Here is a 134,942-nt window from a genome sequence, read left to right as displayed (position 1 = left end):
TTTTGGGGAGGGGGAGGTCTGGAATATATTTTAAAGTAAATCCCAAACATCACATCATTCCCTGCTCCCCAAATACCTTGGTTTACACATCAAAGAAGGAGGAGGAAGAGGTGGAGGAGGGGAAGACTGAGAAGGAGGAGGGATGAAGAAGAGAGATTTCCGCACAGGCCCACAATGCCAGAATCAATAGGTCTAATAAGCTATTCCGATTGGCTCTGAGAGGCATGACTTTTAGCCCAGGGCCACAGTGCTAATAAGCGACAAGGGCAAATCCAGGCAGCGCAAACAGCAAGGCCCACACTCATCACCAAGGCACCGAGAGGGGGGGCAAGGGTGCCAGACCGACGGAACAAAGGTGTCTGGGAACCCCACCTGCCCTAGAAGTCCAGATGAGCGAGTAGTTGAACTGTTTTTTACCTTCATTGTCATTCCTTTCTGAAATTATTGCCGGCCTTTGGTAAAGACATGAACCTGAGCTTGTGCAGCCTGGGGTACTGATCTTGGGGATGCTGAAGAGAGTAGGTGCCAACAAAGAATGAAAATCCCTGCTGCCTGTTCTCCTTCCGAGAGTCAGGAGGGAAGAGTCAAGACCCCATACAGTGCGCTGCCACTTGGAGCCCCGGCTGTGGTTGTGGCGTGGCCCACCAAAGCCAGGAGCAACAGGCAAGACCCCAGATGCTAATGGAACACCCTGGGAAGGACGAAGGAAAGGCAGAGAGTCAGCGGAAACCTTCCCAAAGGACATTGCCCTCAGTTTCACCTGGGAGCTGACATTCAGCTGGTACACACCCCTTCAGCCACACAAAGTTTGGTGACTAGCCTCTGGCCAGAGCCTGCTGTGTGTCTCCCTACCCTGAACCCTTCCCAAGATCCCTACCATGGCCTCAGGATCCAGGCACTGGAAGCATAACACGTTTCTCTGCAGGGGTCCTCGGGCCAGCTTTTGGTTAGTTAGTTGTCCGTGCTGTTAAAGATTTGCCTACTGTTACATGTTTGACTTTCATCTTTGGTGATGGTACCTATTTCATAGGAAATAGGAGCTGGAATCCAGGAAACAGGCTAGAAGATGAAATTAAAAAGTGGATACAAAGCTTCTAATCAGAGCCAGACACAATCGGTGATCAACTATATCCCAGTCTCTCCCCTCTTCTCTGATCTGTACTTTCCTTAATGAGGAACTAGACTTTAAGTTGAATTTTTTTTATCTTCAAGTCTTTCTCTCTCTCTATTCCCTAACTTGCCTCTCTTGCCTTCATTTCATCCTAGAGCTTGTGCTCACGACTTCTTTTCTAAATAAATATTAACCCCCTTTGACTCTGAATCTCTGGAAGATTCTCAGTTCCCTATTTTTGCTGGCACTGTGACAGGTCTTCATTTCTCCTTCCCACTCCTCTCTATTTATAGTTTTCACATTTTTTTGGCAGGTTGGCTACAGAACACTCAAAAATTGCAAAGAGAAATATTGTGTTCTGGAAATTAGTACGAGTATTTTTTCCAATATCGTCCTTATGCTCTTCTGATCCTCTCTTGAACTATTGGACTAAAGCAGCTGATGCTTCCACCAGCAACCAGAGTCATCCTGTCCACTACTGTGGGAATAGAGGGTTTCCATTTGGAACTGCAGACTAAGCTTAAAGTCTGGTGGCCCTTTGGTGCCAGGATAGCACCCCACCCCAGTATGGGGCGGGTGGGACATGGAGGACAAGCATCATGGTAGAGGTGTCCATTTGACCTCCATTCCTCATTGTGAGGAAAGCTCACAATGAGCCAACAGGGCCATTTCAACATCTTCTGTATTTTCCTTATACCTTGTTTCATTCCAAAGTGGATTTGAGATCATTTAGTTTGATTCTTAAATATTTCCCATTCCAACCAGAAACAGACTCTAGGGGCTCCCAAATTCTGCCTCATCTTCCTAATCAGTTAGTACCCCAAATTGGGTACGATAGTGCCAGAACATTCTTCCATGTGTATTTTATAACAGACTAGTATTTTATTAGTTTTTTTCAAACTAATAAGAATGATAAGGGTAAGTTTTTTTTTTTAAAGCATAGGCAAAATCATGAAAGACATTGAAATGAACCTAAAAGATTATAGTGTCTTCCAAGGGAAAACAGGTGTTGTCTCATGTATCCTTCTGGGCTGACCAATTCTATGGGATATTCTGTGCCTTTCTTGTCTTTGAGCTATTTTGCAACTCTATAGATTGTACATAATTGATATGGATGCAGATGATCTTGTCTAGTGATATGTAAATGAATTTTGTCCACTGGAAGTACAGTTGACCCCCTTTCCTTTGGTAGAAGGCAGTTTTGCACCCATTTGCATTCTATTTGCATATCTATTTGCATCTATCAAAGCAAATTCGTTTAAGTATTACTGATTGTATATGTGTCTGCCTTGAGATTCTTGCTTGAAGTGGTGGTAAGGTCTTAGTGGTTCTCGAGCTAATGAATGAATTAAACAAAATCCCTTCAGGCATTCATCTCATATTTGTAAAATGGTCCTTATTTAATCTTTTCGAGAAGATGACATACTAGCAAACCATGACAAATGAATTTTAGAATTACTTTCAGTGTGGCCCACGCTATGCCAGAGGCAGAGAATGAATGAAGCTTGAAGATGGGGCTTCTGGCCCCCAGGAGTTACAATAATCTGTGTCAACATTGGCATGCCTGAGAAATGCACGTGACTTTCCCATCAGGGTTTCCCCGGGGGTTCAGTTAACCTTTCTCTTCCAAGCTACCCTCTCTTGTAGTGATATCAACTGTGCCCTTGGTTTCAGCTCCCATTCCCTAGCCAACATCTCTCCCACTGATACACGACCATCTGTTTCTTTCCTACCCACCAGGCCCGTGTAACTGACTACCTACTCATGCTATTTCACTGTGATGTCCCACCTGTGCCTCAAAACCCAGCATGTTCAAAACTTGATTCATCATCGTTTGTGAAAGAATGGCTTATCCTCTTTTGTTTTGTTTCTTTGGAAATGATTCCACCAATGCCAGCGGCATGCACCAGAAACCAGGAAGCAATCATACAGCTGAGCCAACCTGCTGTACTTTAAAACACTTGACCACAATTCTCCAGTGGATACTCAACCCTGGCTTCAAACTCCCTTGTCTCTCCAGTGGGTTTGCTTTTCCTCTAATGGATGACCATTTCACACCTTCAAGACTTGCCTCAACAACCCCTACCCCCACCTCTTCTGAACTATGTCCCCTCACTCCCAGCTCCTGTCCTAGGGATGAGGGAGCAGAAGGCAAGCTGAGGACAAAGCAGAAGCTGGCGCCCTACACCCTTCCCCCATGCCATATGTGTGACATTCCTCATGCACTCCCAGCTGCCCTAAAGGAAAAACGATGCTTAACTGATAGAGATCCCAGTCCTGCAGGACAAAAGTCTCCCTCCATCTACAAATGTCCTAGCGACTTACAAGGAAGGAAGAAGCTTTCTCATCAATAGCCTGACTTCCAGAGACCCATACCTCAGTTTCCAGAAGCCCTAACATCACCCTCCCCTCCATAAAATTGAGGGAGACTGAGGGGGAGGGAAGTGTAATAAAACTGAATTTCTTCTAAGCCCAAAGCCCACTGACAAGGATGTGTGATAGGAGAAATGTAACATATCTCCAGGAAACTCCCAACTGTCTTCATGCTTTCCCTCACTAGAGGCAAAAACAGCCTTGACTTGACAATAACCAGGTCTCCCTTATCCTGAAATTCTTCTTTAGCATATGACAGTCCTTCTGGACACCCCCTTTGTCCTCACCTTCCTCAGCTCTCAGTCAACCACGCCTCTGTCTGAGCAGCTCTTTCTGCCCGTGGGTCCTGTCCCCGTGTTTTAATAAAACCACCATTTGCACCTAAGATGTCTCAAGAATCCTTTCTTGGTCATCGGCTCCGGACCTCACCCCACCGAACCTCACCTGTGTTCCAAAACTTCATCACTAGTGTCACACTTCAAGAAAATAAAAGCCCCTTGTGCAGGATTTCCCTTATCTTACCACCACCCAATCAAATCAATACCTATATTTGTATCCATTTTTAATTCGTTTTTAGACATTTACTCAACAAATATTTAGTCAGTACCTACTGTGTGCTACACACTGCCCTGAGTGTTTGTAAATCTGTGGCGAACAACACAGAAAAGTCCCTGGCATCATGGAATTTACATGGTAATTGGAGAAATGTACAAGAAACACAGAAAGAGTTGAAGACAGAGCAGGTTTATTGAGAAGAGCAGACATCCCCAGCTGGGGTTTGTTCTTCCTTTTGCCTGGGATTTATTCCCTCCAGCCCTCTCCAGGACTCCACTCCCAGGGTCAATATCAAGTTTTCGTTCCAATGGATCCTTCCAGACAGAAGACAAATGACCTTTTTCTTAAAAACAAAAGGAAAAAACCCAAAACAAAGACTTCCTTTAACCTTCTATCTTCCTATAACAACCTCCATATTTCTCTCCCCACCTCATTCCCAGCATAGCTTGTAAAATATTTGTCTACACCTGTGGGTGTAGGGTACCACCCCAAGGGTAGTTGAAAAATCTCTATAAAGAATCCTTATGTGCAGATCATTTTAAGAGAGTTCATTTCCAGATCCAAACTCCATGTGTGCTCTGCAGGATAGGTGATATGCCCATTCTTGGGTCTGATATCAGGATACTCCTCTCCTTCCTGGAAGATCAAGACACTCCACTCAGATCTTATTAGAGTGTAGGACTTGGGCTGACACCAAAGTTGAAATACAAGTTTTGTTTCAAATAATGCCCTTCTGTGGGCAGTCCTGGGGCTCTGCCTTTAGGGCTTCCTCTCCTTATTAAGGGTGAAGCTTAACATTGTAAAGGGGATTTGGGCAGATGTTGGAAGTGCTCTGAAATCAGAAAATCAATCAGTTTGGGTTAGTGACACTCATTCTTTCATATTTAAATTAAACTATATATTTTTAGGGGCATAATAGGAAAAAGCACAAGAAAGGATTTTAATGGTTTCATTCCTTTCCAGTGTGGTTTGGGAAATAAAATAACAAAACGAGACTGTTCTGCTTTAAAAAAAAATCAACTTATAGCAGACAAATATTATTCCAATGAAGTCGATCCTTTCCTATCTCATTTTCTTTTTAAAGATTTATTTGTTTATTTGGCAGAAAGAGACACACACACAGAGAGAGAGAGAGAGAGAGAGAGAGAGAGAACACAAGTAGGGGGAGCCGGGGAGGGAGAAGCAGGCTTCCTGCTGAGCAGGAATGTGGGCCCTCATCCCAGGCCCCTGGGATCATGACCTGAGCCAAAGGCAGCTGCTTAGTGACTGAGCCACCCAGGTGCCCTCTATCTCATTTTTTAAATGTTTAATATTTTCAACACCGAGTTAATAAAATATACATATACTGTGATGAAAAGTTTATGATTTAAATTTTCAGATGTCCACTTAAAAATGTGCAAGGTGCATGAATTCTCGTAGGCGGTCTATGCACCATACACGCCTACCACTAGCAAACGTGGACGTACTTGGTGTCTCTAGGTTCCTGCTTCCTTAGTGCCCTCTTAATCTTAAACCCTCACGTGGTTTCTCTTCCTACCATCCTGGACATGTATTCTCAATTTGCTTCTCTATCTCATCTCCGCACCTTTGAAGAGCTTGATTCTGGGTCTTCTGTAGCTATGCATTCTCTCTCTCTCTCTCTCCCTCAATCAGGGTTTCGCAACCTAGCACTATTGATACCTGGTGGGTGATTCTCTGCTCTGGGGCTGTCCTGTGCACTGCAGGACAGTTAGCAGCATCTCTGGTCTCTAGCCACTAGATGCCAGCAGCACCACCCCACCCAGTGATGACCACCAAAAATGTCTCTGGATGTTGTTCAATCGGCCCTGGGAGCAAAACCCCTTGCCTCCCAGCCCCAGTTTAAAAACCACTGCTTTAGCTGATTCCATTCAGCATCATTGATTTAAGTTCTTTGTAGAAGCTGAAGTCTTTAATCCTAACCCGCCCTTGGAGCTGAGAATCACATGGCCAGCTGCCTGCAGCATCTCTCCATGAATATGTAACAGGAATCTTATTTTCACCACGATTTCTAACCCACTCCCTCCTCAACCTGCTCCTGTCCTGGTCTCCCCATCTTAGTAAACAGCATCCCCACCTCCTACTGGCTAAAGCCTCAGCCCCCGAGATAAATTTCTTTCCCTTATCTCGTACCTAATCCATCAGCAAAACCAACTGATTTGACCTCCAAAACAGAAGTCAGACTTGATCACTGCTCCCATTTGAATCCAAACCCTGAAATTTGTTTTGTACTTAAGACACTGTTAACAGTCGTTGGTCCCACGACTACACCTACACAGATATTTTACAAGATCGCTAATCACTGCCAAATTGTCAAATCGAATGATTAACCCTCAGATCCAAATGACTCAACCTGTCAGTCCTATAGACACAGAAGTCCCTCCACTTCTCTGGAAATATTCTCTTTTTCATCGTGATGTTGGCTCTCCCTTCCTCTTCCACACTGGGCAGTGATGATGGCTCCTTTCCTGGGTGGGTTTTCTTGAGCTTCCTGACCTTTAGACATCAGTCCTGTGCTCTGGAACTAGGACCTTCTGCGTGAGTTTTCTGTTGTGTTAAAAAAAAAAAATTCAGCTGACTACATTTTAAAGAACCTATTGGCTTTATTCAATGATTCATGAAATGGGCAGCATCTAAGCTTGCAGACTGAAATGAGCTCGGAGGAGCTGTACAAAACAAAAGACTTTTATAGGCAGAAGAGAGGAGGAGCAAGGAAGTCACATCAGGCAAACAAGGCAGGTTGGTTGTGGCCAGGTGACTTGGCTGCCGGGGATGACAGGGGTCCGAGGGAGTGCGGATCAGCTGGTGTCTGATTGCCTGGGTTCAGATTCCATTTCTGGGACAGGTGAAATCATAATTAAGTCTGGTTTGGGTGACGTGGGGCTTAGCATAAGCAACTCCATTTTGGGCCTCTTGTCTCGGGTTTTTAATAGTTACTTTGTAACAAATAATAACAAGTTTAGTAACTTTAAACAGCTCAGTTTACTATCCTACCATCTCTAGCTGTCAGGAGGCCAGGCACAGCTTAACCAGGGTCCTCAGCTCTGGGTCTTACTCAAAGGAGGAGAGAAGGCGCCCACCAAGCTGTGTTCTCACCTGCAGGTTCCGCTACAGAAGGCTCTGCTTCCAAACTCACTCGGGTTGTTGGCAGAACTCATTTCCTTGTAGCTGTGTGATTTGGGGGGCAGCCCATGCTGGGGCGGGGCAGGGAGATTCTCCAGGCTGTTAACTGGAGACCATCCTCAGCCCCCAGAGGCTGCCTACGGTTTCCTGCCATATGAATTTCTCCACGGGTGATTTCGAACTTGGCTCTTTGCTTCTTCAAGTCCAGGACAGCCTCTCACTCCAATCAGTAAAACGGTCTGATTTAATATAATGAGATCATAATAGTGACATCTTCTTACCTTGCCGAATTCTACTGGTTAAAAGCAAGTCCTAAGTCCCATACACACTCCCGTCCATACTCACAGGACAAACACCAGGGGGCAGATATCATGAGGCTGCCTTATAGTGTTGCCAAACACACCTCTGTCCATACTCACTGCGTAGGTAAGCCCACTTCTTCTCAGAGCTTGAACCCTATGTCCTAACGGTGCTCATATTTGTGCCTCCAGCCTGGACTTCACTCCTGAATGCCAGACTCGTGTGTTCAGCTGCTGGTTGGGCATCCCCATGTGGATTCAGCCGCCATCTCCAGAACCAAACACTTGTTGCCCATCAAACTTGCTTCTCCCGTCGTCTTTCCCATCTTAGCAAGTGGCAACTTCACTGTTCCAGGGCCTCGGGCCCCCAAAATTGTAAAATCATCCCAACTCTTGTCTTTTCTGCACACTCCACACTTAATATATTTACAAATCCTGTGTGTTTTGCCTTCAATATACACCCAGAATCTCCCTCCTTCTCCCCACCCCTGCATCTACCGCCCTGGTCTGGGCCAATACCCCCTCTCACCCAGATCAGTGGTCCTCAACCAGGAGAGTTTTGTGCACCTGCCCCCCTCCAGGGGACTTTGACAGGGTCTGAACACAATTTTGGTTGTCACAACTTGGGAGTGGGAAAGGGCCCTCCTGGGATCTAGTGGTCAGTGCACAGGACAGCTTCCCATAGCAAATTAATGTGGCCTTAAATGCCAGCAGTATAGAAATCTCAGTCTACATTAATGCAAGTAGCATCCGCACCCCACAACTCCACAAGTCTGTTCTGCATACAGTAACCTGAGTGATTCTTTTCTTTCTTTTCTTTTCTTTTTTAACAAGATTTTATTTATTTATTTGACAGAGAGAGAAAGAGAGAGAGATATTGATCTCATGTAGGCAGAGAGGCAGGCAGAGGGGGACGGGGAAGCAGACTCCCTGCTGAGTGGAAAGCTTGATGCAGGGCTCAATCCCAGGACCCTGAGACCATGACCTGAGCTGAAGGCAGAGGCTTAACCCACTGAGCCACCCAGGCGCCCTGATCCTTTCCTAATCCAAATCAAGTCAAGCCTCTTCAAAACCATCCAAGGTCTTCTCATCTGGCACAATGTTAAAGGCAATCTTTACAATGGCCTTCAAGACTTTATGTGATCTGACCCCACTACCTTCCTTACCTACCTCCTACCACTTGCCCTCTTGCTCACTTTTTGTCCAGCATTACTGATCTCCATGTCATTCTTTTAACACACCTTGTAAAGGTGTGTTAACACACCCTAACTTCTCTTAACACACCTTTTAACACACAAGGTGGGAGATGTGCTCCCACCTTGGGCTTACTGTTTACTTTGTGTGGGATGCTCTTCTCCAAACAGCACAACTGCTTGTTCCTTAATTTCCTCCAGATCTTTCCTCAAATGAGGGAGACTCCCCTGACATAGCCCCATAGAAAATACCAACCTGCTTCCCTAAACCCCCACACTCCATGTCCACTCACTCAGCTTAGTTTCCTTCCTACCTCGTATCAACCCCCGATATGTATGTATATTTATTTGCTTCATTTCTCACTCAACAACTAAAATGAAAACTCCAAGAGGACATCAAATTTATTTTGTCTCTTGTTAACTATTCTGTCTTTAGGGTTTAGAGCAGTACCTGACACATAGATGTACCATTAGTATTGGAGAATGATTTGTTTCTATTTTCAACTTTTCTCTATCCATTCTTTACATGGCAGCCAAAAATGACATTTTAAAAATGCAAAAGGAATCCCATGACCACCCTCCACCTACCAGTGTAAAACCCTTCAACAGCTTTTCGTTGTGCTCAAGCCACAGCTGACATTCTACAGCCCAGGCCAGATTAAGATTTCAGAGTTCTTAATCACCGGAAAGATGATGGTGTCATCACCACCAGAGATATATAATTTTTTTTTAAAGATTAGATCCCAAAGTAAGTGTGTTAAAAAGCCTAGCAATTTCGGATTTCACAAATTCAGATTTCATAAAGTCTCATTAGTCTTCTCACCTTGTGTAAGTTTAATCTTTCCTGGCCCCTTTTTCTCTTCTGTTTCAGGCACTCACCATATTTTGCCAGAATGACCATAACGGCCTTCCAACCTGTCATCTCATCTTCAAGAATATGCCCCTTTCCCTCCCCTCCTCACACCAATTCATCCTCTAAACTTATTCCAAGATGATCACTCTAAAATGTGCATCTCATTATGTCCTTCCTCTACAGAAACTTACTCAATAGCTCCTAAGGACGTGTGAATTTCCTTGGTGTGGTATTTTTACAAGACCCTTTGCTTGTAAGTGGCAGCAATCCAAAGAAAACTGGACGGAACCAAAAGGGAAAAGCAAACAAACAAACAAACAAAAAAACAAAGGAATGTCCAGGTTCCTGTAGGGGTGGATACCACGGGAGTTCATAAAAACCAAAAGAAGATGGGGTGCCTGGGTGGCTCAGTGGGTTAAGCCTCTGCCTTCGGCTCCCGTCATGATTCCAGGGTCCTGGGATCCAGCCCCGCATCGGACTTTCTGCTCATCAGGGAGCCTGCTTCCTTCTCTCTCTGTCTGCCTCTCTGCCTACTTGAGATCTCTGTCTGTCAAATAAATAAAGAAAGAATCTTTTTAAAAAATCAAAAGAAGAGCTGCAGAACTAAAATTTCAGAATCAAGAACTAGGGACTGGAAACCGGCAAAACACTTTTCTTTTTGTCCATGTCTCATGTTTACTCGTCTCCATATGGCTACTTTCTTCTCTGGTCAGAGACTCTTCAAGTGTCCGGGAAGATGGCCATTGCCAGCTCCTGAATCCCATCCAGCAAGGACAGTCACTCGCCTAAAGAGAGAACCTCACCTTCCTGTCATTTACATATCAATCCCAGGGAGACTCTGATTGGTCCTATTGGTGTCAAGTGGACCAATCACTGTGTGGGTTTATATGTGTGCCCATCCTCCCCCAGACTGCATAAAACACAGGCGAAAAAAAATTTTTAATTAACATATAATGTATTATTTTCCCCAAGGGTGCAGGTTCGTGATTCATCTGTGTTACACATTTCACAGAACTCACCATATCACATACCCTCCACAATGTCCATAACCCAACCACCTTCTCCATACCCCCTCCACCCCCGCAATCCTCAGTTTGTTTTGTGAGATTAAGTCTGTTATGGTTTGTTTCTCTCCTGATCCCATCTTGTTTCATTTTCTCCCTCCCTATTCCCATGACCTCCTACCCTGCCTTTCAAATTCCTCATATCAGAGAGATCATATGATAATTGCCTTTCTCTGATTGACGTATTTCACTTAGCATAATACCCTCTAGTTCCATCCAAGTCATTGCAAATGGCAAGATTTCATTTTTGATGGCTGAATAGTATTCCATTGTGTGTGTGTGTGTGTGTGTGTGTGTGTGTGTATCACATCTTCTTTATCCATTCTTCTGTTGATGGACATCTAGGTTCTTTCCATAGTTTGGCTATTGTGAACATTGCTGCTATAAACATTCAGGTTCACATGCCCCTTTGGATCACAACATTTGTATCTTTGGAGTAAATACCCAGTAGTGGGATTGCTGGGTCCTAGGGTAGCTCTATTTTCCTCTTTGAGGAACCTCCATACTGTTTTCCAGAGAAGCACAGGGGAAATTACCCAGAGTGAACGGCGTTCTGTACCTAGAAAGAGGAAGAAGAGAAAGCACAGTGGTCAGGCACAACACATAGCCCACAGTTTCCACCATTTACATGATCTCTTCGATTCCACTTTTCCCTGCTCCTTCCGCAGATTCTGTGCTTGAGCCACAGTGAGCCCCTGTGAATTCTTGGATGGCTTTGGCTTTCTCTTACCTGCATCTGGCCACACCTGCTGCTCTCTGTGCCTAAAACCCGATTTGCTGGCTTGTTATACAAAGATAATACTTCCAGACCTTCTTCACACATTGTACACCTCATACATCACCTCCTCCAGGAAGTCTTTGTTTGGACTTAGGGCTTTTATTATTATAGGGAGAGTAAGGCCAACAGACCAGGAGATCACTGCCGTTGAAAATACAATTGGTTACTCACAGATCCCGGAAGGAGGGGGCTGGTGCAGCCACCAGGGAGGGGTGTGGGAGGACAAAGGGGAGCACCAGTGTCTGTCAGGATGGGACTGAGGGTAAGAGCCTTTATTGTGGTTTCTGCAGGAAGGAATGGGGGAAGTAGGGATGGTAGGTTGGGACTGGCTGATTTGGACACTTTCAGCAGGAGCTGGGGTATAACGGCTGTCCCTGGTTGTCTGGTACTTGGCCCTGGGGTGATTTGGACCCTGAGAAAGAGTTCCACAGAGAAGGTGGTCAGGAATTCAGACTCTAGATTCATTGATTTGCATTTAAAACCATACTCCCAGCTGAGGGTTAACTCTCTCTAGGAGCTGACCAACCCTGGAGGGGCAGTCCTTCCAGCTTCAGCAAGCACTCATGATGGTCAAAGTATCAAAAATATGGAAAATAAAGGACATGGTTACTCGTTTCCCCTGATGTTTTTTTTTCTTTTTAAACTTTTTAAATTTAAATTCAATTAGTTAACACAGAGTGTATCAATAGTTTCTAATACAGAGTTCAATTATTCTTTCCTGATATATTTTTTTTTCACCCTCTTCCCCTAAATCAGGTTTCTGTGTCTCTTCCTTTTGATCCCATAATAACCAGTGCATATTTCTGTCCTTGCAAGGTGACAGCGCCAACAATGGCATCCCAAGTGACAACATAGTAATGTTTGACCTTCAGATTCCTTCGAGGGAAGGGGGTGAGAACTTGAAGGATTTTAATTGCAGTGTAATAGATATGTGACTTCATTTGATGCGGGTAGCCTATAAGACTGCACTGCTAGTCTTTACTCATGTGTCTTAAAAATATTTTTATTCATTTTTTTAATTAAAATGATGACAACAAAACTCAAGGTGTGCTATATATCCTGAATTTCCACCATCACATTCACTTATGGAGCCATTGTTCATTCATCCTCATACTGATTATTGAATACGTTTTTTTCTCTGCATTATTGTGCCTATCTTCGATATTCCAAATACACAGTTAACCAGGAAAATTTAAACTCTGACTGCTCTTTAAAAAAATTCAGGCCTGTGAATATCCGTGCATAGAAAATCAAAACAATATGCCTGATTACATAAGGACCCTTCCCACTGATGAATGTATGGTGCCTTATTATCTTTGTATGATGCCTGGGTGTGGATTAGGAAAAGAAGCACCTTCCTTTGCATGGTTGCAGCTGTGTGCTGTGAAGACTGCTTGGGGAGCAAAGCACAGGTTGGTTTTTAGCCCAAAGTGTCTCCTTCTGGTAACCCTTAAAACATGAGGTGAAGATGCTGAATGTGCACTATTTTGCCCCAGTGGGCATAGCTCGATTCATGTTCCTCCCTGGGATTTCCTCTGGGACCTGATAGCGTTATACAATAGCAAGTGAGGGACTAACCCATCACTGTGTAAATTTCTGCTGCCATAATAAAATGTGCATGTTTCTGTTTAGGAATCTGAACACATATTTGACCTTCGTAGTGACTCAACTTTGAAGCAAAGACTTTTTTTTTCATCTTTTCTTCAGGACTTTGGGTTAAATTAAGGGGTGCCCTGAGATTTTTAAGGCAAATTGTCATGAGTCAGCCTTTATCTACAGTTACTTATCTCTGTAATCAGATTTTTCTCAAGACACAAAATACATGTACGCACAAAATAAAACACAGATGCAGTTTAGATGCTGACTCAAATTGTCAGCCAGGGCTGCTGAGTCCACATTTTTTATCATCCCAGGTGATTGATCATATTAAGTGAATATTACACATTTGCCGTTACAAAATAAATCTACAGTAATACAACGTACTTTTATCATTTTTTTACATTAATGGTTTTTGGTTAATTTTTCCCTTTTCTTAAAAAATAATTTTTAAAAAATACAGCTCTGCTATAGACTGAATGTTTGTGTCCCCTCTCAAAAGTCATATGTTGGAGGGGCACCTGGGTGGCTAAGTGGGTTAAGTCTCTGCCTTCAGCTCATGTCATGATCCCAGGGTCCTGGAATCAAGCCCTGAGTTGGGCTTTCTGCTCAGCAGGGAGCCTGCTTCCCTCCCTCTCTCTGCCTGCCTCTCTAACTACTTGTGATCTCTGTCTGTCAAATAAATAAATAAATAAATAAAATCTTAAAAAAAAGTCCTATGTTGCAACCCTAATCCCAGTGTAATGACATTTACAGATAAGGACTTTAGGAGATTATCAGGTCATGGTGGTGGGTCCCTAACAATGGGATTAGTGCCCTTATGGGAAGACACAGGAGAGAGCCAATGATATGATATACTACATATAATATATGAAATATCATCATAATGTTATATTATTATATCAATAAATGAAATGCAATAAATAAATAAATTTCCAGGTACTGTACAAGGCACAAGAGATAAGCAGTAACGAAGAGGAAGTTCTCCATGCCCTTCTGGCATTATATATTTTTTCCTATGATATTAAAAAAAGTTATTTTATGAATTGGTGTGTTAAAATAACTGACTTACATGTAAGTCCCTCCTAAAAAATTCCTAGTCTGTCATTTACTTTAAACACTGTACATTTGACTCAAAATAATAAAAAAAAGATTAATTCTAGTATAGACACAAAATAAAATTAAATGGAATGACAGGTATTTACAGAAATTTGTTGGGTGATTGGATACTTGAGAGGAAACAGGTACAAAGGGAAGCTATTGAGGATATTTGTGGGTGTTTGGAAGGAATTTCTGTGTCCATTCAAGGACTCTGATTCTGCGTATTACTGTACCTCTCAGACTTTCAAAAAGCTGAGACTGAGAATGAACTGAGTCAGATACAGGGATGCGTGAGAGGGTGTCAGACTTCATCAGTGATTCAGGATGCTGGCTCAGAGGGGTAGACGTTGTCAGTGTGGCAGAGCTGGGGGAAGAGGAAGTTGGTGTTACATAACTGGGATGAACCTTTTGGAAGATACAGGCAAGTCTGGGGTCCTGGAGATGGAAACATCAATTTACATTTTAATGCTTTGAAAAGAAACCCAAAAGTTAAGCAAGTATCCAGCCATCTTTTTTTTTTTTAAAGATTTTATTTATTTATTTGACAGAGAGAGATCACAAGTAGGCAGAGAGGCAGGCAGAGAGAGAGAGGAGGAAGCAGGCTCCCTGCTGAGCAGAGAGCCTGATGTGGGACTCAATCCCAGGACCCTGAGATCATGACCTGAGCTGAAGGCAGCGGCTTAACCCACTGAGCCACCCAGGCGCCCCAGCCATCTTTTGACAGTGAGATTATAACTAGAGTTTTCATCTAAGTAGAGCACCCTCCCCACAATCTTCTTTGGCAAAGGGACCCACCTCCACCTTTCCCTGTAATCATGGAGGTTAGCCGGGATTGTGTGGGGAAGTTGGCAAAAGCAGAATAGGCTCTCCAAAAGGGAAGGGAACAACAACTCTGCTTGTTCTAAGATTGAAATCAAGTAATAGAGATGATCTTTTTCAAAGATGAAGCCAATATAATCTCAGTAGGGCCCCAAATTACATTCCCATATGGACTTCTGTCCCCAAGGCAGAGCCAGAAGTCTCAGGAAGAACCCCACTGAAATCAAAGAGGTCATTCATCAACCAAGCCTCAAAGTTGAGTTTTTATTTTTATTTTTATTTTTTTATCCCCAGCTAGAAAAAGCTTCTTCCTTTCAAACTTCTAGGAGCTAGGTCCGAGGGACTCTGTGGTAGTGCTTCTTTCCTAGTGTGTCAAGAAAACTCTTCCCATCATTAAAATTGAGTCAAGAAGCTTAGTGTTTGGGTGGAGGAAGATATGGGTGTGTGGGGTTGGCTGGACAGAAGAGGCTGAGACGAGTTCCTAGCTCCACACAGTCTGTGTGGTATGGAGAAGACCCAGAGCCCTCCCTCACCTCCCCTGCTCCTACTGGGGAGCAGAGAGAAGACCAAGAGAGATGGGGCTGGGATGAGTGAACCATGGTATACGGGGACTTGATAGGAGCCAGCCTCCAGCAGTGGGAGCCCACGAGACCTCACCAGGACCACCCACAAACCAGCATTCTGCAACAAAGACTACCAGTGCCACAGGATGCAGCATGAATCCAAGAGCTTTGTGCCCCCCAGCCTTCAGTTCCATCCCACTCTACATCCAGATCCATGGTAGAGAGAAGGGTGAATGGAGAGAGAGCGCCTATACCTGATAAAGGGTGCATGGTACAATGGAGTGTCTGACCCCGCCTGGTGAGGGAGCTGGATTTTGAATGTGCTCTACTTAACCACGAAGATGCTGAGATACTATAAGTCCCCTGCTCATTCTCCATACAAGGCAGAGCCCCATGAGCAAGAATGGATATGACAATAAAGCCATATTTTCTTTTCCCCATTGATGATAGTGTGCACTCTGTCTCTCCACCAAGTAGGGGCAAATACAAAAATGTGCCAGAGTAAGTACCATCAAGCCCCTGAACCAAAGTAGGGCGATGAGGCTATGAATGAAAAATCACTGTGGGAACAAGGAAGCAGATTCGGTTCTGGGTCATGTGGCAGAAGATGCAGGAGAGCTCTGTCTGCTGTCCCAGTGGGCTGTGTGTCAGGGAAGGGCTCTGCAAAATGATGGGAAAGGTCCATGTCAGAAAGAGCAGCCTAAGTGTCCATCACCACATTAACAGACCCACAAAATGTGGTAAATCCATATGATGGAAGATTATCCAGCTTAACAAATGAAGGAGCGTGGGTGATGTCCCTGGTGGGCATGCTGGCTCTTGGTTGGGACATCAGCCAGGCCTGGACTGAAAACCTGCATTGTCCCACCAACTTGGGGTTTCCTGCTGTCTGCCCCCCAAAGGATAAGTGTCCTGTGTCAGAGCATGGGGACAGAAATAGCCTCAGTTAGTTCCTACACTAAGAGTACCTTTGGGAATTTCTGAAAGCCCAACTCGTCATCCATCTGGCTATGAAGGGACCTCTACAACATTAATCCCATGACCCATATTTTACTTAGTAGAATTCCAAACATTCAGCAAGCTTGTGAGTGGTCTATTTATTTGCAAGCTTAGGTTGCTGCTTCTTGCCTTTAAAAGCCAAGCACTGTAGTTGCTACTATAGATCGGTATAGTCTTTTACAGTTTTCAAAGCACTTATGAGTTCTTCCCCTATTCTTTACTTCTGAAAAGCAAAATGTGTATCAGTCAATGATGTAACTAGTTTGAACAGAAAAGGACTTTATTGAACATTATCAAGGGCCTTGAAGAATGCCCGGAGGGCCAATTCCAGGTTCTGGGGCTGTACCACCAGTGGCAGGACTGCCCAGGGGAGATAGTACAGTGATACCCCAACAGTGGGCCCTGGATGGAACCGTGGGCATGGCTGCTCAGAGAACTCCAATCCTTTGCATTCATCCTTAGAAACAGATCCTACCTACTTGGTGCTTGCTTCTTCCTCTCCCATCAGAGCCTCATGTAGGTGCATCTGAGGAGCAGACCTTAGGTCACATTCTTATATCATTTGCAAGGTAGAATGAGAAAGTAATTTCTAGCCTCTCTTTTGGGGTAGAAAGTCAACATGGGAAAATTCCTCAGAGGTGGGAAGAGTGTTCAAAGGATGCTGGCCATTGCAAATTACAACAAACATAACTAAATACCACTGACCACCAGAAGTGGGGTTTTAATGTCTTGAAATGGTTATTATTGGGTTTTGATGTTACTGGGAATCATTTATTGTAGGTTCACAAGATATCTGATAAGAGAGTACCTTTTAGATTTCTCTAACCAATAATGTCTGCATTCTGATCCTGCAGAAAAAAGTTCTCTGAAAGTGCTGACCAGCTTTGATTGCAATACGATTTCTCAGCTGATTTTTTTCATATCCTATTTGAAGCAGAGCTCAAAGCTCTGTACTCAGTGGGTGGTTGTATAATTGTTTTAATTCATTTGTTAAACATAATTAATTATCTTTCCTCACTTCTGTCCTATTCCTTTGATATATGCTCAGCAACTAGGTCCCTAATGGATGTGATTAGAGCTTCCTACGGTGTGCAGCATGCGAGGGAAGGGGTGTTACATCGTTAAGCTGGGGACACATTTTCATTTCATGTTTCAGGGACTTAAGCTGTTTCTTCTGACACCTGGGGGCTAAGTTAACGAAAGAGTTCTTTGATAGCTTTATGTGAGCTAATTCTGCTTGTCACACATGCTATAGGGGACCTGGAGAAGAGGGAGGAAGTCAGAGGGCAGAGAATAGGGGGGTGCCTTTGTACAGTGACCATCCCCTCATGCCAACCATCAACCCAATCATTAACTCTGTGTGTTTAAACACAGACATCCCGAGACAGAGCAAAGACAGGTCCTTGGCAACAAGTCAGAACATATTCTTGGGAAAAAAGAGTTACACTAGTGGTCCCTTGTGAATCTGAGGTGTCTTCCTCCTATAGACCTGGGTGTTTCTAGACATCCTGTCATCCACCTTTGTGCAATGTCTCCACAAGGCACCTCTTCCCAAGTCTGGGAAAACTGAAGAATATTAGACTCTGTGCTCTTCGAGATGAGGGAATGTGTCAATGAATCATCCTTCTGGGTTCTAACCTAGACTGACAACAGATACAAACCGAGTTCAATCAAATGTGATAGGTATTGAGGGCTAGATGAGTCAACATGGCTTAGATTCAAGACGAAAATAGTCTTGAATCTTCCTGTGCCCTGAATTGAAAAATGGTGCCCAGGGAATAGTGTACCTGGCCCGATCCACCCATGCTTACCCCAAGAATATGAAGATTTCCCCCTGCATTTTCTTTTGGAAGTTTTATGGTTTTAGCCTTTACATTTAAGTCTACAATCTATTTCCAGTTAATTTTTGGATATAGTGTGAGGCAAGAGTGGTGATTTGTTTTCCCCTACATACATGCAATGATAGAAATGCTTTCCAGCCTGTCCCCAAGAAGAATGAGCCTGGGTCTTTCCCACTGTTTCCTGGCAATGGTCCAGCACAGCTTTCCTTCAGAGCAGGCAAATAACTGAAAGAAAATCCTCAAATTTAACAATCTTGTCTACTGGGTTTCAATGGAAGTTCATGCATTTTATCCACTCCCCCTTTTCAACCTGCTTTCTATAGAGAACATCAATTCGCCTGTTGGAATTAAACCTGAGAAAAAGAGCAACAAATTAAGCCACTTACAAGAGTGTCATGAAGTACCGATCTTTTATTCTTAACACAGTGACTGGACAGAACCCCTATTTTTTGCGAGTAAAATAGAGCTGGCACCCCTTCCCCATCCTATGCGATGGTGCCCTTTGAAGTCTTGTCTAAGCAAATCTTAGAATGTAGAAGTTGTAGGGAACAGAACATTCATCAGTTTGATGAACGTTGGAAATGGTGATCTTTGCAGCTTCAGTTATAATGGTGAGCTTGTGCACTCTTGGATAGCTGTCCATTACTGATGTGTGCCAGATTAGTTTTACAGTTTCACGTGAGGAGCAGAAGTCTGTTGTAGTTGTTTTATAAAGAGTCCAGAAATTCTGCTTTTAAAAAACAGGCTAAATGCATACAGCAACATTTATTACACAGAAAATGCAGCAAATCTACAAGGCCAGAAGCATAAGTACTGTTGAATGGACGGCAGCAGTAGCTAGGACTATAGACGGTCCTATAGCAAGAGAAGACTGTGATGCTTCCGGCTGGTCCAGGAAATCTTCTGGAGGCTTCAGTACCTGGTGTTATCATTTAGCCATGAAGAGGACACATCAGAAGGGGGTGGTGTGGTGAGCAAGGGCACAGGACAGGAGCCGAGCACATCTGGCGGGTGGCAAGTGGACTGTCAAGTTGGGGCTGTGAGAGACTGGGGTCAAGGCATGCTGCCAGGAGCCATAAAGCCTCCTGAAAGTCCGAATATCCCAGGATAGCATATCCTCAAGTCATGGTGATAAGGCTTATGACTATTTAAATGCTGTTAAATGGGAATTTTGCCTTTCAAACCATGCTACACCTTTGATTGTAAGATGTATCCAAATTTCAAAGATGTTAGATTGTGTGGGGGTAAAAGCATAAGTCAGTGTGCTAGCCAGCCTCGGGGAGGACCACGAAGATTTCCACATCCCGGTATCTGCACGTGTGTTGTACCCTCCCACATCTGGTGTGACTAACAGGATATAGCAGAAATGGGGGTAAATCAATTACAGAATTAGGTTATGAAAGACACTGAGGCTTCTTTTTTGTTCTCTCTCTCTTTTCCTCTCTTTCTCTTCTCTCTCTCTCTCCTTTCTTCCTCTATTCCCCCTCTCCTTCCCTCTCACTCCCTCAGTTTCTCTCTCTCTCTCATTCATCATTAGCTCTTTTGGACATGCAGATCACCCTGTAGATATCTGGGTGGCAAGGAACTGAAGCCCTCCACACCTGCCACCTGCACAGAATTGAGGTATGTCCATCATCACATGTCCTTCAAACAGCTGCAGCCGGCTGACTGTGTGATGGCAATCTCATGAGATACCTCAAGGCAGAAACACCCAGCTCAACTGCTTCCAGGTGCCTGACCCTCAGAAACTGTGTGAGATCATAAGTACTTAAATATATTGTTTGGGCTGCTAAGTTTGGGGGTAATTTATTGCACAGCCATAGAGGTGGGATTCTATACTCAGAATCGAAAAATGCCTTATTCCATATGTGTACTCAGAGTCAGTCTGACGTTCAGAAAGAGGTATGCCTGCCTGAGTCAGCTTAGACCCTGCAGTGCCTCAGAACAGGGGGAGACATTATAGAGAGGTAACCATGTGGGTCTCAGGTGGTGAGTCATATGGTCACAAACGAGGAGGGTTTGCAGAAGCAAGACTGGGAGGTACTGAGCCAAATCTAAGTGCCTTCAAAGCTGAGACCACTGTCTGCCTCTGTCCTGGAACATTCTATCTTCTTCCTACCCAAGTAGAAGTCAACTCCAGAACAAAGTCCAACCAGATTTCACAGAAAGAATTAAGAGGAATATTTCTACAAAGTAAGAAATATTCGGGTGGGTGCAGATCCAGGCGTTTCTGGGACGCTAGAATTTTAGAACTTCAGAATGTTATACCCCAGTGATAGATCCTGGAGGACCCTGACAGCCAGACTAAGGTATTTTGACGTTATTGTGCAAGCCAAAGGCAGCTGCAATGATTTGGGGCATGAGAGCTGGGAAATAATAACAGTCTTTAGGAAGATGAAACCAATCACGGCAGGCAATGTGAACTTGAGTCAGAGAAGCTATGAAAGTGTGGCCTATTTCCAGCATGGGGATGTCAGTTTCAACTTAGCAGAATCCTTCTCATCCCTCATGCCCCCTGCCCGCTCAGCATCGAAGTGAGCCTCACTTCTCCATTCCCAGTGCCTTGCTGTCACCTTACGCCAATTAGAAACTTCTCTTCCGTGGCCACTCACTCCCTCATAAAAGTCCTTCCATAAGACCATCTTAGAAGCTGAAGTCCATCTGAGGCTAGCATTCTGAGTCCAGGGCCAAAGCAGGACTGGGTTCTGGGGGAGGTTAGAGTGGGTGCGAAGTCCTTGAAGAGGGAGGACAGGGCAGCCTCCCCTGGGATATGGAAAGATCTTCAGGAGAAAGAGCCAGAGAGCTGACTCTAGGCAAAGAGTGTGGGAGAACAAAGGCTTCCCACAAATTGTTTTAATGTGCTGGAGGGATCTTAGGCATATTCCGATTCAGCCCACAGTTTTGTTAGTAAGGCACTGAGCTAAGCCTTATACACACAATCCATGGAAAGGTCTCGACTCCTGGTCGGCAGTCCCCCAGGCCAGTCTAGTATCACCTACAGACCCCATCTACCCCCCCCAAAAGGAAGAAAAGTCAGTGTCTACCAGCATGCAAGGGGATGACAGCACAGGATTCCTTAGAAAGCAGACTGCCCCTGGGGTGTTTTTGATCATTTTTTGATGAGTTAAAATTGGGGAACTTGGGACTGGTGCCTGCCACTTCCACCTAGACAAAAATGATTTTTACACGTGGGTGAAGGAGAGATGAATTCCCATCTAGTTTACTTTCTGTGACTCTATTGTGGGGGAAGTTAAGCAGGTAAACTCGACATATTTTTATAAGTCTGTTTTAAGAAAGTTGAAAGATTAATGTGATTTATTCAAGAGTATTTGTTTCTCCTCCTATAATTAGTCTGCACTGGCATAGACTTATTTACATTCACATGGGAAAGGCACAATTCTAAATAAGGGGAGGAAATCCTCCCACTCGATTTTGTCATCCACTTCCCTTCTCACATGTCTTTTCTTTTTTCCTGAGAAAGTCACCTGGTTGACTTGTAGCACTTCGTACCTCCCGACACAGAAGCAAAAGTCACAATGTTGTCAGTCACACAATAGGACTGAAACACCTGTTTACAAAATTAAAGCAAAGTTTTATTTACTAACCTGTGCATTTTATTAGGCATCATTTTCTTCTCTTTATGTTTCACACACAAGCCCTGCAGGGTTCTCTTTCTGCAATATGGCAACCTAATTACCCAAATCATCCCTTCTTGCTGAAAATAATTAAAAAGTTTGAAAATCAAAGGCTTCTTCAAAGCGCTGATGAGCTGGCAAGAAATCAAGGCACACACAGGACAGAACCCAAGGGAACATGGAAACAGAGGGAAGTAACAGAGTCGGCTCTCTGCCTGGGGCATTTGCCAGCTTTGGTGACACTGAGCTCCTGTGCTCACGGCTTTGTGGAGCCTAAGAGATGGAGATGCAGTACAGGACAGCCAAAGTGGCACATCCCAGAAGACCCTCGTCCCCCAAAGCTGGGACGCCCGAAAATCACACCTTCAGCGTCAGCTTGATCTGAAAATAGACCCAAGTTTCCCCTTACCACCACACAGCACTAGGAGGAAAATCACCCAGTTCCTTGGGGTCCAGCAGAAGGGAAACCCCGCCCATGGGAAGTCACGGCCACAGGCTAGACCTTATACACATTTGCAGCACAGACTCACACTGCCTGGGTAACCAAGTTGTTACACTTGCACAAGCGCACAGTCATTACACGTGGGAAGGGACTTGAGGACTTTCAGGTGGCAGAAACCGGCAGAGCTGCAATGACTAGGCCAAGTTCCCATTACAGTGAAGGGCAATGTCAAATTCATTGCTCTTTCAAATTTGTGGAAGTCCCCCTTTCCTCCACCTCTCTTCTACCAAACAAGCGTAGGTGTAAAAAAATAAGTGCTTTCCAAAGTACCGGAGCATGGTTCCTTGGATTGGTGAGGAGAAAAAAACCCTTTACAAACCCTCGACAAATTCAGTGTTAATAAGAACAGAGCGAGGTAGCTGGTATTGAACTAGAGCTAGTATCTGATGCGTGATAGTAAAGATCAGAATGGGCACTAGTCGAACCTCAGCGTGACTTACCAATCAGCTGGGAACCTGATTCACTAACAGACTCCGCTCTGGGGGGCTTGGGTTGGGACTTGAAATCCCTCAGCTCTGATGATGAGCTTCCAAGTGATGCTGATGTTGCTGGTCACTTTGAGAAGTGGGTGTCTACCAGATGGTAAGAGAGCCATTTGGGAGAGAGGCTTTCATTTAGTAACTTTTATGTAGACTCCTCTCTGGAGCGAAGGAAGCAACGCCTTTCCTATGCTAGCTTTACTGGATAGAGCAAAGAGTCAGCAAGCAAGCAGATGGCAGCCATGCTTCCTTCAAACCGAGCTCCAGGCGACTGCTGAGAGCAGCACACGCTTTCTCTGTGTCCCCATTATCACGATCCCGGTTCCTGAGAAGGTGTCAGGTTTTGCTATTTATTTCCTATTTGGAAAGGGCAGTGGGTGTTTAATACGTTTCAGAGAGGGTTTTTCATCGAACACGGTTAAAATCAAATTTGGATTCCTATGGATGTAAATGTCATTTGTTGGACGATTGCATTATCTGGAAAAGCTTTTTCTCAAAGTTGTTAAGCAAGAGGCTTAATCCTGCAGTCTACAGTGTTGCTTGCTCCAGTCACATCATATAGGAACATAAAAACACTTTGGTTACATTTGCAATAATTTAGTAAAGAGATGGTTCTTCCTGAATAAAAAGGATGGAAATTATTTTTTTTCTTAAAATTTCCATAGTCCAGTGATGTGAATCCTCCCTAAAACAGCTAGTTGTTTTTTAGTGAAGGATTTAAAATCACTTGATTGTTTCCTTGAATTTTTTAATTTTTAATTTCTGAGACCAATGATCATATTTGTTAGATAACCATTTCTTTTGAAAATGAAGCACAATTTTTTATTCATTCAGTTCATTTTACATATTTCATTGGAAAGTATTAACAGTGAGTTTACCTTATCAATATGATTTTTCCTAAGCCAGCCTTGATTTTACTCACTTTTTTCCCAGAACGTCACTGTCCTTTGGGATACAGCCTCTGATTCTCAAGGTTGATAACAGATATAAGAACATGACATGTGGGGGCCCCTGGGTGGCTCAGTCAGTTAAGCGTCTGCCTTCATCTTAGGTCAGGGCCTCAGGGTCCTGTGACTGAGCCCCACATCAGGCTCCCTGCTCATCAGGGAGTCTGATTCTCCCTCTTTGATCTCTCTGGCTCTCACTCTCTCAAATAAATAAAAATAAAAATCTTAAAAAAAAATGTTGCATGTGTCATGGATAACCATAGTCTGGAAAACACAGGTGTGATTTTTCTTCCGCTTGATAAAAATATGGGGAATGCTAGAGTCACTTCATTTTTCTGTCTTGGGTCATTCCATTTTATCTCTTACTGGTGGGAACATACAGCAAACAATATTGTGAGAGGCTGGCATATCCCGTAATTGGAAACCTTACTCCATCGACGGCTGGTTACAACAGATTTCCCACCAATCGATGGGAAAGTTTTGAAAAGATCATACATTTCTTAAGTACTTCTTCAGTAATTCAGCAACTTTATATTAAAAGTGTATTGTAAGTGTAAAAAAGGGATCAAATGCATTTCAGTAGGAAAATTAAGGCTCATGAGCCTGAGAGAACATGTACATCTGTTACTACTAATAATAAGAACTGACATTCATTGGGGATGCACTAGCAGCTTTCCCTATATTCTCTTCTTTCTTTCTTCCTTTTTTTTTTTTTAAGAATTTATTTATTTAATTGATAGAGATCACAAGTAGGCAGAGAGGCAGGCAGAAAGAAAGAATGAAGCAGGCTCCCAGCTGAGCAGAGAGCCCGATGCGGGGATCGATCCCAGGACACTGGGATCATGACCTGAGCTGAAGGCAGAGGCTTAACCCACTGAGCAACCAAGGTGCCCCTATTCTCTTATTTCTTGGAAAAACTCTGTGAGACAAGTACTACTGTACTATCTTCATTTTATAGATGGGGAATTTGCGAAAACACCAGATGACTCAAGTAAGTCACACAGCTAGCAAAACAACGAGCTTCATCGATCAAGTCAGAATCAACCTACATCAAACACCCGTGCCTTACTACTTCAGAGTATGGTGGAAATGGCAACATATTTTAACAGAACCTCTTTGCATTTTATTGCACAATAAATATCGGTATTTTATTTCTTGTAAATTTTATCGTCTCATGTGGCAATTTTTCTAGTATTCAAAGAGGTGAAGTCGACAATCCCATTATGCAGTCGGGATTTTAGCTCTGTTTTAAGACTCAGCCCCCAGGCGTTCAATGCACATATAATAGGAACTGTCTGTAGAAGAGTGTAGCTGTTGGTTTTATCTTCATGCTACAATGATACTTGAATCATCACCAGTAATAAAGACTCAGAGGACAGTAAAGTAAATATGCAAAATCAGAATGGTATTCAGCGTTTACCCCATTGATGTGTTGGCTTTGCTAAGAACAGCCCAGATTTTGCCTGAATTGTAAACTAAGCAAATATGACTAGAGGATACACAGGGAACAGATGTTGATTTTTATTTTTTTATTTTTTATTTATTTATTTATTTATTTAAATTTTTTATTTTTTATAAACATATATTTTTATCCCCAGGGGTACAGGTCTGTGAATCACCAGGTTTACACACTTCACAGCACCCACCAAATCACACACCGTCCCCAATGTCCATAATCCCACCCCCTTCTCCCAAACCCCCTCCCCCCGGCAACCCTCAGTTTGTTTTGTGAGATTAAGAGTCACTTATGGTTTGTCTCCCTCCCAATCCCATCTTGTTTCATTTATTCTTCTTCTACCCACTTAAGCCTCCATGTTGCACCACCACTTCCTCATATCAGGGAGATCATATGATAGTTGTCTTTCTCTGCTTGACTTATTTCGCTAAGCATGATACGCTCTAGTTCCATCCATGTTGTTGCAAATGGCAAGATTTCATTTCTTTTGATGGCTGCATAGTATTCCATTGTGTATATATACCACATCTTCTTGATCCATTCATCTGTTGATGGACATCTAGGTTCTTTCCATAGTTTGGCTATTGTGGACATTGCTGCTATAAACATTCGGGTGCATGTGTCCCTTTGGATCACTACATTTGTATCTTTAGGGTAAATACCCAATAGTGCAATTGCTGGGTCATAGGGCAGTTCTATTTTCAACATTTTGAGGAACCTCCATGCTGTTTTCCAGAGTGGCTGCACAAGCTTGCATTCCCACCAACAGTGTAGGAGGGTTCCCCTTTCTCCGCATCCTCGCCAGCATCTGTCATTTCCTGACTTGTTGATTTTAGCCATTCTGACTGGTGTGAGGTGATATCTCATTGTGGTTTTGATTTGTATTTCCCTGATGCCGAGTGATATGGAGCACTTTTTCATGTGTCTGTTCGCCATCTGGATGTCTTCTTTGCAGAAATGTCTGTTCATGTCCTCTGCCCATTTCTTGATTGGATTATTTGTTCTTTGGGTGTTGAGTTTGCTAAGTTCTTTATAGATTCTGGACACTAGTCCTTTATCTGATATGTCGTTTGCAAATATCTTCTCCCATTCTGTCAGTTGTCTTTTGATTTTGTTAACTGTTTCCTTTGCTGTGCAAAAGCTTTTGATCTTGATGAAATCCCAGTAGTTCATTTTTGCCCTTGCTTCCCTTGCCTTTGGCGTTGTTCCTAGGAAGATGTTGCTGCAGCTGAGGTCGAAGAGGTTGCTGCCTGTGTTCTCCTCAAGGATTTTGATGGATTCCTTTCGCACATTGAGGTCCTTCATCCATTTTGAGTCTATTTTTGTGTGTGTGGTGTAAGGAAATGGTCCAATTTCATTTTTCTGCATGTGGCTGTCCAATTTTCCCAGCACCATTTATTGAAGAGGCTGTCTTTTTTCCATTGGACATTCTTTCCTGCTGCTTTGTCGAAGATTAGTTGACCATAGAATTGAGAGTCTATTTCTGGGCTCTCTATTCTGTTCCATTGATCTATGGGTCTGTTTTTGTGCCAATACCATGCTGTCTTGATGATGACAGCTTTGTAATAGTGCTTGAAGTCCGGGATTGTGATGCCACCAACGTTGGCTTTCTTTTTCAATATCCCTTTTCTGGTTCCATATAAATTTTAGAATTATTTGTTCCATTTCTTTGAAAAAGATGGATGGTACTTTGATAGGAATTGCATTAAATGTGTCGATTGCTTTAGGTAGCATAGACATTTTCACAATATTTATTCTTCCAGTAGCATAGACATTTTCACAATATTTATTCTTCCAATCCAGGAGCATGGAACATTTTTCCATTTCTTTGTGTCTTCCTCAATTTCTTTCATGAGTACTTTATAGTTTTCTGAGTATAGATTCTGTGTCTCTTTGTTTAGGTTTATTCCTAGGTATCTTATGGTTTTGGGTGCAATTGTAAATGGGATTGACTCCTTAATTTCCCTTTCTTCTGTCTTGCTGTTGGTGTAGAGAAATGCAACTGATTTCTGTGCATTGATTTTATATCCTGACACTTTACTGAATTCCTGTATAAGTTCTAGCAGTTTTGGAGTGGAGTCTTTTGGGTTTTCCACATATAGTATCATATCATCTGTGAAAGAGTGATAATTTGACTTCTTCTTTGCCGATTTGGATGCCTTTAATTTCCTTTTGTTGTCTGATTGCTGAGGCTAGGACCTCTAGTACTATGTTGAATAGCAGTGGTGATAATGGACATCCCTGCCGTGTTCCTGACCTTAGCGGAAAAGCTTTCAGTTTTTCTCCATTGAGAATAATATTTGCGGTGGGTTTTTCATAGATGGCTTTGATGATATTGAGGTATGTGCCCTCTATCCCTACACTTTGAAGAGTTTTGATCAGGAAGGGATGCTGTACTTTGTCAAATGCTTTTTCAGCATCTATTGAGAGTATCATATGGTTCTTGTTCTTTCTTTTATTGATGTGTTGTATCACATTGACTGATTTGCGGATGTTGAACCAACCTTGCAGCCCTGGAATAAATCCCACTTGGTCGTGGTGAATAATCTTTTTAATGTACTGTTGAATCCTATTGGCTAGTATTTTGTTGAGTATTTTCGCATCTGTGTTCATCAAGGATATCGGTCTATAGCTCTCTTTTTTGGTGGGATCCTTGTCTGTTTTGGGATCAAGGTGATGCTGGCCTCATAAAATGAGTTTGGAAGTTTTCCTTCCATTTCTATTTTTTGGAACAGTTTCAGGAGAATAGGAATTAGTTCTTCTTTAAATGTTTGGTAAAATTCCCCCGGGAAGCCGTCTGGCCCTGGGCTTTTGTTTGTTTGGAGATTTTTAATGACTGTTTCAATCTCCTTACTGGTTATGGGTCTGTTCAGGCTTTCTATTTCTTCCTGGTTCAGTTGTGGTAGTTTATATGTTTCTAGGAATGCATCCATTTCTTCCAGATTGTCAAATTTATTGCCGTAGAGTTGCTCATAGTATGTTCTTATAATAGTTTGTATTTCTTTGGTGTTAGTTGTGATCTCTCCTCTTTCATTCATGATTTTATTTATTTGGGTCCTTTCTCTTTTCTTTTTGATAAGTCGGGCCAGGGGGTTTATCAATTTTATTAATTCTTTCAAAGAACCAGCTCCTACTTTCGTTGATTTGTTCTATTGTTTTTTTGGTTTCTATTTCATTGATTTCTGCTCTGATCTTTATGATTTCTCTTCTCCTGCTGGGCTTAGGGTTTCTTTCTTGTTCTTTCTCCAGCTCCTTTAGGTGTAGGGTTAGGTTGTGTACCTGAGACTTTTTCTTGTTTCTTGAGAAAGGCTTGTACCGCTATATATTTTTCTCTCAGGACTGCCTTTGTTGTGTCCCACAGATTTTGAACCGTTGTATTTTCATTATCATTTGTTTCCATGATTTTTTTCAATTCTTCTTTAATTTCCCGGTTGACCCATTCATTCTTTAGAAGGATGCTGTTTAGTCTCCATGTATTTGGGTTCTTTCCAAACTTCCTTTTGTGGTTGAGTTCTAGCTTTAGAGCATTGTGGTCTGAAAATATGCAGGGAATGATCCCAATCTTTTGATACCGGTTGAGTCCTGATTTAGGACCGAGGATGTGATCTATTCTGGAGAATGTTCCATGTGCACTAGAGAAGAATGTGTATTCTGTTGCTTTGGGATGAAATATTCTGAATATATCTGTGATGTCCATCTGGTCCAGTGTGTCATTTAAGGCCCTTATTTCCTTGCTGATCTTTTGCTTGGATGACCTGTCCATTTCAGTGAGGGGAGTGTTAAAGTCCCCTACTATTATTGTATTATTGTTGATGTGTTTCTTTGATTTTGTTATTAATTGGTTTATATAGTTGGCTGCTCCCACATTGGGGGCATAGATATTTAAAATTGTTAAATCTTCTTGTTGGACAGACCCTTTGAGTATGATATAGTGTCCTTCCTCATCTCTTATTATAGTCTTTGGCTTAAAATCTAATTGATCTGATATAAGGATTGCCACTCCTGCTTTCTTCTGATGTCCATTAGCATGGTAAATTCTTTTCCACCCCCTCACTTTAAATCTGGAGGTGTCTTCGGGCTAAAATGAGTTTCTTGGAGGCAACATATAGATGGGTTTTGTTTTTTTATCCATTCTGATACCCTGTGTCTTTTGACAGGGGCATTTAGCCCATTCACATTCAGGGTAACTATTGAGAGATATGAATTTAGTGCCTTTGTATTGCCTGTAAGGTGACTGTTACTGTATATGGTCTCTGTTCCTTTCTGATCTACCACTTGTAGGCTCTCTCTTTGCTTAGAGGACCCCTTTCAATATTTCCTGTAGAGCTGGTTTGGTATTTGCAAATTCTTTCAGTTGTTGTTTGTCCTGGAAGCTTTTAATCTCTCCTTCTATTTTCAATGATAGCCTAGCTGGATATAGTATTCTTGGCTGCATGTTTTTCTCGTTTAGTGCTCTGAAAATATCATGCCAGCTCTTTCTGGCCTGCCAGGTCTCTGTGGATAAGTCAGCTGCCAATCTAATATTTTTACCATTGTATGTTACAGACTTCTTCTCCCGGGCTGCTTTCAGGATTTTCTCTTTGTCATTGAGACTTGTAAATTTTACTATTAGGTGACGGGGTGTGGGCCTATTCTTATTGATTTTGAGGGGCATTCTCTGAACCTCCTGAATTTTGATGCTCGTTCCCTTTGCCATATTGGGGAAATTCTCCCCAATAATTCTCTCCAGTATACCTTCTGCTCCCCTCTCACTTTCTTCTTCTTCTGGAATCCCAATTATTCTAATGTTGTTTCGTCTTATGGTGTCACTTATCTCTCGAATTCTCCCCTCGTGGTCCAGTAGCTGTTTGTCCCTCTGGGAACAGATGTTGATTTTTAAAAGACCACTTATCCATCATCACTTTTTTATATAATCAGCTGAAACCAGCATTCAATCCCTTTTCTTTTTTTAATTTTTTATTTATTTTCAGCATAACAGTATTCATTATTTTTGCACCACACCCAGTGCTCCATGCATTCCGTGCCCTCTACAATACCCACCACCTGGTACCCCAACCTCCCACCCCCCCGCCACTTCAAACCCCTCAGATTGTTTTTCAGAGTCCATAGTCTCTCATGGTTCATCTCCCTTTCCAATTTCCCCCAATTCCCTTCTCCTCTCTAACTCCCCATGTCCTCCATGCTATTTGTTATGCTCCACAAATAAGTGAAACCATATGATAATTGACCCTCTCACTTGACTGATTTCACTCAGCATAATCTCTTCCAGTCCCGTCCATGTTGCTACAAAAGTTGGGTATTCATCCTTTCTGATGGAGGCATAATACTCCATAGTGTATATGGACCACATCTTCCTTATCCATTCGTCCGTTGTAGGGCATCTTGGTTCTTTCCACAGTTTGGCGACCGTGGCCATTGCTGCTATAAACATTGGGGTACAGATGGCCCTTCTTTTCACGACATCTGTATCTTTGGGGTAAATACCCAGGAGTGCAATGGCAGGGTCATAGGGAAGTTCTATTTTTAATTTCTTGAGGAATCTCCACACTGTTCTCCAAAGAGGCTGCACCAACTTGCATTCCCACCAACAGTGGAAGAGGGTTCCCCTTTCTCCACATCCCCTCCAACACATGTTGTTTCCTGTCTTGTTAATTTTGGCCATTCTAACTGATGTAAGGTGATATCTCAATGTGGTTTTAATTTGAATCTCCCTGATGGTTAGTGATGATGAACATTTTTTCATGTGTCTGATAGTCATTTGTATGTCTTCATTGGAGAAGTCTCTGTTCATATCTTCTGCCCATTTTTTGATAGGATTGTCTGTTTCATGTGTGTTGAGTTTGAGGAGTTCATTATAGATCCTGGATATCAACCTTTTGTCTGTACTGTCATTTGCAAATATCTTCTCCCATTCCGTGGGTTGCCTCTTTGTTTTTTTGACTGTTTCCTTTGCTGTGCAGAAGCTTTTGATTTTGATGAAGTCCCAAAAGTTTATTTTCTCTTTTGTTTCCTTTGCCTTTGGAGACATATCTTGAAAGAAGTTGCTGTGGCTGATATTGAAGAGATTATTGCCTATGTTCTCCTCTAGGATTCTGATGGATTCCTGTCTCACACCAATATCACTGATGAATATGGATGCTAAGATTCTCAACAAGATCGTAGCAAACAGCATCCAACAGCACATTAAAAAGATTATCCACCATGATCAGGTGGGATTCATCCCTGGGTTATAAGGATGGTTTGACATTCGCAAATTGATTGATTTTAGAACAAATTAATAAAGAGAAGAAAGAAGAATCACATGGTCCTCTCAATTGATGCAGAAAAAGCATTTGACAAAATCCAGCATCTGTTCCTGATTAAAACGCTTCAAAGTATAGGGATAGAGGGAACATTCCTGAACTTCATAAAATCTATCTATGAGAGACCCACAGCAAATATCATCCTCCATGGGAAAAAGCTTGCAGCCTTCCCGTTGAGATCAGGAACATGACAAGGATGCCCACTCTCACCACTCTTGTTCAACATAGTATTAGAAGTCCTAGCAACAGCAATCAGACAACAAAGAGAAATAAAAGGTATCCAGATTGGCAATGAAGAAGTCAAACTCTCTCTCTTTGCAGAAGACATGATTCTTTATATGGAAAACCCAAAAGACTCCACCCCAAACTAGTAGAACTCATACAGCAATTCAGCAACGTGGCAGGATACAAAGTCAATGTACAGAAATCAGTGGCTTTCTTATACACTAACAATGAAAATACAGAAAGGGAAATTAGAGAATCGATTCCATTTACTAGAGCACCAAGAACCATAAGATACCTGGGAATAAGCCTAACCAAAGAGGTAAAGGATCGGTACTCAAGGAATTACAGAACACTCATGAAAGAAATTGAAGAAGACACAAAAAGATGGAAGACCATTCCATGCTCTTGGATCAGAAGAATAAACATTGTTAAAATGTCTATACTGCCTAGAGAAATCTATACTTTTAATGCAATTCCAATCAAAATTCCACCGGTATTCTTCAAAGAGCTGGAGGAAATAATCTGAAATTTGTATGGAATCAGAAGAGACCCCAAATCGCTAAGGAAATGTTGAAAAACAAAAATAAAACTGGGGACATCACGTTACCGAATTTCAAGCTTTATTACAAAGCTGTGATCACCAAGACAGCATGGTACTGGCATAAAAACAGATACATAGACCAGAGGAACAGAGTAGAGAGCCCAGATATGGACCCTCAACTCTATGGGCAAATAATCTTCGACAAAGCAGGAAAAAATATACAGAGGCAGCTGCAGCCCTGCAGGCAGACAGTCTCTTCAATAAATGGTGCTGGGAAAACTGGGCAGTATACATGTCATATAATGTAGAAGAATGAAACTCAACCATTCTCTTACAAGGTACACAAAGATAAACTCAAAATGGATGAAGGCTTCTTTTTAATCACTATCCAGGGAAGTCACAGCCTGACTTAACATATGAAAGGAAGGACGGGAGAAAGTTCTACATGCAGGAATCAGGTTTTCTCCTTGGGTCCTTGAGCTGGTTCCTGACCCTCCAGTACCCCAGGCAGTTTGTTTTTAATCCTTAAATTAACAAGTAGTGAAGGTTTACCTGAGCAAACACACTTGTCAGGGAGTTAAATTTTATTGCCTCTCTGGGCAATCTCATGAGGGCCTCTGGGGAGTAGTCTAACCCAAGGGGCAGGAGGTGGGTAGACACTAACACCCAGCCTTCCTGCGTACAGGGGCACCCCCAAGAGTTTTCTGCTGCAGGAATGGTGATACCTGCATGCTGGGCAGCTTCTGCCTATGCCCTGCCCATTTCACAAGCCAATACTGCCTGCATGATCAGAGGCATAGCTGGGTGCCTGTAGGAGCTGTCTGTGATTTGGGCAGGGAGAACCTGGGTTTGACCATGCGGAGGGGAATGGGGGGTGGGGTCCCCAGATTAGGGCAGGGAGCAGAGATCTAGGGTGGGGAGGCCGGGGGTGGGTGCGGGACTTGGATACTCCTGGGTCCTGCATCTGCCTGCAGGGCTGCAGCTGCCTCTGCTCCGTGAGCGCAACACACTAATTCGTGGAGCCTGGACATTCCACCACAGCCGCCTTTGCAGATGTGTCTTCACAGCCCTGCACTGACTTCCCCAGCAAACACCGGGCATCTAAGTTAAGTGGATCTGCCTCCTGTGTACACAGTCCATGCTCCCAGGCAATGCACAGAGGTCTAGCGGTGCCAGGAGACAGAAAGGAGAACCTGGGGTGACTGATCACCTAAGAAAGTCATGTTCATTGTGATTACATAGAGTATTATTATTTTTATATTAATTACATGGTAATTAATGTCTATATTTATTATATGATGATATATATTATGCTCACAATGATTATATAATGATACTTAAAATAATTATTATGATTTAAAATGATTCCCAAGTTTATTATGCTCAGATGGCTGGGTTTAAATATGTTTTCCAAACAGTGTCCTTAAGTGTGCTTTCAGTGAACAGAGTTTGGGAGCACACAAGCTGCTAAGCAGAGCCACGCCTAGGAGAGAGGTTACAGATGAAATCCACAGTGATTTCCCTACACCAAGCCACACCCTCTCCTTGGCTGTGAAATGAGGAGGGCACTGGAGCAGCACAGGAACAGGCAAGGATGGCCACATGCTGCCCTTTAGAACCAACCAGGCCGTGCTCCCAGAGAAAGAAGTACCTCGTAAGCGCAACTCAGGCCTCCCATACATTTTAATAGCCAGGACGGTGTGGCGAACACATGGGTGAGCACTAATTTTGAGACATCTGAGCAGTTTTTACAAATATGCGAGCTATATTCAATCCTGGCAACTTTATTTGCAACTAATAAATCAGAACAAACACATACTTAACTTCAGATATAATCAGGGTCATAGAAAATCTGCAACCTTCTATTAATCTGTAAGTGTTAAGCATGAGTCTTTAGAGGATAAGCATATATCTTCGACAGCTATTTAGCTATGGTGCCAGGAGACTTGCTCAACTCAGGCTTGCCAAAAACCAATTTGTAAAAAAAAAAAAAAATGCATTTTCGGCAAAGCTCAATAAAGTGAAGTGCACTAAAATGAGGTATGCTGATATGCCACTTCCTGAATGTAGTCTGCACATAGTAACTTCCTTCCGAAGAGTACAGGATAGAGGAGGGGCAGGGGGGAGTGTAAACTTAAAGCAATCTTACAAACAGTACCTCAGCCAGGTTGTCAAGTTTAACACTGATAGTGATACCACACTGACAGCACGCATCCTTAGTACGACATGACGAAAACAGCAATTGACCTGAGGGGTTCTATTTCCCAAAACCCATACCCCCAGAGAAAAAGTCAGATAAATCACAATAGAGGGGCATTTTATGAAATTCTTGACCAGTACTCTTCAAAACTATTGAGGCCATCAACAAGGAAGCTCTAAGAAACTGCCACAGCAAGAGATGCCTAAGCAGACAACTACATGTGCATAACGTGGTACCTGGATGACATCCCAGAATGGAAAAAACACATGAGAGGAAACTGAAGAAATCCAAATGAAGTATGGACTTCCATTAACAATATATCAATATTGGTTCATCATTGAGACAAATGTGCCATAATAATGTTAGATGTTAATATCAGGAAAATTGAGTGTGAGGTACAAGGGAACTTCTGTTTTATCTTTGTGATTTTTCCAGAAACCCAAAACTGTTCTAAACTTTGAAATATAATTATAACATTGTTTTCCTGATCTGAAAATTTAAATGGAAATGAACCCAGAAGAGCCAAAACAATTTGAAAAAGTTGAACAAAATTGAAGGACTTAACCTTCCTGATTTCAAAACTTACTTTAAAGCTACTTTAGTTAAACCAGTGTGGTGTTGACATAAAGAAAGACATAGAGATCAATGGAACAGAACTGATTCTTGGTAAAGCTGGGAGTGCATTGTAGGAGAGTCTTTTCAGCAGTTAGTGCTAAAAGGTTGGATATCAATATAACAATGTGCAAAAACAAAGAAAAAAGAACATTGATACATAACATCATACAAACATACAAAATAAACTACCTTGAAATGGATCATGGAACTAAATTTAAGATGTAAAGCTATATGAGTATTGAAACAATATACTAGAGGTAATTTTTATGATCTTGGGTTAGGGACAGATTAGGGTACAGATAAGTTCTGAACTAAGAGATGTTTTGTGTTCAATAATTCTTTTTTTTTTCAAGATTTTATTTATTTATTTGACAGACAGAGATCACAAGTAGGCAGAGAAGCAGGCAGAGAGGGAGGAAGCAGGCTCCCTGCTGAGCAGAGCGCTGGATGCGGGGTTTGATCCCAGGATGCGGGGCTTGATCCCAGGACCCTGAGACCATGACCTGAGCCAAAGGCAGAGGCTTTAACCCACCGAGCCACCCAGGTGCCCCAATAGTTATTTGTTTTTTTTTTTTTTTTAAAGATTTTTTATTTATTTATTTGACAGAGAGAGATCACAAGTAGGCAGAGAAGCAGGCAGAGAGAGAGGAGGAAGCAGGCTCCCTGCTGAGCAGACAGCCCGATGCAGGGCTGATCCCAGGACCCTGGGATCATGACCTGAGCCAAAGGCAGAGGCTTTAACCCACTGAGCCATCCAGGCACCCCCAATAGTTATTTGTTAATCTGAAGTAGACACATTCCACTAATCACTGGTCCTATTCAGAATATGTCATGAGGGATCCAGTGTGACCACCAGCAGATTGGATTGGATGCTAATCTTTGATCCTAGCAGGATATCATTCTAGCCACCATCTCAAACAATGGCTCCTATGTCTATTCCAGTGTTCATAATTCTGGAAGGAGTATACATTTCAATAACCTTTCAGCCACTTCATGAATAAAGAGCAGGAGTGTGAGAAAAGGAAGAGAACCATATAGTTGACCAGTCTTCAAATACTGACTGAAATCAAATGCAAGGGTTTGGGAGAGGATGTGAGGGTTAGGGGAGAGGCAAAAGACACTGAAACACCTCATTTATTCAGCCAAAGTGTGAGTTAAATTCATACAATAAATCTTAAGTGTTTTTAGACATTTCACTCTTTCATTCATCCATGTGCCAATGTTCTGCATAAGCAGGAGAGGCAAAATAAAAATGAGTGAATACAATTAAAGAAAAGTGCAAGAAGTGTTCTTAAATCAGAATTCTGATTCTGTTCCTTGAGGAGACCATCTTTATCTATTTGCTGCCATCCTTCAGCTTTTAGAACCTCTGCCATCTCCTGGATCTTTATTCAGAAAGTTTCTTTTTTTTCCCTCACTGTAACAGTGAATTTCAAACAGTGGTTCACTTACAGTAGCCAAACTTCATTCTGGAGTTGGTTAACAGAATCTGGGTTGTACATTCTGACTATATATATATATATATATATATATTTTGTTGTTGTTGTTGTTGTTTGTTTGTTTGTTTTTTAAATTTCAGTTTATTTATTTTAAGAAAAACAGTATTCATTATTTTTTCACTATACCCAGTGCTCCATGCAATCTGTGCCCTCTACAATACCCACCACCTGGTACCCCAACCTCCCACCCCCCCACCACTTCAAACCCCTCAGATTGTTTTTCAGAGTCCATAGTCTCTCATGATTCACCTCCACTTCCAATTTCCCCCAACTCTCTTCTCCTAACACCCCTTGTCCTCCATGATATTTGTTATGCTCCACAAATAAGTGAAACCATATGATAATTGACCCTCTCACTTGACTGATTTCACTCAGCATAATCTCCTCCAGTCCTGTCCATGTTCCTACAAAAGTTGGGTATTCATCCTTTCTGATAGAGGCATAATACTCCATAGTGTATATGGACCACATCTTCCTTATCCATTCGTCCGTTGAAGGGCATCTTGGTTCTTTCCACAGTTTGGCGACCGTGGCCATTGCTGCTATAAACATTGGGGTACAGATGGCTCTTCTTTTCACGACATCTGTATCTTTGGGGTAAATACCCAGGAGTGCAATTGCAGGGTCATAGGGAAGTTCTATTTTTAATTTCTTGAGGAATCTCCACACTGTTCTCCAAAGAGGCTGCACCAACTTCCAAAGAGGCTGCACCAACTTTCTGACTATATTTTTAAGCGAGCTCTTCTGCCCAGTGTTGTCTCTGATAAGCCTGATCTTATACTGTGATTACTCCAGTTCCCCTCATCTAAGGTTGCCTGTCCTCTGGCTGGGGACTGGTAGAGTGTGGATTAATGGACATGACTGGTGGTGTGTTTACTTTCTAAGAAATCCCAGTGCTGCTGATTAGAAGGCAGATGCTATTTCTATCCTATTTCTCTTCTCATCTTCATTTATCTTCTTGTCAGCATTTAACAGGCATTAAGTGCAAGAGCAGACTCTTGGAGAGGTTAATGGATTTGGAGGTAGAGTAACTTTAATTTTGTACACTCATGTGAAAGTATCTGTTCCTTTCTTTTTTATTTACTGAGATTAAAAAAAAATAATGGTGGTTGGGTTTAAGGAAAAAGTTGGGTTTTGTTTGTTTGTTTGTTTTGTTAAGAAGCATGTGGTTGATAAAGAGGTGAAATGAAGCAAATACTTTTATTTTTTGCAAATTCATTTTTTGATATATTGAAAAGTACTCTAAGTGGAAAGAAAGATTGTGAAGTCTGTTGTATTTCATTCTTCTATACTTCATCTTGTCTTTTTCATAGCTTCACCCTATGCTTGGTACTTCATTCTAACAATCTTCAGTATCCAAATAACTAAAGAACCAAAGTTTGTGGCATGTATAAGTTCTGGATATTAGATTTCAAAGGAGTTTTTATTTTTTTTATAAGAGAAGGCTAGTTTGAAAGGTATTTAATGTGACTTAGTTGGAAAAAAATAGTATTTTGAACATTCTTTTTGAAAAGTGAATAGTTACTTTTATGAGTCAATGGAAATCTGCTTTTGGTAGATATCAAAATTTTTCCCATACAAAGCTCTCTTTAATTTTCTAGAAATAAGGTTACTGAGAAAGGATTAGATGCATGCCTTAGCGGAGGGCCCTTGATATCAAGGACACTCCTAATGGAAGCCACTATTTTTTTTTATTATTAACATAACATGTATTATTTGTTTCAGAGGTATAGATATGTGATTCATCAGTCTTACACAACATACAGCGCTCACCACAATACATAACCTCCCCAGCATCCATCACCCAGCCATCCCATCTCCCCCTTCCTTCCAGCAACCTTTTCTCCTAAGATTAAGTGTCTCTTATGGCTTTTCTTCCTCTCTGGTTTCATCTTGTTTCATTTTTTTTCTCTCTTCCTCTATGATCCTCTGCCTCTTTTTCTTAAATTCCCCTTATCAGTGAGATGATATGATAATTGTCTTTCTCTGATGGACTCATTTTGTTTAGCAAAATGCCCTCTACTTCCATACATGTCATTGCAAATGGCAAGACTCCTTTTTTCATGGCCATGTAGTATTCTGTTGTGTAAACATGGCACATCTTCTTTATCCATTCATCTGTTGAGGACATCTGGGCTCTCTCCATAGTTTGGCCATTGTGGACATTGCTGTTAGAAACAAAATAAAAGGCATCCAAATTGAACACGAAGAAGTCAAACTCTCACTCTGCTGATGATATGATCCTTTTGGTGGAAAACCCAAAAGACTCCACTCCAAAACTGCTAGGACTCATACAGAAGTTCAGTAAAGTGTCAGGATATAAAATCAGTGCACAGAAATGAATTACATTTCTCCATACCAACAATGAGACAGATGAAAGAGAAATTAAGGCATAGCTCCCATTTACAACTGCATCCAAAAGCACAAGAAACCTGAAAGAAATCTAACCAAAAAGACAAAGGATCTGTATTCAGAAAACTATAAAACACTCATGGAAGGAATTGAGGAAGACACAAAGAAATGGAAAAACATCCCGTGCTCATGGATTGGAAGAACAAATATTGCTAAAATGTCTATGCTACCTAGAGCCATTACACAATCAATACAGTCCCTATCAAAATGCTATCAACTTTTTTCACAGAACTGGAACAAATAATCCTAAAATTTGCATGGAACCAGAAAAGACCCTAAATAGCCAAAAGTATGTTGAAAAAGAAAATCAAAGTGGTGGCATCATGGGCTTCAAGCTCTATTACAAAGCTATAAAAATCAAGACAGGCCTTGCAGCCTCCCCAGCGCCTCTGGGCTCTTTACTCCCAACAATGGTGGCTCCAAGCCCGAGCGGTGGCCGCGGCTCCAGGAGCAGCAGCGGCAGTGGCACTCCGGCCCCGTGGGGACCCCGGCGCCGGGCCACCCGGCCGTCAGCAGCATGCAGGATAAACGCAAGCACTAAGGTTGAATTTTGCAAATCCACCTTTCAAATCTACAGCAAGGTTTACTCTGAATCCAAACACAACAGGAGTTCAAAACCCACGTATAGAGAGACTGAGAACACACAGCATTCAATTGTCAGAAAAACTGAAGATCTCGCCTGAGCAGCACTGGGATTTTACTGCAGAGGACTGGAAAGACCATGGAGAAATTGGACGAGGAGCTTATGGTTCTGTCAACAAAATGTCCACAAACCAAGTGGGCCAATGATGGCAGTTAAAAGAGTTTGGTCAACAGTGGATGAGAAAGAACAAAACCAACTTCTTATGAATTTGGATGTAGTAATGCAGAGTAGTGATTGCCCGTACATTGTTCAGTTTTATGGTGCACTCTTCAGAGGGGGTGACTGTTGGATCTGTATGGAACTCATGTCTACCTCGTTTGATAAGTTTTACAAATATGTATATAGTGTATAAGATGATGTTATTCCAGAAGAAATTTTAGGTAAAATCACTTTAGCAACTGTGAAAGCACTAAACCACTTAAAAGAAAACTTGAAAATCATTCACAGAGATATAAAACCTTCTAATATTCTTCTGGACAGTGGAAATATTAAGCTCTGTGACTTTGGTATCAGTGGACAGCTGGTGGACTCCATTGCTAAGACAAGAGATGCAGGGTGTAGGCCTTACATGGCACCTGAAAGAATAGACCCGAGTGCATCACGACAAGGATATGACGTCCACTCTGAAGTCTGGAGTTTGGGGATCACATTGTATGAGTTAGCCACAGGTGGGTTTCCTTACCCAAAGTGGAACAGTGTGTTCGATCAGCTCATGCAAGTCGTGAAAGGGGACCCTCCGCAGCTGAGCAACTCCGAAGAATGCAAGTTCTCCCTGAGCTTCATCAACTTTGTCAACTTGTGCCTTACGAAGGATGAATCCAAAAGGCCAAAGTATAAAGACCTTCTGAAACATCCCTTTATTTTGATGTATGAAGAACGTACCGTCGAGGTTGCCTGCTATGTTTGTAAGATCCTGGATCAGATGCCAGTGACTCCCAGCTCTCCCATGTATGTCGACTGATCTTGCTGCTGCATCAGATTTGAGAAAAAAAGGGGCTGAGAGGAAGCAAGATGTAAAGAATTTTCATCCCATATCACAGTGTTTTTACTGCTCGCCCAGACACCATGTGCAATAAGATTGGTGTTCGTTCCCATCCTGTCTGTATACTCCCGTCATTTAGAACACGCATCCCCATGATACCTGATTGATCACAGTGTTAGTGCTGGTCAGAGAGACAGCATCCTGTTCCTGTGTGATGAATTTACTCATGAAATGTGGAAGTCAGTACTATCAATTTGCTGAGTGTGATTAGATCACTTCTTAAATTCACTTCTGGGCTCAAAACCTGAAGACGCAGCTACTGGAGTGGTGTTTTGTTGGAATTCAGATGCCGGAAGAATGCGGTGATGGACATATGAGGTCTGAACCTAGAGACTCCAGCTTGAGTGAGAGAGCTGGCGCAGCCCACAAGGCCCACAGCCTTCTGGGAGACAAGGGAGGGATTTACCGTCTTCACCAAGTGCAATGGATTTACTGATTTGATATTCTGTTGATTTACCATCAGTCGGTGTTCGGAGATCGATGTGCTCAGCCAAATTTCCTGTTTGAAATATCACATTAAATTAGAATGAATTTATCTTTACCAAAAACCATGTTGCGTTCAAAGAGGTGGACACGGAAATATTGAGATGGGACAGAATGTGTTCTTTTCTCCTTTACCGGTCCTTCTGCTCTTCGTTGGGAAGACTCAGGAGTCTGCCACTTTGTCAGAGAAGGTGCTGATCCTAAGAATCTTCATTCTCAAATTCGGTGTACTGCCAACTTGATGTTCCATCTGCCACAAACCACTGACTGAAACAAGAAAAGCGTACTGAGGGCAAAGAGTACAGATGTTTCCATGCCGAGCATTTGACCCAAAACGACTTGTAGCAGCTCTGAGTTCCCCTCAGTCCCATGCCTGAGACTTCGGCCTTCACAGCTCATGCACAGGGAGAAGCAGCTAGAAGCGATGTGCCTTGACTGATACATAGAGTGTGCTTGTAGGGCAGCACAAGACCAAACCTCAACCTTCTGCTCTCACTGGCCCAGATCTTCGGTTTTGGAATCCCCCTCCCTTCCCATCTGGTCTGTTGCCACTCTGTAACTTTTGCTTAATCCAATATTTTGCTTTTTTTCCCCCATCCTGTAGCAAAAGCCTTTTTAATTTCCAGGGATGTTTAGCCCCCAGTCCCTCCGATGCTGTAGTTTAAAAGGCTGAGAAACGTAGGGCCCCACAGATGTGGCGGGTGGTGAAGAAGCGTCTTCCAGAGACATGTCAGACCAGACGAGGGTCCCTTACAGAAGCTCATTGCTGGTGAGAGTCTCTGGCAGATCACTATTTTTTAGAAATGGAATTCTCTTGAAAGCAAAACAAAAAAACCCAAACCAACCCAAACCCCCAAACCACCCCAGAGTAGTTGTGAGGCCACTGAGGTCTGCCCCCTGATGTTCTGCTCCATCACCAACTCATTAGCCAGGTGGCCCCCTTTGGTGAAATGGTGGCCTCGCTGGCCCCGAGCGTGTGGCTCCATGTGACAGTGAAGCACCTCTGTGAGCAGTTCTAGCGCATGGGAGAGGGCGGCCGAGGCTGAGAGCCCGTGGTGTCCTTGGAAGCAGGTGCGGCCGGTGGTGCTGGGGCAGGGTGGGGGGAGCGCCCTCCCAGGGCGACTGTACCAAATGCTGTAAAACAGTCCAGGGAGGACGGTGTTGTGTCACGTGACATCCCCATAAATCTCCAAGTTTCAGAAATGAATTATCGCTTCGGTCCACTTCCCTAGTTTCCCCAGTTTTCCCCCACCCCAGCCTCCTAAACCTTCGACCACCCCAGTGCCCCGAAAGGAAGCCTTGTTGTGTGTCTTCCTTCAACCACACCAAGCCATCGTCCTCCGTTGCTCCCGGGGACTCAAGAGGAAATCTGTTGCTCTGTTGTCCACTTCCCATCTGGCTCCGGGTAGGGTCACTTTGCCATTGGACACGTGGCGATAAAAGCAATTCTGACTGTCCAGGAGCTTCATCTGACAGTTCTCTTGTGTGGATGACCACATGAAAAGGCAATTTTAGTGTATTAATCATAGATTATTATAAACTATAAACTTAAGGGCAAGGAGCTTAGTACAATGTGTCTTTATTAAAACAAAAGGATGTATAGTGTTCATAAACTGTGAAAATAGTGTAAGAACTGTACATTGTGAGCTCTGGTTATTTTTCTCTTGTACCATAGAAAAATGTATAAAAATTATCAAAAAGCTAATGTGCAGGGATATTGCTTTATTTGTCTGTACAAATGGAACTCAGTAACAGACCTGCTTCTTGGAGCTTGGGAATATTTTATCCTGTATTCTTGTTTGAATCCTCCTCTATTTAAGATATATACATGGAATTGAAGTGTTTATGTAATAGTTCTATCCTTTTGCCTGCAGGTCAGTTGTAATAAATCTAGGATATGATGATGACTTTGTAATTGGATTTCCTGAAGTCAGACCCTGAGAGGGGAAAATCAAGTAAATTCCATTAAATTATCTGTGCATAAAAAAAATCAAGACATTATGGTACTGGCACAAAAGCAGACATATTTGTCAATGGCATAGAGCACAGTGCTCAGAAATGGACCCTCAGCAATATGGTCATCTAATCTTTAACAAATCAGGAAAGAATATCTGATGGGAAAAAGACAGTTTCTTCAACAAATGGTGTTGGGAAAATCAGACAACCACATGCAGAAGAATGAAACTGGAGCATTTCCTTACACCAAACAGAAAAATAGACTCAAAATGGATGAAAGACCTCAATGTGAGACAGGATTCCATCAAAATCCTTGAGGATAACCTAGGCAGCAACCTCTTTGACCTTTACCCCAACAACTTCTTGTTAGACACATCTCCAAAGGCCATGGAAATAAAGGCAAAAATGAACTACTGGAACCTCATAAAAATAAGTAGCTTTTGGACAAAAAAGAAAACAGATAGAAAAGACAACCAACAGAATTGGAGAAGATATTTGCTAATGACATATCAGATAAAGGGCTATTAGCCAACAGCTATAAAGAACTTATCAAACTCAAAACCCAAAGAACAAATAATCCACTCAAGAAATGGGTAGAAGATGTGAACAGATATTTCTGCAAAGAAATCATCCAAATGGTTAACAGACTCATGGGAAAGTGCTCAATATCACTGGGCATCAGAGAAATATAAATCAAAACCACAGTGAGATACCACCTCACACCAGTCAGAATGGCTAAAATTAAGTCAGGAAATGACAGAAGTTGGTGAGGATGTGGAGAAAGCAGAACCTTCCCACACTGTTGGTGGGAATTCAAGCTGGTGCAGACAATCTGGGAAACAATTAGGAGTTTTCTCAAAAAGTTGAAGGTAGAGCTCCCCTATGACCCAGCACTGCGCTACTGGGTATTTATTGCAATGGTACAAATGTAGTGATCTGAAAGGGGACACGTGCCCCAATGTTTATAGCAGCAATGTCCACCATAACCAAACTATGGAAGGAGCCTAAATGTCCATCAACAAAAGAATGGATAAGGAAAACATTGTCTGTATATACAATGGAATATTATGAAGCCATCAACCCCCCCCAAATCTTGCCATTTGGAATGACATGGATGGAACTAGAGGGTATTATGTTAAGTGAAACAAGTCAATCAGAAATAGCCAATTATCATATGATCACACGGAAATCAGGAATTTGAAAAACAAGATAGACTATCATATGGGAAGGGAGGGGAAAATGAAACAAGATGAAACCAGAGAGGATGACAAACCATAAGAGGGTCTTAAACTCAGGAAACAAATCAATGGTGGCTGGAATGGAGGAGGATGAGTGGGGTGTCGTGACAGGGTGATGGACATTGGGGAGGGTATATGCTATGGTGAGCACTGTGAATTGTGTAAGGCTGATGAATCACAGAACTATACCCCTGCAACAAATAATAGATTATATGTGAATTTTTAAAAAAAGGAAGTAGTCAAATATCATGGTCAGTGGGGAAAAAGACACCAACATCATCACACTGCTAAGATAATTCAATTGGAAAACAGGAAAAGATGAGCTTAAATTCAGTTATAAAAGACAATGATGGAATATTAAAATATTGGAAGCTCTAAATATCTTTATTTGATTTGCGATTGTCATGTTGTTTCTACTTTTCATTTTTTAAAAAGACTTTATTTATTTATTTATCTGAGCAAGAATAGTGCACATGCACAGGGGAAGGACAAGAGGAAGAGCTAGGAAAAGACTCCCTGCTAAGCTCAGAACCTGACATGGGGCTCAATGCCAGGACACCAAGATCATGACCTCAGCTGAAATTCAGAGTCCATAGCTCAATTCACTGAGCCACCCAGGCCACCCCTTCATTTCTTATTGGAAATGTCATAAACTAAACTCAAACTTTTTAGTTTTTGTATTTTAAAGTCTAAGATACTTTTATATCTTGCTACACATGCAATGTAAATATAATTATTTCAGCAATAGGCCATGTAACTAAATTTGCTTAAAATGGGCATATTACTTTCAGTGGAATACTTCCCAATTACATCATGATCTTGGAACTATAACTTCAAAACTCTCAATTACATGGAAGTACATTTAGAGATTGGTCTCTTCCAATGTATTGCTGCTGGTAGACTGTAGACATTGCCTATTCTCCAAATTATATCTATATCTATATCTATATATCTATATCTATCTATCTATATATGACAAATTATCTCTCTTTTACATGAACATTCTCATATGAACATTAAAAACTAGTCTAAAGCAGTGAATAGCAAATAAGTTATTTGCTTCAGTATTAAAATAATAAGCCCAATATAAATGATTAATTTATCTTAAAAATTATGATGAAAGACAATTTTACTGATTTTGCTGACAGAAGAAACTTTATATTAGGCATAGAGAGAGAAGAGGAAATTTGAACCAGTTTTGCAACATCAAAGTACAGAGTAAGTGGCAAATAGAAATCCAGAGAGAAAATGACCTGTTAAATTTTGGTCATTTGGAAGAAATCTTGTGATTGCATTTTATTTTATTTTTTAAAGGGTTTAAAAAAATTTATTTCACAGAGAGAGACAGAGCGAGAGAGAGAACACAGCAGGAGGAGTGGGAGAGGGAGAAGCAGGCTTCCTGCCAAGCAGGGAGCATGATGTTTGTCTTGACCCCAGGACACTAAGATCATGACCTGAGCCAAAAGAGATGCTTAAGGACTGAGCCACTGAGGCACCCTCTGATAGCAATTTAAATTCAGATGGGTAAGGTCTAAAGTGGGCCACAGGCTAGGCTGTTGTCCGTGATTTGCCTATAGGGAAAGGCATAGCTTCCCTCCCTGTTAAGAACAGAAATAAGAAAAAGAAAAAAGAAAATTTCTAAAAGTGCTCAGAAATCAAATCTAAGGACTGGGGGAATTGTTATAGCAAACACTTCCTTCTAGTCTACCAGACAAGAGCAATTTAAATTATCTAGTTCAAGGAAAGAACTGATTAAAAGTATACCAATTATTTTTTCTATGTCATCATAAAAATAGTCTTCTCCTCTTTTTGGATTTTGTTTTGGATATTTCCTTCTAATACTGAAATACATATTACATATTTTGACAGGTCATCAATAATTTGAGCAAAGAAAATCATAAACTACATTTTAATGTGCTCCCAAAATGCTCAAGAGACCCATGATTTGCAAGAGAGCATCAGGTTTACTTTTTGGTCTTTGTTTTTAATGTTCAGTTTGCCCCTCTATAGTACACCATTAGTTTTTGATGTAGTGTTCAGTGATTCATTATTTGCTTCTGACACCCAGTGCTCATCACAACATGTGCCCTCCCTAATACCCATCATCCTGGTACCCCTTCTTCCAGCCCCTCCCCTCTGAAACCCTTAGTTTGTTTCTTAGGGTCCATAGTCCTGGACTATGAGGATTCCTCTCCCTCTCTGATTTCTCCTCCTTCATTTCTCCCTTCTCCTAATGCCCTCCACACTATTCCTTATGTTCCACTTGTGAGTGAAACCATATAATTGTCTTTCTCTGCTTGAATTTGCTTAGCAAAATCCCCTCCAGTTCATTCATGTTGATGCAAATGATGGGCATTCATCCTTTCTGATGGCTGAATAATATTCCATTGTATACACGTACCATATCTGCTTTATCCATTGGTCTGTTGAAGGGCTCTTTCCACAGTCTGACAGTTGTGGACATTGCTGCTATGAACATTGCAGTGCATGTGCCCCTTCTTTTCAGTACATCTGTATCTTTGGGACAAAGACCTTGTAGTGCAATAGAATCAGTATTTTTTTTTTAAAGATTTTATTTATTTATTTGACAGAGATCACAAGTAGGCAGAGAGGCAGGCAGAGAGAGGGAAGGGGGAGAAGCAGGCTCCCTGCTGAGCAGAGACCCCAATGTAGGGCTCAGTCCCAGGACCCTGAGATCATGACCTAAGCCAAAGGCAGAGGCTTTAATCCACTGAGCCACCCAGGCACCCCAGCATCAGGTTTTTTTTTTTTTTTAATCAAAATAGGAATGTATGTCTGTATTTGATCCTGGCAGCAAATTTTTAAGTTTTTTCTTAGTCTGGTGGGCCCATGGGATATAGATTAGTCTAAAAAAGATCAACTTGCTGAGAAAGGGGAGGCTGCTATGTTCTCTCACTTACAACTCTGTAGGGTTTCTTATAGAAATACTCTCCTGTATCTAAATTGTCCTAACATGCTAATGTTTCTCTTTTATGTTAACTTTGACATGGTAATAGGTAATATTAGCAAGTTCAATTAGTTACACTGCGGAAACAGCATTTGACTATAATGGTTCATACTGTTACCCCCATTGAAGAAATAGGAGATAGAATTCCATTCCCTTATGAACTTTATTGATGGGTTATTGAAAGCCATTGTGTAATTCAATAATGCACATACACAATTGACAATCACTGTAACAGCCAATCACATTTTACATCATTCAGAGAAAAAATATATTCTTGGTTCACACAACAGGAAAAGCAAGGTAAGGATTCCATAGAATAACAATGGCACTCAGCTTGTCCACTCAGGGAGGAAATGAGCATACCCCATTGTCCTTCCTAGGATTCCAGATAGAACCCACAGCTGGAGAAGAAATTAAGACTTTGATTAAAGGTTTATTTTAAAGGTAAAAGCTGATCTTGATTAAAAGTTTATTTAAAAGAATTATAGTTACTTACTACAGTAAATGTTTTCTTGAACTTCCAAATACCGGGAGTTATAGGTCTTAAAGAAGAGATCAAGGACCATCAACTGCTTCAGTTTGTTTTTGGCCTTTTTCCCATGGACTTCCATGTAGGGATACACTGACTTTGTATCCTGTGAGACTAATAATGAAATGCCAAAGTCTTGACATAATGTTTAATTTTTTACTTTCATAGGATTCTTTTGTTTAGTCAAACAGAATCTCAGCCTGGCTAGTTTCCTAACATCAAAACTTCCAAAACAAAAGGCAGTAGGGTGTTTGCTTTTTTTATTCTTTTAAGAAGTTTTTTCCTGGTCACATAACATCCTGATGGTTTTTAGGCATTCTAAGTTATTGTTTTGTCTGCATGATGATAGACACAGTTCATAGAACAGAGAAGGTGTGCTTGCTTTATTTAGAGGAGTACTAAATTCCATGCAGTTTTCTGTGACATCAACCTCATTCACATTTCAAAATTTATGAAGAATTATACATAATTCAGTTCATGTTCTGTACTCTAATTATTTCTACCCCTGGAAACTGACAGATGCAAAGAAGCCCCCTATAGGTATAGCGATCCACTCAGAGAAATTATTCCCTAATAACGTGACCTAATTAATTGGTAAAAAATCTCTATATCCATAGATATTTGCTGAACATTTAATTCGTCCTTATCACTGTATCATTCAGGAAGTATAGACACTCAGGAAGTATAGGGCACTGTGTCTCAATTAACTAGAGCAAGAAGCTAATTTTTTAAAAAAGATTTTATTTATTTATTTGGCAGAGAGATCACAAGTAGGCAGAGAGGCAGGCAGAAAAAGGGGGGAGCAGGCTCCTCACTGAGCAGAGAGCCCGATGCGAGGCTTTATCCCAAGACCCTGAGATCATGATCTGAGCTGAAGGCAAAGGCTTTAACCCACTGAGCCACCCAGGTGCCCCCAAAAGTCCAGTTATAAATATTTCTGGTTTGTTACAAAAACTATACTTCTGTAAAATCCAATAAAATAAATTACTAGGAAAGTGAAATTGAATTAAAAACAGACAAAATACAACCCAATTTTTACTGTTAGATTCAACTGAAAATATATGGCATTTAACAAATATAATCAGAACAAGCATTACAGGAAAGTTTAAAAAACTGTGCATATTGTTCATTCAAAGTTTGCATCACAGCAATCATATAAAGAATCATAATTACACTTGAACTTTTTGTAGTTCCATAAGAGAAATTAAGGAAGTTATGAGTAAAATAGTGATTCTCCACATGGAATGCCTACTTCACAATTTGAAGAGACACCTTACACATCAAAATATAAAGTTATAATGTAAAAATGAACTTGTTCCTTGCTTGACTAATCTAATATAGCCTCTATTGGCCACAACAGTATTCACAGGGAATAACATACCTGAACTATTTCAGTTTCTTAAAACTTATCATAGAGGAATCAGTCTCAAAATGATATTTTGATAGCAGTGAAAGAAGTGATTTTAAAGCAATTTCAGTAAGCTCAAGATACTCATTCTTAATTTTTTATTTAGGATAAAGAATGTGATGTTATATTTTCAAAATTCATCTTTAATTCTTCATCAGTAGCCAGCGCCAACAGTTTATACTGAGAGTTACTGTTAAGCTTTACTTAACTTATGATGAAAGAAGTTGATCTTGGATTTCATTAATATCTGTAAGTGTTCTTTTGATGGAAAAGGACTTTAAATCATTCTACCAAATTTATGAGGCCCTTGTTGACAACTTTACTACCTACCTACTGAATAATTGTTACTGAATTCTGGATCACATAACATTCTGTAGGAGTTCTCTTATCTCATGAATCTCACTTTTGTTTTTGCCTTTAAAAGCATCATTCCAGGGGCGCCTGGTGGCTCAGTTGGTTAAGCAGCTGTCTTCTGCTCAGGTCATGATTCCAGTGTCCTGGGATCAAGCCCCACATCGGGCTCCCATCTCAGTGGGGAGCCTGCTTCTCTCTCTCTCTCTCTGCCTGTTGCTTTGCTTCCTTGTGCTCCCTCTCTTTCTCTCTCTCAAATAAATAAAATCTTTAAAAAATTTTTAAAAAACAGAAAAATTTAAAATAAAACATGAAAGTATTAAATAATTAGAAATACCAGAAATACCAAATAACTAAAGTTACTTTACAACTTTAAAATCTTGAGACCAAACTATATTCTTACATTGCATAAGTGATGAGATTTTACTCTGCAAGTCAAATATTTCAACAAAATTTTCTTCTTAAAAGCCATTATACTTCAGCATGAAGCATCAGTTTTTGTTTAGCTTTTGTATTATGTCCACATAAAAAGAATAATCTCAATTTGACCCTTCAGTCTTTAGAATCACAATTTGTACTATATCACTAAATACACTATTTCGTGTATTCTACTTAAAAAAAAAAAAAACATTTCAGTGAAGTAAAGAATGTGGATTTTAAAAATATTCTGGCACCAGCACCTAAATCCTAGACAACCTCTGTGAGGTGCAGTATGTTTGTGTATCAGAGAACCAAGAGTTAATATAAGGGAGAGATACCCTAGAAGGTGGAGAGCCTAGAAATTCTAACAGAGGAATCTGATCTCATAGCCACAGGTACTTGGGAGCCAGCACAGCTTCTTGAACAAGGGAATAGCATGAGGGTAGTCACATTTTAGCAGCCAGAGCTCTGCAGGAGGTTGGAACATCATGGTTATCTTGTGCAACCTACTCACTTTAGAGATAAGAAAACCATTATGTAAATAATTCACCAATAGAACCAAAGCTAGCTCCCAAAAACTAACACACCAAAATATAAACATATTTATAAAGAAGGTTTTGGTAAAGAAAAAAAAATAAACCAAAAACAAACAAACAAACAAACAAACAAACAAAAAAACCCTGAATAAAATACGCACAGGAAATAGCTTGTATGCCTTGCCATATTTAAAGTTAGGTAACACTGGAATGCCAAGAGCAGTTAAATTTACAAAAACACTGTGGAAGACCTTAACTTGACCCTGCCTGAGAAAAAGTCTCTGATGTTTAACTGTCTTTGGAAAGATACTCTTAATTCAATGACATGGGCAGTTTTCAGGACTCTCCAATCTCAACAGCTATGTGACATGCATTAGCCATGATCATGGAAGCATAAAGAAAGCAGACAACTAAAGAAGATATTAGGGAACTATAAAAACTATAAAAATTCAAGGACTGAAAGTGGTGAATGTAAAGTTGCAATTAGCCTATTGTATTCTTTTTTGGATGACATTTCACTAACATGCATAAATTTGCAAATAACACAATAAAAATGCAAATATGCGTCTCCTGAATTTGACCCTGCTATTGCACTCCTGGGTATTTACCCCAAAGATACAGATGGAGTGAAAAGAAGGGCCATCTGTACCCCAATGATTATAGCAGCAATGGCCACGGTCTCCAAACTGTGGAAAGAACCAAGATGCCCTTCAATGGACGAATAGATAAGGAAGATGTGGTCCATATACACTATGGAGTATTATGCCTCCATCAGAAAGGATGAATACCCAACTTTTGTAGCAACATGGACGGGACTGGAAGAGATTATGCTGAGTGAAATAAGTCAAGCAAGAGGGTCAGTTATCATATGGTTTGACTTATTTGTGGAGCATAACAAATAGCATGGAGGACAACGGGAGATGGAGAGGAGAAGGGAGTTGAGGGAAATTGGAAGGGGAGGTGAACCATGAGAGACTATGGACTCTGAAAAACAATCTGAGGGGTTTGAAGGGGCAGGGGGTGGGAGGTTGGGGGAACCAGGTTTTGGGTATTGGAGAGGACACGGATTGCATAGAGCACTGGGTTTGGTGCAAAAACAATGAATACTGTTACACTGAAAATAAATTTAAAAAAATTAAAGTTTTACCCAGCTAGAAAAATTACATTTGTCTTTGAAAAGAAAAAAAAATTGTAAATTTATTATGGTAATAGTAGTTTGAATTAATTTAAACCCATTAATTATTCTACAGATATACCAGAGATTGTGAGTGGACTTTAAACAACCATTTCCCATTTTTAAATTTAGTTTGCAATACTTTAGCGCATATGCAAGATCTTTGGGAAAAGTTGATTCCACCCCTTATGCTACAGGTGGGAGAAGAAAATGGGACAAAATATCAATGGAGTGAAAAAGGGCCATACCTTACTCCTTACCTTTTCAGTAATCCCATAATTACCTCCTGCTAGACAATCTCTGAGCCACACAAAATGTAATCACTTTCTTTGAGAAAATGAAAAAAGAGCCTATTGGAGAGCAGAAACAACCTCAGAAGAGTTGGAGGAGACTATTGGATTATCCACAGAGTACATCATTGGTTTTTGATGTAGTGTTCAACAATTCATTCGTTTTGTATAATACCCAGTGCTCATAACAACATGTGCCCTCCTTGACGCCCATCACCCGATTACCCCATCCTCCCATGCCCCTCCCTTCTGTAACCCTCGGTTTGTTTTCTGGACTCCAAGGTCTCTCATGGTTTTTCTCCCTCTCTGATTTCTTCTCACTGATGAATTAGTTAATTAATTCAAGTAAGAGTTATTGACAAATATATGTAGAATGTATTGGTCACTTTGCTGGAGGTGCAGCCAAAGTCAACTCTATGGGATTTTCATTATACTGTGTTAGAAAAATATGAAAAAAATAAACAAAAATATGAATAAATTAATTTCAAAAACTGATTAAGCAAACCAGCCAGTTTTGTGATAGAAGATGATGGGTATTATGGAGGGCACATATTGCATGGAGCACTGGGTGTGGTGCATAAACAATGAATTCTGTTACGCTGAAAAGAAATTAAAAAAAAAAAGATGATGGGGATGGAGTAGTAGACCATTCAGCAGGATGATCACAGAGGGCCTAAAGAGAAATATTTTACTAAGAACTGAATGAAGAAGAGGCAGATGAATGATAACCAGAGGAATTGCCATCCTCAGGTGGGGACCACAAATTCAAAGCTTCAAAAGGGAAAAGGCTGGGATCTGATTTGTTAATTTGCTGTTGAATCCACAGGAGCTGGAAATTATGGAGTACATGTTAAGTGCAAAGTTAATAAATGATGATATCTTTTTTACATTTGGAAATAATAAATGAGGGAGAGTTTTGTTATTTGCAGAGGGTCATGTATACATTTCAGGAAGCTGGAAGTTAAAGATGAATCTTGTGCTTCCTTGAGATTTGTTATACTTTGTATTTCCATAATATACTGTTCGTTAATTTGATTTATCAATGTGTTCTCAAACCTACAAGCAGTTTTGTCTTATTGATTTCTATTAAATATCACAATTAATTGCTAGTTTGATAATTACCAATGTTAAAATTTTTTACTTGAACTCTGAATGAACACAAAAGTGCTGAAGGCTTGACATAAGAAGATGGAAACATATGGAACTAAAAATTCATGTAGGGGGAAAAAACCAAACATGGGAACAATCTGTTACATAGGCTAAGAGCAATATTTTTTATCTATTTATTTTTAGGATTTTATTTATATTTCAGTTAATGTACAGAATAACATTAGTTTAAGGTATAAAAATCTAGTGATTCAACACTTTTCTACAATACCTGGTGTTCTTCCCCACTTCTTTTTTTAAATTTTTATTTATTTTTAAAAATTTTTAAAAATTTCTTTTCAGTGTTCCACACTACACCAAGTTCTCTATGGAATATGTGCCCTCCATAATACCCATCACCAGGCTCACCCAACCTCCCACTCCTCGCCCCTCCAAATCCCTCAGTTTGTTTCCCAGAGTCCACAGTTTCTCATGATTTGTCCCTCCCTCCAATTCCCCCCCAACTCCCTTCTCCTCTCCATATCCCCATGTCCTCCATGCTATTTGTTATGCTCCACAAATAAGCAAAACCATATGATAATTTACTCTCTCTGCTTGACTTATTTCACTCAGTATAATCTCTTCCAGTCCTGTCCATGTTGATACAAAAGTTGGGTATTCATTCTTTCTGATGGAGGCATAATATTCCACAGTGTATATGGACCACATCTTCCTCATCCATTCGTCCGTTGAAGGGCATCTTGGTTCTTTCCACAGTTTGGTGATTGTGGCCATTGCTGTTATGAACACTGGGGTATGGATGGCCCTTCATTTCACTGCATCTGTATCTTTGGGGTAAATACCCAGTAGTGCAATTGCAAGGTCATAGGGAAGCTCTATTTTTAATTTCTTAAGGAATCTCCACACTATTTTCCAAAGTGTCCACACCAGCTTGCATTCCCACCAAGAGTGTAAGAGGGTTTCCCTTTCTCCACAACCTCTCCAACACACATTGTTTACTGTCTTGTTCATTTTGGCCCTTCTAACTGGTGTCAGGTGGTATCTCAATGTGGTTTTGATTTAAATCTCTCTGATCACTAGTGATGATGAACATTTTTTCATGTGTCTGTTAGCCATTTGTATGTCTTCATTGGAGAAGTGTCTGTTCATGTCTTCTGCCCATTTTCTGACATGATTATCTGTTTTGTGTGTGTTGAGTTTGAGGAATACGTTATAGATCCTGGATATCAGCCCTTTGTCTGTATTGTCATTTGCTAATATCTTCTCCCATTCTTTGGATTGTCTCTTTGTTCTGTTGACTGTTTCCTTTGCCGTACAGATGATTTGATCTTGATGATGTCCCAAAAATTCATTTTCGCTTTTGCTTCCTTGAGAAGTATTTATTTAAATCACATGATGAATATTTTTACCACCTAGGTTTTTGTTAGAACAAATTTACAATTTTCCTAAAGAATTTTGGAATGTGTTTACTTGGAAAATAAGTAAAACAAGGTAATATTGTATTTCTGGAAAGGCTACAAGTGCTTTCCTCCTTGCAAACTTCCCACTTGGTTAGGTAGACTTATTTAAAATTCTTGAAGTGAGTTGTGGTGCAGATCCTCTTGGCAAACATAGAGACTGCTTTTTATTGAGTGTGTCATCCAACTACTTTGGCAATTTCACGTTTGTTACCATAGCAAAATCTCAAATTACTTTTTGTTCTACCTAAATCGCAGTACATAAATAAAAAATACCATAGACTGTTTTGCCAAACATTTAGAAGTAACTTGAAGTAGTGACATTCCATTTAAAAGAAAATACGTTTTACCAGTACCAAAATCCAATTTCCTTTAATCATCTCTCCCCAGTGCATTGTCTTTCCATTGCTAATGTATTTCCCACTTGTAACTATTGACAAACTTTTTGCAGTTCATGACTGAAATTACTTTCAGGGACACAATTTTAACTTTGTGTTTGCTTCATTTATTACTAAAAATAAATTTCATTAAACATTTAAAAATATTCTTATATGATATCATAATCTATATGGAAAAGGTATAATCCTTTTCCATGTAGATTATGTTCTTATATGATATCATAATCTACATGGAAAAGGTATAATCCTTTTCCATGTAGATTATGATATCATATAATAACATTTTTAAATGTTTAATGAAATGGCTTATTAACTAGATTGAAAAGTCAGATAATAGAAATGGAAGAAATTCACTGAGGTTTATTCCTCTGGGTTATAAAATCATAAAAGCAGGTACATCTTGGTTACAGATTATTGTAGAGTTTGCAGAGGTCTTACTAAATTTAGCAGGTATTTTGTAACTTTTGTTCAGTGAGTGATTTAATTGGCAATCATTGGAAAGGCAAGTTAGAAAAGAGAGATAAGGATTTGCAAGATCTGAAGATGTTGATTAAAAAATAAGGAAAATTGGGGGGTCCCTGGGTGGTGATGTCTTGGTTTTGGCTGAGGTCCTGATCTCAGGGTTATGATATGGAGCCTTGTGTCAGGCTCCACACTCAGTGGGTGTCTGCTTAGGATTTTTCTTCCTCTCCCTCTCTTTCTGCCCCACCACCACCTCTTTCTCTCTCTCCCTCTCTCAAATAAATAAATAAATCTTAAAAGAAAATAAGCATCATGAGAGACTATGGACTCTGAAAAACAATCTGAGGGGTTTGAAGTGGTGGGGGGGTGGGAGGTTGGGGTACCAGGTGGTGGGTACTATAGAGAGCATGGATTGCATGGAGCACTGGGTGTGGTGAAAAAAAAATGAATACTGTTATGCTGAAAATAAATAAATTTAATTAAAAAAATTCTTAAAAAAAAAAGAAAATAAGCACAACTGATTTGGTCTGAGAAATAAGGAGCTTAGAAATTGTCACTCCTTCCCAACAACTAAAAAGCTGAAGAAACTGAAAAATAAGCAATTCTCCTTAGATATTTCAGAGAGTGAGTTCATGGACAAACCATTGCTTCTAAAACTGGAGAGACAGACAGGCAGAGACAGAGAATTACAACTTTTCAGAGCAGAAACTTCCACAGAAACCAGTCCTGGGGTTGGGAAACCTGAGCTGTAATTAGTGAATTGCTTGGAGGTTTAGTGTGGATATGACTCTGATAAGAACTCTAAGTGAGGACAAGTCCCGCAAAACAAAAACAAACTCCAAGGGGACCCAGCCATAGGGGGCCTCTATACATTTGTGAGTTTTACCTCCAGGGGTTCTACCAGGTCCTCATAGTTAACAGTGGAGAAAAATTTCCTCATACCTCTAGCAGGAGAAAGGAAAACGTAACCATTTATCTATATAAGAACAACTCAAGATGCTGATGGAAAGTAACGATGAGCAAAAGAATGGGAGAAAGTCTCCTTATTCATGCATAAAAAGATTCAATATGGTCAAGATGCAGGTTCTTCACAAATTGGTCTGTAGATTCAAGACAATCCCAGTCAAAATACCATCAAGTTAATTTACGGATATCAGCAAACTGATTCTAAATTTACTTGAAAGAAGAAGACCAACAATAGTCAACATCATATTAAAGGAGAGGAACAAAGTCCGAACACAGATAATACTCTTTGTATGAAAGGAAAGGCATTCAGGAACCGGTAGTTGGGAAGATGAAATACCCTGGAGATGACCTCTTTTCTCTTTAAAAGATAAGTTTATGGATATAATAAATAATAGATAAATTAACAGAGATATCAGAATGAGACACGTTTGTTCCCAAGGGTGCAGAATTTAAGGAGTCACTCACTTAAAGAGTCACTCACTTATAGACTTACAGAGTCTGTTTACAGAAAACAAAATCTGGACACAGATGGCCAGTTTTGTCATGACAAATTTGCAACCATTTGTCCAGCAAATCAATTTTTATTTTGTACTTATAGATTTTCAGTTAAATTTCCAAATTCTGTTATGATTTCACTTTCCTCATTTACATTGTTTATTCATCCAAACGTGTTTATTGAGTCCCTACCTAATGTGTCATGGGCTAGGCGATTGATTATATATTGGTGAAGAAAACAAAAGCTGACTGCCCTTTTGGAGTTAATGATAAGTGAGAGATCAAGACACATTTAACATGTACATAACTAAGTTAATAAGGACTTATTGTGGTAAGGACAATAAAAGAAACAAACATGATGCAAGAATGTCTATTATTACTGATTGATGTTAGAGAAAATAATGATCATCTCCAAGACCTAAGATATGGTGGGGGATCAACCATATAGAAAAACTTTGGGGATGCAGTGTGGTTGAGGAAAATTCCTGCCTGAAGTCCCAAAATATTTCTTTGAATGTTAAATATTAAAGTTAAAAATGAAATAAAAAATAGGAAGATATGTTTTCAAGCATATAGAATAAAAACAAACTACATTTGGTCATACCACAAAGATACTACTAATGAAGTTATTTCTTTCTTTCTAGTTTTGTCCCATGCCAGCTTTAGTAAAATTCATATTACTCCTTGACTACTACTCTTCTGCTCTTGTCTTTCTTCTTTCTCTTCCTTCTACTCTTCCTTTTTATTCTTACATATTTAAGATTGATCTAATTTTAATTTCTTCTCATTTAAAGCCACTCTTGAAGGGGTGTCTGGGTGGCTCAGTTGTTGAGTTTCAGCTCAGGTCATGATCTTTTCATTTCTGGAGCCCAGAGTGGGCACAGAGCCCACTCCCTGCTCTGTGCCCAGCAGGGAGTCTGCTTGAAAATTCTCTGCCTCTGCCCATCACTCTCTCTCTCTCTCTCTCTCTCTCACACACACACACACACACACACACTCTTTCTTTCTAAAATAAACAAATCTTTAAAACAATAAAGCTACTCTTGGATATTTTAAGTTTTTGTTGCTGTTGTGAATGAGGTCTGGTCTCTGTTCCTTTTCATAATCTACGTAGTCTTGATGTTTCACTGTAGAGAAATTTTAAACAGAGAAAATTCTAAGGAGTAAATAAAAATCTCTCACAGTATGTTATCTGGTTAATATTTGCAGCATATTTCAGGTTTATGTTTATATTTATAAAATCAAGCATTTTTGTTGGTCATACGTAATGATTACATTTTGTAACTATCATTTACTTATGTAATTATTGAGTTTTTCTTTTTTTTTTTTTTTAAAGATTTTATTTATTTATTTTACAGAGAGAGATCACAAGTAGGCAGAGAGGCAGGCAGAGAGAGGAGGAAGCAGGCTCCCTGCTGAGCAGAGAGCCCAATGCGGGACTCGATCCCAGGACCCTGAGATCATGACCTGAGCCGAAGGCAGCGGCTTAACCCACTGAGCCACCCAGGCACCCCTTATTGAGTTTTTCTATATGTAGCTTGTATATGCCATTATCCATTGTATCTAATTACTAACACTTTTAATCAAATGCTTTATCTTCATCTATTGAAATAATTGTTATTTTCATATTTCACCAATTGATGAATAAGAGTAGATTTATGTATTTTTTTGGAACAGGAATGCCTGTGTGTTCCTGGAACAGAATTTATCTATTCATGGTATGTTGCTTCTATTTATTTTGTGTCAATTTACATATATACAATACAAAATTTACTACAACAGCTTATTCCATATGCCTTATATATCAAAATTCTTCCTCTACTTATGAGAAGATCCTCTGGTAGAAAATAATAATTCTTCCATTTTCATCACTTTCTTTCAAGGATTGTTATTTCTTTGACTTTTCCATATCTCACTCTGAAGTCCACTTATATGACATTTAAAACATCATCTTATACTTTTAGCCATTTAAATAACAGAATTGTATAGAATTCACTATTATGAAGAGTGGTGTGATAGAAAATGTTTATCTGTTGAATGTTCAGAGCAACAACAAAAAGTAGCCTTAATTTGTAACATTCGTTTGCTTCCACGGGGATGGGAGGAGCCCCAGGCAGCAGTGCAGCAACAGCGGGGGGGGGGGGCGGGCATGGTGGGCGGGACCATCGTGGGCGCTAAGGGGGCAGGGCAGCGAAACGCCGCAGAGGCCTGGGGCACAGGGCCGCACCCGATCTGCGGCAGCTGAGGTAAGCGGGGCAGGGTGAGGCGCACAGCAGGGTGGCAGGGTGCATGTGGCTGTAGCAATGTGGAGGAGGCGCGGGGAGGGGGGCGGATATTCAGGGCAGAAGTAGCGGTAACATGCCTGGCAGTGGGGAGGCAACGGAGCCGGGGGGAGGGGGAAGCCGTCAGGCAGTAGTGGGGGGTTGGGGGCGGGACAAGCCGGGCGTTAGCGGTCAACAACGTCAGGGCATGGTGGCCTGGGCTGCATGAGCCGGAGCGGTTTGCAGCCGGGAGAGAACATTGAGGTAGGGGGCCGGGATCACGGAGGAGGGAGCAGGGGTCACCAGAGGCGGGGAAGGGGGCAGGCAGTAGTCGTACAGGGAGGGGGTGGGAGCTGCGTGGCACCCGAGCGGGGCAGCCATGTGGCACCTCTGGGGGATGGGTAGAATCTAGGCAGCAGAGGGGTGAGGGGATGGGAGGAGCCCCAGGCAGCAGAGCAGCAACGGCGGGGGCGGGTGTGGTGGGCGAGTCCATCGTGCAAGCCAAGGGGGCAGGGCAACGAAACGCAGCAGAGGCCTGAGGCACAGGGCCGCAGCGGATGGGCGGCAGCTGAGGTAAGCCGGGCAGGGTGAGGGGCACAGCAGGGTGGCAGGGTGCATGTGAGCTGTAGCAATGTGGAGGAGGCGCGGGGAGGGGGGCGGATATTCAGGGTGGAAGTAGCGGTAACTTGCCTGGCAGCGGGAGGCAACGGAGCAGGGGGGAGGGGAAGCCGTCAGGCAGTAGTGGGGGGTTGGGGGCGGGACAAGCAGGGCATTAGCGCAGCATCAATGTCAGGGCGTGGTGGGCCGGGCTGCATGAGCCAGAGGGGTTTGCAACTGGGAGGCAATACTGAGGTTGGGGGCCGGGATCACGGAGGAGGGAGCAGGGCTCACCAGAGGCGGGGAAGGGAACATACAGTAGTGGCACAGGGAGGGGTGGGAGCTGCGTGGCTTCTGTGGGGGATGGTGGGAATCTAGGCGGCAGCAGAGGGGGTGAGGGGGTGAGGGGGTGGGAGGGTGCGAGCAGCCCCAGGCAGCGGGGCAGCAACAGTTAGGAGGGGGTGGTGGGCGGGCCCATCGTGCGCGTCAAGGGGGCGGGGAGGTGAAGCGCTGCAGAGGTCTGGGGCACAGGGCCGCAGTGGAGCGGCAGCAGCTGAGGTAAGGGGGACAGGGGTGTATGTGGGCGGTTGCATTGTGGTGGAAGCACGGGGAGGTGGTGGATAGGGTGCTAGTAGCACAGTAATGTGGCTGGCAGTGGGGAGACCACGGAGACAGGGGTGAGGGAAGCAGCTAGGCGGTGGTGGTGGGTGGAGGGGAGGGACCAGCCTGGCATCATCGGGAGGCCAGTGTTTTGGCGTGGTGGGCAGGGTAGCAGGGCTGCAAGGGTGCCAGGAGGTGTCAGAGAGGTGAAAACGCTCAGGTATGGGGGCGGGATCAGTGGGGGAGAGAGCTGGGGTCACCAGAGTCGGGGGAGGGGGCAACCAGTCAGTAGTGGGGCAGGGAGGAGTAGCGGCCATGGGTCGGGAGCTGTGTGCCATCTGAGGGGGTCAGCAGTGTGGCACCTGGAGGGGGTGGGGAGATTAGAGGTGGCAGGGCAGTATAGGGAGGGTGGGACCAGCCCTGAGGCAGCAGCACAGAGACAGCTTGGCTGGCTTGCTGGGCCTGCTCATAGTGCATGCCAAGGAGGTGGGGAAGCGAAGCGCAGCAGAGGCCGCGGCACAGGACAGAGGCTGCGGCACAGGACAGAGGCTGCCCGGCAGTGAGGGGGCCTGTGGGGAGGCACAGCTGGGTGGCAGGGGTGCATTTTTAGGGGGCAGCAAGCTGGTAGCCACAGGGGGGGTGGTGGATGTGTTGGGCAGACACACGCTTGGCAGCCAGGAGGCATCCCAGTGGGCGGGGGGGGAGTAGCTAGGCCGTAGTGTCCTTGGGGGTGGGCAGGACTAGCCGGGTATGAGCGGGGTGTCAATGTCATGGTGTGGTGGGTCAGGCAGCGAAGCAAGGGCCTGGCTTTGCTGGGCTTGGTGCATGTCTACAGGGCGGGACCACTGTTAGCAGCAGCATCGTGGACCCAGGGTAGCAGTGGAGAGGCAATGGTGGTTGTAAGTGGGGGTGCTGTGAATGGTGGTACAGTGTGGTGGGGGCGGCTCACGTTGTGGGGGCAGCCTGGTGGTACCAGTGTGGGGAAGGTGGAGTTGGACTCATGGGGCGGCAGCAGCGTGGCAACAGGGCTAGGAAATCGGGAAGGCTCCGGAGTGGGGGACAGGGGTAGCATCTAGGGGGTAGCTGCAGGGAAGGGTGGGCAGGAACAGCAGAGGGGTAGCGTGGTAGGTGGGGCAGTCATGCAAGTCAACAGGGCAGGGCTATGAAGACCAGCAGCTGCAGAACACAGGGAAGCAGCAGGACATAGGGTAAGAGTGGGTCCCAGGGTGGCAGCAGATCAGAAGCAGGGTAGCGGTAAGGGGGCAGTGACGGCGAGGGGCAGGGGATTGATAGTGGGGGTGTGGGGAGAGCAGATGGGGGTGGTATCAGCAATGTGGTGGGGCATCAGGACAGGAATGGTGGTGGGCAGGGTGGGACAGCACGGCTGCACAGGTGCATGTGGGGTGGCAGGCAGTTGTTGGTGGCATGCGGAGAAGGGGGGACAGAACCATCTGGGAGGCAGCGGCACAGCAACTGCACAGGTAGGGCACGAAGGGCAGGGTAGGGCCTCAGTGCATGTCAATGGGGCTGGACAGTGAAGGTCAGCAGTGGCCTCGGGCACAGGGCAGCAGCTTAGCTGCAGCAGTGGTGGTAAGGTGGACAGTATGAGGGGTGTGCTGCCAACGGCAGGGTCACGAGGCGGGGGTACCCAGGCAGTAGCAGCATTGGGAGAAGGCTGGGATGCGTGGGGCAGCAGCAGCAGGTCAACGGGGAGGGAATCTGGAGGCACTGGAGCAGGGGTGGGGGGCCGACAGGCGGGAGAAGTTTGAGGGTGTTTGGTGGGACCAGCAGGGCAAGAGCATCAGGTTAATAGCTGTGTGGGCAGGGCAGGGGCTCTGCACAGCCGTGGCAGCAAGGGGACAGTATGCAGTGAAGAAATGGTGAGGGGTGGACAGTGAGCAGCAGTGATTTGAGGAAGGCAGTGATTTGAGATGGCAGCAGGTGGGGAGGCAAAGCAGGGAGGCGAAATGGGGAGGGACTGGCCTGGATGTGGTTGGGAGGGACCAGTGGCGCAGCAGCTACATGGCAATGGTGCAGCATGGCTTGGGGGCTGGGTGGGGCAGTGGAGATGGGCAGGAGCAGGGTGACCATGGTAGCAGTGGTTGTGCTGTTGGAAACACAGGCACCAGGGCAGTAGAAGCACTGGAGGTGGCGCAGCAGGAGGGCAGAGTCCTGGGGGGTGCACAGGGGAGCAGTAAGGGCACTGGGGGTGGCACAGCAGGGCATCAGTTGCAACAGGGCATCAGTTGCAACAGGCAGGGCAGCAGGGCAGCTATGGTGAGGGTTAGCTGTTGTGGAACGAAGGGGCACTGCTGTGGAGTAGCAGGGTGGAGGGTGGCAGCGCTGGTGGCAGCGGCCTGTCAGGAATGGGGGGGTGGAAGAGACAGCGGTGGGTGTGTGGGGTGCAGCAGGGTGGCAGTGGGGGATGGCACAGTGGGGTGGCAGTGGTACAGGGTGTGGGGACCAGCCAGGTGGCAGAAGCACAGGTCAGGGGGCAGTGATTTGGTAGCAGCGCTATCAAATGCTTTTTCTGCATCTGTTGAGATGGTCCTATGATGTTGATCCTTCCTTTTGTGAATGCGGCACATTAGTTTGATTTGTGGATGTTGAACCGCCGTTGCATCCCTGAAATAAATCTTACTGGATCATACTTCTTCCTGTATTGTAGAATTAGGTTTGCAGATATTTGGGTGAGGATTTTTATGTTTACGTTCATCACAGATACTAGTCTGTAATTTTCTTGGGGCGCCTTGGGAGGTTTCAATACGGGCCATGCTGGCCTCCTAAAATGAGGTGGGGAGCATTCCTTCCTCTTGTTTTTCTGGCAGAGTTGGAGAAGGATTGGTATTCATTTTTGTCTGTGGATGATTTGTAGAATTCACCAGTGAAACCATGGGGTCCTGGAATTTTGCTTATTGGAAGTTTTTGATTTCTTATTCATTTTTAAAATTAATTTATTTATTTTCAGCATAACAGTATTTATTATTTTTTCACCACACCCAGTGCTCCATGCAATCCGTGCCCTCTATAATACCCACCACCTGGTACCCCAACCTCCCACCCCTCCACCACTTCAAACCCCTCAGATTGTTTTTCAGAGTCCATAGTCTCTCATGATTCACCTCCCCTTCCAATTTACCCCAACTCCCTTCTCTCTATGACCCTGCAATTGATTTCTTATTTAATCTCTCTACTGCTCATTGGTCTGTTCAGATGTCTGTTTCTTTAGGATTCCATCTTGGCAGGTTGTATGTTTCTGGAAATGTATCCTTTTCTTTTGGATTATCCAGCTTCATCTTGTTGGGGTGTAATTGTTCATAGTACATTCTTATGAGTCTTTGCATATCAATGGTTTCAGGGAACATCTCTTTCATTTCTGATGATGAGTCCTCTTTTTTTTTTTTCTTTAGCTTGAGTGGCTGAGACTCTGTCAGCTTTGTTCTTTTCAAAGAACCGGCTCTTTGTTGATCTGATATTGTTCTTGTTGGTTTTTTTTCCATTTATTTATTTTCAGCATAACAGTATTATTATTTTTTCACCACACCCAGTGCTCCATGCAATCCGTGCCCTCTATAATACCGAACACCTGGTACCCCGATCTCCCATTCCCCCCGCCACTTCAAACCCCTCAGATTGTTTTGCAGAGTCCATAGTCTCTCATGATTCACCTCCCCTTCCAATTTACCCCAACCCCCTTCTCTCTAACTCCCCATGTCCTCCATGCTTTTTGTTATGCTCCACAAATAAGTGAAACCATATGATAACTGACTCTCTCTGCTTGACTTATTTCACTCAGCATAATCTCTTCCAGTTCCGTCCATGTTGCTACAAAAGTTGGGTATTCATCCTTTCTAATGGAGGCATAATACTCCATAGTGTATATGGACCACATCTACTTCATCCATTCATCCGTTGAAGGGCATCTTGGTTCCTTACACAGTTTGGCGACAGTGGCCATTGCTGCTATAAACATTGGGGTACAGATGGCCCTTCTTTTCACGACATCTGTATCTTTGGGGTAAATACCCAGGAGTGCAATGGCAGGGTCATAGGGAAGTTCTATTTTTAATTTCTTGAGGAATCTCCACACTATTCTCCAAAGAGGCTGCACCAACTTGCATTCCCACCAACAGTGGAAGAGGGTTCCCCTTTCTCCACATCCTCTCCAACACATGTTTCCTGTCTTGCTAATTTTGGCCATTCTAACTGGTGTAAGGTGATATCTCAATGTAGTTTTAATTTGAATCTCCCTGATGGCTAGTGATGATGAACTTTATTTAAGTTCTGATGTGTACCTTCTACTAACTTTGGACTTTATTTGTTCTTTTCTGTTTCCTTGAGGTATCAAGTTAGATTGCTTATTGGAGATGTTTCTTGTTTCTTGAGTTAGGCCTGTATCACTATAAACTTCCTTCTTAGAACAACTTTTTTTTTTTTTTTTTTTAAAGTTGGCTCTAAGGGCTGCCGGTGTGGCTTGGTCTGTTAGGTGTTGGGCTTTGGCTCAAGTTATGAATTTAGGGTCCTGGAATTGAGCCCTGCATGAGGTCCCTGGTCAGCACGGGGAGCCCCTTTCTCCCTCTTCTACTGACTGCTGGTCCTTCCACTTTGCTCAGTTTGTCTGTCTCTTTCTCCCGCTCTGTGTCAAATCAATAAATGACATCTTTAAAAAAATAAAGTGAGCTCTATGCCCAGTGTGGGGTTGAAACTCAAAACCACAAGATCAGGAGTTACAGAGCTCCACCGACTAATCGACTAGACTAATCGACTAATCGACTAGACTAATCGACTAATCCGGTGCCCCATTTTAGAACCTGTTTTACTGCATTCTGTGAATTTTGTTTCATTGTATTATTTTTTCATTTACTTCAAAGTATTTCTGTGTTCCTATTTTGGTTTGCCCATGAACCCAACTGGTTGTTCAGTAGCATGTTGTTTAGTCTCTGTGTTTATGAATTTCCAGTTTTCTTCTTGTAATTGATTTCTAGTTCTATACCACTGTGGTTGGAAAAGATGGTTGATTTGATTTCAGTCCTCATTTGGGAAAATTCTAGGCTTCTGGAATTTATTGACTTGTCTTGTGGCCTTACATATGACCTAAGGTGGAGAACGTTCTAGGGGCACTTGAGAGGAGTATATTCCATTTGCTGCTTTTGGGTGGAGGGTTCTGTGTGTATCTGTCAAGTCCATCTAAGTAACGGGTTGTCTGAGGCTGATGTTTCCTTTGTGATATTCTGTCTGGATGGGGGATCATTGAGAGAAGTGTGAGGTATTAAAGTTCCCTATGGTATTGGTGCTGATTGCTTCTCTTAGGTTTGTTCATATATGCTCTACATATTTAGTTGCTCCATGCTGGGTGGGTAAATATTTATGTTGCATCATTTTACTGCATTAATTCCATTATCAGTTGTAATGCTCTTCATTGGCTCTTGTTACAGTGTTTGGATTTTTTCTTGTTCTACTCCATTGGACTGAAAATAAGAAGATCATCTGTTAGTTCTGCAGCCATGAACAAAGCACACCCCTGCTCTAAGTCTGGTTTTCTTTTTTTTCCTCTGTAAATAAACACAATAAATTCTTCTCCCATGAGCATATCCTGACTCCAATACGAGAATGTGTATAAAAGTGCTTTATAAACTAGTAGGAGATACTGCCCAATTATGAAAGTGATTGTGCAACCACCAAATGTTCAGGATAAGATTTTTAAGGACATATTTATTTATTGTAGAGACAGAAAGAGTGCACAAGCATATGCTAGAGAAGGGAGGGTCAGAGGGAGAGAGGGTATCCTCCAGCAGCATTCCCACTGAGTGTGGAGCCTGGTGCAGGGATCTCTCCCAGGAGCTTGGGTTCTTGATTTGAGCCAAAATCAAGAGTCAGCTGCTTAACTGACTGTGCCACCCAGGTACCTCCAGAATAAGATTTTTTACAACATTTTTTGAGGGCTTACGGTACCCCCAGAATAAGATTTTTTATAACATTTTTTGAGGGCTTACTCTCATAGGTACTATTCTAAGTGATCTCTATTTCACTCAATTCTAAAAACTATTTTTAAATTTAAATAGAAGCTATGCTAAAAGCAAATATTCATAATATCCTCAGAGGTGGGCAAACAGGCAGAAAAGAGGTTAAGTAGGGGCACTGAGGTGGTTCAGTCATTGAAGCTTCTGCCTTTGGCTCAGGACATAATCCCAGGTTCCTGGGATCTAACCCCAGGTCAGGCTCCCTGCTCAGTGGGGAGTTGTCTTCTCCCTCTGTCCCTCCCCCTGCTTATGTTCCCCCCTGCTTATGCCCCCCCCCGACTCTCAAATAAATAATTAAATTAAAAAGGTAAGTTACTTGCTCAGTGTCATGATAAATGTTAGAACTAGATATAGTCCTGAGTGTGTGACCCTGAAGAATGTGTTCTTTACTTCTTACATTTACCAAAACATACCTAGCCCTCAAAATACCATAGATTAAATTAGTTTCCCCTTTCTCCATACATTGAGTATCAGAAGGTGCTACAATTCCAGGACCCTGGCTGCCTGGGTCAGTGGAGTGTCTGACTCTTGAGGTCCGGGTTATGAGTTTAAGCCATGTTGGGGGTACAGATTACTTAACTGAAAAAAAAAAGATGCTATATTTGGGTTTGTTTTCTTTTTCCGTTTTGACCCCTTCACCCCTTTCTCCCACCTCCATCCCCAAACTTCTGCCACCCCCTATCTGTCCTGTCTGTGAGCTCATATTTTTGTTTTTGTTTTGTTTAAGGTTCTACATGTGATTACTAGTATTTGTCTTTCTGTCTGGCTTGTTTTACTTAGCATAATGCCTTGAAGGGTCACTGTGTTGTAAATCAAAAGATTTCATCCTTTATTATGGCTGAGTAGAATTCCACTGTTTATGGACCACAGTTTCCTTATTCATTCATCCACTGATGGCATTTAGGTTGTTTCTTTATTTTCACTGTTGTAAATAATCCTGCAGTGTACACAGGGGTGAATACACCTTTGTGAGTTAGTATTTTATTTCCTTCAGATAAATACTCAGTAATGGAATTGGTGGCTCCTTTGGTTGTTCTGTTTCTCATTTTTTGGAGGAACTTCTGTACTGTTTTCCATAGTGGCTGCACCCTTTTATACCCCTAGTAATGGTGCACTAGAGTTTTCCTCTACTCCACATCTTCACCAAAACTTGCTATTTCTTGTGTTTTTTTTTAATCTTTTTTTTTTTTTTTTAAGATTTCTTTATTTGACAGAGATCGCAAGTAGACAGAGGCAGGCAGACGGAGAGGAGGAAGCAGGCTCCCTGGTGAGCAGAGAGCCCGATGTGGGGCTCGATCCCAGGACCCTGAGATCATGACCCAAGCTGAAGGCAGAGGCTTTAACCCACTGAGCCACCCAGGTGCCCCAATTTCTTGTGTTTTTGATAATGGCCCTTCTGCAGGTGTGAAGTGGTGCCTCATTCTGGTTTGATTTGCATTTCCCTGATGATTAATGATGTTGAGCATCTTTTCGTGTTTGTGTAGACCATCTATATTTCTTCTTCAGGAAAATGTCTATTTGGATCTGCTGGTGTTACATTAGATTACTTGTGGAGTTTTGGTGCATTTGTGTGTTTTGTTTTGTTTTGCTGTTGAGTTGCATGGGTTCTTTATATTTTAAATATTAACCCCTTACTGGATATATAATTTACAAATGTTTTACCTTAGGTTACCTTTTTATTTTCTTGATGGTTTCCTTTGTTGTTTGGACATTTTATAGTTTGATGTAGGCCCACACTTTGCTTCTTTGTTTTTCCTTTGGTATCAGCTTAAAAGCACCACTACCAAGACCTATGTCAAGGACCTTACCAAACCCTGTGTTTTCTGCTACAAGTTTTATAGTTCCAGGACTTATATTCAAGTATTTGACCCATTTTGAGTTAAATTTTGTATATGGTGTAAGAGAATGGTGCAGTTTTGTTCTTTTGCATGTGGCTCTCCAGTGTTCCCAGCACCATTGATGACAGAGACTGTATTTTCCCCCTTGTGTATTCTTGGCTCCTTTGTCATAAAGGTCCCGGACCTTTATTGTGTCATAAAGGTCCGGACCTTTAAACGGACTTTAGATGTGTGTGTTTATTTCTGGGCTCTCTCCTGTCTTCTGGTGATGTGTGTGTTTGTTTTTATGACAATGCCAGATTATTTTGATTCTCAAGCTTTGTCATTAGTCTGAAATGAGCAACTGCTATGCCTTTAGTATGGTTCTTCTTTCTCTAGATTGCTTCAGAGTCTTTTGTGGCATCATACAAATTTTTAGATCCTTTTGTTCTCTTTCTGTGAAAAATGTCCTTAGAATTTTGATAGGAATTACAATGTAGATGGTTTAGGGAAGTATGGACATTTTACTACTATTATTTCTTCTCACCCATGAATATGTGATAACTTTCGGTTTATGTGTGTTGCCTTCAGTTTCTTTCCTTACTGTCTTGTAGTTTTCATTATACAAGATTTTACCTCTTGGTGAAGTTTATTACTGGGTATTTTATTCTTTTTGATGCAACTTAAGGTGGGATGATCTTCCTAATTTATTTTCTGGTGATTCGTTATTAGTGTATAGAAATGCAGTAGGTTTGGGGGTAGTGATATTGTATCCTGTCCCTTTACTGAATTTTGTCATAGGTTGAACAAGTTTTCACTGGCTTCTTTGAGGTTTTCCTTATATTCTGTGTCATCTGCAAATAGTGACCATTTTACTTTTTTCTTTCCAGTTTTGATGCCTTCTGATTATCTTCTTGCATAATTGTTCTGCCTTGGATTTTTAATATTGTGTTCAGTAAAAGTGGCAAGGAAAAAGTGACAGTGTTCCTAACTTCGGCAATCTTAGAGGAAATAGAAACAGCTAAAACTTTTCAGTATGGGATGTGACGTAATCTGTGTGGTTGTCGCATATGGCCTTTTTTTTTTTTTTAAAGATTTTATTTATTTATTTGAGAGAGAGAGAGAGAGATCACAAGTAGGCAGAGAGGCAGAGAGGGGTGAAGCAGGTTCCCTGCTGAGCAGAGAGCCCGATGCGGGGCTTGATCCCAGGACCCTGGGATAATGACCTGAGCTTAAGGTAGAGGCTTTAACCCACTGAGCCACCCAGGTGGCCCATATATGGCCCTTTTGGTGTTGAGGTATGTTCCTGGTCTACGTGCTCTGTTAAGAATTTTGATTGAAAACAGATATTAAAGTTTGTCAAATGCTTCCCTGCTTCTCAAGATGATCACATCATTTTTATTCTTTATTTTGTTAATGTGCTATATCACTTTGATCGATGTACTCCTGTAAACCATCGTTGCATTCCTACAAGATCCCACTTGATCATAGTATATGATCATCTCAGCATATTGGTGAACTTGGGTTTTTAGTATTTTGTTGAACATTTTTGCATCTATAGTTATCAGGGATATTGGACTGTAAGATTCTTTTCTTGGGGTGTCCTCGTTTATTTTTGTATCAGGGTGATGTTGGCCTCAGCAAGTGGGTTTAGAAGCTTTCTCTTCTGTTTTTTGGAAAAGCAAGCAAAGGACTGGTATGAATCCTTCCCTGAATGGTAGAATTTACCATGAAAGGCATCTGGTTCTGGAACTTGGTATTTTGGGAGGTTTTAAATGGCTGATATGATGAGTACTGGTGTTTTATGTAAGTATTGAATCACTAGAGATGAAACTGTTTCCATATCTTAGTGGTGGGAAGGATGAAGGGGAACGAGAGTCATGGGGGCCCAGCTCTCAGAGGCTCCATCTGCCACTGCGTCTGTGCCATTCCTCTCAGATGCTGGCAGAGGATGAAGGACGTGGTGGAAACACGGCAAGAGTGGTGGTGGCAGGAATGTGGGGTCCGAGAGACTGATGCATGGCCCTCCTGTCCCACCCATAGGGTATCAGACTGCCTACTGCCTGGCCAACAGCAACTCCAGCACGTTCACCACAATTGGAGATGGGAGCTATGGTGAGGTGATTCATGGCCACCGAGCTGGCCCCAGAGTCAGCGTACATCTTCAGGCTGATGATCAAGATGAGGCAGGGCTGGGGGAGCCCCTAGAGGCCACCATCATCACCACTGAGAAGCGAGGTAAGGTCAGAGGCCCAGGTCTGTTGTCCTGGTGATGTGGGAAGACAGCTGGGCCCAAGGCTTCCTGGGGTGGGGCTTGCAGGGTAGTGCGTCTACACAGCCCGATATTTACCAGATAGGCAGGAATGTCCCTGGAGAGGAGGTTGTGTAACTGGATCAGGGTGGTTCTGAGTCACCATGTTGGAGGGAGGCTCCCTGAAGCCAGGTACTTTTTCTCTGATGTTCAAGAGCACATGGTCAGCTGAGCCAGGGGTTCCAAAACACGTTTCCTACCAAGCAATCCTAGGGAGATGTGTCTTCATGGATGGCGCTTCTGTTCCAAGCACTGGTAAGGTGCTTATTCATTGTCTTGTTTTATCCTCAGCCAATTTCTGGGGGAGAAAGTGCTCTGAGACTCAGTTCTACAGAAGACATGGGGCCCAGACAGATTCAGTCATTTTCCAGGGACAGAGCTGTTGAGGCAGTGATGTGGACACCCTCCAGAGACACTGGGCTTCCTGTTCCCACAGCAATCTGCTGTGAGTTCCCATCTCAGTGAGCTCCTGATATACCATCCAGCCTCATCCTGGGATCTGCCTCAGGGGGTTCCCTTCCCAGGGCCACTCCAACTACTATAGGCCCTTTTTATGCCACCTGACCTTGGAGGGACCGTAAGGGTTCCAGCTTAGGTCTGAGTCAGGACAGAGCAGGGGCAATCTGGAATGCAGAGCAGGCACTGGACCCCCACTCTGAGGCTGCCAGGAGCCTGCGTGGCTTTCAGGGCAGCGTGGTGCCTGCCAGTTTCTGTGCTACCACCAGCCCACATGCATAGTTCCCTTAGAGTTCTGGCTTCAGAATGCGTGGCTCAGGGACTGCATCCCTGTTCTCTCCACATCCAGGGAGCAGGCTGTGCTTTGGCCCTGCTGAGGACACAGGGTAGCACACAGGTAGTAGCTTGATTTGGCCTATCCCAGGAGTGGTGTTGAGGGGAACATATGGCTCATTTACCGCCTGTGCTCTTGAACAGAGAGCCCCATCCTTGCCCCAGAGCTATCTCCCTGGACTTTGGAGCAAAATCAAAACAACAAAATGAAAGGATCCAGGTTACATTTGGGCCCATTTACCTGCAGAGGTACTCTTGGTCTGTGGCTTTCTCATCAATGTCAAAGCAGGGCTCTTACTGGAGCACAGGTAGGCTGACAACCAGGCCTGCTGCAGGGTATCTGGAAATGTAGCCGCCCTGGGAGAAACACATTTGTTCACTACTCAAGCGTTATTTGTGCTGTTATGCTGAATCCTGCTCTGACCCACCTGCGTACCATGAGAGGCTGAGTGAAATGCAGTGCCTGGAGTGTAGATTATGTTGGCTTCTCTATACATCTGTCCCTAGGGGTTATTCGGCTGGTATGGAGGCGGTTAGGGAGCAGGTATTTGGGGCTGATGTGTCTTGCTTCCGAGGAGCCCCCTGTGTTTGAGCAGGAAGGCAGGGGGCTGCAGTCTGATCATCTGATCTGGCACCTGGGCCCACGTTGGTTACCACGGTGGTTGGGTTGAGGGGGAACACAGGGCCTGCCAGCCGGAGTCTGTGGTTCCTCAACTGCCTGTTGACAGCCTGCACCCAGGGCTCGGGGCACTGGAGGAGAGCCAGAGTCCCAGGGCCCAGGCAGATGCTCACAGGAAAGGACTGGGGCCAGGGAGGGAGGGAGGCAGGCAGGCCCATGCAGCCACGGAAGCCAGCCAGGTCACTGGGGGGCTGAAGCCCGGCTCTGTGCTCTCTGCTGCATTGGAGGGTTGGCATGTCTCAGGGCAAAAAGCACACAGTGGCAAGTCTGCCATCACCACAACCCTGAAGTAGACGGTGTGATGTGGCATGAACTCAGGCACCTGGGTGCGATGGGCGTGTCTCCTCATCCAGTCTACTTTCACATGCCTTAGGTCAGCACCTGGGCGTTGGACAGAGAGCAGCTAGCTAGGGTGCGGGAGTTCTTTCTGAGGAGGCTGGCAGGTGGAATGCTGCCCCGTGGCTGAGGTGGGCGGTGGGGGTAGAGACCAAAATAGCCTGCTAAGTGCTAAGGCTCAGGTTTTGTGCAAGGGGATTCTTGGAGGTGCCACAAAAGAAGAACCCCATCTGCATGTCCCTGCAGAATCTTTGGTTGGGTGCAAGGAGGGAGAAAGGGGGGAAGGAGTATATTTGCTCTTTCCACCACTATGCGGGTTACCTTCTTCCAAAGAGATCCATTGAGGACATGGAACACAGAGGCCGAGCGACCTGGTGGACACCAGGAGAGGGTGTGCTGTGCAACCGGGGGAGAAAGGGCTAGACCTGCCTGACCATGGTGGATGCAAAGAGGGCACTGAACAGGTTTGTGGGCCTTTGTCAAGGCGGTGAGCTGCAGGGCTTCGCCATTATCCAGGATGCCTCCATAAACACTGTTGCAAATCATTTACAACCCCTCTGGTTTTCTCCTTGGGAGAAAATTCTAGAAGCAGAAACCTTAGCTCAGAAGACATGAGTGTATTTGGCTTGGAGATACAGAAACTCATGGACTCGCCATGCCCTGGCGACCAGGATGCAGGTCTTGTGGCCTCTCTGCTTCCATGTTGATGTCTTGCCTTCTATGTTAGGTGAAAATATATCTCATTAAGTGTGTGTCCACAGGCCTTTTATCCCTACTTTCCCATTAAATGCCTGTGACTATACATGGTGATGTGTCTTGTGGGGTCATAGTGTCCGATCGTGAAAATTCTCAAACTCAGCTGGGTATGGATTTTCAGAACTCATGGAAAAGCTGCATTCAAGCCAAGCAAGCATTAGTAAAGGGGGACTGAGTGAGTTGAGGAACATGAGCCTACCTTTGTGACTCTTGTTTGAGACGTTGCTGATTCTTTAATATTTCTTCTTCTAGATTTAAGGAAACTGTATCTGAAAATATCCATGATCTACAGAAATGTGATGAAATATTTCTGTGTGAACAAATGGGAAAATTTAACTCCTCTCCCTTCCTGAACCCTCCATCATTCAGAAATTCTCAGGGAGAATTCTTTCTTCCAAGGTACTTAGGATTATTGGCGTAAGTTCAGCACAAGCACCTTTTTCTTGTTAACAGGACATGGCTGGAAACATTGGTTATTTTACCAAGGGATTGAGTGAAATGTCCAATTTGACAGTAATGTGTATAGACTCAGATAATGAACAGAAAATTTTCAGGAACTAAGGGTGACTTTGTGGAACCCCTTGGCAATAGCGGCTTCACACCTTGATTACACAGTGCTCAGGAGCCTTGCCAGATGGGTAGGGAATGTTACCTGTTGGCAGGTAGAGGAAACTCAGGATATTTGGGGGACCTCGAGAAGAGGAATCTACCCAAATCGACAGGTATTGCAGTCAAGTCTGATGCGAGTATTGCGCTTGCCTTTGGCCTGGGCACACTACTGAAAGTTCACTCTAGAGAATCCTCATGAGAAGTTCCAGCACAGCAGAGTTTCAAAATCTGTATGGAACGGTCCGTCACTATGCCTGCCAGGCTTAGTTAGAATAGATGCTAAGAAACCAAGTGTGCTTGTGGCTGCCTTCTTGCATCTAAGAAACTATCCCAAATCTGTTGAACTGAAAGCCATCACCCATGTGGACTGGCACACGCTGCCACCACCGCCAGGCATTTCTGTGCCTCACAGTGGGTCCCGTGAAGCTCTGAATCTGTTTAGTTCACAATCAGGTTTGGGGACCTCACTTTGTAGGGTGGCAGTGTTTATGGATTGGGAAAATCCTATCAGAACTATACCCCAAATCGTCCCAGAATCCTCTAGAAGCTGGCTGTTGTAGGGCTTGCCCTTTAGGTCAGTAGCATAGTCTCTGGTTAAGAGTGAAGCAACTTCGATCTCCAAGGTATAGGTTACATTCATATTGGGTGGTGATTAGTTGTTGGTTCTTTTATTTCTTTTTTTGAGTTCCAGGGTCCATGAGAGGCATGTCTTAGAAAGGAAAGACCAGAGGCTCATTTCAGCCAAAGAGAGTTGTGAAGAAAGAAAGGAAGCAAGACTAACAGAGTCACTCACATAGAGTAGAAAAGACATTGAGGAGGTAGAGTATATGCATATCTACAGTGGGAGTTCCGTGTCATTGAAGTTACAGGGTAGAGGAATGAGAATGCATGCAAAGGTGAATGGAAATTCAAGAAGTAAGCAACCCTAGGACGGTCATGCAAAATGCAGTTGAAATAGGGTTTATGCAGATCTTCTGTTTGGGTTCTGGGAGCAGCAGAAACTTTATTTAGACTCCTGTCACTAGTTGCACATGGTGATTGACCTCTGGGCCATTTCCTGGCCCATGTCCTCCTGCTTGGGTCTGGCAAAGATATCATGGAACTCCCGGTAGCCAGTTGACCATGCATGTATCATCTGAAGGTCTGCCAGCAGCAATGATAAACCTTTAAATTTCGGGATTCTGTGGTTTTGGCCTCTTTGAGCTTGTGCTCTATGCTGGAAGGGAGGGGCATGCTTTCAGTTTTGTGTGACATTGTGTCTTCCCAAGTGCAGGTCCTGAGACCTCAACTAAATGCTCTCCCCGTTTTTACAGGTGGTGCTTTGAACCTCAGGTGACTTGACCTCGTTGGCAGCATCCAGCGCGTCTGGCCTCTGTCTCTTCAGTGCAGATTCAAGTGCAACATACACAGGAATGTGACCTCTGTCATCTCCCTGGTGGATGTATATCACAGTCGTAAGTTGTCATGGTTCTGAACCTCCCGCCAGGGTTGAGGTTCAGGCTTTGACTTGGGTATCTTTTTTGCCGGCTTCTGTCTTTCTTCTGGAGGGAAAAATACCCTCTTCTTGTCGATTAACTTGGAGATGTACCCTTAACCAGAATGTTCAGAGTTTGCTGCTTGGGGAAGATGACTTAGTGGCACATATGGAGAAGGTTCTGCTAGTCCCTGCCCCACACAAAACTTCTGAACTCCAGGTTGCCTCTGGTAGCAGAATCCTGAGTTATTGCAGCCTGACCTTGTATAGACATTCTCTTGATGATCGACTTTCTGCCCACAGTTGCTTTATTGGGCCATTCATCTAGAGCAAAGAATCCTGGGCATCTTTACAAATGGATGTCTGAGTGGACTTCCGCACACATTCTCTCTATCTCTGTCTCTATCTCTATCTCTATGTTTCTTTTTGTGGGCGGAGTGGGAGATGCAGAGGATGAGAGAACCCTTCAGTACGCTCCCCATGCCTTCCAAAGCCTGACCCAGGACTCAATCCCATAACCCTGACATCATAACCTGAGCCAAAGCAAAACATTGGTCCCTTAACTGAAAGTACCTCACAGGCATTCCTGGACAGGCTTTGTCTTTCTGGAAGGGAGTGTAAGAATCCCCTCCTGTTCTAAAATCTTCCGAATCGGGGAGCATTTCCACGTCTGCAGTGATCGTACACCCTCTCAGGCCCAGAGATACGTAGCTGTTCTTTGTGGTGGAGAAAAGCGTTTGGCTCCCACGTTCTCATAGACGGGGAGGAAGCCCTCACTGCCTGATGCTGACGTGTTGAGGTTTTCCTGCCCTGGTCCCAACAGGTCTTCCAAAGAACACCTTTGTAGAAGATGAAATTAATTTGCAAGCCCCCGGGTGGCACAGTTGGGTAAGCATCTGCCCTTGGCTGAGGTCAGGATCCCTGGATCCTGGGGAATCAAGCCCTGTATTGGGCACCCTTCTCTGTCTTCCTCGCTGCCCGACCCCAACTGTTCTTGCTCCCTCACTAGCTCTGTCGCTCTTCAATAAGTGAAGTAAATAGAGCCATTTCTAAGCATGTAATTAATTTGTAAATTTTTTGCCCTTTGTGAGGACAATATTAGTAGAATTAAAGATGCACGAGAGGTAGATCACAAACCATGTGATCTACCATGTGTTTGTTGAATCTTGTGGCCATTCATCCTTGCGATCTACCTACATGGATACGTTTATGTTTTCGTGAACATCCATCGATCGCCTTGTGTTCTGAGATTCTGAGTTCACCCTCGACTTGATGTTCTCATGGATCCCAGGCAGTGTATTTCCTGTGACCCCACTTGCTAGCAAGAGACGGTACCTGTGTCAGTTGTGAGAGGTCGTAAAGGAAATGTCCCCCGTTCTTACTTGGCACAGTGTGCAGTGTTGTGAGACCCGCCTGTTCGGTGAGACTGTCCTTTATGCAAGTACTCCTGGATCCGAGCAGATGTTCTTGATTTCTAGTTATTGGTTACCGGAATAGCGCATTCTGCATCCCTCAGAATGGGGCCCTGCTGTATGTGTTTGCAGTGTCTGAGTTTGTATCTCAGAGTCAACCTGAGGAATTCCTTGGGAAGTAGTTGCCCAGTGATTCTCTGATGGGAGTGTCCGGGGAAGAATTTCCCCTCGTTGCTTTGGGATCAGTGATTCCTCGGTGTGAGGGTGTCGTTGCTGGCTAGGGAAGAAGGGATAGCTGAGCCCATTCCTTTGCTCATCAGACTTGGAGGATTTTCTTGTGTGCAAATCCTCCCAGGTCCATCCTGTGTTGGCTCCATGAGGAATGGGATTCCCATATGGGATGTCCTCGCATTCAGCCACAGCGATGATGCAGGGGGTCCCAGTGGTACCCGCACCTTCGCTCCTGTGTGAGGGATGAAGCACACTCTGAGATGGTAGCGGGAGCCTCAGGCCTGAGCCCCACCTGAAGCTTCTCCCACCAGGATACAACGCTAGTGGCTCTCCCCGTGTGAGTTCTCTGGTGTTGGGAAAGGGCCCACTTCTGGGTGAAGGCTCTGCCTCAGTGACGGGAGACAAGGGTTTGTACTGTGTGATTTCTGTGGCGGTGAGCAAGGTGGGCGCTCTGGGTACAGGCGGGGCCCCAGTGGTGACAGACACAGGTTTCTCCACTCTTGAGTTGTCTGGTGCCTCCAAATGTGAGAGCTGTGTCTAACGGCTCTTCCACGTTGATTGCATTTGTCGGGGTTGCCGCCGGTGTGGATCCTCGGATGCTGGCTAAGGGTGTGGCTGGCCTAAATGCTTTCCCCGGAAGATGACATTCAACTGGTTTCATTCTGTGGGAACTTGCCCATGGCCTTGAAGGGATGCATGTTGCTGTGAGCTCTTGTGCAGCAATCCCAACACATGGCTTCTACCCCGTGTGAGGTCCTGGGCAGGAAGAAGAGCAGAGCTCTCTGAAGCAAGGGTCTCCCACCTTCTTTCCATCCCCGAGGGGAGTCTCCAGTGGTCTTACTGTGTACAGAGGTGAGCACTGCCCTGGAGTTGTTCCCCCCATGTGTATCATGTCTCCGTTCCTCGGAAGGGTGAGTTCTCTCATGTCTCCCGAGGTTAGAGCCCCGACTAAAGGCTCTCCCACACTGGGTAGATGGGTGTGCTGCGATCCAGGATGAACGAGCTCTGATGTCCCTGGCATCAGGGACACATGGCTGAAGGCTCTTCCACATTGTCAGCAAATATGAGGCTTGACTTCCCAGGACACAACACAACCGGAGTGAGGTGAGGCACATGAGACCTCTCCGTGCTGTGCTCCAGCATTGCCCGGGTTCCTGTGCAGTGTGAACCCTGTGCTAATGGGCAGAACAGGAGGGGCTGTGGCAGGATTGCACACTCATGTTTCTCCCTTCCTGACTCAATGCACATGTTCCAGCCCCTTCCTTCAGGAATGGTCACTGCGAATACTCCTGCAAGCCACTTGTAGTCGGGTGCCGTGTTTCTCTCTGGAATTCAGATAGATCTTTTTACATGGTAGCCTCACCCCCACGTCAACTGCTGATTAAATTTTTGATGTTTCTGTTTCAAAGACTATATACCCGTGAGTCGTGCTGAAGCCAGTGACTTTTCCAGACACTCGGGCGGCGGCTTGACTTGCCCCTTTCAGCCGAGAAATGAAACTCTTCAGGTTTTTGGTGGGACAGCCCGTATGCTCAGGGTCTTGGATGACAGGGGATTGTGGGGAATGCTTAGCGTAGCCCGTGTCCAGCTCTAGTGTGGAAGGCCAGGGTTCATGACCCTGAAGCTTCCCGTTGACTTGCAGAGAAGGAGACCTTTGAGATGCCCCCGTGTGGGTCTCCCTTCATCCTTTATAATAGGGAATGAATTGCCGTGAGCTCCTGGGTCTTGTATGCACAGAATGAGTCCCGGAACACTAGGTGAAAAAGTACTGAAGTGCTGTGTGGGGACTAACAGAACAGAAGGAGAAAAGGAAAGAGGGGGAGGGCGGAAGGAATACAAAGAACAAAAAGATCATGCAGGGAAGGAAGGAAGGGAGGGAGGGCGGGCGGCTTGAAAAAGGGAGAAGAGAAACTGGTAGAGAGGCATTAGGGGAAAGAAGAATTTTGAAAGTTGTGAGACAAACATCTGAGAGTTAAGATTTGAGCTTGATGAGAAAGGAAAGGGATGGAGTCCTCTACTCAGGAGCAGAAACCGGTTGTAGCGTGTTTGTGATGAGAACCTATGGACCAGATAAACCTGTGAGACAAAGAGAGTGAGGGAGGGATGCTGGGGAGTTTCAGAAGGGCAACATCAACCACGTCGAGGACCGAGAGAGGGGCCATGTGAGGGTTTGAGTGCAAGAATCACAGAAGGGTCCTGTCCTCGGAGGACACAGAATGTGCAGTGGGTGAGGTGGATGGAGTCGGAAGAGTTGACAGAAATGGGCCTGTGTGGCAGGGTTGTTTCCACAGGAGCCCTACAAGAGACAGGACTGATGTAGGAAAGAGGTTAGCATTCAAGGCCAATGGTCAAGAAAGAAGTCTTGAGACGGCTTTGCTGGCAGGAGGTGATTTTTATTAAAGCACAGGGATATGACCCTTGGGTAGAAAGGGCTGCTTGCTGGGGTCGTGACGGGAGGCTGACTCTCTGGGATGGCATTGGGGGCGGTGAGGCAAAAAGGAGGTTTTTCAAGAATGTGGCAGGAGGACAGAGGACACCCAGGATATGGGAGGCTTTGCTCTTGTGAAGGGAAGGTGGTTTTTCCTTCTAGGAAGGCATGAATTGAAAGATGGTGCAGAGCTTCCTGGAGGAATGTTACCTTCCTCCTCTCCCAGGCCCTTCCCAAGGGACTGCAGGTTTGAAAAGAAACTTTGTCCTATGGACATTTCCTTCGGCCTCAGCCTCCCTCAGTGTCATGGAGGGGAGGGAGATGTCAGGGCTTCAGGAAATGGAGATCCGGACCTCTGGCAGGTCGCTAGCCTCTCATGAAGTGAGCCTCTTCCTGCAGAATCACGAGGACTTTGACAAACTTAGGGAGACTCTGGTCTTGCCGGGTTTTGATCTCCATCTGGGGAGAATCTGTTTTTTCCTTTTCTCAGCTTCAGGGCAGTCAGGGCGCCTGAGGGATGTCCCCCGTATCACAGGTTGGGGGGCGGTGTGGCGTGCCAGCTCCTGCTTGGTGCTCAGCTAGCCTTCCCCTCCCTCCTCGTGTGCCCCTGACCAGTGCGGAGCCTTGCATGGTTAAGGTTGTTGAAGGAAGACAGTCTCATCTTCTGTAGCTTCTTCCTGCTGAATAGGGGTGCAGAGCTGTCCCTCCACGTGGGTCGTTGCTGGTCAGGTCGGGGAGGCCCAGCTGGGGGAGACCTCTGTTGTCAGAGTTGTCAAAGGAAGAGGCCACTGAGCGCAGGGGAGAACTTGTGACTGGATCATCCTGAGCGGAAAGGACCATCTGTCCTCTGGAACTTACTGCAGAGAAGGGTTCCTGGCACCACCTGCAGAGATGTGGCAGGGGCTAGGAAACAACACAACGGGCTTAGAAGAAGAAAGAGAAGGAGAATCCCCATGAAGAGTCCTCTGATAGTGGGTGAGAACCCTCCCCCAGGCCAAGAGTTGAGCCAGTCCTTAAGGAGAGGGATCCTTGGAAGTGGGGATTTGAGCAGTGGTGTCTGGTAGGAACCCAGAGTTCTCTTTGAGATCATGGGGAATGTATGCACAGCATTGTGTCTTTCGATGGGCACAGGCTCCACCTTGTGCAGCAGTTACCACCTCTGAAGCCTTTGTGTTCTGTAGAACTGCCTTGTGCGTTGGGATCATTCCCGTATTTCACTGAGAAATCCTGTTTGGGGTGACATGGTGGGCCTTGACTGTGTACTCAGTAAGGACTCCCCCATGCCCCACGACATCCTCCATTCCCAAAGAGGGGCAACGATGGATGCTAGGTGGCCACGTCAGTGGAACAGAGCACCCGTGCACTGCTGCCTGAAATGGGGAAGGTCGGCTGGGTCGGTGATGGTTTTCATGATGCGCCCACGCATTTGGCCCAGCCCAAATGTCTGGTGGCTTCTGGAGCTTGGGGAAGCCATGGGCCCAGGTTAGAGCTTCATGGCCACTGCGTCCCAGCTAGGGTCCCTTATCGAATCCCGAGTCTTCTTGAACCGCAGTCAGGCTTTCAAGGGCTCCTTGGGCTGGGAGGGCCATTCTTGGAATGTGCAAGCATTTCAGGCCCATTTCAGGTTGGCGGGTTCTGGCTTGGGAAGAAGAGCCGTTTCTGTCAATTGCTTCATGGGCGATGAGGACGAGGAAGGCCTGTCGGAGTCCGGATAAATGCTTGTGTGATTTGTTGCCAATGAGAACCAACAGGTGGGCACTAGGATCTCTGCTTTGGGGGCAGACATATTTGCTGACAGGCTTTGGCCTCAGTAGTCCGAGTTCGACTGATGACAGCACTCCTGGTTCTTCTTACCGTCTTTCCCTGAAACTGTTGCCGTTGCTAAAGCACCTGTCCTCCTCATTTTCGTAGGGGCATCTTCAGTCTGGTGGACTTCAGAGCCTTTCCAGAGTTAGGAGCCATGGGCGTAGAGCGGTCGGGTCCAGGCCCAAGGGTCGCTGGGTTTCCAGGTGGGCTGGTTTCGGGTGTTAGTTCAGGTGTATCTGGAAGCGTAAGGTGGTACTTGGTAACATCATGGGCCTGCTGTCATGGTTTGGTGGCCTTTGTTCTCTGGGACGCTCTGGAGCTGATGCCAAGTCCTTAGAGTCAGGGGCCATCCCCACATGAATTGGGAGGTTCCTTTTCCCAGGAGGGCAGTTGGATGCTTAGCTAAAGCCTTTGTTTGCCAGTGTACCTGAATAGGGGTGGCTTCTTGGATCAGTAGGACTGGGAGGGAAGAAACCATTGCAAGAAGCCCTTTTGATTGGAGATCCCGCCAGAAGATCCTCATTAGTAGGGAGTCACCGGTGAGTGGGAGAAAACTTGTCCGGGAGATAAGGGCACCCCAAGTGCACCCTCCACTCCAGGTAGAGCGCGGGGTCCTTCATTGTCCCCATAAGTCCCCAGAGAACCCTGTGGAGTGGTGTGTGTTCTCTGGCTTTGAGGGGAAAGAGTTCCTCATCCCAGCCCCATCCAGCTGGTCAAGGTGCTCATTGAGTTCCACAGTTGTGGGCTAATCAGTTGCATGGTCCAGTTGCTGAATGAGCCCTGAGCCCGTGGGGTCTCGGTGTTATGCCTGCAGAATAAGGAGCAAGGGGACTGCCCTCTCACGAGCTAATGGAGCCATGTTTCTGAAGGTGATTTCAAGATGTCTAGCTTATGTAAGCGACACATTTGGAAAGGCCACCAGAGTTAGACGTGAACGTTCACAAAGGTGGGTTCTTGAAACCGACTTTTTCTCTTCAAAAGAGCACTCCTTTCCAGAGATGGCCAACTCAGGGCTCATGTTCTTTGGAAAGCAAGCCCCGCTTTAACCCACGGGGCCCCCTTATTGACTTAAGCTCAGCAAGCTTTGTGATCGATCTGGAGTGGTCGCTTAGAATCTGCGTCGCTGGTACTTTTCTGAGGAATCTCTACCCGTTCGTTGTCTCTCGAGGCCAGAAGCCAAGGGAGGGGCTGGCCATTGGACTTGCCTGCGATACCTGTGGATTTGGACAGGTTCCTTTTCCTGAGGTGCCTGATAGGTCCTTGGGTTCCCACTCCTGCCAGGAAGTGACAGTCTTTCTGCTCCTGGTGAGGCGGTGAGTAGTCTGGAGGCCAAGGGGTCAGGCCAGCATTCCCAAGGGGCTTGCTGGCCGCCAGCTTCCCGAAAGTCAGCCTCAGTCCCTTAAAGCCCTTTGGTCCCATCTGGGTCTCGGCCTAGCTGTCTCCGTAGGACAGTCCCATCCAAGCCTTGGTCAGATCAGCCATGTTTCCAGTGATGGCCCCGTTCCAAGGCAAAGAGGTTCTCATGGAACATCAGGAGACGCTGAGGGTTGCCATGGGAGAGGAAATGCTTCCTGAGACCTTTTGACTTGGAGGGCTCAGGCAGAGTCCAATGCGCCATGCTTTCACGTGCTTCCGAAGGAATGTTGGGTCCCATTTCGTTGTGTCCTAGATGTCTAGCATTGCCGTTCTTGAGGTCCAAGGTTTCCCCGGGGTGCAGCATGGTGCTTGGGGTCCCAGGTCCTCTGGCGTGGTGTCTGGGTGCTCCCGAGTCAGAGCTCAGATGAGGGACAGCCTCTTGTCGCTACACCTCTTGCTGCTGCCAAACACACAGACTGAGCGGGGCCCGTTTTGTGGGGCCGCTGCCAGTGTTGAGCCCAGCATTGGTCATGGTCCTGTGCGTGGAAGCAACAGGGGCGGTTTGGGGGTGGCACCCTCGGGGAATCCAGCAGGGGTAGGGCTGCTGCCCCTCGAGTGGATCCCAGGGTGGCCAAGGGGCCCTGGCAGTGCCGCTTGGTCCTGCATGTGTCATGCTGTGCAGGCTTTTGGGGACTGTAGGGGACAGCAGGAGGAGGAGCAGCCCCTGCAGCAGACAGGGGAGACGGGAAGGCTTCTGTCCTGCCCAGTCTCAGGTGGGCCCAGTCTCACCAGACAACGGACTGTTGTGGGCCCAGATGGTTGCCTCGTCCTCCCATCATCAGCAGGGCTCAGGCAGCCACCTCTGGGTGTGGTGGTTGACTCAGAGGGTCCTCTTGTCTCGTCCTCGGGGCTCCAGTGCTGTCCTCTGGTGGGCTGCCCAGAAGTCGTCTTTTTGGCCTACGGAGTTCAGGCGTAAGAGAGCCGTTCCTGCAGGCGTGTATCCCTGTGTGTTCACGCCGACTCCTCCTCCGGGCCCAAATCGGAGCCGCAAGGGGGGCCCCAGGGCCATCCTGGCTCCCTTTGTCGGAGCACCCCAGGAGCCTCTGGTGCCCTGGGGTCGTGGGCACACTGTCCTGTGTCGCAGCTGTGGAGACAACGGGTGAAGTGGTGTGAGATAGCGAGTGGCGTGTGGCATGTGGCCTGGGCCAGGTCTTACCAGAGGCCTGTGGGGTTTTGCGGGACGTGTCTTCTGAGGTGTTGAGGTGGAGGTTTCCCTGCAGGACCCATGCGTGACCTGAAGAGAGGGGAATTTCCCGTGGGCCCCCTGGGGCTGAATGAAGGCTACACTGCCAGGGCCCCTCAGGCCCCTTCCCTGACTGACCTCCTCCATGACAGTGGGGTCCTCCTCCTGCTGGGCTGTCCCTTCCCCAGCCTCTCTGAGAGCCCTGGACATGCCCTTCTCTGTGGGGGGAGCCTTTGCCCACACGAGTGTTGCAGGTGGCGTGGCAGAGACGACGTGCTCCCGACTCCCACGGGAAGTGAGTTCGCACAGTCCACGGGCTGTGGGCAGGTGTTGGGCGAGGTGGGAGCAGGCAGGGTGGCCTTTCCCTGGTGGGTCTCCCCTGCCGACTGAGGGATCGAGGAGAGTCTCTAGAGTATGAAACTCACAAAGCAAAATGGTGCCATGAGGGGACCCACTACTTCCCATGAGGCGTCTTGGATGCTCGGGGGATGGGAGGTGTTGGTCAGATCATACGGGGGTGGCCGGCGGACAGGACTCAGCTGGAGACCGGGCCCGTCTCTGTGCCCACAGGGATTTAGCGCTGGGAGGGGTGAGCTGTCCTGGTCCTGTGTGCCCGGGGGCCTGTCTTACTTGCTCATTTCTCACGTGCCTGAAGTGGGAGATGAGGCCACCCCACCACTGTCTCTTCCCGACTAGTGTCGTCCGGGCGCAAGCCATCTGCTGACTTTAGCATTGCAGGGTCAGGCAGCAAGTGTGTGAAGCAGGTCCAGCAGCACCTTCACACAGGCCCGGGGGATCGTGGCCTGCGACAAGGGTTCTCCAGGGCAGCTGCATAGGGGCGTCCCGCCCTTGGGAACACGTCCACAGGTCAGACTCGGCTGGGGTGTGAAGGCTGGCAGAAGCTACGATTTATGGGCATCTGTGTGTAGTGAACTCAGGGGAAGTACGCTTTCCCTTCTGTAGCTCTGGGCATCCCCTTGAGGGTACAGCAGCTTGTAGAGAACCGGGATGGTTTGGTAGTGGAGGTTATGTGGAGAGAATTTAGACCTGTCTTCCACCTCCTGGCTCAGACCAGAAGGTAGTGTCGCGGTTCTCTTGCCCAGGAGAGTGCGGTTGGGGCCGCCAAGTCCTGAGCATGACCAGGTCTGGGCCCATGCCAAGCAAGATGCAGAGTCTCTTGTGCACCATTCCTGAGAGGCCACGAGCAAAGAGGCCAAGCTTTGACATGTGGCAGTGGCCAAGGGAGGCACGAACAGCTTTGATGGGAAAGATCCTTCAAGGAGCCACGCAAGGAGTCAAGTGGTGATGACAACAGCCTACCCTAAAGGCCTGTGGACACCTCGTCTGTTCTTTTCATGCCGAAACCGTGACATGAGGAAGTGATGCCTGTGCCAGAGCATCCCTTTCCTTGGTGGTTTTTGACCCACCTTCCTCATTCTCCAGAGCGGCAGGAGCAACCCCATGTTCCTGGGAGCCCTGTCCCAGTGTTCCCCTCCTCGGTGCCGTTCCCTACCTGAAGAGACTTCGTCCTCACTGAGGGAGCCGTCGATGCTCTCTACCAGTTGATCTGTAAGAACTGAAAGAGGAGCAATGCCCGTTAGGAGAGAAACCGCCTCACCCCTTCATCCCAGGTGCATTGAGATGTCTCAGGCAGCATCTGCCTGACCCTTTTGCTGCGCTGTCAGAGGTTGACGGGGCTGGCGGAGCCGAAGCCCTTGGAGGAGACGGGGATTGGAGTTTCACGCCTTCTAATGAGACCAGGACACTGCAGCAGCCACCTCAGTGTCAGTTCTGCATGCCCATGACCGCTGTCCCCTCCCAGTTCAACCATCGGAAACTCCAGTCGTTATGTGACTCTTGACATGTGGCTAGTGGGAGTGAACAACTGGACGTTTTCGTTCCCTTGATTTCTGTATACTGTGCTGAGATAATAAATGACTGTGTGTGATGGATACTAGACTCTTTCCTGGATCACTCAGCACTAGACACCAACCAGGAGCGAGAGACAAGGCCTACTCTCCCGCGTATTGCTCGGGCATCAGTGGCTGGCCTGACCGGGACGTTGATCAAGGGAAGACGTTCCCAGGCTCACACACACCCACCAGGCGCTGCTGGAGGTCTTTGGACCCGAAGAGATTAAGGTGAAGCCCCAGTTGCTAGAATAAGTGGGGAACAGATTCTGTGCAGCACTGACCAAAAGCATACAGTGTGATGTTCTTGGGACAGAGGAGCTGCTACAGTAGATAAGGGAACCACAAAGGAGCACAACGAGCCACGACGTTTCTGAATATGAAGAAGTCGGTGGTGGGTCGCTAGAAGCTGACCTTCCAATACCTTGGATGACTCCCCTGAGCCAACAGGAGGGTGCTGGCATACAAAGAGGCAGGAGCACCTGGGAGCGGAAGAGAAATGCCCCCAGAAATGCGCTCATGTTGGCATCACGATGCTTGACAGGAGGACCGCCCAGAAAAAGCATCCTCTTCTGAAACAGCGAACAGAGTGAAAAGGCAGCCCACAGATTGGGGACACCCTTGGCAATCCTTATTTCAGAAAAGGTGTGTTCACTGGCAAAAAGGAAAAACAAGAAAGAAAACCAACCAAACAAAAGAAGACCGGGACTTCACCAAATGAAAGAATCGAGAAAAAGACTGGAGTAGTCTGTGCTGCAAAGGGAATGGATGACTCGGCCAGTCCGAGTCCGAAAAGATGCTCAACATAAGGCATCGTGAGAGCAATGCGAATCCAAAGGATGCTGAGCTATGGCATATTCAGTTAGGGTAGCGTGGACCCAAACCAGCAATTCAAACCCAGGACCCATGTTGGAAGGAGGCAGAAAATTGGAGACTTTGTATGCAATTCGTGGAATGCAGACTGGTGCAATTACCCTGGAAAAGCCTGTTGAGCGTCCTTGGAGAGCAGCAAAAGGTACTCCTGTGGATCCCGGGTGTGCGAGTGAGAAAAAGAGATGTCGGAAAATCAGATTCTGTTCCCATAGGTGTTTCTCATGAGAGAAAGTCTTGTTGGCTGCCAAAGAACCCTGAAACCCTGATTTGGCTCTGTTTCCATTCCCAGGCACTGAACTCCCTTGAGTTGTCTATTGGCCTAAACCTTCGGAATCTAACAAGGCCCTCTTGCATGGACAGATGGCCAGTGAAATGGGCGGTGATTGTCTTGTCACACCTGTTGAAGTTTGCGGTTCTCTTTGGCCACCTTGCAATGCACAGAGCACCCTTTTTTCCTGCATGGTTGGGGCCCAGGTGCCCCCAGTGATGCTCAGTCCCTGAAGCCGACCTCATTCCCCCTTGGATAGGACACCCTTTGGGCCCACTGCTGAGAGCCCCAGCGAGGACCAGTGGTGGGTGTGGGATTTCCCCTGGGACAAGGCCAGTTGCATTCTTAGACACAGTATCTGCAGGGAAATGGTAGATCTCCATGGAGAAATGCGGAGTGAATTGGCCCCATCTGTTCCCTGGCCACTGTCCCGTTGTGCGGGTCGCCCCCGAACGGGCTGTTGCATGTGGCTGCCCTGGGAGCCGCCAGGTGGTGGGTATTAGGGCATAGATTACATGGAGTACTGGGTGTGGTACAAAAACAATGAATACTGTTATGCTGAGAAGAAATTTAAAAAAAAAAAGCAAAGAAAATCCACAACTAGAATAAATTTTAAAAAACCTAAAAATTAATATGTATAAGAATAAATTACTTATTAAAAATAAGCCTAGAAGAAATTCTAAAATCAAATAATTTAAACACATGTACGTATTTGACAATCACTTTAATGTTAAATGAATCTGAAAATAGATAACCATGTAAAAGAGTGGCTGTAGATTTGGGGAAGATGAAGGCAGTTGTTCCTTCTAAGTTATATAGGTTGCTCACTACATTAAAGAACAGAACCAAAATGGCGAAGGACTGTTGCAGTAGAAGTAGTGAGAGAGCAGACCCCAATGAATGAGGGGTAGGGGGATACATCTAGAAAGTCTCCAGAACCAAGCCATCATGGATTTGTGCATTTCAGAGCAATAATAGGAGAGAGAGAGCTCTGTGAGGCTAGAGGTCTGCTTAAGACGTACTGCTTTCTACAAATCCAAGAAAACAAGTTTAGTGACAGAAAAATAGTACTATGGACTCCCAGGCAGAGGGTTGTAAGAGGAAAGGGGAGTACCTTCAGAATAGCTCCACTGAAGAAAATGAAGGCATAAATTCCTGACAAACTTTATATACTTTCATGTGCTTTTTTCCCCAAAATGATGAAAAAGGCATTAGGGAAATGAAACAGGATATTGAATGACACCATAAATTAGAGTTAGAAAAACTCAGTGAGGAAAGTACAGACCTCAGGGAAGAAGCAGCAGCATATCGAAACATTACTTCCTAAGTGAAATGGGAAGTAGTAAAAAAGGCAGCAGACAGTGCTGTATGAGAATGGGAAGTGAGAAGAGAAAAATGCTAAGAAAGAAACTAAAAAAAGAGACTACAAGATTTGAGAGAAAATACCAAAATGTGAAGTTATGGACAGGAAATGAGTATCTGGAATGCCTCTGGGAAAACCAAAGCAAAGACACAAAAACGTTAAAAGTCATAATACAGAATTTTTTGTAAACACAATAAATCCTTTCAAACTGTTTATTAACAGAGTACCGTGAGCACTGACTCAGAATGACAAATGGAAGGTTTAGTAAAATCATTGAGAGAAAAATGAAATTAAAATTGAAATGCAAAATTTAATTAAAATGTAAAGAAAAAGGGAAATCCTTGGGCATCTAGGGAAAAAGGAGCAGATGACATATAAAGGAAAGGAAATGAGAATGTAATCCACATTTCTGAATGCCATATTTTGTACCACAAGAAAATGGAGTAATGTATTGAAAGACACTGAAGGGAAGACACTGTGAACCATGGATTTTATAGCTAGAAAGCCTGATTTATACAGAATAAAAGTCTTGGCATTCAAGTCATTATGCAAGTACTCAGGCTATATATTTCCCATGACCCCTCGAAGAGGGATGACCAAACATAGGATAAGAAATGCCTTGAAAGAATGACAGATGGTTATCAGGCAATCTATGATGACTTTACATCACTAAGGTTCTGTGAGAGGAAGAATGACCTCAGTGGCAGTCCCTAGGGTAATTGTTTCATAATAATCCAAGAGCTTTTTTGGATCGGAATGCTTTTTATTTTATGTAAATTTATTTTATGTAAATTTTATATTTTTAAAACAACTGGAAGTTAATATTGCTTAATATAGACAACTTATGTTAATTAATTGATTTTACATTTAAAAAATAGTAAACTTCCAACATTAAGTGTAATGGTTATTCAACAAAACACATTCCAAGTCCACACAATTCAGAAGGAAATAACTGGCACTACATGAGCTGACTTGGGAGAGAGGAGTGTTCATGGGGGAGCCAAGAGGCAGCTCTCTTGTTGGCCTCATGGCTGATGGAAGCCCCTGGAAATGGGCAATCTCCAGCCCCTCCAAGGCCCAGGCTGGCTGCTCTATTGAGCAGTGATAGAATCTACAGAATTAGCAGGAATCCACAGATGTCACAGTGATGGATGGAAGAGGGGCTCAGCAGGGTGGGTGTGTGGGTACCTGTCAGGCCCTGGAAGATGACCTTGAGCCCTAGAATGCCCAAGGGTCAGATGCATAAGGTACTGGGGCCTGTTTGCTGCTCTGTGCTGAGGGGGTGATCTGTCAGCACACAGAATCATTTCACCTGGGTGACAGGCAGGTCAGCTTTCAGGATCAGGTCCTCTGGACTGGGAAATAATGCAAAGGGAAGGGGAAGACTCTAGGTTTTCAGAGATGAACAGTCTGAGTTCCACAGACATGGGCCGAGGGAGGAGCTGGTTGTCTCAGGTCTCATGGAACAGGAGTGGAAGTTGACCTTTTCTTTCCCCGCATTCCTCCACTCAAGTCAGTCCTGTCATGAGATCTGCACCTCAAAAGTGGGCAGCTTCCTGGAGGGCTTCCTTTTTGCTCTAATAAAGATTTTTATTTCTAGCACAACCACTAAACCTTTCCTGTGCTTTTCAGTTAAAAGATCAAAAATTCTTATGCAGTGGCATTAAAAATATAGGAAAGCAGCAAAGTATATGTGAAACTTAACTTGCCTTCTCTGCTTCCTCTGCGCACATGTTCCACATGTCCATTTCCTCTACTTTATCATGTCATGGAAGTTATAGCTCACCAATCAGACAACAAAAAGAAATAAAAGGCATCTGAATCAGCAAAGAAGAAGTCTAACTCTCACTCTTTGCAGATGACATGATGATTTATGTGGAAAACCCAAAAGACTTCACTCTAAAGCTGCTAGAACTCATACAGGAATTCAGTAAAATGTTAGGATATAAAGGCAATGCACAGAAAGCAGTTCCATTTCTATACACCAACAAAATTGAAGAAAGAGAAATTAAGGAGTCGGTCCCACTTACAATTGCACTAAAAACCGTAAGATACCTAGGAATAAGAGAAAAAGTATCTGTACCCAGAAATACTGAGTACTCTGTATTTATACAGTACTCATGAAAGAAATTGGGGAAGACACAAAGAAATGTAAAAATGTTCCATGTTCATGGCTTGGAAGAACAAATATTGTGAAAATGTCTACGGTACCTAGAGCAACCTACACATTTAATGGAATCCCTATGAAAATACCATCAACTTTTTTCAAAGAAATGGAACAAATAATCCTAAAATTTATGTGGAATAAGAAGAGACCCCAAATAGCCAGAGAAATGTTGAAAAAGAAAACCAAAGATGATGGCATCACAATTCAGACCTCAAGCTTTATTACAAAGCTGTAATCATCAAGATATTATGGTACGGGCACAAAAACACACACACAGATCAATGCAAGAGAGTAGAAAGCCCAGTAATGGACTCTCAAGTCTATGGTCAACTAATCTTTGACAAAGTAGGAATGAATGTCCAATAGAAAAAAGACAGTCTTTTCAATAAATGGTGCTGGAAAACTGGACATCCACATGCAGAAGAATGAAACTGGACCATTTCCTTACACCACACACAAAAATAGACTCAAAATTGATGAAAGACCTCAATGTGAGACAAAAATCCCTCAAAATCCTTTAGGAGAACACAGGCAGCAACCTGTTTGTCCTCAACCACAGGAGCTTCTTCCTAGAAACATCGCCAAAGGCAAGGGAAGCAAGGGCAAAAATGAACTATTGGGATTTCATCAAGATCCAAAACTTTTGCACAGCAAAGGAAGCAGTCAACAAAACCAAAAGACAACCAACAGAATGGGAAAAGACATTTGCAAATTACATATCAGATAAAGGGCTAGTTTCCAAAATCTATAAAGAACTTCTTAAACTCAACACCCAAAGAACAGATATTCCATTCAAGAAATGGGCAGAGGACATGAACAGACATTTCTGCAAAAAAGACCTCCAAATGGCCAACAGACACATGAAAAAGTTCTCAACATCACTCAGGACCAGGGAAATCCAAATCAATACCACAATGAGATACCTCCTCACAGCAGTCGAATGGCTAAAATCAACCAGTTAGGAAACAACAGGTTTTGGTGAAGATGTAGAGAAAGGGGAATCCTCCTAAACTATTGGTAGGAATTCAAGCTAGTGCAGCCACTCTGGAAAACAGTATGGAGTTTCCTCAAAAAATTGAAAGTAGAGCTACCCTATGACCCAGCAATCCCACTACTGGATATTTACCCTAATGATAGAAATGTAGTGATCTGGAGGGGCACGTGCACCCAAATGCTTATAGCAGCAAAGTCCACAATAGCCAAACTATGGGAAGAACCTAGATGTCCATAAACAGATGAACTGATAAAAAAGATGTGATAACTATATCTATATCTGTATCTCTCTCTATATATATATGTATCTGTATCTATGTCTATATCTATATCTGTGCGTGCGCGCGCGCACACACACACACACACACACACACACATTTTTTTTTCTTGGTGTCCTGGAATTGAGTCCTGCATCTGGCTCTCTGCTCAGCAAGTAGCCTGTTTCTCCTCTCTTGCTTCCTGTTTCTCTTCCTAAATGTGATCTTTGTCAAATTTATAAATAAAATCTTTTTTAAGATGTAAATCCTTTAAAGAAACAATTAGGTTAAATTAAATCATAATTAAGTAGCTTAAATTAAGTTATAATTAAATGCTAATCCAATCCTAATCAATAAGTCAGGTGTCCTTATAAGAATGGGAAGAGACACCAAGGATGGACCTGCATAGGGAAGGACCATGTGAGGACACAGCAAGAAGGTCCAGTCTGCAAGCCAGGAAGAGAAGCTTCAGGAAAAACCAAACCTTCTGATACCTTAATTTTGGAACTTCCATCTTCCAGAATTCTGAAAAAATAAATTTCTTTTTTTTAAGCCACCCAGTCTGGTGGCTGGCATTCTGTTAACACAATCCTAGCAACCTAATGGACATTTTAGCATTGAAAAGTAGGGAGCTGCTGTAACAAATACCTGCAAATATGAAAGTGACTTTGTGGAAGTGGGATGGGGAAAGGCTGGAAGAGTTACAAGGTGTATGTTAGAAAAGTCTACATTGACTGGAAGAGACTGTCAGTAGAGGTATGAAACTTTAAAGGTGATGCTCATGTGGTCTCTGATGGGAATGAAGAATGTTATCAGAAACTTGAGGAAAGGTGATCTTTGTTATAAAGAGGTAAAGCACTTGGCTGAATTGTGCTTAGTGTTTTCTGGAAAACAGAACATATTTGTGATGAGCTTGAATGATTACCTGAGGAGATTTCTAAGAAAAAAAATGTCAGGGGTGCAATCTGGATTTTTGTTACAGTTCATAGTAGAGTGCAAGAGCTTAGAGATGATTTTAACAAGGAATTGTTAAATAGTTGTTAAGCAAAAAGGAATCAGACTTTGAATACTCAGAAAACTGTCAACCCATCCACATTGAAAAACACAGTAAAAGCATGATCTGGAGAAAACAAGAATTGTTGGCCAGAATACTTCGGTAAAGACATTATAGGTGTGACTCCTGGCCAGCAAGGTAGGAATGTGCAATGTTGAAATTTGAACCAGGGATCCACTTCTGGAATTTCAGCTTTTAACTCCAAAGCTCCCAACTTTCACACTTTCTTATTCACAGAATCTACCTCTCTATCCTGTACACTACACTACACACACACACACACACACACACACACGCACACACATTACATGGGATACAAGTTTGGTACTTTCTCCATCCCCCTGTGGTACAGATTTTAAAAGACAAGATGTGAAGTTTAAGAGGAGTGACAGTACTATAAAAATCATAGTACCATACGATTTCAGTTATATGTGGAATCTGAAAAACAAACAAAAACCAAACTCTTAAATACAGAGAACAAACTGGTGATTGCCAAAGGGAAAATGGGTAGGAGAATGGGAAAAACAGATAAAGGGGATAAAGAGGTAAAATCTTTTCAGTTACAAAATAAATAAGTTACAGAAAATGTACAGCATTGGGAATATCTTCAATAATACTGTAACAATGCAGTGTGGTGACAGATGGTAACTATGTTTATCATGGCAAGCATCAAGTAATGTACAGAATTAACAAGTGACTCTATTGTACACCTGAAACTAATATAACATAGTATGTTATTGACAATACAGTATTTTTTCTAAGAAAATTAAAAATAAATTAAAAACTATACCAGTGCTATGGGTGATTGGAATGTCAAAGGGGCATTTCTTAGCCTAACGAGTTTGTATCTATAAACATAATGTGGAAATGTTTGGGATCTTGTGTTTTCTGGAGTGAGTTGAGCAGTAACTTACATTGCTAGAAAGGGGGGAATCTCCCTATCCCACTGTCAATAGAATTTTCATATATGAGGGCTAGGTATCATTGGAAAATGCAGATATCTGAAATAACTGAAAACTGAGAAGAAACATTTTATCTTTGGTAAGCCCATTGGCAGCTTCTAAGAAAGGAATTTGTTTCAGTTGAATGTTAAGAAAGCTCCAGCTGACTGGAGCAATGTGTTAAAAGACACTTGTCAGATTTTCTTTACGAAAAAAAAAAATGTGTTTTATGGGGTACCTGGGTGGCTCAGTTGATTAAGCATTAAACTCTTGGTTTTGGCTCAGGTCATGATCTCAGGGTTGTGAGATCAAGACTTATGTGGGGCTGCCTGCTCAGCATGGGGTCTGTTTCGATTTCTGTTCCTCTCCCTCTGTTACTGCCCCTCCTCCAACTCATGCACATGCACATCCTCTCCCTCCTTCTCTAAAATAAAAGAAAATCTTCTAAAATGTGTTTTTTCATTTTTGAGATTTTGTACATTTGGATTTTCCTATAAAATTGGTAATTTTAAATGTTGGGAAGTAGTTAACATTAAGTATGTTGAAGGCAAAGAAAGGTGTCTGTGCACTGAGACCCAACGCCTCATTTGTAATCTCTGGCCTGCACAAAGTGATGAAGAGGAAAAGAGTAACAAGTCTCCTTACACACCAGCTAGGGCTGGATAACAAAATGTTTAGTGCAGACAGTAAGCTTGGTCACAATTAGCAGTAAGGGATTGGAGGAAAGGAAATAGATAGTGTTCACCAACCTGGACGTTTTGTTATGTGGGTTTGTCAGGCAGTCAAGAGATGGAAAGAAATCTGTATGGAAAGAACGGCATTCATGACCCTATTGTTGGCTAGCTGAAATAGCCTGGAGGTGCACTAATTTCTCTTTCAAGGATAAGTTTATAGAAAGAATAAATAATATATAAGTTAACAGAGATACCAGAATGAGACAAGTGAGACCCCTAGGGTACAAAATTGAAGGGGCCACTCACTTGCAGGGTCATGAAAGTTCATGGGTGAGGCTTGTGCAAACCTAGGTGTGAATGTCTCCTGACATCATGTGCTCTGGATGCATCAATTGCCTCACCTTAGAGTTGGTTCTGGTGTTTACACTACACCAAAAACAATTAGTCTTTTCTCAGATGATACGGCTATTTTTCAGTTTGGGGAACAGCAAATCTTAGTGAAAAACAGTAAAGAGTAGTAAAAAGAAAAAAATCTGGAAAGTAATGGCCCATTTTGTGATGACAAATTTGCAACAATTTGCTCTAATAAATCAAATTTTATTTTGTATTTATAGATTTTATTTTTCTTTTTTAAAAAATTAAATTAACTTATTTATTTTCAGAAAAACAGTATTATTTTTCACCACACCCAGTTCTCCATGCAATCTGTGCCCTCTATAATACCCACCACCTGTTACCCCAACCTCCCACCCCATCGCCACTTCAAACCCCTCAGTTGTTTTTCAGAGTCCATAGTCTCTCATGATTCACCTCCCCTTCCAATTTACCACAACTCCTTTCTCCTCTCTAACACTCCTTGTCCTCCATGATATTTGTTATGCTCCACAAATAAGTGAAACCATATGATCATTGACTCTCTCTGCTTGACTTATTTCACTCAGCATAATCTCTTCCATTCCGGTCCATGTTGCTACAAAAGTTGGGTATTCGTCCTTTCTGATGGAGGCATAATACTCCATAGTGTATATGGACCACATCTTCCTTATCCATTCGTCCGTTGAAGGGCATCTTGGTTCTTTCCATAGTTTGGCAACCATGGCCATTGCTGCTATGAACATTGGGGTACAGATGGCCCTTCTTTTCACATCTGTATCTTTGGGATAAATACTCAGGAGTGCAATTGCAGGGTCATAGGGAAATTCTATTTTTAATTTCTTGAGGAATCTCCACGCTGTTCTCCAAAGAGGCTGCTTCAAAATCAAAAGCTTCTGCACAGCAAAGGAAACAGTAAAAAAAAAAAAAAAAAAAAAAGAGGCAACCCACAGAATGGGAGAAGATATTTGCAAATGACAGTATAGACAAAAGGTTGATATCCAGGATCTATAATGAACTCCTCAAACTCAACACAGGCAAAACAGGCAAACATATCAAAAAATGGGCAGAAGATATGAACAGACACTTCTCCAGTGAAGACACATGAAAAAATGTTCATCATCACTAGCCCTCAGGGAGATTCAAATTAAAACCACATTGAGATACCACCTTACACCAGTTAGAATGGCCCAAATTAACAAAACAGGAAACAATATGTGTTGGAGAGGATGTGGGGAAAGGGGAACCCTCTTCCACTGTTGGTGGGAATGCAAGTTGGTGCAGCCTCTTTGGAGAACAGTGTATTTATAGATTTTCAATTGTACTTCAAAACTCTGATACAACTTTTCTTGGTTTACATATTTATTCATTGCAAGGTATTTATTGACTTCCTACCTACTGTGTCATCTTTCTAGGCAGTTGATTATATATTGTTGAGTAAAACAGAAAAGGTGACTGCCCTTTTGGAGTTGACAAGCAAGAGAGAAAAAGACATTTAATATGTGTATAACTAAATCAGTAAGACTTATCATTGTGGTAAGGACAATAAACGTGATGCAGGAATGCTTACTCTTATTGGTTCATGTTCGAGAACACAGTCAAGGATCACCTCCAAGACCCTTGGCGATGCAGTGTTGTTGAGGAGAATTCCTGCCAGAAGTCCTAAGACATTTGAGAAAGTAAATTATATAACATCTTTTCTTTCAATATTAAAGATAAAATTGAAATAATTCATGCATGCTTTAAAAATAGGAAGATATTTTTTCAATGTTTAGAATAAAAACAAAACACATTTGTCCATACCACAAAGATACTACTAACAAAGTAATTTCTTTTTTTCTAGTTTTGTCTCATGCCACACTTTAGTAAAATTCATAATACTTCTTGACTACTCTTCCTCTGCTCTTGTTGTTCTTGTTTCTCTTCCTTCTCCTGTTCTTTCTTTTAATTCTTACATACTTAGGATTGATCTAATTTTAATTTCTTCTCATTTAAAGCTATTCTTGGAGGGTAGCCTGGGTGGCTCAGTTGTTGAGTTTCAGCTCAGGTCTTTTACTTTTGGGTCCTGGGATCCTGCTCAGAGTTGGACTCTGCTCAGCAGGGCATCCGTTTGAAGATTCTCTGCCTCTTCCCAACACCCCCCCCCCCACTCTCTCTAATAAAAATTATTTTAAAAGAGATGAAAAATAAGAAAAACCTGAAAAAAATAAATAAAGGCTACAAATTAAAAATACAAAGAGTGATACTTAGTGTTTTCCCTAAGCTCTGAAGCTTTGCAGCCCTCTATTATCAGTAAACTTGAGGGGGGTGAGTTTTTTGTGATGGTCTTCTAGGGAAGGGATCCCTTGCCCTGATCCTCAAGTGTACTTCAACTAGTGCAGAAGCAGCTCTCCTAAGCAGCAGAAACAGGCCTCCATGTAAGCAGCTCTGGATTCCAGTATATGATGCTGTTTTACTCCCTGAAGGCTTGCAGTGCCAATGGGTGAGATGAGTATCACTGCACCTGGCTTTCTACCCAGGAAATGAAAATTTGCACCCCAGTCCTTCAGTGAGTCCTCACAGAAGGAAAAAAAAAAAAACCAATTGAACCACCCAGTCAGACCCAACTCCTATTTCTATGGATTCCTGTGGCACAGACCCACACCATACCTGCGGGGTGTTGGAGGTCTTGCCATGGTTCTGGTTTTTGCTGGACCCCTCCCAGGAAAGTGAATGCCCTACCATGCTGTGATTCAGAATATAGGGCTATACAGCAGAAAGTCAGGATCTAGCTTCGTGGTTTTCAGCCATTTTTCCCAAACTGATGTCTGGAAACTCTGAAGCATTCGGACCCCACCTGTTCTTCTTGTGACCTGTAGGATCCTGAGATCATACTGTCACACCTGGGATTCCACCCAGCTTCACCACTTGAACACTTTTAAGCCAGGAGTGTCCCCCACAGTAGTAGACTCCTAAGTGCTTCAATCACACACTTCGTTGCAGTAGGCACCTCGAGATAGGTGCCTCCCCTCTGCTGTATCCACAGCCGTATCATCTGCACAACTTATTCCCATCCATGCCACTCGAGCTCTGAAGCTGCTACAGGTACCACAGTGGGAGCCAGAGGTAGCTCTGAGGTGGTTCAGGATCTTCTTCTGGGGCTGGTGTTGTAGGTCCAAGAAGAGAAAAGTATCATCACCATGATTGACTTTTCATGTCCCTCCTAAATAAAGGAAAATATTCCCACCATTCAGTGTTCCCTGAGTCCACGAAGCAATCCCTGCAAGGTCTCCTCTGATGGCAGGACATGCGCACAGGGATCTGAGAGTACTCACTACTCCCGGAATACCAGTCGATGGAGGCTTGCTCTGTGGGCCCTAAGCTGTTCCCTCCAAAGGTCTACATCAGAAACACCCTGTTCTCCTCACCTCAGCATTTCTCTGGTTCCCCTCCTTCTGCTCCTCCTCCTCCTGCTTGTGCTCTTTTCCCTCTAATAAAGAAATAAAATCTTAAAAAAATAAATACATCATTGAGCCTAAAAGTGTACATTTAGGCCTTCGAGACCTGGCTGGAAACACCCTCCTGTGTGTTTTTCTTTGTCATCTTTCCTCTTGTGCTGATGGCATCAGAGGTTCATGACAACCTAGGGAGTGAGAATGCCCATGGTGGAGGGACTCTGCATTCCTGAAATACCACATAAATGATTTCAGTCTCCTAATCTGAAAAGCCCCTGAGCACTGTCATGGGGGGAAATCTGTGGCAAGCTACCAAATTTGGGGAGTTACTTGAAAATTTAGCATAATGTAATATACCTACAACATGTTGAAATCACCAAGTAAACTTCAATAGTTATCAGCCTAAAACCTTTAAAAATGTCCAAAGAGGCACCTGGCTTCCTCAGTCAGTAGGATACTTGATCTCAGGGTTAGGAGTTTGAGCCCCACATCAGGCATAGTTAACAAAGAAAAGAAAAGAAAACAAAAGGACTTACACATGGCCAAAATGAATGAGGCTCAAACAATGGAGCTGGTCAGTGTGGGGATGGATCCTATCTCCCGTTCATTCAGCCACTGGGCACTGCCCACTCAGATGGTGCCCGTGCTTATCAGCCAACCAGGTTCTCCTTCTACGAGCTCAGGGTCTAGAGGAGAAGATGAAGAAACAAGAAACAAAAATGTGAATGAAAAGAGCAATTGCTTGTTGTAGCTGTCCTTTTAACCATTGCTGGTTCTCTAATGTTTACTCTTCCAGACTAAGGAAACTTTTTTCTTTAGATGTCCATGACTTATAGAAATGTAAAAATAAAAATTAAACAAAAAAGAAATGTAAAAATATTTATTTATAAATAAAGCATTCAACTTTTCTCAAAAAAGAGAAAAGAGCAATTGCTCCATAGGAAAAGAGCAAAGGGACTACAACTAAGTCCTGAGCTCCACCAGGTGAGGGGTATGACAAGGCTATGCTGAGATGACATTGAGAAGTCCTGTGACAGGAAAGGAGACAGCCCCGCATGAATCTGAGTGTAGTTAGCCTTGCAGAGGGCACCATGCAGCAGAGGATTGGAGGCAGAGTTTGATGTTCCCAGAGGGAAGGTTAGAAAGGAGGCCAGGGTGGCCAGAGGAAGCTGAGGAAGAGAGCAGAGATGGAGGGTAGGAGGGCCACAGCCCAGGGCAGTTTGACAGTATCAGTGCACTTCTCCCAGTGCTGTGTGACCACATTTACCCACACTCAGGGGCTGAACCCACAAACACTGTCTCTCGGTCTCAGGGGGTCAGTAACCAGCAGTGCTTAGCTGGTTGGGGCTTTTGACAACACCAAGAGAGGACCTGCTTCACTGAGAACCTGACTCACTTAGGGGCACTGGCCAGACACAGCCCATCTCAAAGACCTGAGTTCTCTCTGTTGTTGACCCACAGTGCTAGGCCATGTGCATATGTCTGTACTTGTACTCCAGTGTGAGGATCTGAGAGAGAACATGTGTCAGAGTCAACATGGGGCTAGACAATGGGCTTTTAAAAATAAATCTCAGCAGGGCCTTTGGGTCATGTTGCCATGTTCTGTGGAATGGAAGTGAATCACTAAATTCAGATCACACTCAGGGGAGGGGGTTGCAAAAGGATGTATACAGAGGAGTTGGGGAACCAGTAGAGCCCCTGCAGGGAGAAGGTGATGATCCCTGCAGAATCCATGCCTTGCCCAGAATCAGGCTGGTAGGAAGGATTACTAGGTATGAACCCAGCTCTTTGAGTTTCCTCAAAGGTGGGGTCCTGGTTGTACCTAGTCATTCGCTGGGGGCTCTGGAAAAGGTTGTCTAGAAGGAAGTGGCTGTAGACATGGAAATGGTATTGGGCTGAGGGTGATTATTGATGTCCTACAGAGGAGACATCTCTCCATGTTCTTGTATGAGGAGGACCCCAGGTCATGGCAACTCAGTGAATGGACCCCTATCAACATCACACCATTTGGAAAGGAGGTCATGGCTTGCCTCACAGGACAGGCAGTCTCTAGGGGTAAGGGTGGATTCTGACCATCAAGGGCCAAGGCTCCAGTCCCTTCTTTAGGGTTTGCATTGAAAATTAGAAGCCTAAGGTCTTGGGAAGCTATTGCCCACCCCTCTGTAGGTGGGGCTCTCATCTTCTGGGACTCCAGAATGTGAGCACTGATGAACACTTGCATGCACACAGGAGCGAGTGTGCATATGCTCACAAAAACACACAAACCAGTCGGGACTGTGGGGTGGGATCTGATTAGAAGCAGATTCAAAAAAGTTCATAAGAGGAAGGAAGTTTGGTTGGAGATATTTCCTACATGTGACACTACTCCTCTAACATCATAGATATTATCCAACCTATGCCTGTGGTAGGTGGTAGAAGGGCTTGCTAGAATCATCTGTATTTTACAGAGAAGACCATTCCAGTTAGGCAAAATGGCTTATCTAGAGTCTAAAACAGGTAAGAATAGAGAGCTGTGCCTGAAACCAGGTGTGTTTCCAAGCTGAGGCCCTGGCTGCACTCAGATCTTCCCTGGGGGCCTGTGGAGAGGGATGTGTTGTTGTCACTGTTTACAGATGTGGCCTTGCATGCAGAAAGGGTATGAGGAGATGGTAGACCAGAGCACTGTTTGTGTAGGTGCCAAATAAAGAGTGGACTCCGGTAGGGGATCCCAGGCAGTCATGTCACTTCCTCGACCAGAGACCCCAACAGAACTTGGTACCCCTGCAACCAGGCAACCACATTCTAGTGTAGTCCAGTATCAGAGTTACTTGGCTGGAGACATCTGATATGGAAAGGTGTTCTCTTGCTTCTTGTCTACTTCCTGGGACTCTGGGTCCCAGAAACCCCAGGGGAATGGCGTCTTACATGCTAGGGACTTTGGCTCAAACCTCGACCCCAATGCCTCAGGGAATTTGGCAGGAGGTGCTATAAGGTACTTAATACTGAGCAGACTAGGCGATGCCCACCTCTCTGAACCATCCAAGGGCAGCCCCATTTCTTCCTCTTAAGTTTTAGGGAAAGAGGGCTATGTGTGGTTTCCCGCCCATGGCCTGGGGGAGGTTGAGCACAGTGGATGCCCCGGTGATCCCTTCTTGTTCACACCAATGTCATGGTGGGCAGGGTGGAAAGAGGATTCCTGAGGTGACTTTTACCTGTGCCAGAGCACATCCAAGGCCCTGAAGCTGTGCCACGTTTCTCTCTCCTTGGTGGAGGTGTGTGCATACTGGGTGTGATGTGTCTGGAATAGAGTTCCTAGATCTAAAGACCAACAAAGCCATCCAGGCAGGGCTCTGAGGCTTCCTGCCTGGCTGCCGGGCACTGCCTCTGTAGAGTTCTACAAAGGAGATGAGGCAGAAGCTGAATGATGAGATCCCCTGCTCTACCTCTGTGAAGGACAAGAAGGTGCCCCACACTGCCAACAGAATCCAGTGCTGGCTCAGGGTGAGTGCACCTGAGTGCAGGTGCTAGGGAGAACTGACCCCCTGGGCACTGATGCAGCACAAAAGGCCCCACTTCCTAGAAGCCAGCCTGAGCTCCTACAGTCCTGTACTCCCATGAATATGCATCCCATCTCTTCCCCAAACTTGCCCTCATGGTCCTGCCCATGCCTTGGATAGAAGCAGAGACACTGTCCACATATTTATAGGAATAGAGACTTATTAAAGAGACTTTAAACCATGTTCCATCCCATTTATCTAGAATCCTTTTGCACTGTGCTATGGATTTTCCTAAATCATGCTCCCAGTGTCCCCATTAGCCCAACAGTCCTTCCCCAAATTCGGCAAGTCTTGCAAATGATCATGGTGAGTTGGGAGACTTTTATCCAAAGGGACCTCTGGCCCATGGTACTATGTCTCTTGCTCTGCCCTTTTGTTTTGATGGAACACATCTTTGCCCGCCCCCCAGGGTCAGGAAGAGGGACCTCACTGCACTGCACCCCATTCCTGAAGGCCAGTCATTTATCACAGCCATTGAGCCCTTTACTGATGCAGGACTTTGATGTGATCCCCTTCTGTCACCAACACTCAGTACTGCATCCTACATCCTCCATGCCCTAATATTCTAAGCTCTCTCACCTAAAACATCTGTGTTCTCGTCTCAAGAATGGGGTATGTTATCAGAAATCACAGGATCCATGCCATTCATGCAGAGAGGTGCTATCAATACTCAGCTCACAAAGTGATATGAGATACTATCAAGTTCAGACATCATTTCCTTCAATTCCTTTAACAGATGCAAAGAACATGTTTTTTCTTTTTCCTTAAAGGTTAACTAATTGATTGGTCGATTGGTGGATTTGAGAGAGAGGCAGGGGGAGATTGGGGAGAAGCAGAGGGAGAGACAGAATCCTCAAGCAGACACTGCCCCATGTACACAGCCCTATGAGGAGCTCAGTCTCAGGACATGGAGACCATGACCTGGACCAAAACCAAGAGCCTTACGTTTAACCCAATGAAACACTGAGTCATCTTATTCTTTTTAGGACTGTGGGCCCCCTTGTCCCACCTCTTGCCACAAGTCACTCCCCAACTCTCCTGTTGGCTATAGCACTGACTCCTGTCTCCTCTGATTCACCTCATGGTAAAAGTGGGTCAAACAGGAAGAGAAATGAGACCTCTGTGCTATGGACCAACCAGGCCAACATGCTGGAGACAGAAATAAAACACCTGGTGCCTGCCTTCCTAAGAAGAGATCTTAAGTATGTCTACATGTTCTTGGGTACACACCGAGCCTTTGCCACCACCCAAGATGTGCTGGACCTCTTATTTGTGAGATGAGCACCCTGCCCCTAACTGCCAAGTGTGATTGGGCCAATGCATGGTTGTGATACTTTGGCATGTCCCCCAAATTCACAAAGCCTCAATTTGCTCCTACCTGGGGCAGAGTTATTATAGAGACTCAGTGGGGTCTTTGTAGGGAAAGTACACCTGGGTGTCTGCTCCTGTGGAAAAGTCTGCTAGAGGGCCTGTGGTCAGGAAATTTTAGCATTCTCCTGCTACTCATGATGAAGCCTCTGCCTCATTCTTCACTGTCACTATGGTCTTGTGCTGGGCTGTTCTGCCATTTAAAGGGAGATCTGAGACTCCATCTGGGGATCGTGGGTGTGGGTAAGGGACCAGTGCCACTCACATATCTGTGATGGCTGGTTGGGGCCCCTTCATTCGTCAAGCATTCAGGAAGCTCCACTCAGTAGAGGCATTTATCTAGGAGCTGAATGGGATCCCTACAGAGAACAGGCAGTACCCCAGGGCTACAGAGTAGTAGGGGGTCAGATGTTGTCAGAGCCCAGAAGAAGCGGAACATGTGAGTGAGCTTTAGCTGATAAAGGAGGGCCTTTCCTCTCCACCGGGCAAGCGAGGTACTGTAAATTAGAGGGGCTGCTGGACCTTCAACCACACATCTGTTATTCGTGCTTTAGGGTAAAGGTCTGAGAGCTGCTTCTGGAAAATCCGAAGTTGTCCTGGGGAGATGTGGTTGGTGTGTGAGCACTGTGGGAGAGCATAGGGGAATGGAGGACCTCTTGAACCCCTAAGAGGGTCATTCTCCATCCCTTCCTTGTCCTGGCCCTATCTCTACCCCAATTCCGGGACCCTGAACTGAGGATTTAGGAACCATCACACAGCATTCTGTTGGAACCTGGACACTGGGTTCTCAGATGATTCTCAGGAGACCCAGTGAGCGCTAAGGGAGCAGACATCCTACACTCTGTGGGATATTAGGGTCAGTGGAAGGAGACCCATTCATGGCACCTAGTGAATGAGGCAGCACAAGCGTACAGGAGGTAATGTTTGAGGCATTTGGGAGGGTCCTGGGAAGGCCTGGCTAGAGACAAAGTCCCTTAGTTCCCTCCTTAGTTAGATCTTCACAGAGCAGTGGCATGTGCAGTGAGGGTAATTAGGATGCCAGACACCCCCCTCCTTGGCACATGCAGTTGAATTCAAGGGGCAAGTGGGCAAGGAGACATCAGGGGAGCTGGACACACTCCTCGGTCTAAGGACAGAATGGTCACACCATTAATCAAGGACTCCCACTCACAGTGCCTTTTTGCCAGCCTGCTGTCTGTGTCCAGGCCTGTCTCAGGCAGGACTGCCAGATCACAGGTGGACCAGGACTAGGACTGGACTCCGACAGGAACTGGAAACCCAGGGGCCCAGTTTCCCACAGAGGTTCCCTGGGATATTGGTTAGGATGGATGCCCTGTCCTCTGACTTCTCTGCCTACCTGTCTGTCCCTAGGGCACTCTATTCCATCTTGAGCACATGGTTAGAACAGTATCTTGGTGATTTTTTCCAGCCCCCAGAATTACCCAGCCTGAATATGCTGCTGGCATACCTGGGGCTTAATATGTCAGGCTCAGACCTGGAGTGCCATGTCCAGCTTCTGCTCTCACAGCTGCAACAGCTTGATCCCACAGAGCCAGAGCCTGGGGGTGAGGAGGACTGGGGGTGGCTCATGGGAGCCTGAGAAGGAGACAGTGTGGGGAACAGGTTGGGCCAAGTGGAGTGAGTAGTCTCAGATCCCTGCCCCCATGGGCTTCAGTTGGGGAGACCTTCCAGGAATTGGGTCTTGAACGCAGACCACACTGAGTGGTGGGAAAAGTTTCTTTTATTATAAGGCAAAAGGGAAGTCAGTCATGCTGATGATACTTTCTCTTCTTGGAGCTACAGCACCAGCCCCAGAGCAAGGTCCTGATCTACCTCGGGAGCTCGTCCTAAAACCTGCTCTGGCACCTGCTGCATCTTTGGAGCCTGAGCTGGCCCACCCCATCCCTGCTGCTGTGGCTCACCCGTCAGGAAAAGCAGTGACAGCACTTGCCCTGTTGGGGCCAGTGCAGGTGGTAGTCAGGGCTCTAATTCACTCTCCTGAGATGGAAGAGCCATCAACCCCTTTGCCTGACCTGGAGGTCCAGAAGGGTCCTGCCCCTTCTCCTGGGGTTCCTGAAGAGCATAAACCACCACTGCCTCAGTGGAGCAACCAGCCTTAGACCCTGAGCATTAGCTGGTGCAGGCTGCAGCCCCAAACAATGCCTTCCCCTCCCCTGGCATTGCCTTCTTTATAATATTTGTGTTTTGTATACAACTGTGTAATGCCTTAATAGATTTTGTTCATTAAGTAAGTAGAATTTGAGTTTACATAAAGTTTTACTCACATATTTTTCAGTGGTATATCGAGGTCTCATTAGGTACATTCAGAGTTTGGCACAACCATTTACTTCTACAACATTTCCATCAGAGACACCTGTGCTGCTAATCACTCACTGCTCATTCCCTCACCCCAGTCCCAGAAACCACTGCTCCTCTCTCTGTCTCTGGTACTTTACCTCGTCTTGGTTTTTCATGTGCCTGGAATCCTACAATATGGGCATCTATGTCTGTCTGCAGATCATAAGAGTGATTCACATTTTCTAATTTTTTATACAAATAACGTTTTATTACATAGGAATGTTCCTGAAAGAACAAAGATCACAGGAAGCCTCCAAATGAACTATTTTCATTATCTGTGATAGGGTTCCCTTTGACAAGGATACCTTGAAAAGCAGAAAGCACAAGAGAAATGTCTGGGTCCATGAGACACCTTTCAGTTCTTTCATTTTCCTGGACTGTCTACATTTAAAGTATTCTAATGGGCATATTATAAAATATTAAAGTTATAGCTTAAATATTCTCATTTATTGCTAATAAGTTAGGAAATAAGGTAAATAGTTCTTTAGGTTTTATCCAGACTATGTTTATTTAGTAAATAATGATTTAAATATGAAAAAGGCACGTTCCTTCTACCAAGAAATAATTGCCCATAAGACACAGTGTCCTTTTTCCCTGCCTTTCCCTGTAAGTGTAGTGTGTGTGTGTATGTGTGTGTGTGTCAGAGTGGGTCAGGGATGCTTCCAGGACTGAGCTCTTGTTCTACCGTATGTCCCCACAGTGGATGGACAGGCACTGTCGCTGCTGTCTCCTTGGGCTTTCTCAGTGACAGCACTCATAATTGAATAACTAAGACATTTCCAATTATTTGACTCTCATAATGTAAGTGATAAGAATGTCTGTGCTATAAATCTCTGTTTCTTTAGGAATGATTCCTATAAACACCAGTACTGAAACACACTTTAACCACATTTTGGGGGAACTGGGTGCTGGCTCCTCTATGCCCTCTTTATTAAGGAGAAACATTGCTTTGGAAAGGAAGGATCCCGGGTTCTATAGATGAGAACTGAGATCATGAGGAGGACAAGCCACCAGTGATGCCATCGGGGTATTGGTAGTGACCATAGAGCATGGAAGAGCCTGCGCACAATGCCCCTCATATGTCCTCTCCCACAAGCTTCCTTGCCCTGTGTCCTGGAACACACCTCACCCATGCCCTGTCTGGTGACACACTCCAGCCCCTCCAGCCCCTCGTGCTTTGTAACTTAGATTCTAACTAGAGCAACCAGACCCTGCTCCAGGCCAGTAGAGGCGTTCAGACGAGGCCACTCTTCTCAGCTGGATCCCTGTCCTTCCTGGCTGAACCCCATCCTCTCAGGGAGGAACCTCTAAGGACAGTGCATGTCAGTGGGTTACAGACAAGTGTTCATCCAGTTGTAGTTTTAGTGGCAACAGCAAGAACCACTTGAACTTGTGTGAGCAAGAGAGGCCATTACAAAACCCACTGGCTGCTCATGGAAGCTGCAGGATGGACAGAGCCTCAACCAGGGGCTTTCGCACTGGACACAGCTCGTCAACACCCCTCAGGATCCTCTAGCTGTGACCCCCTGACACTTCCAACCCCAAAATTGGCATCCCTCAAGTTGAACCTGTCTGATAGAGGGGGCTGTGCTTCCTGCTGAGACCCTTTTTCTCCCACAAAGTTGGGTAAAGGGGAGTCCACTTGATCTGATGCTGTAATAGAGGCCATCGTCAGTTATTCCTGTCTTCTCTGCCATAGCACGGAGCTAACCAGGCACAGAAGGTACATCTTCAGAGAGAGGACATTTGGGGCTCTCTCTGCAGGAAGAGAGAGAAACACCAGTGAGTGGGACTCAGTGAGAGCTCTGAGCACTAAGGGAAGGGCTGCCATGGGCTGGGCACTGCCATATTGGTCCATGGCACCGGCTTTGTGTTGGCTTGTAGGGAGTGGCCAGGCTTCATCCTACTAATAGGTCCAACAAAAACCAAAATGATGCCCATAAAATACTTCCAACTCCAACTACAGAAAGGCTCTAGGACCCAGGCATCCAAGGAGGCCCAAGATGCTATGTACCAATGATTACATGGTGTGGGAAAAAGCGGGACAGTCGTGATGGAACTGAGGGCAGCTCATTTCCCTGCTTTGGGGAGAATGAGCCCCATCACAAGGCACCCCAATATTTGTTCCAAAAACGGGTGACAGCTTAGGGGGCTCCTGCCTGCCAGTCTCCACAATGAGGATTGTCCATGTTCCGGACACAAGGTCTGGGTGACATCTGGTCCCAGGGCTGGCCTGGGTCTGATGGATTAGCGCCAGTGTTGTGGGATCCCATAGTGGAGGGGATGAAGGCTTTCTGGAATGACAACTGAGTCAGGGGAGCCTGGATTGGCAGGCTGAATGGACACAGTAAGGTAAAAGCCCAGAGCCCACGGCAGCAATGTGCTCCCAGTGGGCTAATTTTAACAAGCAAAGCTAAGGATTACTCAGTATCTTTTGAGAGAATGAATCATGTCAGTCAATCCCCCTAACAATTCCATGAGGAAGGTAGAAATACTGTCTCTATTTGATGAAGGAAACCAAGGTTTTAAGAAACTGCCCCTTTCCATGCTCCACATTGAGTCCCAGGCAGGATTTGAACCCAGGGCTTCCAGCATTATGGGCCTGACCTCACAAGAAAGTTGCATGCAGATGCTTCAGAAGACTTCTCAACTCTGAGGTTACATGAGCCTTTGTACCCAGGGAGAAACCTCCTCCTACCCACAGAAAAGCTGGCTGGTACTGGGAGAGTCCTTAGTGCCAAGGCACAGCATCATCAGGTAACAGATGCGGGACAAGGCCCAGTCAGAGGTGGTACTGCTGCACCTTGGATTCAGTGAGGTCTCCAGGCCTGTGGAGCCTTCTGCACTCTGAGTTCCAGGAGTGAGTTGTGGATGGAACACAGAGTCCAGCGGCAGAGAGACAGCAGTTCTAGCCCCTGCTCAGCCTCTTTGTCGCTGGGTGACCCCAAGCAGGGCTCTGAAGCTACATACCTCTTCCCTAAATTGGAGAATGTAATGAGTACTGCTATGTGGGATGTAGAAAGATATGACTCCTACGGTTCCTGCCTGGTGCCTGGGAGCACGTGTGGAGCCCAGAGGGAAGGCATTTTTGTCAGTGACCAATTTACCCATGCACCTGTTCTTCCACTTGTTGATTCTGGTGTCGTCCTTAAAAAACAGATGCCAAAGCTAAGGTCAGGAATATTTCTTCTTAGGCGTTCTTCTCTGAGGTTTATAGCTTTAGCTCTTAAATTAAGATTGTGACCCATATGGGGTTCATTTTGTGTCTCCTCTGAGGGCAGGGTCCATGGACCTTCCTTCAGTCATTTATAATTTTATGTATTTGTATGTGTAAGAAGGGACAGGTCAATAGATATGCAAGAATTTGTAGAATAATATTTATTCTATCCTTGAAGAAATTCGCTGAGATTGTGAAAAGGAGGTTAACTTGTATCTTGTGTGGAGGTAGAGTAGTGTCCTTGTTAAGAGCACACTCCCCCCTCTGGTGGCCACTGGAGACATTGCAGGAGTTCCCTGATGTGTCTGCAAAGCAATCCACAATGTTGGGCATCTTCAAGGATTCACAGAGATCCTAACATTTCTGTAAAATTTAATGTTTTGGAGGGTGTCTTCTAGGAAATCTGTGATAAAGTGCACTATTTCGAGAAATATTTTCTGAGAATCCTAGTCAGGCCCTGAGTTCAGGATAGAAAGTAGGGAGAGTGGTGGATGCTTCCCAAGAGTCACAAGGAGTACAGTGGGGTATAGTGTGGAAGATAACTGGTCTACACCAAAGCTCTGTATATCCAGTTGAAAGAAAAAAAAACATATTTATGGATTCCTGTGCTTACATTAACCATAAAACATTTTAGAAAAATTGAAAACTATCACTCAACATATCTGTATCCTCTTTTCCAAGTTAGATGACATCAACTTATATTCCCAGCTTATTTTTTACTTATTAGGAGAAGATGATGTCATATATTGAACCCTTAATGACTTTACAAAAATCCTTGCAGAGCTAACAGATGGATTAAGTCCTAAACTTTTATTGACACAGATTTAATATACAAAAATGAGTTTCATCTTTATACACGAATAATGTGCTGTCAAGAACAGAAATTAAGAAAATAGTTTATAATTGATAATCACTCAAAAAGAATAAGATACATAGGAATTACTTTCACCAAGAGATGAAAGACCTGCATACTGAAAACTTAAATCATTAATGAAAGAATTTGAAAAAGCCAGAATTAAGTCTGAAGACACCCCATGCTAATGGATCCCTAGAATATATGTAATCCAAAGGTCCACACTGTGTAAAGCAATCTAAATATTCGGTGAAAACCCCATGAAGATCTAATGACATTTTCAGAAATAAAACCAATAATCCTACAAAGTGAATGATACCACAGAAGGCCCTGAATAGACAAAGCCATCTGGGGAAAGAACAAAACTGGAGGTGGTATGCTTTCAGAGCAGAAAATCCAGCAAAAACCCCACACATATGTAGTCGATTAATTTAGAACAAAAGCTCCAAGAATATAAAATAGGGAAGCAACAGTCTCCACCAAAAGTGGCTTTGGAAACACTGGGCAACCTCAAGTAAAGCAATGCAACTGAATGTCTAGCCAACCCCATCCACAACAACAAAGTCACAATGTGTCAAGGACTTCAACAAAACAGCTACAGCCATAAAATACATAGCTTAAAATTGGGCAGAATGTTATTAACACCCCTGATTTTTTATAATAAATTCCATGAACAAAATTTGAACTCCAGATTCTGAGATCAAGAGTCAGATGCTGTGCTAACTAAGCCAGCCAAGAATCTATTAAAACAATGGGGCACAGAGGCATCAGCAGAGATCTATTCATTTATCCCCCTTAACACATTTTTTTAGAAGAATGTTTCTTGAGTTCCTTCTTGACACTGATTTTTGGATTTGACATCAGAAGCAAAAGCTACAATGAAAAATAAAATGGGACTGCATCAAACTAAAAGCCTTCTGTACAGCAAAGGAAATCTCCAGTCATCAACATACTGAAAAGACAACATACTGAAGAGAAGAAAATATTTGCAAACTAACTGTTAAATGTCTCATATCCAAAATATTGAAGAACTCATACCATCAGGGAAATGCAAATCAAAGCCCAAAATGATGTCACCTGTCAGAATGACTAGTATCCAGTAGACCGAACAAGAAGGTTTGCCAAGATGTAGAGGAAAGGGAACTGTGCTCTTTTGGTGGGACTGTAAACAGGCTGTTGGTAGGACTGTACGTGGGTGCAGTCACTATAGAAAACAGTATCAATTTTTCTTAAAAAAAAATTCAAAATAGGGGCACCTGGCTGACACAGAAGAGTGAGAGACTCTTGATGTCAGGGTCATGAGGTTGAGCCCCACATTGGGGGAGGAGAGTACTTTAAAAATGGATATAGAACAACCATATAATCCAGCAATTCCCTTAACATATTAGAATAAATCCAAGTCTTCTCTCTTCTAAAATGAAGATGTATATGGGTGCCTGGGTGGCTCAGTCGTTAAGCATCTGCCCTCAGCTCAAGTCATAATCTTAGGGTCCTGGGATTGAGTCCAACATTGGGCTCCTTGCTCAGTGGAGAGTCTGCTTCTCCCTCTCCCACTCTCCCTGCCTGTGCTCTCTCTCTCTCTTGCTGTGTCTCTCTCTCTGTCAAATAAATAAATAAAATCTTCTAAAAAATAAAATAAGATGAAGGCATATAGTTTTATGTGCCCCGCTGTTTCATTCCAGCACTGAGAGTCTCTGTTCCTTTGAAGTAGATTGTCAAGGGCCCTGGCCACTAAGGCTCAGGTAAACTTCCCTCCAGAGCTCTACTCAGATTCTGACAAGTTAGCTCTCAGTCTATTCCCCTTGTACCCACAGCTCTGCCTCCCCAGTCTTTTATGTCCCAGCCCACCATCCCCTGGGAACTTGACATAAGTTTGTGGTTTGACTGACCCAGGACTTGCTGAGTCAGCACTGCCCCAAAGCTATGTCCTGAGCTGTCCCCTATAAACATGCCTGGGTCACAGGAACTTACGAACTACTTAGCAGAATGCTCTCACAAGCACAGGTTCCCAACCTGTATACTTGCTGATCAGGGAGCATGTCCCGTCCTTTGCTGTGTCACTGTATCCAATGAGCCATAAGGTGTTCTGTACAAATTCCTTCCACACTCGTCCCTCAAGCAGCCAAGTCAGATGCACATGATCACCAAAATGTTTCTGGCTTTAAGTCTTCTGCTACTCATGCAGCTATTTCCTTCCTACCTCAGCAGTATCTGGAAGTGAGGACACGCTACTGAGTCTTCTGATCTTGAAACCTTAGACCCTTCATCTATCTCATGGTCTGATGTGCCTGGTGTCTTCCTTCTGCTCTCAGGAATCTTTTTCTTCATAAGGTCCAGTCCTTGGCTCTGAGTGCTGCATTAACGAATGGAGTCCACCAGGTAACCTTCATGATCCTTAGAGTCTCCCTGTTGATAGCTTGGGAACAATAATCTGGAGTTTATGGGTTTCTAGGAGTTTTTGGAGTGAATAAGTGATATATATCAGTCTAGCTGTCTCAGATTTTGTTTTGTGGAGGGAAACACTGACACTGACAGGGCAAACAAAGTCCATTCAAATGCAAGATATTTCATACATATACATGATCAAAAAGGAAAATTCAAACCATAATTTGTCTCATTTTATATTTATTCAAAATGATGACCTAAGTTTGTTTCCTTCAAAAGGCCCACATAAGAAAGCAAGAGCCTATTATAAGTGGTCATTTTGACAGAAATCTAGGTGGTGTTTTTCCTCTCCCATCACTGACCTTTTCTTCCTCCCAACTTGCAACACATAGCCTATTCTTTTTTCTTCTTTGGAAGGAAGCCAGGTGCCCACCTTAATGCTCAATCCCTGAAGAATAGGGTCTTCTGATAATCACACAGAAACAATGGCTGGCCCAGTTGGGACCAGTACCCACAAGGGAACTGCATCTCCACTTTTGGCAACATTATCTGAGGTGAAATGTTAGATCCCAATTGCGGAAATTTGGAGTGAATTTTCCTCAGCTCCTTCCAGAGGTGAATGTGGGGTGTGACTGCCCCAGGGCCTGACTGCTACAGCAAGGAACACTGCTCCAGAACTCCAGACTATGAAGACTATGGGAGGATTAACTCTGAAACTGCCTGTAATCAAAAAAGAGTTTGTGAGTGAGGGAAGGAGAAACAGTGAAGCATCAGTGTGGGAAATACCCACTGGATGCCAAAAGTACTTGAATGCTGAGCAAGGACTGGGCCTGATGTCTTGCACCTGGCATGTGTCCCCACAGGAGGCTCTCTCAAGCAAGGACTAAAGCCATAGTTGATGCCAAACTCAGTAGAAATTTACAGTCCCTTCCAGGCAGTGGAGATGTGAGAGAAAGAGCTTGGGCTTTGGAACCAAGGCACCAAAACTTCAGTGCCCAGTTTCTCATATAGTAGTCTTCAAGTCTCTGTTCCCTCACACAGCACACAAAGACCACGATAGTGCCTTTTCCTTTCTCATGCTTGATCAAATGCCATGAGGGAAATCTAAAACCTGCTCAGAGGTGAGGTTTATTGTTAGATGAAGTTATTACTGACTCATTAACAGAGATTATGAAGTGTGCTTTTTGTTTATTTATCAACCTCTGAACATGTTTTTCAGTGGTGATGACATTTCTCCCCAGGTTTATTGAGGTGCCACTTGGTGTACAATAAACTGAGGCCCAAGCATCACCAGGCTTCCCTCAAGAGAAGGCACAGGGTCCAAGTGGATGCTCATTGCTCACAATCCTTGTCTTGACTTCTGGGCATTACCTGTAAGACTGGCCATTGGGGAAGTACAGTCAACATGAGTTAAAAATTTGCCATACTAGCATTTGTAGGAACTTTCACATGATGACCCCATGCCAATGCTTAAGTGGTTCTTTAGATAAACAGAAAACAGAAGGAAAATAAATAGAAAAAGAGATAAATAGAAAGAGAATGAAAACTTCTCATCCTGTCCATGAAGCTAGCATTAACCTGGTCCTCAAACTAGGCAAAGATCCCATGAAAAAGAAGAATTTCAGACCAATATCCCAATGAATATGGACACCAAGATTCTCAACAAGATCCTAGCTAATAGGATCCAACAGTACATTAAAAGGATTATCTGCCATGACCAGGTGAGTTTGATCTGGATGCAAGGGTGGTTCAATATCCGCAAATCAGTCAATGTGACAGAACAAATCAATAAGAGAAGAGAACCACATGGTCCTCTGTATTGATGCAGAAAAAGAATTTGACAAAATACAGCATCTGTTCCTGATTAAAATGCTTCAGAGTATAGGAACAGAGGGAACATTCCTCAACTTCATCAAATTTATCTATCTATGCAAAACCCACAGCAAATATCATCCTCAATGGGAAAAACCTGACAGTCTTCCCTTTGATATCAGGAACACGACAAGGATGTTCACTCTCACCACTCCTGTTCAACATAGTACTAGAAATCCTAGAAACAAGAGACAACAAAAAGAAATAAAACGTACTCAATTTGGGAAAGAAGTCAAACTCTCTCTCTCTGCAGATGATGTGATACTTTATATCCAAAATACTCCACCCCCAAACTACCAGAACTCATATAACAATTCAGTAATGTGGCAAGATACAAAATCAATGCACAGAAATAACTTGCTTTCTTATTCACTAACCATGAAAATACAGAAAGGGAAATTAGAGAATTAATTCCATTTACTATAGCACCAAGAACCACAAAATACCTTGGAATAAACCTAACCAAAGACATAAAGCATCTGTACTTGAGGAACTAAAGAATACTCATGAAAGAAACTGAAAAAGACACAAAAAGTTGGAAAAGTATTCCATGCTCATGGAACGGAAGAATAAACATTGTTAAAATGTCTGTACTTCACAGAGCTTTCAATTCCATCCTGGTTCCATGGAACTTTCAATTCCATCCTGGTCAAAATTCCACCAGCATTGTTCAAAGTGCTGGAACAAGCAATCCCAAAATTTGTATGGAACCAGAAAAGATCCCAAATTGCTAAAGAAATGTTCAAAAAGAAAAACAAAGCCAGGGGCATTATGTTGCCTGATTTGCATATGGATGCAAAACTCTATTGTCAAATAATCTTCGACAAAACAGGAAACAATATCCAGTGGAAAAAAGACAGTCTCTTCAATAAATGGTACTGGGAAAATTGGACAGCTATATATACAAGAATGAAGCTTGACCTTCCTCTTACCCCATATACAAAGATAAACTCAAAATGAATAAAAGACCTCAACGTGAGGCAGGAATCTATCAAAATCCTAGAAGAGAACATAGGCAGTAAGCTCTTCGACATAATCCCCAGCAACTTCTTTCAAGACATGTCTCCAAATGCAAAGGAAACGAATGCAAAAATGAACTTTTGGGACTTCATCAAGATCAAAAACTTCTGCACAGCAAAGGAAACAGTCAATAAAACAAAGAGGTAACCCATGGAATGGGAGAAGATATTCGAAAATGATAGTACAGACAAAGGGTTGTTACCCAAGATCTATAAAGAACTCCTCAAACTCAACACTCAAGAAAGCAGATAATCTCATCAAAAAATGAGTAGACAGGAACAGACACTTCTCCAAAGAAGACATACAAATGGCTACCAGACACATGAAAAAATGTTCATCATCATTATCATCAGGGAGATTCAAATCAAAACCACTTTGAGATACCTCCTTACACCAGTTAGAATGGCCAAAATTAACAGCACAGGAAACAGCAAGTGCTGGAGAAGAGATGGAGAAAGGGGAATCATTTTCCAGGGTCCTGTCCCTCAAGCTCTCCAATTGGGGAACCCTGAGTCATGCCCCACAAGTCCACCTGCCACCCAGGCAGAAACGATGCCTTTCAGAGCTGTGGAAAAGCCTCAGAGTGAGAGAAACCTTTGTGACCCAACGGGGCCATATCCAAACTCTGGCACCACGGCGGGTCAAAAGTCGGAGGCTGATGCCTGGCCACAACCCCTCCCTCAACTCTGCTCCAGGAAAGCTCCCCTGCGCTGGGGCCCCTGGGTGGGCCCCTTTGTCTCCACACATTTTCCAGATGGCCGAGACATGCCCTAGGCAAGAAAGCGCTCTAGGCCACAGGGGACAGGGCAGTCCGAAGGGCTGCCCAACACCTACCAATTCTCACGAGTTTTCTGTCCAAACCTTTATCAATTTGGGCAGAAAGCTCATGAGAATTGACCAGAAAATCCGTAGCGAACTCGCTTCGTGTGATGCATGTCTGCCTGGCTCGGGATCCTGAGTTGTCCTGGCTCGAACCCTGCCAGAAGGCCCTCTTGTGAGTCAGGTGCAGGCGAGGCCAATGCCTTCTGCACCTCAGCCTCCAGGGGTCCCCTCCCTGGCACTTGGCAGATGGGGCCTGCCATGCCCCTAGGCCCGGGCCTGAACCCTCACCTGGTTTTTCAGTCTTCCTTTTCCAGGGTCCTGTCCCTCGAGCCCTCCAATTGGGGAACTCTGAGTCCCACGCCACGAGTCCACCTGCCACCGAGCCCGAAATGGTGCCTTTCAGAGCTACAGAAAACAATCAGAGTGAGAGAAACCTTCGTTCCCCCACTGAGGCCATCCCCAAACTACGGTGCCACAGCAGGCTGAAAACTTGGAGACTGACACCCTGCTAAAACCTCTCCAACAACTCTGCTCTGAGAAAGCTCCACTGTGCCAGGGCTCCCAAGTGGGCCGCATTGTCTCAGTGCATTTTCCCAATGGCCGAGACATGCACCGAGTGAGAAAGCACTCTAGGCCAGGGGGGACAGGGCGGTCCCCCATTGATTTGGGTAGAAAGCTCATGAGAATTGGCCGGCGTTGGGCAGCAATTGGTACTGCACTGTCCCCCGTGGCCTAGAGCGACTTCTTGCTCGGTGCATGTCGCAGCCATCCGGAAAATGCGTCGAGATGACCCTGCCCACCCAAGGGCCCCTTCCCAGGGGAGCTTTCTAGGAGCAGAGTTAAGGGAGGGTTTGGGGCCAGGCATCAGCCTCCAACTTTTCCTCCCGGTTTGGTGTTGATAGTTGGGGATGGCCTCAGTGGGGGCATGAAGTTTTCTCTTGCTCTGAGGGTTTTTGCGCAGCTCTGAAAGGCAGCGTTTCCTCTTGGTGGCAGGTGGATTCATTGGGTGTGACTCGGAGTTTCCCCATTGGAGGTCTCAAGGAACAGGACCCTGAAGACGGAAGACTGAAAAACCAGGTGAGGGTCAGGGCCCTGGCCTAGGGGCATGGGAGGCTCCATCTACCAGTGCCACCAAGGGTACCTCAGGAGTAGCAGGAGGTGGTGGCCTCACCTGTGCCTGACACACTGTGGGCTTACTGGCAGGGTTCGAGCGGGGACAACTCAGGATCCTGTGCAAGGCCCAGGGGGTGGCCCTGCAGATATGTGGTGCATGAAGTGAATTCGCCACAGGTTTCCAGCCAATTCTCACGAGCTTTCTGCCCAAATCAATATCGATATCGATTTAGGCAGAGAGCTCATGAAAATTGGCTGGTGTTGGGTGACTATTCAAACCGCACTGTCTCCGTGCTGCCCACCCGAGGGCCCCTGTGCAGGGGAGCTTTCCAGGAGCACAGTTGAGGTAAGGAGTGTGGCCAGGCGTCAGCCTCTGACTCTTCGGCCCAGTGTGGCACCAGTGGTTGGGGATGGCCTCAGTGTGGACATGAAAGTTTCTGAGAGTATTCCGCAGCTCTGAAAGGAACCATTTCCTCCTGGTTGACATGTGGACCCATGGGGTGTGACTCAGGGTTCCTCAACTGGAGGGCTCGATGGACAGGACCCTGGAAAAGGAAGGCTGAAAATCTAAGTGAGCGTGAGGGCCCAGGTCCCATCTGCCTGAGCCAGGGAGGGTACCCCAGGAGGCTGAGTAGCAGGAGGCGGTGGCCTTACCAGCTCGTGACTCACTGAGGGCTTTCTCACAGGGTTCAAGCTGCTGGAACTCAGGATCCCAGGCCAGGCCCAGAGGGCGGCACTGCAGACTTGTAGCACATGAAGCGTGTTTGCTGGGTGTTTTCCGGCCAATTCCCAGGAGCTTTCTGCCCAAATCCTTATCTCTTCACAGATGACATGATGAGAGGTAAGGTGTTTAATGATCCTGACTACGCAGAAAAATGAGACTGCTAATCCACCGTGGAGGAAATGGAGGGCATGTCTGTAGTATAAGAGATTCCTTTGAACCAGCAAGCCCTGGTATGAAAGTCAGTAAAAAACAGCTGCCCAATCCAGGCAGAACTACTGGTAGTCCACAAAACTCAGGAATGAAGGGTTGGGTCACTCCACCAGATAAAGAATCATGACCAGCTGAGGTGCTTGTTCACAGTGAATGTAATGTAGAACGAGCAGCCAAAGTAGCAGATAGAATACCAGCTATGACCATGTGACCAGTTACAGAAATAAGGACTCTAATTCTTCTTTTCATAAGATTTTGTTCATTTGTTTCTTAGTTCAGAGTGCAAGTGGTGGGCGGGACAGAGGCAGAGGGAGAAAGAATCTTCAGCGATTCCATGCTGAGCACAGAGCCCCATGTGGTGCTCAGTCTCAGGACACTGACATCATGACCTGGGCCAAAACCAAGAGTCGGAAGCTTAACCAACTCAGTCACCTGGGCATTCCAGGACTCTAATTCTTATGAGTATTTCTTCCTTATTTTGTTATGAGTATTTTTGTGTTGATCCATCTGTTTTCTTCCTTCTCTTGGTCCCTTATCAGAGAACATACGATGCACGTTTGTGATGGTTAATTCTATGTGACAACTTATGTATGTCAGAGGATCCAGATAGTTGATCAAACACATGTCTGGATGTAACTGCAGAGGTATTTTTTTATATGTGATTTTCACTTAAATTTTGAGAAAAGCAGATTATGCTCTGTAACGTGTGTGGGCCTCATCTAATCAGGTGAAGGTCTTAAAAGAAAAGATTGAGGTCCCCAAGTGTGAAGGAGTTCTGCCTCCAGGCAGGGATCAGACTCAAATTGCCACATCAGCTTGGTCTGCCACCAATCTGCAGAGTTCAAACATTCCAGCTTTCAAAGTCAGCAAATTCTTTAAAATCTCTTTCTCTGTTTCTTTCTCTTTTTCTCTCTCAGTAAACAAACATACACATTCTAAAACCCTACTACAGAAAGTACTTCCCATTTGTAATTAACAAAATGATGAATAAGGAATGGAAGATGGGCATCCTATTTACTCAGAAATTATTGGCATGTGCCTTGGCTATTAATTATAAAAACTCTAACAAGTTTCTAGTAAATTCTCAACAAGCACCTTCAAAGAAAGTATACAAAAGGACTAGGCTATATACCAAAACCCAGAAAAAACAAACAAAATGAAAATCCAGTAACTGCATGAAGTAGTAGGCAAAGTGATCATAAGAATAAAATTAATCAAATAAGAAGCATAAACAACTGCAACTAAGAAGGGACATATAGCCAGACATCAACAAAACATGAGCATGGGATTTGCTTCTCCTGGAGGCAATGGAGCCAGGATGCTGGGTTTCTCCAAACTCTGAGCAGGCCAGTCTGGGTTTGATCCTCTGGCAGAGAGCTACCCACTGAAGAACTCAGGTGTGGTTTTCTTTCCTTCAGAGAATTGCTGACAGACCATCTGTCACACACTCAGCCTGAGCCTGAGCATAAAGAATAGCAGTGTCAGCCACAATTGTGATTCTTAAGAATGACTCTCACCCCAAACTAGTGCAGTATCCTCTCACGGAGAAGAGCCTGGTTAGGAAGCTCAGAAGCCAGGCGACTCATATTGCAATTAACACTGGGCCAGGGTGCATGGCTCTGGGGTCAGCTGTTCCCAGGATGGGTTGGGAGATCTGATCAGCGTAAGAAGTGGGTCAGGTTGATCAGGGTGGAGATGCGTAACAAAGAAATAAAAGTGGACACCCGTGGCTGGCTGATACTCAACCTGGATGGCTCAGTGGGTTAAGTGCCTGACTCCTGATTTCAGCTCAGGTCAGGATCTCAGGGTCAGCTGGGCTAACCAGCACTTAGCAGGGAGTCAGCTGAAGATTCTCTCTCTCTCTGCTCCTCCCCCCTGTTGTACTTTCTATCACTCTCTCCCAAATAAATATATAAATCTTTTTTAAAAAAAGAATGATAAGAAAGGCTGCAGGGCTAAACAAAGTGAAAGGCCAGTGAGTCATCATGACATCTCAGATTTCAAAATGATAATGAAGAAAGTGGAAAACAATCCAACCTCCAAAACATGCCAAACTCCGGGGGGGGGGTGGGGGGTGGCGGGAATCTGTTGCCTTTTAAAAAAATGTGCCCTTGGAAAATATTTCCAAGGACATCTTCTGTTACCCGCTCATTGGGCTTCTTATGAATATTTATGGCACAGGTATGGAATGAATGCTGTTACATAGAGCATGAACATCAAAACAGGCAGAAGCCATGAACCTGGCATCAGAGAATGCATTGCTAAGGCAATTTCTGGTGCTTCAGGAGTTCTTGTCAATTTGGCTGTGACTGTGATGGTATCTGTGGGGTGTTGTCTACTTATGGACACGGCTCAGGGGCCAAGCTGTGGACTACGGCTTATCTTCCCAGGTCTGTTTAGAGAGAAGGCCAGAGCTCAGTATTGTTAGGTAAATTGCACATTTTTATTAAAGCAATAATCTTTGAAGAGTTTAAGTAATGTTTTCCATTTCGGGTATTATGTACCACCTGAAGGGACAGTCAGCACTTAGCATCATGGAAAAACTGGGGGTGACCCATGGGTTTATGCTGTTGAATAAAGCTGCAAGAACCTCTAAGAGCTTCAGAAAAGCACACATTTGCTCAAAATAATTTTTTAAGTGAAACTGTATTAGGAACTAGTTTCAGTCCCTTTCTGGCTCACATTGGCCATTTTTAAAAAGGAGTAGAGGGAATGTAGCCACAGCACGGATTTATCCATTTCCACACCAGACCTGGGGAAACTCACGCTCTGCATTTTGTGTTCTCCAGAGAAGGAAGAGCACCACTGTGATCCAAAAAGCATGACCACATAGCATTCCCATACTTTCATGTAACCAATGGCGCAGGTGGAAAGACACGTGACCAGCCAGTCGGGCAAGTGATTGTAGCTGGGGTCGCTGGGGCCAGGGAGTTGGTCGGAGTCAAGTTGGCCCACAGAAGTGCATTTTAAAGGAAACTTGCTGTAATGGGGTGTAAACATTGGCAGAGAAAGGAGCCCTGGCGACTTCCTGCTCCTGCCCCCTACAAATACCACTGACTATCTCACTGTCAAGGAGGAGACATGCATCATTTGTTTTCTTTTAAGTGGCAGAATCAGAATCTACAAATGCCTTGATGTAATAGAACAGGTCTTAGCAACTTGACATTCAGCACGATCCAATGTCCTAATACAGCCTGCTTCAGGTTCACTTCAACTTGCTTGGACTTCTGAGGATCCAAGGAGCTAATCAGTGCCATTTCCTAAAAATTTCCTAATGGGGGTTCAGGGCCAGATGGTTAAGTGTCTGCCTCTGTCTCATCTTTAGATCTTGGGACCCAGCCCTGTGAAGGCATCCCAGCTCAGTGGGAAGTCTGCTTTTCCCTCCCCCTCTGCCTGTCCCCCCTGTTTGTACTCTGTCTCTCTGTTTCTCAATTGAATAAATAAAATCTTAAAAAAGAAAATCTCCCAATGTCATATCTAGGGAGGGACTGTCACATCCTTGTCAATTAAAGATGACAATAACCCAAATTGTTGAAACTTTTGTGCATATCCTGCTCTGATCCTGGGATAATTTGGTAGGTTGTCTTCATCATGTTGATGGTTTCCTTTTCTGTGCGCCATACTTTCCAGTGCTCTGAGAACATGAACGTAAGCCCATTTTTAAAATTCAACAGCTCCTGGAATATTCTGGAGTGGATGACCACCACTCACACCTCACCAGAACATATGAGAGCACCTGTGATCCTGCTCCTTCCCCAGCATTTTTTAGCTTAGCCAGTCTGATGATTGAAACACATTATCATATCCTCCACTTTGTGCAGTTCGCTCTGTCAATGGAAGACTCAGGTAGGAGGCAGAGTAGTTGCAAATTCACTAATCCTAGAAAGCTAAAATGCTAGAGAGGATACGAAGCAGAAGCATCCTGTGTGTAGTGAAAGGGACCACAAAAATCCTCCAGGTCTCACCGAACTAGATTTACAAAAAATATTTATATTGGAAGCTAAACTCCTTCTCTAGATACTAACATGAATATTAGGAAGGTTTCATTGAATCCTGGGAGAAATGCAGAACCATTTGGGAGTTCTTGTCTATTTCAGGGAATGTCTTAGATTCTGGGGCTTGCGTCTCTCCAGCCCAGAGTTTGGGCAGGACCTCAACTGACCTTCCCGGATTTGAATAGAAGACACAGAGGCACAGATGTGCTCGGTGCTTCACCTGGGCTGTTGAGTGAGCACTCCCAGGTACAACATTTCTCAAACCTTGGCATTCATCACAGAAAAGGCAGGGTGGTACACACTGTGTTCTATCATTGGAGATTTTATTATGTATCAGGTGAAGCACACGGAAGAGGAAAACAGGAATGGAGTCCATCTTTGTGGACATCAGTGTCATTACCAGGCATGTAATAGTGCACTTAAGCTGTCTGCCCTGTGTAAATACATGGAAACATTGTGCTTTTCTTACAAAGATACACATTATACCTAAATATGTAGACCAGTGTTTATAACTGAACAAGCAAAATACTCCAAACATGAAAGCCCCATCTAATTTTCTCCAAAAGCTGCTAGATCTCTCAAATGTTTACTTTCCACCATGCTTTATTTATGAAAAGCTCCTTTTCCTCCGTCACTTTTCAAGCTCAGGGCTTGTTAGCCTGAAAGTCCCTGGCTTAAATTCAAATACATTTTCACCTCCTTTTCTGTGATTTAATAGAATCCATCCTCAAGTGTGAGGCCTGGTCTGATCTGTTTTCTGTAAAGTCACGGTCACCTTGTTCCACAAGCCCTGGTGGTGGGCCAGCCAGACCCAGGCCCTGCTGCCTGGCACAGTCAGAATGCAGCCTGCTAACAGCCACAGCCCAATACCTTCATTTGCTGCTAAAAATCTCCAGCCAGGAGGAAGCAAGTACCATCCACTAAGAATCAAAAGCCTGCATCTTGTTCTTTTAGGTCTGGGAACCATCAGAAAGTGACCTTAGTTGGATTCAGCTTGTCATAAACAGGGCAGTGGGGAGGTTTCAAAACTGAAAGTCACACTGGGCTCTTTAAGGTCTTGGCAACAAAGACCCCTGCAGGGGACAAAACATCTTACAATCGGTTTTTCTCCTCCCTTCCTGTTGGCCATTTCATTTTTGCTATGTCTAATTTTATTTCCAAAGGGGTTGTTTACATTTTAGTGTATCTTAGTGTTTAAAAGTTGCAAGCTGATATTTATGAATTATATAGAAGATGTAAGGAATAAGTAAAAGAAACCCATACACATCCCAACTGTTCTAAGAAATGCAGTATCACCCACAGCTTTGGAGTCGTCTGTACATCCTTCCCTCTGTCTATCAGTCCTGTTCGCTATTCTCTGTGTTTACTTTATGTTTTTACTAAAGTAAATGCATTGCTAAATCGTATTTTATTTTGTATAGTTTCGAAAATAGAACAAATGCAACCATCCTTCACAATTTTTCTGCAAGTCGCTTTTATCTCTTCCTCAGTAGCATGTCTAAGGAATTTCCACTTATGATGTTTCACTGTAGTTCACTGTAACTTGAGCATGATACTGCAGAGCACATACCTTGCACTCGACAGGACTGGGTTGGTCCCCATTTTTTATTACTACAAAATGGCAGGTTTTCTCTAGCTCTAGCAGCAGAATCACTCTTTCAAAAGGCGTGCTCTCTTCAGCCTGGCTGAGGTCATGGTGAAGCATTTTCAAAAGCGATGGCTCTAACTCACAGCCTTACCCCAGTCAGAACCCATGGGCAGAAGCATGACATCACCACACAGGCCGCTTTCCGTGGTGTCAGCAAAACACTCCATACCCAAGACATTCTCAGAACTGAAGCTACTTTCTAGACACCAACGTGAATGTTGAGAAACTTGGTCTGTCAGTAGCAGTTCGCTGCAAGCCTGGGAGAAATGTAAAGTCATTTGGAAGTCCTTACCTACTTCCTCAGCTTTGTAAATTTTGAATAGTCATTAATTGTCTAAGTCCCTCTATCTGAAGTTAGTGAAGATTAATTGAAATAAAACATCTTAAGGTGTTTTCAAAATGTACATGGCTAAAGAAGCACAGAAGAAATTTGAGTTTCTTTTGTACTAGGGTGATGCAAGGAAAGAACATATTATGTGGGGAGACTGGAGCTACAGACAGAGGATAAAAGTTCCTGGAATTAACCAAAATTCCAAGGACAACTCCAGATTTTTTTTTATTTTTTTTCAGTGTAACAATATTCATTGTTTTTGCACCACACCCAGGGCTCCATGCAATACATGCCCTCCCCAATACCCACCGCCTGGTTCCCCCAACCTCCCACCCCCTGCCCCTTCAAAACCCTCAGGTTGTTTTTCAGTGTCCATAGTCTCTCATGGTTCACTTCCCCTTCCAATGTCCCTCAACTCCCTTCTCCTCTCCATCTCCGCATGTCCTCCATGTAACTTGTTATGCTCCACAAATAAGTGAAACCATATAATTGACTCTCTCTGCTTGACTTATTTCACTCAGCATAATCTCTTCCAGTCCTGCCCATGTTGATACAAAAGTTGGGTATTCATCCTTTCTGATGGAGGCATAATACTCCATAGTGTATATGGATCACATCTTCCTTATCCATTTGCCTGCTGAAGGGCATCTTGGTTCTTTCCACAGTTTGGCGACCGTGACCATTGCTGCTATAAACATTGGGGTCAGATGGCTCTTCTTTTCACTACATCTGTATCTTTGGGGTAAATACCGAGTGGTGCAATTGCAGGGTCTGAGGGAAGCTCTATTTTTAATTTCTTGAGGAATTTCCACACTGTTCTCCAAAGTGGCTGCCCCAACTTGCATTCCCAGCAACAGTGGAAGACGGTTCCCCTTTCTCCATATCCTCTACAACACACGTTTCCTGTCTTACTAATTTTGGCCATTCTAACTGGTGTAATGTGATATCTCAACAGATTTTTAAAAGCTATGAAACTGATGGAGCACAACTGGAGATCTCAAGGGGAACAGGTATTCTCTGAGCTTCACGCAGGATGAAAGGCAAACTGACAAAGGTCTGTCTAGCACAGTGAGCGGGTAGGAGTTTCAGGCCTGGGAGGGTGGAGGGATGACAGAGCTACAGGGCTAGCAGTAGAGAGGGGATGTGGCTTGGCTACTTGTGTCCCTTACCTGCCCTCAAGGGCCCTTTGTGACCAGACCACAGCTCTGTGATGTGGGCATGGGGTTTGTGTCTGCATGGACTCACCCAGGGCTCAGTTGTCTGAGGGCAGCAGTGCGATCGGTCACTAACTCTCAGGGCTCAGTTACCTGAGGGCAGCAGTGCGATTGGACAATAATTCTTTTCAGAGGGAAGAGATGGAGAATTATCTCTTCCCTCAGGAATTCCTTACGGATGGTTGGCTGAGCTCCAGTCCCACTCTCTGGGCAGTTAATGCCATCTTTGCCTTTGTGTGCGGACTGGGGCTCTTCATCTTCATATTTTCGTATTTCCAGCCTGATCCGTCCTCACCACGAGGCAAGAAACACAGGAAGAGCAGGAAGGTAAGGATCCCTCGGCCCAGACCCAGCAGAGTGTAACTCTATCATCTTTTCTATTATTCTTTCCACTTTTCCAAGTCACTGGAGAGACTCTGAAATGGGAAAGAATAGAATGGGTATTCTCAGGAGAGAGTAGACCACCATCCATCCAGGACAAGCCACACCAGCCAAGGGTTAGAGGGACATGAGGATTTCTGCCTGAAGATCTCGGGCCGGAGTCCAGGTGTGGTGGAGGGGTCCAGGGCAGCGTCCCAAACACAGTGACCGGTGGCCAAAGACCGGAGGTTAAGAGCTGCCTCTCTAGCAGAGGTCAGGCCCCTGAGCACTCGGTCATCTGCTGCTGGGGTGGGGGTCCCAGCCTCCCCGTGTTTTTTTTTAGCTCAGTACCAAGTGGAGCCACAGAGAAGGAGCAACAGAATCAAGAAATATCAGACTGTGAAAGGTGAGTGTCCGCCACTCACCCCTGCGTGCCCCAGTTACACTGTGCCCCTCACTCTGAAGGCCCAGTCCCACCGTCTCCAGGACACCTGAGCCTAAGCCCATCCCTCAGGAAACAGAGCCCTGGGTGGGGGTTGGGGGCTCTGAGGAGGGAGAATGAACCTGCAGGCTTCCCATATTCTGCACCAGAACGAAGACCTGAGGGGCTGGAAACTGGTATCCCTCACCAGACGCCCCAGGGCCTGGATTGGGGGCGGGACCTCCCACTCCCACTGTGGACAAGCTGTTCAACTCTGCTTAGATTCCTCTGGAGGCTACGGTAGTCCTTCCTCCCCCAGCAAGGTCATGAATGAGGAAGCACTTTGGAAAAGACAAAGCGATCCCCATCATGAATCCTGTGATCACCATGCAAGCATGTGGCCTTGGACAGTGCTGTTTGGGGCTCCCAAGTCCAATCCCCCAAAGGTCTCCCCTAAAGGGACATTGTACCCAACCTCCCGTAAGATCCCTGGACCCTGTCTTCTGCTGTGACCCGGTCTCCTGTTTCCAGGTTTCAGAGAATTTCTGAAGAATCTAGAAGAGGTTCAGGACCTATTCTCCCTACTGGAAAGGTAAAGAATCTGCCCCCTTCTCCCCTGGGTGGGCCTTCCTGAGTCTATGGTGTGACCCCTGGGCTGCAGGGAACAGCCTCTGGGCCTGTTTGCAGGGGCTGGGAGGAGCCGTGGGGACAGACTGTGACCAAAGCCCGGGGCTGCTGCTCACAGCAGGAGCATTGTGATGTGGGCGTGGGGTTTGGAGGGCCATGGGGACTGCTCCCAGCCCCAACTGCTACAGCAGCAGCTCATGCCTCCTGTCTCCCACAGCCACCTGGAGAGGCTCTCTGGCCAGGGGGGCTTTCACCAGTTCTTACGTCAAGCGGCCCCTGGGCAGGTGCGCCGAGGGGTGCCAGCTGGAGCCCGTCAGCCATGCAGGGAGCCTCTGCAAGATGCTGCTCCCGCTGTGGCCCCATCACCTGCCCTAACTCCACTGACGGGGTCCCCTCAGCCTCTGACCTCCACCCTGCCAGCAGAGCCAATGTCCTCTTCAATTGCTGTTGCTTCATACTCCTCCCTGACTACTTCATGGCTAGCAGAGCCTTTCCTCCCCCGGGATGGCTTTCCACACCAGCCACTTGCTCTTCCCCCTTCCCCACCATGTTTCCCTCCTTCAGAGGCCTCCCCTGGGCCTCTGACAGCCTCCTTGGCCCCAGAGAGGCCGGACACTCCTTTGACTCTCCCTCAGTGTGACTCAAGGGCACCCCTACCATGCCCCATCCCACAGAGCTCTGCTCCACACACGCCCTGGTCAGCTGACAGGTCAGCTTCTCCTGTCCCAGCCATCTCGGGCCTGGCCCGCTCACACTGCCCCATTTCGGCCCTGTCCTGTTGGCAAGCGGCTGCCAATGCCTGGAACCTGTGCACCTCAACACGCCTGGAGTCCCGTCAAGCGCCTCTGTCCCATGGCCCACCAGAAACCTTGTTCTGGGGAGACCCCACACACAAACAGGAAGAGACTAAGATCCCCCCTTCCATCAACCCGGACGTCCAGAAGATTCTGGAGATACTCACTGCCAAGAGAAAAGAACTGAAGTCTTGGAGGGAGAAGGACAAGAAAGAAAGGTCAAAATACCAGCTGACCTCTTTCGGGAGAATGTTCAAGTCCCCAGGTGACGGGCAGGACACCATGGGCCGCCCGTCCTTCTGGAGCATGAGGGGCAAAGCAAAACAGCTGCTCGGCCCTGAGAAGCCCCCACATCCCAAGATTCCAAGGGACAATTTGGAGCAGAAATGCCTCCAGCTGTTCTGGGGTCTCCCCTTTCTGCACAGCGAGTCCCTGGTGGCCACTCTCAGAGTGACTGATCCCCCACTGGAGTTCCCGTCTGTCATATTCAATGAGCTCTCTCATGCCTTGCCACTCCAGATTCAAGGCAACGTGACTCCAAGCCTCTCCCTGACCCACGACTTAAACCATCCTTCGGCTGGGCCCCAACCCCTCCCTCTAACTCAGCCCCTGCCCCAGCCCCTCCCTCTGACTCAACCCCAGCCCCTCCCTCTGGATCAGCCCCTGCCCCAGCCCCTCCCTCTGACTCAGCCCCAGCCCCTCCCTCTGGATCAGCCCCTGCCTCAGCCCCTCCCTCTGACTCAGCCCCAGCTCCCACCTCTAACTCAGCCCCAGACCCAGGCACACCTTGCACCTTCTGTCCCAGTGGGATCCTTGTCTCTGTCACCCGAGATGGGGAGCTGTGAGGTTTCTTGCCCTGTAGCTGAGAAGACACCATTTTACATGCCAAATGATTTTCAAAATCTGGAATGTCACTTTCTGGAGAAGCAACTAGAAAGGGGCAAGGAACCCCCTGTGGCGAAAAGATCTCGGCAAGTCTTTAGCCAAGGTCCTCCTGACCTTCTGCAGGGTGGCCAGGCCCCTGAGGGCCATGGGTCAGTGTCTGTCCTTCCTGGAGAATTGATCCACTCTGAGCTCTGGGAGCAACCGGATTGCCACCTTTGGAAGAGGCTCATGAAGCAAGGAAGGGGCCCGCCCTGCAGGATCCAGCTATCCCTGAAGACAGAGCCTCACCAAGAGTTCCAGAAGGTGCCCCAGGCACACAGCTGGCACAGTCCCAAGGCCAAGTCTGAGTCTAGAAATGGAAGCTGCCAGGCCACACAGAAGACTGGGTCCAGGTACCCAGGAAGGACCGTGCCAAGAAAAAGACTGGGCAAGGATTCAAGGTCCAGTGCAGGGAGGATCCGGAAAGATCTACACAGGGGCTCAATGAGCTCTCCAGAGAAGGCTCCAGGAAGAAATCGTGATGAGTCACACACAGACTTGAAGCCCACCACGAGCAGCACAGTCGAGAAGCACCCAGAGAAGGACCTGAGAGACCATTTCAGGAAGTTGGGGCAGTTCAGAGAGGGTCAGATGCCTTTGGATGTTCATCCTTCCAGGCTTGCTGCCCACCATGCCTTGGACGATCCTGGAAAGCCACGCCCTCATGGGAAACCTGGAAAGCCAGTACTTTCCAAGTGCTGGGAACCCTCCCACGATTTTTCCATCCTCAGTCCATATGCTCAGCGAATGCTAGAAGCACATATCATGAGGCTCAGGGTGAAGCACTGGTGGGGCCTCCCCCTCAAGGTTCTCAAGACTATAAACCTCTTCAAGTTGAAGGGCTTCATCCTCTCCCAGTCCTTCCCTTCCCGCTCAGCCACCTGCATATCCAAGGCTGGCTTGGGCACCAAGTTCAGGGGAAATCCTCCTCAGCCCTATCAAGGACAGGTGATGAAAGAGTCTTACCCCGCATGGGGAGGTCCCCTCAGTGCTCCCCAGCCTACATGTAAGGAGATCCAGCAGGCTCTGGAAGGGACCTCACCTGGGGGTGGTCCTCTGGCTAGACAGGGGCCCGGGCCACCTTCTCGGACCTTCACATACAGCTTTGTGGGCAGAATCTGGCACAGTGAGACTGCCTCTAGGACTCTTATGAACAGCAACTTGGAGTCAAATCCAAGTCCAGGATCGGCCACAAAGGAGCCAAGGAGGGTTAATGGGGGTCGGGCCTCACGGGACGTGACCATGCTAGAGGTCAACTTAGAGCCCCAGAATTTGAGTGCCAAAGAGCCCGGGGAGGTGGGGGAGTTCAAGGAGGACCCTGCCTGGGGAGTCACCTTAGAACCCCGTGTGCTGGCCAACAACCAAGGCCTCCGTGGCAAGCTGAGATCAGGGTCTTCAGGGAAAAGTGACATCCCCCTGCAACATACAAAGTTGGTCGTCCGAGACCCCAAAGAGCTACGCCTTGAGGCACAGTGCAGGGTATCGGAGCCCCGGAAGTTGATGGAGTCAGAGAACTGGCCTCGTGATGCCACCCCCACCGTGCTCCTTCAAGACTATGAAACTGGGGTCCTCCTTCAAGACTGTGCGACGGAGAGTCTCTTTCAAGACTGTCAATCCAACATGTTCCTCGCTGCCGACATCTTGGCTTCTCAGGGATCACTGTCTGGCTTCCAGAGCAGGTCCAGTGAAGACACATCTACTTCTGAGGTGCTGCATGGCCAAAGATCCCATGAGCAGAGCCCCCACAGGCAGCTAGGACCCCTGGGACTGCAGCACCAGTGTAAGAGCCTGAGGAAGTCATGTGTCCCCCGTGAGGAGAGAGAGAGCTCCAGGAGGTCCCCCTTGAGAGAGCCTGCCAAAGGGTTGTCAGAAATGAAGTTGCTCCAGATCAGTGAAGTGAGACGTCCAGCCCAGAGCAAGGAGGCAGGAGAGGCCTCGGGAAGCAAGGCCTGTGAGATCTTGCTGAAGAAGGAGGAGGCGCCTCCAGAAAACTACTTCAGGAGAAGAATGATGCACTTGCTCCAGTGGTTCTTTCCCAGTAGACGTAGAGGACTGGAAGATTTCCTTCAAAAGGGCAAGGCTTCATCATCCCAGGGCCGGGGACAAGTCATGGGCAGGTCAGCCATGGACAGCGCTTCTGCGGAGGCTCAGGTGGTCGTGAGGGCTGTTAGGCGGATCTTAGAGGAGAAAGTGTTGCCATACCAGGGACTCAGGGTCCCAGAGGTCGGTTGGTGCAAAAAGGATGTCCAGGCTTCAGCAGACCCCGATGTCTGCTACCAAAGGGTTCTCTCCTACCAAGAGCAGAGGAGAGTGATGAGGGACACAGTGAGTCCACAGGGCACCCCCAGGGGCCAGAACTATGCCAACAAGACCAAGTGGATCGGGTGGCCCTTCCCCACCAGGGTGCCAGAGTGCCCAAGCAGACCCTGCCAGAATGGGTCCCTGGTGCCGGGCCCTTCAGGCCGCACCCTGCGGGCCCACTACCCCAGGGACTGCCTCCTTAAAAAAGACAGTTCACCTGGCCAGCGACTGTGTGCTTCTAATGCCTTTCCTGGCAGGACAACTTTCCTCCAAGAAAAAACACAAATGGTGCAGAGAAAAACTTTTTTTTTCTCACATTAGTACATCATCTATGGGCTAATGGCGTCTTCATGCCACAGTTACTGAGCTTCCCCAAAATAAATTTTTTTTCCCCCTCATGAGTGGTGATGGCTTCTGTGTGCCCTGCTGTTGTGGGAGGGAAGGATCAGGGTCTGCTCTCCCCAAGGACCTGCTTTGGCTTCCAGAATGAATGGGGCCTTGGAGGACCGTTTATCTCGGGGTCCACCCCCGCCCCCTTCCTCCCTCTCCTTCAGTTTCCTTGACAAGGTGAACAAGACCCAGACTGGGACCTCGCACTGCCCATCCTCTCCTGCTTTCCCTCCACCTGGAGATTGTGTGGCTTTAGGGAGGGTTTGCCGAGGCAGAAATCCCTCACAGGCTTTAGGAAGGATGGAATCCTAGGTTAGAGTGGGGCCCGCAGTTGGGAGACACATGGCTGGCCTTGAGGGCAGAGGTGAGAAATCCTGCCCCACCCCCTGCAGTCTCCTGCGGGGAGTAGAGGAGGTCCACCCTAGGAGCCTTCTCACCCCAGGGAATCCCATCTTAGCGCCCTCAGCCCCTCTTCTCACACTCAGAGCCGCAAGGGACAAGCTCGATCCCGGCGCTGAGGGTGTGTGGGGCGTGCCACAGAGATCCCCAGGGACCCACATGCCCAGGCCCAGGCCCAGGGCTGAAGGGGACTGCCCACCAGCACCCCCTTCTCCTCTTGAGGGATTGAGGGAGTGTGGCTGTGGGCAGGGGTCCCGGTACTTAGGGTGGGATGCCAGGAAGGAGGTCAAGTGACAGAGTGTGCCCATGCCTGATGTGAGGACTGAAGACCCTTGGTGTCCCACTGCCACCTATGGGCCCTGGGGCTGTCCCTGCAGGGTCTGCGCCCCACTGCAGCTGCCAATTCCAGGGGTGGGGGGGTTGAGGGAGTGGGGCGGGGGTTGTACAGAAGCCACCTGAGCTCCCACACAGACAGGTGTCCAGAGGCAGCAAGGCCTTCAGGCAGAGAAGTTAATTTCTGCATAATTTGATAAGCTTGTAGGACTGGGGGCCCCAGACAGACTTGTGGTCTGTGACCTTTATGTACATGTGTGGCCCAAGGATGGCTCCCAGGAGACTGGTGGGGACCACTTCCCCTAACCCCTCCCCTAACCCCTCCTCTAACGACTTCTCTAACCCTCCTTTAGCCACGCCCCTAACCACTCCCACCTTCAAAGGAACCAATCCATGTGACTGATGAAGAGCAGGAAAGTTTCTTGCTGTTGTCTTTGTAAAACAAGGTTGCTTGTTGCCACCTCTCTTCTGGATTATTTCACAGACATTAGACAAAGCTTTAGAAGAAAGTTCTCCCTCATCTAAGAGAGTAGATCTTCCCACATTTACGTTTTATCACAAACCTTTCCTACAAACATTTCAGAAATGCCAATATAATATATAATATTTTCTTCAAATGAATAAAAGCAAAGATTTATCTCATTCATGTAAATGCTAAGAAAGCAAGACAGCAAATTAGTGATTGAAGCCTCACACCTGAGGCTCATGCACATGAGCAGAGACCTGCAGCCGATCAGCTACAGAGAAGGATGATACACGTAACCGATGTCGACTTTGCAATCACAGGGAAAACTATGATGTGGGATTTGAAATGTCCTAGAAATGGTCACTGCCTTTCAAAACATCCCTCCTATTCTTCCCCCCCAGGGTCCAAGAGGCCGCTGAGGCCTCAAACTTTTGATTTACCATGAGCCATAAATTCAATCTGGAGAAGTCCCTTTCTGAAATGGAACCACCCTTTTATGGCATTCTTTTAAGTCAGGTTCTCTCCTTCATTTCTTCATCCAAACATATTTGTTGAACAGCCAGGGTCGGCATAGAGCTGGAAGACGAATCCCCATCAGCCTCTTTGCTGGCTTGAACCACACAGACAGAGAACTAAAGAAAAGGTCCCACCTGTGTTGAGATCTGACTGTTTCCAGGACACTAAATGTGATTTTTTTTCATAAGCAGGTTCTCAAGAAATCCATGCCATGACCCTGTGTGTTAAGGTTAATCAGGCTGTTTTTTATGGCAAGAAAGAAAAACAGAGGTTGAGGTCTGGAAAGTTTCTTGGCCAAGGGGTCATCCCTGGAGAGGCCTGCCCCTGAGACTGAGGGTGGGAGGTTTCTGGAACAATGTCCCCCACACTAGGGCACTTGCTGGGAGGAATGCACTTACTTACAGGAGGTTTTATCTACACATACTCCTTGGTTTTCCTACCAAATAGGACTGCTGAATCATGAAAACACTAAGTAGGAATTCTCAGGGGAAATGCCAAGAAAGAAACATTGAGACTAGGGTGCTGAGTGACTGTCTTAAGTCAATCTTTCATCTGTCTCATGCCTTCAAACTACCCTTTGTCTCATGCCACAACTACCCATGTCAGCATGTGGAGGGTTCGCACAGATGGGCTTAGAAGCCCTACAAACTCTGACTAAAGGAAAGACCCCATGACAAGATTTCACCAATGCCCAGGAGTTTAAAGGACAGCAGAGAGAAACAAGATTCCGCATCAGAAGAAGCCAGGGACATCTGGAGGAGAAAGGTACAGCTTAGTCCCTCACAGGCCTGCTTCGCATGGAAAGAAAGGCAGAAAATTCTGGCACTCCTTCCTGTGAGCATTGAAAGACCATCCTTCCTTCACTCAAAACTTACCACCCCCCAAAAAAATAAATGAACAAACAAACATAACATGCAGAAAGGCTGAGCCAGGGGCAGTTGTTTCTATCCCAACTATTCCTGAGTCAGTATTATGGTCTTGCAATACCTCACTTTTATTGTTTAACTGTCTCTGCTCTGAATACATTTCAGAGAAAATTCTTAAGTGAGCATTCAAGTGAAGCAATAAAAATGTTCTGTACTGTGATCAAGTGGGCATTTTAACGACTTATAATTGAGCTTCTAATGTAGGAAACGCTCCATACCTCCCAAGCTAAGCTCGTTAGGGGTCAGATAGATTCATGAATGTGTGCAGCCTCTATTATATTTCTGTCCCGGGTTGTTTTACTTCTAAATGTTTATAGATGCTTAAACAGTGATTTAGAAAAAAATACTTTCACTATATTTTTTCACTCTACAAACCCACTTAAAATATTCCGGAAATATTAAAAGATATAATTCTCTCATTCTGTTCTCATGTCTCGAAGCGTTTTAGTTTGTGTTTTTGAGAATGCTGAAAGTGATGGAAGTGTGCTTGGGTGTCCTGATACAAGGGTGGTGTTTTCCATTTGATGCCTGTTTCTCGAAGGCTCACTTAAGCCCAGAGGAGCTGCTGACATATTCTGCTGCTTCTGTGGGGGCTCTGTCTGTCCCATCACTGGCTTACTTGCCCTGCTCTGTGCCGCCAATAGTTTACCGGACTCCTGGGGGTCTACATTCTGGGATCCTGGCTTCTCAGCTGGATCTACTGGGAGAGACCTGGAGACCACATGATCTGCCCACAGAGTCCTACCATGGCCCAGGGTAGTAACAGGGAAGATCAAGGGCTGAGAGAATGCTCAGCACTGCATCCCTGGGCTCCCCGCCCCCACCCCCTTGCTAGGGCAGCACCCCACCTCAGCTCCTGGCCACCCACTCCCAGGACACAGTGGTGGGTGCTACAAACTAGGGTTGTAAGAGCCTTCTGCCCACATGTGACATAAATGTCATCTTAGTGAGGCAGTGATGAACCAGGGAAGAAAACAGTATCTGTTAAGTAGCTTTAATGCAGAGTGTGACTGTCCTGCAGTGTCTGTGCCTACATTTCTGACTCTTCATGGACTTCCACTCTTTTTCCATGCAAAACTGAAGGGACAGTGATGCCTTGGCTAGCCACCACCATGGAGGAGGGAAGGGGTGCTTGTGATTTATAGACTGAGAGGAAAGCACAGGAATCCCATGGGCAATGATTTGTGGAACCAGGCCAGGTAGGAAGAAGTAAAAGAAGGAACAAAAACAAAAAGATGCAGTGTCCTTTTCTTTCAGAGCAGAGTCTGAAAGGTGGCCAGGAGCTGGGATCCAGGGCCCTGTGGACACCACAGACCTCTGAGCCTCAGCTGAATGCACAAATCCCAGTCCCACATCACCATTAATGAACTGAAATGTCTCCTCTCTGTCAGTTTCAGGTGATGAAAGACTATTTATATATTTTGGAACTGTCCTGGGCAGTACCAGAGTCTTGGTTCTCTTACCTGAGAAGGAAAGTAAGGCTGAAAATGAGAATAAAGGGTGAAGACTGATCATAAATTGTTAACTTTTCCTCTCCCCCTGATGACCCAACATCACCAGGCAGAGGCTGTGAGCCCCCTCCTGGGCTCACCAGGGTGGTCAGGCTGGCTCCTGTCATAAGGTCCCCATCTCACCTTCCAATGTCTATAACCCAGGGACTCCAAACACAACAGTGAAATCCCCTCAAGTCTTTGTGGCCATCCCAACTTGAAATACATGGAGCTGACCAGGTGTTCTCAGTGGTTCAGGACTGCACCTGCTGGATA

The 134,942-nt window shown here is 44.8% G+C and overlaps 1 protein-coding gene and 1 pseudogene across 13 annotated transcripts; both read left to right on the top strand.

Annotated features, from left to right (window-relative positions):
• The first annotated feature begins 39,509 nt into the window (after positions 1-39,509).
• LOC101674407 lies at positions 39,510-40,730 on the top strand (annotated as a pseudogene).
• Positions 40,731-59,188: 18,458 nt separating this feature from the next.
• On the top strand, positions 59,189-130,544 carry LOC101683557 (spermatogenesis-associated protein 31E1-like). Of its 13 annotated transcripts, none has more exons than XM_045087211.1 (12): positions 59,189-59,268; positions 70,361-70,555; positions 73,441-73,587; positions 75,111-75,251; positions 111,591-111,764; positions 116,478-116,561; positions 117,284-117,438; positions 124,461-124,559; positions 124,999-125,046; positions 125,423-125,485; positions 126,032-126,092; positions 126,345-130,544. In XM_045087211.1, exon 12 carries the CDS (start codon positions 126,556-126,558, stop codon positions 130,465-130,467), a length of 3,912 nt encoding a protein of 1,303 aa, XP_044943146.1. In that variant the 5' UTR covers positions 59,189-59,268; positions 70,361-70,555; positions 73,441-73,587; positions 75,111-75,251; positions 111,591-111,764; positions 116,478-116,561; positions 117,284-117,438; positions 124,461-124,559; positions 124,999-125,046; positions 125,423-125,485; positions 126,032-126,092; positions 126,345-126,555; the 3' UTR covers positions 130,468-130,544. The 13 variants fall into 13 exon arrangements, with proteins under 13 accessions (XP_044943146.1, XP_044943147.1, XP_044943154.1 ...); XM_045087212.1 differs by lacking the exon at positions 59,189-59,268 and adding an exon at positions 59,448-59,547; XM_045087219.1 differs by lacking the exon at positions 59,189-59,268 and adding an exon at positions 59,567-59,856 and having other exon boundaries at positions 124,461-124,515.
• The last annotated feature ends 4,398 nt before the right edge of the window (positions 130,545-134,942 follow it).

The sequence above is a fragment of the Mustela putorius genome, unplaced genomic scaffold (genome assembly GCF_011764305.1).
Source record: "Mustela putorius furo isolate JIRA1106 unplaced genomic scaffold, ASM1176430v1.1 tig00001075_pilon_pilon_pilon, whole genome shotgun sequence".
NCBI classification, from domain to species: domain Eukaryota; kingdom Metazoa; phylum Chordata; class Mammalia; order Carnivora; family Mustelidae; genus Mustela; species Mustela putorius.
This window is presented reverse-complemented; position numbering and strand designations above follow the sequence as displayed.

What these genes read in the sequence shown, in the direction of transcription:
- LOC101683557 (XM_045087211.1), top strand. Translation starts at nt 126,556, where the DNA reads ATGTCCTCTTCAATTGCTGTTGCTTCATACTCCTCCCTGACTACTTCA.